The sequence below is a fragment of the Pseudophryne corroboree genome (assembly GCF_028390025.1).
Source record: "Pseudophryne corroboree isolate aPseCor3 chromosome 3 unlocalized genomic scaffold, aPseCor3.hap2 SUPER_3_unloc_39, whole genome shotgun sequence".
NCBI lineage: Eukaryota > Metazoa > Chordata > Amphibia > Anura > Myobatrachidae > Pseudophryne > Pseudophryne corroboree.
The window spans coordinates 261,611-372,541 of record NW_026967529.1 but is presented as its reverse complement, the minus strand read 5'-3'; the positions used below and the strand labels follow the sequence as shown (position 1 = coordinate 372,541).

Sequence of the window (110,931 nt, the reverse complement as noted above, 5' to 3'; positions counted from 1 at the left end):
TCACTGGCTGCCTGTAAGATGACAAATCTGTTTCATAATTGGCTAACTGACTTTCCCAGCCCAACATTACATGGTCCAAGGAACTAGAAGCAGCTTCTGCCTCCTTACTGCCCTGCTGGCTTCTACAGATGAAGGACTGTTACCAGCAGTACCAAGAATCTCCTGTCATTCATTTATGGGTTGAACGTTTAGCTTTGCAGCCCTGACCATGGAACTCACTGCCTTGCACAGTCCAAGAGGCCTCCACTCTAGAGACCTTCACAAGCAGACTGGTGACTGTTACTCACGCTTTTCATTAATGTACCTCTATTTACTTCCTAAATAATACATCCCAAATGCTTAGGTCTTTTTTCTGCTGTTTATTTTGTATCTTGTGCTTTGTGTAAATGTAATGTCTAATACCAGTTTCCACAATCTGTATTGCTGCATGACAATATGGCGGCCATTGGAACTTGTTTTCATTTCTTCTAGTTTGCCTAACTTGTTGCAGACACTCATCTTGATAAGGAGTGCTGAGTGTTTTCTGATACAAGATCCTATCCATATATACCCTGTACATTACCATGTGCATTAGAGTCACCCGGGTTCCATCTGCGGTGGTTTGTTGTATGTTACATCTATATGGTGCGGATACTCCCCTGTATGATTTTATAATAAAAGCTTTTGTTTGCATCTAATTATTGCATTATAGCTTTTATTTTTTATTCTGTTTTATATTCCTATCTGAGTAATAACGCCATAATGTCTAATCTCGGAGTGGACACCAGAAGAAACCTTTGTAAGTGTTCCATCATTCTGTTTCGTGTAAGAATACAGGTAAGTGATGGCACGGTGGTCACTGACCGTCACATTCCGGTGGTATAATGGAAGTGGGACTGTCTGGGCTTATTCCAGTCCACTGCAGAAATAAAAAAAATCAGCCTTTATCCTGCTTAAAAAAATGACAAAGCCCATAAATCAAGCTTGGTCGGACAAGACAGTGTCCACATTAATGGTGGCACATCATATAGGCTGAGGACCCATGCTTCTGGGATATATGGCATAACTCCCTCTTAACCCACAAAAACCTTCCCTTCACCATTCACAATGTCCACCATTGCCCCTTCAGAAGGGACACAACTTTGCTTGTTCCACCTACTTCACAGAGCCCAGGCCCATCTCCATGACCATTTCATGTTTATCTGGGAGGTTCATTGCCTGAGATGACCACAGAACCACCAGGTAGTTGCCAAGAAGAGAGAGGATGAGAGCTGTCAATAGCAGCTGGTAAGAGGGGTGGTAAATCCCCTGGTGGATAAATATACAGCAAAAGAAAAGAATTACCAGCGCTGGCTGATCATGTATGATTAATAGGTACTATACATCCGAAAGGCTTAGTGAATTAAAAACCACAGTTATTCCACATGTAAAAACACACACAAAAAATAAAAATTACATTGAGAAATAAATTATTAAAAATTAGAATATGCCACAATATGCCTGAGTTGATTATTTAGATGTCCAACAGTGAGCTGACCAGACATGGTTGCTCTCTGGCTGATGTAATCACCTTGATTAGAATTAGTGATGAGCGGGTTCGGTTTTACTCGGGTCTCAAAACAGAACCTTATGGGCTATCCAAAACACGTGACATCCGTGAGCCAATAAGATGACGTTTTGAGAACCGAGTAAAACCGAACCCGCTCATCACTAATTAGAATATGTATTGTATTCCAATGCTGTAAGATCCTTAGACAAAGAAGTCACACACACCCCATGTAATATGAAGCTTCTGGGGGATACAAGTAGAGCTAACCAGAGAGCTGGAAGAGATTCTATGCTCCTTGACTAAGAAGTGATGTTCTGTCAGGAGTTTGTGGTGGGAATTGTCATGTGGAATTGGATTACAGAGGTGTGCTGAGCTGTTTATAGCCCGTTCTGTTCAATAAACCACTGTTGGTTTTTCATTTACCACTGTGCCTGAGTGATTTGGAACCCAGTATCTTCACAGCTACTATCGATGGCGGGTAACTACCTGGCTCTCTGTCTTTGATGGTAAAACTAGTTATCATCAGGTATAAACCATCAATGATTCCTGATCATCAATAGTTGATGGCCAATCCTAGACCAGACCCTGAGAGACCACAGCCACCACCAGATCCACAATGTGTACCTAGAAGCTTCCACATCTGGCACTTTTTCACCCACCATCAGATCTACCTTCTCCTAGAGAGCCACCTTTCCACATCTAAGCTGGAACTCTGCAGGTTTCCTTCACCACCAGCTTTGATCTCCTTTGCATCAGCATCCTGGCCAGCCTCAAACAGGTCCATGGAATCAGCATTATGATAACTTTTGACTATTTATTTGCTGCAGCTGCTGTATAGTTCCTGTGATTTCCTCCAGCTCATTAACCAGCTGCACCAGCTCCTCCTCATTTCATGTAACTCTCCCAGCTGCTGTAACAGTTTTTTCTCCTGCAGGGTCCACAGGTTATCCACAGGTTAACATTGGGATATGATGATGCGACAGTGGATTTGCACCAAATGGTCAAAGCTTTTGACCTCCCAGCATGCAGTGGGCCCGTCCATATATCCCCACCTCCTGGCTCAGGCAAATCAGTTTTTTGTTTGGTGTGGCAGGAGCCAGTCCATGGTCAAGAGGGCTTCTGGTTTTTAGCAGCTATAAGCTTTCTTATTTTATTTTTATAGTCTTTTTCTTGAGTGATCTTTCTAAAAAGCGTCTCACACCAACCTTAGAAAGAGTAGCTCCAACAATGCCCCGCCGAGACATGACAACGCTTACCCACATGTACAGTGCTGTTTTGGCGGGAGTCTGCATCGGATATACTAGCAAGTCCAGCAGAAGTTACCTGGCTGTGACTGGAGCATGGGGAGAAGGTAAGGCATCGGTTCTGCTTAGAGGGGGAACACGGACACAGCCGCACTGTTTTGGAGGAGACTACCAGTCACTGACGCAGCTGCCACCTAGGGTGCACCGTGCTAGGCCTTCAGGATCATAGGCTCCAGAGGTAGTATGAGGCCACCATACCTGGGATTGATGTCAGCTGTGGTGAGTCAGACGCTCCCCTGCTCACCCCTCCCATGAACCATTTTCCGGCTTTCATCTGAGACACTGTGTATCTAAAAGGACCCAGTCGCAGCATAGGCGGCTGTGTGACTGGTGCGGCTTTGCTCACTTGGGCATCTGTGTTCACTGTAGGTTCACGGGGCGAGTGTGTACACTATTAGTGTCTGGATCCACTCAGCGTTCGCTAACTAATTGATCGGTCCTGGAAGTGAGGTCAGTCTCGTCGTATCCCACTCTCCTGAGCTGGGTAATACAGCACTAAGTATCTAACTACCTTTTGAGTATGAATAGTTGGATAAGTGCCGGATGCATATGAGTCTAATAATTATTACTGTTGTTTCTTTTGCTATGCGTCTGAATACGGCTAAACTCCTATATAAGGTAATAGTTACATAATTAGTGAGATTGAAAAGAGGCAAAATGCCCATCGGGTTCAACCTGTATTCTGTGATCAGCTGATCATATTATAATGTACCTGCTGATGTAATGGCTTAGTACCAATGGACAACAATGACTCTTACAACTCCCAGATTAATGTCACTGTGTTAAATGCTATAACCCTGGATACTCTTTCCAGTTAGAAATTTGTCTGATCGGTTTTTAAATGCATTTACAGAGTCTGCCATTACTATCTTCTCCGGCAGGGAGTTTCACATTTTTATTGCCCTTACCGTAAAGAACCCTTCCCTACGCTGTATACGGAAGCCTTTCCTCGTACTCCAGTGTCTCTAACCCTTTAATCAGTTTAGTAGCCCGCCTTTGAACTCTTTCTAATTCTCCTAAATCTTTTTTATAATATGGTTCCCAGAACTGAACACAATATGCCAGATACAGACGTACCAATGATTTGTACAGCGGCAGGATTACATCCTCGTCCCTTGTCTCAATGCCCCGTTTTATGCATGCGAGCACTTTACTTGCCTTTTTTTGCAGCATTTTGACATTGTGTACTGTTACTAAGCCTATTATCCATGAGCACCCCCAAATCTTTTTCCACTACAGTTACCCCTATAATTTCCCCATTTAGAGTGTACGATATTTGTGTGTTTTTTGTCCCAAAATGCATAATTTAGCATTTTTCTATCTTGAACCTCATTCCCCATTTAGATGCCCAGGCTTCTAGTTTAAAAAAGTCATTTTGTAGAGACTCCACATCACTATCTGAATTACCTTACACAGCTTAGTATCATCCACAAAGATTGACACTGTGCTTTCCAAGCGTATTCCTAGATTGTTGATAAATATATTGAACAGTTGTGCGCCAAGTACGGACCCTTGTGGTATTCCGCTGACTACTAGTACCCAGCTGGAGGACTTCCCATTGACCATTTCTCGTTGTACTCTGTTATCCAGCCAATTACCTATCCATGTACAAATAGTATATCCTAGACCAAGTTCCCTTAATTTGATGATAAGTCTCCTGTGAGGCACTGTTTCGAAGGCTTTTGCAAAATCTAAATACACCACATCCACTGCTTTTCCCTGATCAAGATTCTCGCTCACTTCCTCCTAGAAACTAATTAAGTTAGTTTGACATGATCTGTCCCTTACAAACCCAGGCTGACTTTTGCTAATAATCTTATTAACCTCCAGATAATCCTTTATAGTATCCCTCAAGAAACCTTCCAATATTTTGCCCACTATAGAGCTTAAGCTAACTGGTCTATAGTTACAAGGATTATTTTTAGTTTCCTTTTTTAATAATGGCACTACCTCAACTATGCGCCAATCCTTAGGTACCTTGCCTAATATGTTTGAACTGTGGATTATCAAGTATAGGGGTTTTGCTAGCTATGACCTAAACTCCATAATAACCCTCTGATGAAAACCAACTGGGCCTGGTGATTTATTCATCTTTTTTTTGCTTAGTCTCTCAAGGACAACAAGTATTCAGCCAAGAGTCATTACCATCACTATCTTTATGCACTACTTTCTCCGACTGATCCTCCATGGTGAATACTGAGGAAAAGTATTGTTCAGTATTTCCGCTTTTATTTTATCATCGTTTATTAAAGCTCCCAATTCATCTTTTAACCGGCCTACATTCTCCTTCTTTAACCTTTTACTGTTTATGTATTTATAAAACGGTTTAGGACTGCTTTTACTCTCTATAGCGATTTGCTTTTCGTTTACAACTTTTGCTGCGATTATTACTTTATTGCATTTTTTTGCATTCCTTGTAATGCTGGAATGACTCCTCCCCTCCATTAGATTTAAATGTTGTGAAAGCACGCCTCTTTTTAGCCATTGCTTCTTTGACCTACTTATTAAGCCATATTGGTTTGTTTTTAGTACTCCTGCATTTACTGCTCATGGGAATGAATTTGTGAATATGCTCATGGGAATGAATTTGTGAATATTGCTATCAAGCAACCCTTTTAAAGCATCCCACATTACCGTTGTGTCTTTACCATGAAACAAAACTTCCCAATCAATCTCGTTTAGTGCCTGTCTCAGCATATTGAAATTAGCTTTTTCTAAGGTTAAATGTTTTAGTTGTTCCCTTATAGCTGTTTCTTGAAACTGATGTCGAATGTGATCATATAGTGGTCACTGTTTCCCAAAGTCTCCCCAACTTTAGTGTTTGATATAATGTCCACATTATTGGTAATAACTAGGTCCAGAATAGTTTTACCTCTAGTTGGGTTCTAGACTAATTGAGTCAAGTATTGATCCTTTAATGTATTTAAGAACCTGCTGCTCCTAGTTTTTACACATGACTCGTTACTCCAATTTATATCAGGATAAAATCCCCTAACACTAGGATGTCCCCCATTCCCGCAGCTTTTTCAGTTTGGTGTAAGAGTTGCTCCTCGTCACGTACACTAATATCTGGTTGATTGTAGCACGTGCCAATGACTAGTTTCTTTGCCTCTGTGCCCCCACTTGTGATCTCAGCCCATAGCGACTCCACGTTATCTCCAGCCTCCCCGAAAATACCCTCTATTAAGTTTGGTTTTAGAGATGGTGTAACAAAGAGACATACCCCTCCTCCCCTTTTGGTAGCCCTGTCCCTCCTGAAAAGAGAATATCCCTCCAAATTCACAACCCAGTCGTGAGAGTCGTCCCACCATGTTTCCGTAATACCTATAATATCATACTGAGACTTTGATACAAGCCATTCCAATTCCTCCATTTTACCCGATAGGCTTCTTGCGTTCACAAGCATACATCTTAGCTTAGCCTCTCCATTGCCCGTTTGTTTTAGTGGTATCTTATCTATATTTACAAGTGTCTTTCTAGACTTATCCTTACTGACTGTTATTCTACTCCCTCCCTTTCCACCCCATCATGCTTAATACAGCCTTCCTCACTACTATCTCTATCTGACCTATAAGACTTTCTAATCCCCCCTCCCTGATGTTATTATCCTCCCTTATTATATGCTATGCACAATACATTCTATATACCGTATTGGTGAGCCATATTCGTCATTAAGTAATAAATTGGGAATATCTTGGCAATACCTGTATCAGTATTTCCAGTGTCAATACTCATGCAAATACCCTTGCCATCTGATCTTACGCTCCCCCCCTTCTCCACCCCCAAATTGTTCACTACCCCCATCCTTACTGCTCTCACTAATGAACCCGCAGCTTCTAGCTAAACCCTCCCCCCAGGCTCCTTCTAATCCATCCTGACAAAGATGGCGCCTGTCTGAGAAGTCCACCCAGGTTTCCAGGAACACAAACCCCTCCTTCCTACACCAGTCTCTAAGCCACACATTTACCTCCCTGATCTCCCTCTGCCTCCCTGGGCTAGTGCATGGCACTGGTAATATTTCGGAGAATATTACCCTAGATGTCCTTGCCTTAAGTTTCTTGCCTAAGTCCCTATAGTCTTTCTTAAGGACATCCCACCTACCACTAACTTTGTCATTGGTGCCAAAATGCACCAAGATCGTCGGGTCTTTACCAGCCCCTCCCAACAATCTACCCTGTCCGCGATTTGCCGTACCCGAGCACCCGGAAGACAACAGACTACGGCGATCATGGTCCCGGTAGCAGATTGCCCTGTCGGCCTGATAATAGAATCGCCTACCACCACAATCTGACTAGATACCTATCTTTTTTCCTCCGGTTCCATCATTTCCTCACTGCCATCCTCAGAACCTTCATCAAATTGGGCAAATTTATTGGGGATTGGTGGATCAGAGATGTCCTGTCTTCCCCTCCCCCTCTTCTTCCTTCTAACCATGACCCAGCTGTCTACCTGATCTTCCTCATCTACCAATGATCCCCTCTGCAACTCCTCCACCATTTTATCTAAACTTTGCTCGAGATTGTGAATGCTCCTTAGTCTCGTAACGGTCCGCTCTAGATCAGTTACCTGGGCTTCCAGGGCGTCCGTACGCTCACACCTCGCACAGATGTACCCGCACTCGGACTGTTGTGCCAGGTGCGCATACATCATGCACGACATGCATTGAGTGAGATTCCCAATCTCAGCCACCCCCATTTTTTAATTAGTGCTAACTCCCTGTTTCCTTCAGAAAATCAAAAAGAGGGGGACAATCAATATACAAGGAATATATAAGGAACAATAAACAAATAAAAATAAGATTTTACTCACCTGTAAATCTATTTCTCGTAGTCCGTAGTGGATGCTGGGACTCCGTAAGGACCATGGGGAATAGCGGCTCCGCAGGAGACTGGGTACAACTAAAGAAAGCTTTAGGACTACCTGGTGTGCACTGGCTCCTCCCCCTATGACCCTCCTCCAAGCCTCAGTTAGGATACTGTGCCCGGAAGAGCTGACACAGTAAGGAAGGATTTTGAATCCCGGGTAAGACTCATACCAGCCACACCAATCACACCGTATAACTCGTGATATTATACCCAGTTAACAGTATGATAATAACGGAGCCTCTTAACAGATGGCTCTCACAATAACCCTTTTATTAACAATAACTATGTACAAGTATTGCAGACAATCCGCACTTGGGATGGGCGCCCAGCATCCACTACGGACTACGAGAAATAGATTTACCGGTGAGTAAAATCTTATTTTCTCTGACGTCCTAAGTGGATGCTGGGACTCCGTAAGGACCATGGGGATTATACCAAAGCTCCCAAACGGACGGGAGAGTGCGGTTGACTATGCAGCACCGAATGAGCGAACTCCAGGTCCTCCTCAGAAAGGGTGTCAAACTTGTAAAATCTTGCAAATGTGTTTGACCCCGACCAAGTAGCAGCTCGGCAAAGTTGTAAAGCCGAGACCCCTCGGGCAGCTGCCCAAGAAGAGCCCACCTTCCTCGTGGAATGGACTTTAACTGATCTAGGATGGGGCCGTCCAGCCGCAGAATGTGCAAGCTGAATTGTGCTACAAATCCAGCGAGCAATAGTCTGCTTTGAAGCAGGAGCCCCCATCTTGTTGGGTGTGTAGAGGATAAACAGCGAGTCAGTTTTCCTGACTCCAGCCGTCCTGGAAACATATATTTCCAAGGCCCTGACTACGTCCAGCAACTTGGAATCCTCCAAGTCCCGAGTAGCCGCAGGCACCACAATAGGTTGGTTCAAATGAAACGCTGAAACCACATTAGGCAGAAATTGGGGACGAGTCCTCAATTCCGCCCTATCCATATGGAAAATCAGATAAGGGCTTTTACATGAGAAAGCCTCCAACTCTGACACACGCCTGGCCGAAGCCAGGGCCAATAGCATGACCACTTTCCACGTGAGATATTTTAACTCCATGGTTTTAAGTGGCTCAAACCAATGCGATTTAAGGAAATCCAACACCACGTTGAGATCCCAAGGTGCCACTGGAGGCACAAAAGGAGGCTAAATATGCAGCTCTCCTTTAACAAAAGTCTGAACTTCCGGCAGGGAAGCTAGTACTTTTTGGAAGAAAATCGACAGAGACGAAATTTGGACCTTAATGGACCCCAATTTGAGGCCCATTTTCACCCCTGACTGTAGGAAGTGCAGGAATCGACCCAGTTGAAATTCCTCCGTTGGGGCCTTTCTGGCCTCACACCAAGCCACATATTTTCGCCATATGCGGTGATAATGTTTCGCGGTCACGTCCTTCCTGGCTTTGATCAGCATAGGAATGACTTCCTCCGGAATGCCCTTTTCCTTCAGGATCCGGTGTTCAACCACCATGCCGTCAAACGCAGCCGCGGTAAGTCTTGGAAAAGACAAGGCCCCTGCAGCAGCAGGTCTTGTCTGAGCGGCAGAGGCCATGGGTCCTCTGAGATCATTTCTTGAAGTTCTGGGTACCAAGCTCTTCTTGGCCAATCCGGAACAATGAGTATAGTTCTTACTCTTCTCCTTCTTATTATCCTCAGCACCCTTGGTATGAGGAGGGAACACATAAACCGACCGGTACACCCACAGTGTCACTAGAGCGTCCACCGCTGTCGCCTGCGTGTCCCTTGACCTGGCGCAATGGTTTTCTAGCTTTTTGTTGAGGCGGGACGCCATCATGTCCACCTGTGGCCTTTCCCATCAGTTTTTAATCAGCCTGAAGACTTCTGGATGAAGTCCCACTCTCCCGGGTGGAGGTCGTGTCTGCTGAGGAAGTCTGCTTCCCAGTTGTCCACTCCCGGAATAAACACTGCCGACAGTGCTAACACGTGATTTTCCGCCCATCAGAGAATCCTTGTGGCTTCTGCCATCGCCGCCCTGCTTCTTGTGCCGCCCTATCGGTTTACATGGGCGACCGCCGTGATGTTGTCTGACTGGATCAGAACCGGTTGGTTTTGAAGCAGGGCCTTTGCCTGACTCAGGGCATTGTAAATGGCCCTCAGTTCCAGAACATTTATGTGTAGGGAAGTTTCCTGACTTGTCCAAAGTCCTTGGAAGTTTCTTCCCAGCGTGACTGCCCCCCAGCCCCGAAGGCTGGCATCCGTGGTCACCAGGACCCAGTCCTGTATGCCGAATCTGCGGCCCTCCACGAGATGAGCACTCTGCAACCACCACAAGAGAGACACCCTGGTCCTTGGAGACAGGGTTATCAGACGATGCATTTGAAGATGCGATCCGGACCATTGGTCCAGAAGGTCCCACTGAAAAATTCTGGCATGGAACCTGCCGAATGGGATTGCTTCGTAGGAAGCCACCATCTTTCCCAGGACTCGCGTGCAGTGATGCACCGACACCTGTTTCGGTTTTAGGAGGCCTCTGACTAGAGACGACATCTCCGTGGCTTTCTCCTCTGGGAGAAACACTTTTTTCTGGACTGTGTCCAGAATCATTCCCAGGAACAGTAGACGTGTCGCAGGAACCAGCTGTGACTTTGGAATATTCAGAATCCAACCATGCTGGTGTAGCACCTCCTGAGATAGTGCTACGCCCACTAACAACTGCTCTCTGGATCTCGCTTTTATCAGGAGATCGTCCAAGTATGGGATAATTAAAACTCCCTTTTTTCGAAGGAGTATCATCATTTCGGCCATTACCTTGGTAAACACCCTCGGTGCCGTGGACAGAACAAACGTCAGCGTCTGGAATTGGTAATGACAGTCCTGTACCACAAATCTGAGGTACTCCTGGTGAGGAGGGTAAATGGGGACATGCAGGTAAGCATCCTTGATGTCCAGCCGTACCGACACACCGCACACACACAGGGAATGCTCTGAATGAGGACAGGACCCCACAAAAGCCCTTTGGGGAGACAGAGAGAGATTATGCCAGCACACACCAGAGCGCTATATAACACAGGGATTAACACTATAATAAGTGATTTTCCCCCCTATAGCTGCTTAAATATATATATATATATATATATATATATATATATATATATTACTGCGCCTAAATTTAGTGCCCCCCTCTCTTTTTTACCCTTCTGTAGTGTTGAAACTGCAGGGGAGAGCCTGGGAGCGATCCTTCCAGCGGAGCTGTGAGGGAAAATGGCGCCAGTGTGCTGAGGGAGATAGCTCCGCCCCTTTTTTGGCTGACTTCTCCCGCTCTTTTTAACTGTATTTGGCAGAGGTATTTTACACATATATAGCCTCTAGGGCTATATATTGTGTATATTTGCCAATCAAGGTACTCTAATTGCAGCACAGGGCGCCCCCCCCCCCCCAGCGCCCTGCACCCATCAGTGACCGGAGTGTGAGGTGTGCATGGGGAGCAATGGTGCACAGCTGCAGTGCTGTGCGCTACCTTGTTGAAGACCGAAGTCTTCTGCCGCCGTTTTCCAGGACCACCTTCGTGCTTCCGGCTCTGTAAGGGGGACGGCGGCGCGGCTCCGGGACTGGACGACGAGGCTGGGCCTGTGTTCGGTCCCTCTGGAGCTAATGGTGTCCAGTAGCCTAAGAAGCCCAAGCTAGCTGCAAGCAGGCAGGTTCGCTTCTTCTCCCCTTAGTCCCTCGGTGCAGTGAGTCTGTTGCCAGCAGATCTCACTGAAAATAAAAAACCTAACATATACTTTCTTTCTAGGAGCTCAGGAGAGCCCCTAGTGTGCATCCAGCTCAGCCGGGCACAAGATTCTAACGGAGGTCTGGAGGAGGGTCATAGGGGGAGGAGCCAGTGCACACCAGGTAGTCCTAAAGCTTTCTTTAGTTGTGCCCAGTCTCCTGCGGAGCCGCTATTCCCCATGGTCCTTACGGAGTCCCAGCATCCACTTAGGACGTCAGAGAAATAAAGGAATAAGGGACAATAAAAAAATAAAAATATATATAAATAAATGGATAGGATAAGTATACATTTAGTACAAGGACTCAACAATAAAATGCAGTAATGGACAAAGGAAGACAATCCGTTCTACAACACAGTGGGAAAAGCTAATAGGGAAAGTTACTACTCATCTGCTCCACTGATCTGTGCACAGAAGTTGTAAAGAAAAGTTTTCCAAACCAGCGCTCCAAACCAGCATTGCTGCAACGTCCGCTGAAGTGGTCACCGCCACTTCCAAAAATACCACCAAACAATGCACAAGATGCAGATGTGCGCACCCACCGGGGTAATACGGGATTAATGCTTGAATATTAACTCCGTAGGAAATAGTCAATTACTTTAATGCTTCCTTAAAAATTAGAACAGAATTCTTCTTTCTCTAACGTCCTAAGTGGATGCTGGGGACTCCGTAAGGACCATGGGGAATAGACGGGCTCCGCAGGAGACTGGGTACTCTAGAAAAGAATTAGGACTACTGGTGTGCACTTAGAATCTGTGCCCGGCCAGAGCTGGGTGCTACTTAGTGAGCTCTCCTGAGCTTGCTAATAAGAAAGTATTCTGATTAAGTTTTTATGTTCAGAGAGCTTCTGCTGGCAACAGACTCTCTGCTACGTGGGACTGAGGGGAGAGAAGCAAACCTTACCAACTGCGGGATAGGTTGCGCTCCTTAGGCTACTGGACACCTTTAGCTCCAGAGGGATCGAACACAGGTACTGACCATTGGCGGTCCCATCCCGTAGCCGCACCGCCGCCCCCCTCGCAGAGCCAGAAGCAAGAAGCACGGCGTGGAGTGAAATCGGCGGCAGAAGACTCCTGTCTTCAGATAAGGTAGCGCACAGCACTGCAGCTGTGCGCCATTGCTCCCACAGCACACCACACACTCCGGTCACTGTAGGGTGCAGGGCGGGCGCCCTGGGCAGCAATAAGGTAACTTTGGCAAAAGTTTGCAGACATACAGGTAGGCACTGTATGTCTGCATGAGCCCCCTCCATTTTTTACACACAAAAACGCGGGACAGAAAGCCACCAGAAAGTGGCGGGGCTTCTTCCTCAGTACTCACCAGCGCCATTTTCTCTTCAAAGCTCCGCTGGAAGGAAGCTCCCCAGACTCTCCCCTGCCGAATCACGGTAGAGGGGTGAAAAAAAGAGGGGGGGGCACATAAATTTATGCGCAATAACAGATATTACAGCAGCTACTGGGTAAACACTGAGGTACTGTGTTTGTTCCTGGGTTATATAGCGCTGGGGTGTGTACTGGCAAACTCTCTCTGTTTCCCCAAAGGGCCTGGTGGGGGAATTGTCTTCAAAAGAGCTTTCCCTGTGTGTATGGTGTGTCGGTACACGTGTGTCGACATGTTTGACGAGGAAGGCTATGTGGAGGCGGAGCGAGAGGAAATGAGTGTGGTGTCGCCGACACCGAATTGGATGGGTAGGTGGAAGGTTTTAAATGAGAATGTTAATTCCATACATAAAAGCAAAAAACAGACAAGTGGTGACCTTTCCCCCGTCTCATGAATTAAATGAGCTATGTGAGAGAGCTTGGGAATCACCAGATAAGAAACTGCTGATCCCTAAAAGGATGCTAATGGCGTACCGCTTCCCGCCAACAGACAGGTTACGCTGGGAATCCGCCCCGAGGGTAGACAAAGCGCTGACACGCTTGTCAAAAAAGGTGGCCCTATTGTCACAGGATACGGCAGCCTTAAAAGATCCTGCAGATAGAAAGCAGGAAGCTATCCTTAGGTCCATATACACACATTCTGGTACCATTCTTAGACCGGCCATTGCGTTGGCATGGATGTGTAGTGCAGTAGCAGCATGGGCTGATATGTTATCTGAAGAGATTGATACACTGGACAAGGATACTATAATACTGACATTGGGGCATATTAAAGACACTGTCCTGTATATGAGAGATGCTCAGAGGAATATTGCCATGCTGAGCTCTAGAATAAATGCTATGTCGATTTCAGCCAGAAGGGGCCTATGGACTCGACAGTGGACAGGTGATGCCGACTCTAAGCGGCACATGGAGGTTTTACCTTACAAGGGTGTGGAATTATTTGGGGAAGGTCTGTCGGACCTAGTGGCCACAGCTACGGCTGGGAAGTCAAATTTTTTACCATTTATTCCATCACAACCTAAGAAAGCACCGTATTATCAGATGCAGTCCTTTCGTTCACAGAAGGGTAAGAAAGTCTGAGGTGCGTCCTTTCTTGCCAGAGGCAAGGGTAGAGGAAGGAAGCTGCATAACACAGCTAGTTCCCAGGAACAGAAGTCCTCCCCGGCTTCAACTAAGTACACCGCATGACGCTGGGGCTCCACAGGTGGAGCCAGGGTCGGTTGGGGGCACGTCTCCGAAATTTCAGCCACCAGTGGGTTCGCTCACAAGCAGATCCCTGGGTTTTACAGATAGTATCTCAGGGGTACAGGCTGGAATTCGGGGAGACGCCTCCTCGACGCTTCCTAAAATCGGAAGGGAGTTGGTGCTAGCGGCGATCCAGAAATTGTACATCCAGCAGGTGGTGGTGGAGGTCCCCCCCCTGCAACGGGGCAGAGGGTATTATTCCACGTTATTGTGGTACCGAAACCGGGCGGTTCGGTCAGGCCCATTCTGAACTTAAAATCCCTGAACGTTTACCTAAAACGGTTCAAGTTCAAGATGGAATCGCTGAGAGCAGTCATTGCGAGCCTGGAAGAAGGGGATTTTATGGTGTCGCTGGACATAAAGGATGCTTACCTGCATGTCCTGATTTATCCACCTCATCAAGAGTACCTCAGATTTGTGGTACAGGATTGTCACTACCAATTCCAGACGTTGCCGTTTGGTCTCTCCACGGCATCGAGGATATTTACCAAGGTAATGGCAGAAATGATGGTGATCCTGCGGAAGCAGGGAATCACAATTATCCCGTACTTGGATGATCTCCTTATAAAGGCGAGGTCCAGGGAACAGTTGTTGATCAGTGTAGCACGCTCTCAGGAAGTGTTGCAGCAACACGGCTGGGTTCTAAATATACCAAAGTCGCAGTTGATCCCTACGACTCGTCTGCCCTTCCTGCGCATGATTCTGGACCCAGACCAGAAGAGGGTGTATCTCCCGACGGAGAAGGCACAGGAACTCATGACCTTAGTCAGAGATTTATTGAAACCAAGACAGGTGTCGGTGCATCAGTGCACGCAAGTCCTAGGAAAGATGGTAGCATCATACGAGGCCAATCCCTTTGGAAGGTTCCGTGCAAGGACTTTTCAATGGGATCTGTTGGACAAGTGGTCCGGATCACATCTACAGATGCATCAATGGATCACACTATCCCCCAGGGCAAGGGTGTATCTGCTGTGGTAGCTGCAGAGTGCTCACCTTCTCGAGGGCCGAAGATTTGGCATTCAGGACTGGTTCCTGGTGACCACGGATGCGAGCCTCCGAGGGTGGGGAGCAGTCACACAGGGAAGAAATTTCCAAGGCCTGTGGTCAAGTCAGGAGACTTGTCTGCACATAAACATCCTGGAACTAAGGGCCATTTACAACGCCCTACGTCAGGCAGTAAACCTGCTTCAAGACAAATCGGTGCTGATTCAATCAGACAACATCACCGCAGTGGCTCATGTAAACCGTCAAGGGGGCACAAGGAGCAGAGTGGCGATGACAGAAGCAACCAGGATTCTTCGTTGGGCAGAGAATCACGTAAGAGCACTATCAGCAGTGTTCATCCCGGGAGTGGACAACTGGGAGGCAGACTTCCTCAGCAGACACGACCTCCACCCTGGAGAATGGGGACTTCATCCAGAAGTCTTCACACAGGTCACAGACCGGTGGGAACTGCCACAAGTGGACATGATGGCGTCCCGACTGAACAAAAAACTACAGCGGTACTGCGCCAGGTCAAGAGACCCTCAGGCGATAGCTGTGGACGCACTAGTAACACAGGGGAAGAAATGGGTGCAGATGCACTATACAATCATTACTATAAATTACAGTATATAATATACTAAGAGGTTGTTGGCATATAATTGGCCAATGATATGGGCTTGCTCACCGCGTCGAGGTCACCTCTATCGAGCAAGTCCCTAACACTTTTGGGGTTCACACTGGGACGCAGGGCACCCCCAAATCAGCCCAGCCACGAACCCCCCCAAGGCATCACACTAGTGAAAAATCGTGAGGTGTAATAAAGTATAAGAGAAGCATAGGTAGGTACGGAGTGTGGAAAGTGTTTTAAAATTAGATATAAAGTGGGTGAAAAAAATACATGGATAAAATGACACACTTAGGGGATAGTAAAAAAATAAACGTTATGGTAAGAACTTACCGTTGATAACGGGATTTCTCTTATGTCCACAGGTATCCACAGGATAACATTGGGATATTGTCGAGCGACAGCGAAAATGGCACCAACACGGTCACAAGCTTTCTGGCCTCCCAGGATGCATTGGGGCCTCCACTATATAGTCCCGCCCACTGACTCAGTCAGATTAGTTCTTTCCACAGCGATTATAGGCAGGAACATTAGGTAGAGACCTGTACAGGCGATAAGAACACACATGCACACCTTTCCATACAAGAAGGAAGAGGTTTTTAGTGTTTGTCTAGATCCTCAAATCAGATGCGTCCGGGTGAGATCCCTGTGGATCCCTGTGGACATAGGAGAAATCACGTTATCAACGGTAAGTTCTTACCATAACGTCTATTTCTCCGGCTGGGTCCACAGGATTATCCACAGGATAACATTGGGATTCCCAAAGCCATTTTAGTGGTGGGGACGCTCCTGATTGCACAGGAGGACCTTTCGCCCGAAGTCTGCGTCATGAGAGGCAAAAGTATCCAAGGCATAATGTCTGATGAATGTGTTAATGGAAGACCATGTGGCTGCCTTACATATCTGTTCTGCTGATGCACCCTGTTGTGCTGCCCAAGAAGGACCTACCTTATGTGTAGAGTGTGCAGAGACATTAGCCGGAATAGGGAGATCTGCATGAGAATAAGCTTCAGATATTACTATTCGGAGCCATCTCGCCAGTGTCTGTTTACTAGCAGGCCAACCTCTCCTATGGAATCCGTAGAGGATGAAGAGGGAATCTGTTTTCCTGATGGCACTAGTACGATCTATGTAGATTTTTAAAGACCGGACCACGTCCAGTGACGCTTCTCCCGCAGATAGTCCCGATACCTGAAAAGCTGGGACTACAATCTCTTCATTCAGGTGAAACTTTGACACCACCTTTGGAAGATAACTAGATCTCGTTCTGAGAACTGCTCTGTCTGGAAAAAAACTTAGGAAAGGAGACTTACATGATAATGCTCCTAAATCTGACACTCTTCTGGCTGACGCTATTGCCAGTAAAAAAAGAACTTTAACCGTTAACCACTCAAGATCTGCTCTCTCAAGTGGTTCAAACAAAGGACCCTGGAGAAATTTAAGAACTAAATTCAAATCCCAGGGAGCTGCAGGAGGAACAAATGGAGGTTAAATATGTACTACTCCTTGGAAAAAAGTACGTACATCCTGTAGGTCAGCAATCTTCTGCTGAAACCATACAGTCAACGCTGAGACTTGCACCCTTAAGGAAGCAACCTTCAACCCCTTATCCAATCCTGCCTGCAGAAAATCCAAAATTCTAGCTACTTTAAAGGCTCTTGGATTGTAATTTTTTCCAGAACACCAATGAATATAGGCTTGCCATATTCTATGATATACATGGGCCGAAGAAGGCTTTCTTGCTCTAAGCATGGTTTGGATTACTTGCTTTGAAAATCCTTTAGCCTCTAAGATAGAGGTTTCAACAGCCATGCCGTCAAAGACAGGCGATCCAGATGACTGTGACAACAAGGACCCTGCATTAACAGATCTGGACGTTGAGGGAGCAGTATCGGTGCTTCCACAGACATTCTACACAGATCTGTGTAACAATGCCTTCTTGGCCAAGCTGGAGCTATTAGAATGATTGCTCCTTTTGCCTGTTTTATCTTTCTCACTACTCTGGGTAACAGAGATATTGGAGGGAACAGATATGCCAGCTGAAACCTCCATTCTACTGACAGTGCGTCTACCTGGACTGCTCCTGGGTCCCTTGTTCTTGATCCGTACCTCGGAACTTTGTTGTTTAGACGGGACGCCATAAGGTCTATCTCCGGTAGACCCCATCTGTTCACCAGTGGCTGAAACACTTCTGGGTGTAGTGCCCATTCGGTTTCCTGAATGGTGTGCCGACTGAGAAAATCCGCTTCCCAATTTAGTACACCCGGGACAAATACTGCTGACAATGCTGGGAGATGAAGTTCTGCCCACTTTAGAATGGGAGTTACTTCCTCCATCAGACTCTTGTTGTGAGTCCCTTGATGATTTAGGTATGCTACTGCCGTCGCATTGTCTGAGCGGATCTGGACTGGTCTTCCTTGTAGATTTTCCTTTGCCTGAACTAGGGCCAAGTAAATGGCTCTTATTTCTAACAGATTTATCGGCAGGCGACTTTACCTTGCGGTCCATTTTCCCTGGAACCATAGGCTTCCGAGTACCGCCCCCCAACCTTGCAGGCTGGCATCTGTCGTCAGGACTTGCCACTCTTTTATCCAAAAGGGTCTCCCCTTGTTTAAATAGTCTGTCTGTAGCCACCATGCTAGAGACCTTTTTACATTTACTGGAATCTTTATCATCTGCTTCTTTATTGTTTGATGATTTCCGTTCCATTTTGTCAAAATGAGATGCTGCAACGGTCTGGAGTGGAATTGCGCATATTCCACCATGTCGAACGTTGATACCATCAGACCCAACAGTTGCATTGCTGCATGGACTGACATTGTCTGGGCTTGCAACGCTTCCTGAGCCATGACCTGCACCTTGACTATTTTCTTCTCTGGTAAGAGAACTCTCCGTAGGTCTGAATCCAATATGGCTCCCAAATGAACCATCCGCTGTGATGGATTCAGTGACGACTTCTCCCAATTTATGAGCCACCCGTGTCTCTGTAAACAAGCTATCGTCTGTTGGAGATGGCTCAACAGTAAATCTTGCGACTGTGCTAAGATTAATAGGTCGTCTAGGTATGGGAATATCCTTATCCCTTGTTTGCGCAGACAAGCTGCCATAACCACCATGATCTTGGTAAACACCCTGGGTGCTGTAGCTAGCCCGAAGGGCAGTGCTTGGAACTGGAAGTGTTCCTTGAGGATGGCAAACCTGAGGTAACACTGATGTGATAGTGCTATAGGCACATGTAGGTAAGCATCCCGCACATCCAGAGATACCATATAGTCTCTCGGTTCCATAGCCAACATTATGGAGCGTAACGTCTCCATGTGGAACTTCGGGATCCATATGTAATTGTTCAACATCTTCAGATTTAGAATTGGTCGATATGACCCATTTGGTTTCTGGATTAGAAACAGATTGGAGTAATACCCCTGTCCCTTTTGTGATGGAGGTACTGGGACAATCACACCTGACTGCAGTAATTTTTGGACTGCTTCTTGCAGGGCATTGGCCTTCGACTCTATACAAGACGGGCTGGTGCAAAAAAATCTTTGAGGAGGCTGCCTCCTGAATGGGAACCCATACCCCTGAGATACTACCTTCTGCACCCAGGCATCTGTTGTTGACTGTTGCCATGTGTGTGCAAATTGCAGGAGTCGGCCCCCAACCCTGGAATCCTCCAGGCGGAGGCCCGTCTCTTCAGGCTGAGGGCTTCTGTTCAGGTTTGGAAGCTGGCTTTTTGCTAGCCCACTGCTTCCTACCCCTGGATTTAAACTGGGGTTGTTTAGGCTCCTCTTTACCTTTCGCTTTGCTTTGCCAGCGAAATGAGCGAAATTTTAAACCCTTGGACTTAGGGTTGTAGGTAGCCGGAAATCTGAACTTCTTTGATTCAGCCTCTGACTCTAGGATATCCGATAAAGGTTTTCCAAATAATATATTACCCACGAAAGGCAATGCTTCCAATTCCTTCTTGGACTCCGCATCTGCCTTCCAGGTCCGTAGCCAGACTGCTCTGCGAGCGACTACTGCCAGGGCTGAAGCTTTAGAAGCAACAGTGCCTACATCAATGGCTGCTTCTTCTAAATACTGGGCAGATTGTCTTAAACGGAAAAGACGATCCTCTTGCTCCCTAGTAGGAGAGGGGATGTCATTCTCTAGTTCCTCTATCCATTCGCCCATTGCCTTTGCTACCCAGGCCGAAGCCATAGCAGGTCTTACCACTGCACCCACAAGAGAAAAAATATTTTTCAATAGGCTCTCTACCCTCCTGTCTGTGACATCATTTAAAGAGGTAGATGACAGTGGCAAAGCAGATTTGTGCACGAGTCGCAGAACATGTGCATCTACTTTTGGAGGAACTTCTCTCTTCGAACAATCTCCAGCAGGAAATGGATAATAAGAATCCCATCTCCTAGGAATCTTATACTTTTTACCGGGCGCTGCCCAAGACACATCCATCATTTCCGTCAACTCCTCTGACGCTGGAAATTCAGCTTTCACTGACTTTGTTCGTTTGAATACAGGTGCTTTTGCTTTTAACGCCATCTTAGCTGGTTCTTCCAGAGAAAGCACAGCCTTTACTGCATTAATGAGTTCAGCTACATCATCTGAACTAAAGCTCTGCGACTGATCATCATACGGAGTTGAATCTATTGTTTCCGCATCATCATCCGATGTATCCTCTTGTGTAGTCTGCCATACAGACGTATCTGTCTTAGTCTTACCTACCCCTTGGTTGCTTGTAGAGGCTACTGGAACCAAACCATAGGAAGGGAGCTGCATGTATGGGTTCATAGTGTAACCTAACCCCTGAGGTGGTGCTACTGGAGCTAACCTGTCCGCTATTGAAGACAGAGTCTTTGCGAACATATTCCATGGTGGCTCTACTGGAGGTTGAACTAACTCCTGTTTTTTACTTCGCTGAAAAGTGAAACAGTTTGCACACAAACCCTCATAAGTGACCAATTGAATCATATCAATTACCCCTGACTTACAAGATAAGCATGTTAGGGCTGTAGGAGTGCTTGACAAATTCTCCTCATCACTTTTGCCGCTCACAGACATTTTTTCTGATATTGACTACACAATTTTGTGACTGAACCACACCCTATAATCAGTATATAGAGGTGAAATCAATCTGACCACAGTGCACCTGATTTGAGGGTCAGAACAGGACTGACATTACACAGAAAAGTCAGCACACATACTAGCAGTCAGTCACATGTTAAAGCATTAGACATTGTCATATGAGAATACAACCTCCATAATAACTTATACATAAGTAGGAAAATTGTACTTCTGTTTAACTGGTTCTTTTTCAACATAACATGCAGAAAACACAGTAATATACAGGTCTCATATGCAATAGGTACTAAAAATTAACAGTGCACACTAAGAAGTAGAAGGAATTTTTAGTACTGTATACCCTGCCTCCAGGGAGCGGGATACAGGGAGACTCACCACACTTCCATATCCAAGCAAAGATGCTCGTAAGACACTGAGTGGATTCAGACGCTACTGGTGTACACTGCCGCTCTTGGTAACTGATAACGGACACGGACGCTCACCAACGGACACGGACGCTGAGCGACTCCACGTGCATGCAGACACTAAAGGCCTGCGACTCGGTCTGGCGGGTTTATATCCAGTGTACACAACCGCAGCGTCTAATCTGCGACCAAGTACCCTCGTGGTAGCGTCTGAGCCGGAAGTGAGGTCATTCAGTTCATGAAACGAGAGACCCGCGGGAACTGGCCATGAACTCGGAGGAGGGACGGCCAGGAGAGCGTCTGAAACCCCCTGTTGACTTAAACTCCCAGGATCGCGGCCTCACCTAGTCCTGACGCCTATGATCCCCGGAGCGTAGCGCTGTCACACTCGAGATGTTCGGCGCATCAACACGCTGTTTGTAGTCTCCACCAAATCAGCGTAGCTGTGTCCTGACCCCTCTAGTAAAAGGAAGTCCATATACTCACTGTCTCCCCATGATCCGGCCACAGCCTGGTAACGTCTGCTGGACCTGCTAGAACATCCAACACAGACGCCCGTCGAGACAGCACTGTACCGCGAAGGTAAGCGTTGTTGCGACCCGGTGGAGAGTTGTTGGAGCGACTCTTTCTAATACACGTTTAAGACGCTGTTAAGAGAAGTCGCTCAAACCAAAACAGTAAGTCTATAAAAATAAAGTAATGAAAACTTGAGGCTGCTTTCACAGCAGCCCTGACCATGCGGCTTCCTGCCGCACCAAGCAAAAAACTGATCTGACTGAGTCAGGGGGCGGGACTATATAGTGGAGGCCCCAATGCATCCTGGGAGGCCAGAAAGCTTGTGACCGTGTTGGTGCCATTTTCGCTGTCGCTCGACAATATCCCAATGTTATCCTGTGGATAATCCTGTGGACCCAGCCAGAGAAATATTTTTTTTTTTTTATTGGTCTTGGGAAAAGAGTGCACCCAGAGAAACTGATCCCCTTTTTCTTACCTTGTTTGCATGTAGTTTAGGATCAGTGGGTAGCACCAGTCTACAATTATATGTCTGTAATCTATACAATTACTGAGAGACTATATCCCTATGACCACCATTTAGTATCAAATTAATCTGGTGCGGGACCTTTCTTGTATTTTGAATGTCCTAGTGTTATCAGAAGATAGTTTGGTGATAATGTCCTAGCGTTATCAGAAGATAAGAAAACTGGAAAATTGAACTGTCCCAAGGCGCAAACAAAACTTATGCAGCTGGCTACAAACAAAGGGACCACCAATTCCCTATAGGGAAACAATACAACAGAGAAAAAGAATGTAACTCAGCGCTCAGTCCTGTTCCAAAATAAATGTCCAATGTGAAGCGATATCTTCTGTATGTCGCGAGACCACTGATGGACGGTGTGTCAATGTTCAATCATCAGTCCATATTGTTCTCCATGATGATAAACCTCAGGATAAACCAAATTGAAACAACAATGTGTAGTATGTCCACATGAATTGGATAACACCTGTGTGAAAATGTGAATGAGATGAGAGGGTTTGCGTACCAAAACTTACACTTGATAAAAGTGAATGACTCCCATAAAGGTATCTTTAACCACCAGTGATGAGGACGTAAATGTATGTACCGTACACACCTCTACATAGAACTCCCAATGATAGGCCGTACCACACTCACATGACACACAGAGGATGTACTCTCATAAAGGTATCTTTTAGCCACCAAAATTCAAAACGTGTAGAAGAAGCCGGCCAAGCCACACCTTTAAATGTTGTTCCCCTAAAGCGGGACGTACCGTACTCAGATAGCACAGAATAATAGTCCTCATATAACGGTTTCTTTATCCGTGTCCTCCAAATTTCTAAAAGGGACAGTGTGGGATAAACTGAATCCCTCAATAGGCATATGGTGACCCAAAAGAAACCAAAAGGGCACTCTTAAAATCCATAGTATTCCAAAATGTAAAAAATATAAAAACAAGGGAATGACAGAGGGTAGATGGAAAAAATAGATCTACCTGAGAGGCGATCCCGGCCGCGAATAGCCCAACAAGAAATGCCCAATCTGTCTGTTCCCACTGCAAGGATGATCAGTAGCACTCCTGGACCAACATGTTTCGGCTTTAAGTCTTTTTCAAGGTGGAGGAGCGCTGCTGAGCATGACTGCTTTTATCCCTAACTCTGGATGTGACTATTTCCGGACGCCGCGTACACGAGGCCGTCCGTTTCCTGTTTCTCTTCACTTCCGCCAACCAAAGCCGGAAGTGCAAAGCGAAAGAGAAACAACACATATAACTTGCAGTTAGACAGTTACATCGACAGTGTACACTAATACAGAGTGAATAGCAATTAAATATTAATATATTAAAATAGTAGGAACATTTTAGAAACTTATGGATAAAACTCGGCTGGGTGACTTCCGCCAACCACCGGCATACTAACTTCCGCCAACCATTGCCGGATCCGTGTATTATGCGTATGCATTACTCGATTTAATGGACTGGCTATGATGTTCAAAAATGGAAATGACAGTCTATTATTACAGTTCTATTCATTATGTAAGTCCCCTTATCATATGTAATAATAGAAAGATATGAAGGGACCTTCTCGGCTAAAACCCGATGCGTCACTTCCGCCCTCCACTCTCCTTACATTTTGCCAACCATATGAATCGCACATTAGAGGAGTTAAATTATCTGAAACTCCTTGAGGACTTTAAATGATTAAGTGGGGAAAAAAAATAAGAATTTACTTACCGATAATTCTATTTCTCGTAGTCCGTAGTGGATGCTGGGGACTCCGTAAGGACCATGGGGAATAGCGGCTCCGCAGGAGACTGGGCACAAAAGTAAAGCTTTAGGACTACCTGGTGTGCACTGGCTCCTCCCCCTATGACCCTCCTCCAAGCCTCAGTTAGGATACTGTGCCCGGACGAGCGTGCACAATAAGGAATGATTTTGAATCCCGGGTAAGACTCATACCAGCCACACCAATCACACCGTATAACTTGTGATCTGAACCCAGTTAACAGCATGATAACAGAGGAGCCTCTAGAAAAGATGGCTCACTACAGCAATAACCCGATTTTTGGTAACAATAACTATGTACCAGTATTGCAGACAATCCTCACTTGGGATGGGCGCCCAGCATCCACTACGGACTACGAGAAATAGAATTATCGGTAAGTAAATTCTTATTTTCTCTGACGTCCTAGTGGATGCTGGGGACTCCGTAAGGACCATGGGGATTATACCAAAGCTCCCAAATGGGCGGGAGAGTGCGGATGACTCTGCAGCACCAAATGAGAGAACTCCAGGTCCTCCTCAGCCAGGGTATCAAATTTGTAAAATTTTACAAACGTATTTGCTCCTGACCAAGTAGCTGCTCGGCAAAGTTGTAAAGCCGAGACCCCTCGGGCAGCCGCCCAAGATGAGCCCACCTTCCTTGTGGAGTGGGTATTTACAGATTTTGGCTGTGGCAGGCCTGCCACAGAATGTGCAAGCTGAATTGTACTACAAATCCAACGAGCAATAATCTGCTTAAAAGCAGGAGCACCCAGCTTGTTGGGTGCATACAGGATAAACAGCGAGTCAGATTTTCTGACTCCAGCCATCCTGGAAACATATATTTTCAGGGCCCTGACAACGTCTAGCAACTTGGAGTCCTCCAAGTCCCTAGTAGCCGCAGGCACCACAATAGGTTGGTTCAGGTAAAACGCTGAAACCACCTTAGGGAGAAACTAAGGGCTTTTACAGGATAAAGCCACCAATTCTGACACGCGCCTGGCCCAGGCCAGGGCCAACAGCATGACCACTTTCCATTTGAGATATTTTAACTCCACAGATTTAAGTGGTTCAAACCAATGTGACTTTTGGAACCCAAAAACTACATTGAGATCCCAAGGTGCCACTGGAGGCACAAAAGGAGGCTGTATATACAGTACCCATTTTACAAACGTCTGAACTTCAGGGACTGAAGCTAGTTCTTTTTGGAAGAAAATTGACAGGGCCGAAATTTGAACCTTAATGGACCCCAATTTCAGGCCCATAGACACTCCTGTTTGCAGGAAATGTAGGATTCGACACAGTTGAAATTCCTCCGTCGGGCCTTACTGGCCTCGCACCACGCAACATATTTTCGCCAAATGCGGTGATAATGTTTTGCGGTTACATCCTTCCTGGCTTTGATCAGGATAGGGATGACTTCATCCGGAATGCCTTTTTCCTTCAGGATCCGGCGTTCAACCGCCATGCCGTCAAACGCAGCCGCGGTAAGTCTTGGAACAGACAGGGTCCTCGCTGGAGCAGGTCCCTTTTTAGAGGTAGAGGCCACGGATCCTCCGTGAGCATCTCTTGAAGTTCCGGTTACCAAGTCCTTCTTGGCCAATCCGGAGCCACGAATATAGTGCTTACTCCTCTCTATCTTATAATTCTCAGTACCTTGGGTATGAGAGGCAGAGGATGGAACACATACACTGACCGGTACACCCACGGTGTTACCAGAGCGTCTACAGCTATTGCCTGAGGGTCCCTTGACCTGGCGCAATACCTGTCGAGTTTTTCCCAACGGTTTACAATCATGTGGAAGACTTCTGGGTGAAGTCCCCACTCTCTGAATACTGCTGACAGTGCTATCACATGATTTTCCGCCCAGCGAAGAATCCTTGCAGCTTCTGCCATTGCCCTCCTGCTTCTTGTGCCACCCTGTCTGTTTACGTGGGTGACTGCCGTGATGTCGTCCGACTGGATCAACACCGGCTGACCTTGAAGCAGAGGTCTTGCTAAGCTTAGAGCATTGTAAATGGCCCTTAGCTTCAGGATATGTATGTGAAGTGATGTCTCCAGGCTTGACCATAAGCCCTGAAAATGTCTTCCCTGTGTGACTGCTCCCCAGCCTCGCAGGCTGGCATCCGTGGTCACCAGGACCCAGTCCTGAATGCCGAATCTGCGGCACTCTAACAGATGAGCACTCTGCAACCACCACAGGAGGGACACCCTTGTCCTTGGTGACAGGGTTATCCGCTGATGCATCTGAAGATGCGACCCGGACCATTTGTCCAGCAGGTCCCACTAGAAAGTTCTTGCGTGGAATCTGCCGAATGGGACTGCTTCGTAGGAAGCCACCATTTTTCCCATAACCCTTGTGCATTGATGCACTGAGACTTGGCTCGGTTTTAGGAGGTTCCTGACTAGCTCGGATAACTCCCTGGCTTTCTCCTCCGGGAGAAACACCTTTTTCTGGACTGTGTCCAGGATCATCCCTAGGAACAGAAGACGAGTCGTCGGAACCAGCTGCGATTTTGGAATATTGAGAATCCAACCGTGCTGCCGCAACACTACCTGAGATAGTGCTACACCGACCTCCAAATGTTCTCTGGATCTTACCCTTATCAGGAGATCGTCCAAGTAAGGGATAACTAAAACTCCCTTCCTTCGAAGGAGTCTCATCATTTTGGCCATTACCTTGGTAAAGACCCGGGGTGCCGTGGACCATCCAACGGCAGCGTCTGAAACTGATTGTGACAGTTCTGTACCACAAACCTGAGGTACCCTTGGTGAGAAGGGTAAATTGGGACATGAAGGTAAGCATCCTTGATGTCCAGAGACACCATGTAGTCCCCTTCTTCCAGGTTCGCAATCACTGCTCTGAGTGACTCCATCTTGAATTTGAACTTCTGTATGTAAGTGTTCAAAGATTTTAGATTTAAAATCGGTCTCACCGAGCCGTCCGGCTTTGGTACCACAACAGTGTGGAATAATACCCCTTTCCCTGTTGCAGGAGGGGTACCTTGATTATCACCTGCTGGGAATACAGCTTGTGAATGGCTTCCAAAACTGCCTCCCTGTCGGAGGGAGACGTCGGTAAAGCCGACTTTAGGAAACGGCGAGGGGGAGACGTCTCGAATTCCAATTTGTACCCCTGAGATACCACCTGAAGGATCCAGGGATCTACTTGTGAGTGAGCCCACTGCGCGCTGAAATTCTTGAGACGGGCCCCCACCGTGCCTGAGTCCGCTTGTCGCGTCCATAACCCTCTTCTGGCAGAAATTGACAACGCACTTACTCTTGATGCCAGTCGGCAAATATTCCGCTGTGCATCACGCATATATAGAAATGCATCTTTTATATGCTCTCTAGGCAATAATATACTGTCCCTATCTAGGGTATCAATATTCTCAGTCAGGGAATCCGACCACGCCAAACCAGCACTGCACATCCAGGCTGAGGCGATTGCTGGTCGCAGTATAACACCAGTATGTGTGTAAATATATTTTAGGATACCCTCCTGCTTTCTATCAGCAGGATCCTTAAGGGCTGCCATCTCAGGAGAGGGTAGAGCCCTTGTTTTTACAAGCGTGTGAGCGCTTTATCCACCCTAGGGGGTGTTTCCCAACGCACCCTAACCTCTGGCGGGAAAGGAAATAATGCCAATAACTTTTTAGAAATTATCAGTTTTTTAATCGGGGGAAACCCACGCTTCAGCACACACTTCATTTAATTCCTCAGATTCAGGAAAAACTACAGGTAGTTTTTTTCTCACCGAACATAATACCCCTTTTAGTGGTACTTGTATTATCAGAAATGTGTAAAACATTTTTCATTGCCTCAATCATGTAACGTGTGGCCCTACTGGAAGTCACGTTTGTCTCTTCACCGTCGACACTGGAGTCAGTATCCGTGTCGGCGTCTGTATCTGCCATCTGAGGTAACGGGCGCTTTAGAGCCCCTGACGGCCTATGAGACGTCTGGACAGGCACAAGCTGAGTAGCCGACTGTCTCATGTCATCAACTGTCTTTTGTAAAGAGCTGACACTGTCACGTAATTCCTTCCAACAGTTCATCCACTCAGGTGTCGACCCCCCAGGGGGAGACATCACTATTACAGGCAATTGCTCCGCCTCCACATCATTTTCCTCCTCATACATGTCGACACAAACGTACCGACATACAGCACACACACAGGGAATGCTCTGATAGAGGACAGGACCCCACTAGCCCTTTGGGGAGACAGAGGGAGAGTTTGCCAGCACACACCAGAGCGCTATATATATACAGGGATAACCTTATATAAGTGTTTTTCCCCTTATAGCTGCTGTATTGTTAATACTGCGCCTAATTAGTGCCCCCCTCTCTTTTTTACCCTTTTCTGTAGTGCAGGACTGCAGGGGAGAGCCAGGGAGACTTCCTTCCAGCGGAGCTGAGAGGGAAAATGGTGCCAGTGTGCTGAGGAGATAGGCTCCGCCCCCTTCTCTGCGGCCTTTTCTCCCGCTTTTTAGTGTAATCTGGCAGGGGTTAAAATTCATCCATATAGCCCTGGGGGCTATATGTGATGTATTTTCGCCAGCCAAGGTGTTTTTATTGCTGCTCAGGGCGCCCCCCCTAGCACCCTGCACCCTCAGTGACCGAAGTGTGAAGTGTGCTGAGGAGCAATGGCGCACAGCTGCAGTGCTGTGCGCTACCTTGGTGAAGACCGGTGTCTTCTGCCGCCAATTTTCCGGACCTCTTCTTGCTTCTGGCTCTGCAAGGGGGCCGGCGGCGCGGCTCTGGGACCGGACTCCACGGCTGGGCCTGTGATCGTCCCTCTGGAGCTAATGTCCAGTAGCCTAAGAAGCCCAATCCACTCTGCAAGCAGGTGAGTTCGCTTCTTCTCCCCTTAGTCCCTCGATGCAGTGAGCCTGTTGCCAGCAGGACTCACTGAAAATAAAAAACCTAAAACTAAACTTTTCACTAAGCAGCTCAGGAGAGCCCCTAGTGTGCACCCTTCTCGGCCGGGCACAAAAATCTAACTGAGGCTTGGAGGAGGGTCATGGGGGGAGGAGCCAGTGCACACCAGGTAGTCCTAAAGCTTTACTTTTGTGCCCAGTCTCCTGCGGAGCCGCTAATCCCCATGGTCCTTATAGAGTTCCCAGCATCCACTAGGACGTCAGAGAAAGTTTATTTTATCCACCACTGTGTTAAAACCATGTCAGTCTGGTGGTGAACCCTTTAACCCAAAAGAATAGGCGGACCTCACACAAGACAGAGCTGATAGAAGCACATAAGGCACTTCCCCCTATCAGACCCGCGGCCGCCGGAGATGATGCAGCAGGAGGGACACAGGAGAGGCACACGCTGCGCCCTCCGTGTCCCTCCAACAAGCGGCGGCGGCACTGGGGCATATCTGGCACTGGGGGGGGGGAGGGTGTCTGGCACTGGGGAATATATGGCACTGGGGGGGGGGATGTCTGGCACTAGGGGGTTATCTGGCACTGGGGCATATATGGCACTGGGGGGGATATCTGGCACTAGGGCATATCTGGCACTGGGGGGGATATCTGGCACTGGGGCATATATGGCACTGGGGGGGATATCTGGCACTAGGGCATATCTGGCACTGGGGGGGGGATATCTGGCACTGGGGCATATATGGCACTGGGGGGGATATCTGGCACTGGGGCATATCTGGCACTGGGGGGGGATATCTGGCACTGGGGCATATATGGCACTGGGGGGGATATCTGGCACTGGGGCATATCTGGCACTGGGGGGGGATATCTGGCACTGGGGCATATATGGCACTGGGGGGGATATCTGGCACTGGGGCATATATGGCACTGGGGGGGGATATCTGGCACAAGGGCATATCTGGCACTGGGGGGGGGGATGTCTGGCACTGGGGGGGATATCTGGCACTGGGGCATATATGGCACTGGGGGGGGATATCTGGCACAAGGGCATATCTGGCACTGGGGGGGGGATGTCTGGCACTGGGGGGGATATCTGGCACTGGGGCATATATGGCACTGGGGGGGGGGATATCTGGCACGGGGTGGATATATGGCACTGGGGGGGGGATGTCTGGCACTGGGGGGGGGATATCTGGCACTTGGGGGGGATATCTGGCACTGGGAGGGAATGTCTGGCCCTGGGGCATATATGGCACTGGGGGAGAATATCTGGCACTGGGGGCATATATGGCACTGGGGGGGAATATCTGTCACTGGGGGGGGGGATATATGGCACTGGGGTGGAATACCTGGCACTGGGGGCATATCTGGCACTGGGGGCATATATGGCACTGGGGTGGAATACCTGGCACTGGGGGCATATCTGGCACTGGGGGAATATCTGGCACTGGGGGCATATGTGGCACTGGGGGGGTATATGTGTACCTGGCACATGGGGGGGGGGCTATATTTGGCACCGGGGGCATGTGAGTACCTGGCACCGTGGGGGAATATCTGGCACTGGGGACATATGTGGCACTGGGAGCACAGCCCTAGCAACAAGGACTACCTCCTAGCAACGAGCATGACACCCAGTGCATGAAACACCTGACAACGAGCATGACACCCAGTGCATGAAACACCTGGCAACGAGCATGACACCCAGTGCATGAAACCCCTGACAACGAGAAGGTAATTGAAAAGTAATTAGAAGCCTTACTGTAGGACTTAATGTGTAATGGGCATTACGGTGTGTGGCATAATGTATCACGGACATTGCGGTGTGTGTCATAATGTGTCACAGGCATTACGGTTTATGGTATACTATATCGCGGGCATTGTGATATGTGGTATAATGTCTCAGGGTCATTGCAGTGTGTGGCATAATGTATCACGGACATTGCGGTGTGTGTCATAATGTGTCAGGCATTACGGTGTGTGGTATACTATATCACGGGCATTGTGGTATGTGGTATAATGTCTCAGGGTCATTGCAGTGTGGCATAATACATAACGGGCATTGCGGTGTGTGGCATAGGGTATAACGGGCAGGGCATTGCGGTATGTGTCACAGGCATTACGGTGTATGGTATACTATATCACGGGCATTGTGGTATAATGTCTCAAGGTCATTGCGGTGTGTGTCATAATGTGTCACAGGCATTGTATGTGCTATAATGTATCAGGGGCATTGCAGTGTGTAGCATAATGTATAACGGGCATTGCGATTCCTGTCATAATGTGTCGGGGGCATTACGGTGTGTGGCATAATGTGTCACAGGCATTACGGTGTGTGGCATAATGTGTCGGGGGCATTACAGTGTGTGCATATTGTGTCATGTGCATTGTTGTGTGCGGCATAATGTCTAAGGGCCATTGCAGTATGTGGCATAATGTATACTGGGCATTACTATAAGGAGGAAAAATGACAAATAATGTAAGGGGCATGAATCAGGATTATTTTTCTTTCCTGTGGTGGCTAACGTCTGGGCGTGCAGGTTGCAAAACTGGGGTATAAGGTAGTCTTTTCCTGCAATACCACGCCCCTTTACGAGAAACCACGCCCATTCCAACAAAACCATGCCCCTTCGGCGCGCGCATATTTAACCCTTTCTTGCTCCAAATTATGCGGCGGGGGGGGGGGGGCGCCAACAATTTTTTGGCTTGGGGGAGAAAAATTTCTAGTTACGCCACTGGTGGTAGCAGCAAGACTCTAACATAAAATACAAAAAAACAATCCAAAAAGCACAAGGTAAAATTTGCATGTACAGAAAATTAACTTAAAAAAGTATTTTGGTTAATACCTAAGTGGTATATTGGAATGGATCCACACTCTCAGCTGGTCGACATGTTTCGGCCTGTCATAGGCCTTAATCAAGACTTCTGTGCAGTTAAAAACTTTATTACACATTTGTATTATTTTTTCTCCTATGGTAACATCCACACGAGAGGAAAGGACGTCCTGTGGAAGAAAACAGAATTCTATCTACACAGTAGAGTGGAATCTACCCTAGAAACGCATTGTTAAGTATTTAAAAATGTTTCCAGCGCCTGTAATTGATAGAGTCCCACACATTCTTTATATTTAATTTGTACAATCTTTGAATCATTGGTGAGGTTCCTTTGTGGTGAATCATTCTGTGGGCGGCTCCTAGTGCACCATTTATTGCGGTTCACAAAAATTCTCTTTTCCAACTATTGTCATATATACAGGGGTGTAGCGAGGGTGGCTCCGGTGGAGTGCGAGCTCTGGGTGCTGAAAAAGTTAGAGGGCGCACTGCCACCCCCTTCCGCGGGCCACTGTGCTGGCAGCCGCTGAGTAGGAGGAGAAGCAGTGGCGGCGCACACTAACTTGGAGACTAGGTAGGGATCAGGGCAGGCCAGAGGTGACAGCTGGAGACAATGACAGGCTGAGAGTGGGACCCCTGCCTATGTGGACATAAGTAATCTTGAAAGCAGCCTTCACCTCTCCTAGTGCCGGTGAGGACCTGTGCGACCCCGGTCATCACGGGCCAGCATCCAGCTGATAGCAGAGCCTGCAAACTTACTGCAAAAATGTTTGGGGGAAAAGAAATGGGAGCGCTGAATGAATCTAATATATAAATTTATCAATAAAATGGTGTTTTAATAAACACATCATTAAAAATAAAATACATGAAATAGCCTAATAAAACATTGAAACCGTATAATGGTGAAAAATCACATAAGTGTATATAAATGAATAAGTAAATAAGACTGCAATATATCTCCTGAACCGATGTATGTAAAGAAAGTCTTATAGACCTTGATTAAAAGATGCACTGATGCTTCATAGAATTCATCCGTGCGTCCACGAACTGAAATAAGTGTAGGTGGGAGACTGATAAGAGGTACCTCTGTTGGAAATCACTTGAAATGTACGGTCTCTCCTCTCCTTATGCACATACAAGCCTCATTGGCGGACAGTGTCCCAATGTTGGAAATGCGGACACCGGCGCTGTATTAATGTGTAATGATACTTCATTTCATTTCCTTCTGATGAAACGGCCAGTGCTACAGGCCGAGAAACGCGTTAAGGTTCTCCATTGAAGGATTCCACCTGACTGCCATATTCTCCTGACACCTTTTGAGTTGTATACACTGAGTGGAGCTTAGCCGCAATCAACGGATATTTTTCCAGCGGCTAGATAACCTGCCTTCCCTCTACGCTGTGCCGTTGCACAGTCAGATTGGTATAGCGCTTACAGCGGAGAAGTATAGCCGCAATCAAACGGATAGTTCACCAGCGGCGTGACCAGCTGTATTCCCATTGCATCGAGCCGCTGCATACCCGGCTCAGTACAGCAATCTCAATGGAGAGGCTCCTCCATCAGGTGATACACTACAAGAGAATTTGATTCCTTTATACCATTACCATCGACTCATTGCACATTAATACAGCGCCAGTGTCCGCATTTCCAACATTGGGACACTGTCCGCCAATGAGGCTTGTATGTGCATAAGGAGAGGAGAGACCGTACATTTCAAGAGTGATTTCCAACAGAGGTACCTCTTATAGAGTCTCCCACCTACACGTATTTCAGTGGACACTTGTTAAATTGTGGATATGGCACATCTTCACTAAGAACTCTCACTTGCCCTGTATGTACTAAACGGGGACGCCCGTCAGAACATATACAGCTGGCATTAGCAGTTTTTTCAAAGGAGACCGTTAATCATTCTGACTTTAATTTGTAAATTTCAGCGTGTCTACCATCAAGAGACATTGCCTGATTTATACATCACAACGCTGTCCCAGCGGGAGGATTCAAGCCATTGTGAATTTCTGTGTTACCTATCCCTCTAGATATGTCTGGGCTGTGAGTTATACAGTGATTTAATAGAGTTCTCAGGAGGCGGCGTATATCAGTGTGGTCATTGAGTTTATAAATGTGCATTGTGGAGAAAACTTGTATCACACAACCATATGATAAATTGCTTCAATTAGAAGAGAAACAAATATATTTGCTAGTGGAACCACTGTGTTAGCAGCACTAGTTATTGTAGGGAGGTTGCTTTAAGGTCCACATGAATTATTTATAGATTAGGTGCTATCCAATAGATCATGTGATATTGTTTTTAATGAACTTGTAAGAAAAAGCCTTTATTTTGTACAGCGCTTTCTATTTATTTTTATGTTTTTGTAATACTTTGGGAATCAACCCTTTAATTTAAGAGCAGCAGTCCTCAATAAGGCGAGGAGAATTACTTGGTATATACTAGCATTCTTGGAAGTTAGGACAGCTGACACATTTTAGCTTAGCGCTTTTTTCAAGTTTGATTTGGCACTCCGAGATTAGACATTATGGCATAATTAGATGGTAATATAAAACAGAATTAATAAAAAGAAGCTATAATGCAATAGACGCAAAAGCTTTTATTATGAAATCATACAGGAGTATCCGCACCATATAGATGTAACGTACAACAAACCACCGCAGATGGAACCCGGGTGACTCTAATGCACATGATAATGTACAGGGTATATATGGACAGGATCTTGTATAAGAAAACACTCGACACTCCTTATCAAGATGAGTGTCTGCAACAAGTTAGGCAAACTAGAAGTGAAAACACGTTCCAATGGCCGCCATACTGTCGTGCAGCAATACAGATTGTGCAAACTGGTATTAGACATTCACATTTACACAAAGCACAAGATACAAAATAAACAGCAGAAAAAAGACCTAAGCATTTGGGATGTATTATTTAGGAAGTAAATAGAGGTACAGTAATGAAAAGCGTGAGTAACAGTCATCAGTCTGCTTGTGAAGGTCTCTAGAGTGGAGGCCTCTTGGACTGTGCAAGGCAGTGAGTTCCATGGTCAAAGCTAAACGTTCAACCCATAAATGAATGACAGGAGATTCTTGGTACTGCTGGTAACAGTCCATCTGTAGAAGCAAGCAAGCAAGCAGGGCAGTAAGGAGGCAGAAAATACATTGGGGATAAACCCCTGGTGTCCCCCAGCACACCGAGCTGTACCTGTACCAAGACATTCTCGCGTTGTGCTGCCCTGGGGTAGCTGGCCTTTGCCGGTTTGGGGGGTCCTGCACCCCGGGCCCAGACCTAGAGTTAGGGACCACCAGCATCAGAGGAGCCTTGTCGGGGCCTGGTGGCTTATCATACGTTTGCAAACTGTATGTAACTAAGACCTCTGGATTTCTATTATATGTATATATATATAGTCTTTCATGTCTTGGTACAGGTACAGCTCGGTGTGCTGGGGGACACCAGGGGTTTATCCCCAATGTATTTCTTGCCAGACTACCCCCTCCCTTTCATGCACCTGAATTGTACTTCCTAATTGATTTGAGCAACTTACATTTTGTTCTGTCAGTAAGGAGGCAGAAGCTGCTTCTAGTACCTTGGACCATGTAATGTTGGGCTGGGAAGGTCAGTTAGCTAATTATGAAATAGATTTGTCATCTTACAGGCAGCCGGTGAAGGGAGTAGAGAATGGGTGTTATGAGGCAGGAACGGGCTGGTCAGGTAACAGCTTGGCTGCTGCATTCTGTACTAGCTGCAAGCTCTGTAATTCTTTTGCTGGGTGACCCAGGTAGATGGTATTGCAGTAGTCTATGAACTTCTGAGGGAATCAAGTGCTTGATTCTGGCTACGGTCCACAGATGGAAGAATGAGGATTAGTATGTGGCAGATACCTGATGTATGTGTCAGCCACATACCAGGACAACACAAAGATTCAGCACATGTTCAGTATTTTGCAATTCTGAACACCAAAGCATAAATCCAGATGGTTGGTAAAGCTGTAGTCTTGTCCTTTGTTGGTGAGCTTCTATTATGTTTCACAAAGACTGAGTCATAGCCAACTGGCATCATTCACCCCTGGCGCTCAGCTAGACAACCATTTAGGATTGGTATTAGGTTCTCAGTACATGGAGCAAAAAGCAGGTCATCTGCATAGCAGTGGTAGACCAGGCCATGATGTCTGATTATATCACCCAGTGGTAGCATGTATATTTTATAAAGCATAGGAGATAGGATTGACCCTTGAGGAACATTGCATGACAGTGATAATTATACTCCAGAAGATTTAAATGGTTACATACTTGGGAAATGTCTAATATGTTCAACAAAAGCGAATTGATTTCACGGCATGAAAATGGCTTCTCACCTGTGTGACTTTTCTGATGTGTAACAAGATTTGATTTATATGCAAAACATTTCCCACACAGAACAGGAATATGGCTTCTCACCTGTGTGACTTCTCTCATGTTTATCAAGAGCTTATTTCCCATTCCCAGAACAGGAATATGGCTTCTCACCTGTGTGACTTTTTTGATGTGTAACAAGAGCTGATTTCTGTGCGAAACATTTCCCACACTCAGAACAGGAATATGGCTTCTCACCTGTGTGACTTCTCTGATGTATAACAAGATATGATTTCTGTGCAAAACATTTCCCACACTCAGAACAGAAATACGGCTTCTCACCTGTGTGACTTCTCTGATGACTAACAAGATGTGATTTCGATGAAAAACATTTCCCACACTCAGAACAGGAATACGGCTTCTCACCTGTGTGACTTCTCTGATGTATAACAAAATGTAATTTCTGTGCAAAACATTTCCCACACTCAGAACAGGAATATGGCATGTCACCTGTGCGACTTCTCTGATGTGTAACAAGATTTGATTTTCGTGCAAAACATTTCCCACACTCAGAACAGGAATATGGCTTCTCACCTGTGTGACTTCTCTGATGTACAACAAGAGCAGATTTCTGTGCAAAACATTTCCTACACTCAGAACAGGAATACGGCTTCTCACCTGTGTGACTTCTCTGATGTGTAACAAAATGTAATTTCTGTGCAAAACATTTCCCACACTCAGAACAGGAATATGGCTTCTCACCTGTGTGACTTCTCTGATGTGTAACAAAATGTAATTTCTGTGCAAAACATTTCCCACACTCAGAACAGGAATATGGCTTTTCACCTGTGTGACTTCTCTGATGACTAACAAGATGTGATTTCGATGAAAAACATTTCCCACACTGAGAACAGGAATACGGCTTCTCACCTGTGTGACTTCTCTGATGTATAACAAAATGTAATTTCTGTTCAAAACATTTCCCACACTCAGAACAGGAATATGGCATGTCACCTGTGCGACTTCTCTGATGTGTAACAAGATTTGATTTTCGTGCAAAACATTTCCCACACTCAGAACAGGAATATGGCTTCTCACCTGTGTGACTTCTCTGATGTATAACAAGAGCAGATTTCTGTGCAAAACATTTCCTACACTCAGAACAGGAATATGACTTCTCACATGTGTGACTTCTCTGATGACTAACAAGATATGATTTTGTTGCAAAACATTTCCTACACTCAGAACAGGAATATGGCTTCTCACCTGTGTGACTTCTCTGATGTATAACAAGAGCAGATTTCTGTGCAAAACATTTCTCACACTCAGAACAGGAATATGGCTTCTCACCTGTGTGACTTCTCTGATGTGTAGCAAGAAATGATTTTGTTGTAAAACATTTCCCACACTCAGAACAGGAATATGGCTTCTCACCTGTGTGACTTCTCTGATGTCTAACAAGATATGATTTATATGTAAAACATTTCCCACACTCAGAACATGGAAATGGCCTCTCATCTGCCTTAGCTGGCTGATGAGTAATAAGGTTTGTGTTCTGTGTAAAACATATGTCATCTATAGAACAGGGAAACACTGAATCTACTCTCAGAGCTGTAACAGATGCACCAATATTAGAGTGATCAGGAGAACATTTCCCAGGATCAGAGGGATCAGCGGATAGAGCTGGATGAATAATTGGGGTAATGGGGTTAGCTCCTGGAGAATCCTGTCTACTGTCATTATCTTTTATGTCACAATCCGGGGATAACTTTAGATATCCTCCTGAGATATTCCTGCTTGTGTGTCCATCTGCTGAAAATAAAATACATTAATATATATAATGAGTAGACAAGACCCAGGGTGTTACAGGATACAATATATAATTCTATAACAGACATTTTTACCTGTAATCATTGCTTTTATGTTTATTAAAAAACAAAAAAAGCTAGGATGCTTAAACTGGAGCTTGATCAACACTGAACGCTCAAGTGGGATTACAAGAGGTGACGTGGACGCTTACGTGGGATTACAAGAGGTGTCGTGGACGCTCACGTGGGATTACTAGAGGTGACGTGGACGCTCACGTGGGATTACTAGAGGTGACGTGGACGCTCACGTGGGATTACTAGAGGTGACGTGGACGCTCGCGTGGGATTACTAGACGTGACGTGGACGCTCGCGTGGGAATACTAGAGGTGACGTGGACGCTCGCGTGGGAATACTAGAGGTGACGTGGACGCTCGCGTGGGAATACTAGAGGTGACGAGGACGCTCGCGTGGGATTACTAGAGGTGACGTGGACGCTCGCGTGGGATTACTAGAGGTGACGTGGACGCTCGCGTGGGATTACTAGAGGTGACGTGGACGCTCGCGTGGGATTACTAGAGGTGACGTGGACGCTCACGTGGGATTACTAGAGGTGACGTGGACGCTCACGTGGGATTACTAGAGGTGACGTGGACGCTCACGTGGGATTACTAGAGGTGACGTGGACGCTCACGTGGGATTACTAGAGGTGACGTGGACGCTCACGTGGGATTACTAGAGGTGACGTGGACGCTCACGTGGGATTACTAGAGGTGACGTGGACGCTCACGTGGGATTACTAGAGGTGACGTGGACGCTCACGTGGGATTACTAGAGGTGACACGGACGCTCACGTGGGATTACTAGAGGTGACACGGACGCTCACGTGGGATTACTAGAGGTGACACGGACGCTCACGTGGGATTACTAGAGGTGACACGGACGCTCACGTGGGATTAGTAGAGGTGACACGGACGCTCACGTGGGATTAGTAGAGGTGACACGGACGTTCACGTGGGATTAGTAGAGGTGACACGGACGTTCATGTGGGATTAGTAGAGGTGACATGGACGCTCATGTGGGATTACTAGAGGTGACACGGACGTTCATGTGGGATTACTAGAGGTGACACGGACGCTCATGTGGGATTACTAGAGGTGACACGGACGCTCATGTGGGATTACTAGAGGTGACACGGACGCTCATGTGGGATTACTAGAGGTGACACGGACGCTCATGTGGGATTACTAGAGGTGACATGGACGTTCATGTGGGATTACTAGAGGTAACATGGACGCTCATGTGGAATTACTAGAGGTGACACGGACGCTCATGTGGGATTACTAGAGGTGACATGGACGTTCATGTGGGATTACTAGAGGTGACATGGACGCTCATGTGGGATTACTAGAGGTGACACGGACGCTCATGTGGGATTACTAGAGGTGACACGGACGCTCATATGGGATTACTAGAGGTGACACGGACGCTCATGTGGGATTACTAGAGGTGACACGGACGCTCATGTGGGATTACTAGAGGTGACATGGACGTTCATGTGGGATTACTAGAGGTAACATGGACGCTCATGTGGGATTACTAGAGGTGACATGGACGCTCATGTGGGATTACTAGAGGTGACATGGACGCTCATGTGGGATTACTAGGGGTGACATGGAAGCTCATGTGGGATTACTAGAGGTGACATGGACGCTCATGTGGGATTACTAGAGGTGACATGGACGCTCATGTGGGATTACTAGAGGTGACATGGACGTTCATGTGGGATTACTAGAGGTGACATGGGCTTTGCAATAATAAAACAGCAAAGAAGAGAAAGTGCTGTCCTGTTTGTGCACTAATAAATAATATATAACCTTTATTAAGTACAGTAAAGTATGTAAGCTAAATCAGTGATATATTAAACACAAAGGTAAATGTATAAAGGTGAATAAAGTAATAAAGAAACAATTGTATTTGTTGTTACACATCGGCATGTATATTATATTGGGTGTTAACTGATTCAGTGCTGGTAATCCTGTTCAGTAAGAATATATTAATATATTACACCCATACGAGGATGGGATAAATTACACATTTAATAATATTGTGGCAGAGTTTCCTCCAGCAGTAATCTCAATGTAACATCATACTGTATGTATAAACACTTTATGGGGGGGATTCAGTTCATCGCAACAACTCCCTATCCAATTAGCCGCAAAAAGTTAATGGTGATAATTCTCCATAGGTTATTATTTTGCTCACAAATGTCTGCAGTGCAGTGTTAGGAGGAACTCGTTTAAAAAGGCTTTTTAGATGTTTCCTTCTGTAATGTCTTACTGACCTATAGTTTCCTACTGTATTGTCTTACTGACCTATAGTTTCCTACTGTGTTGTCTTACTGACCTATAGTTTCTTACTGTATTGTCTAACTGACCTAGTTTCATACGGTATTGTATTACTGACCTATAGTTTCCTACTGTAATGTCTTACTGACCTATAGTTTCCTACTGTAATGTCTTACTGACCTATAGTTTCTTACTCTATTGTCTTACTGACCTATAGTTTCTTATATACATAGTTTTCCTGTCTATGTATGGTAGGTATGGAAGGGATACCTACCATACATAGACAGTATATATAAGCCTCAGCCTCTCCCTTATGAAAATGATAATGAATAAGGTGTATGTGTGGATACCATGCACATGTAACTGATTCTATTTACAGGAAACAATAGGGAGAGCCCACGGCTGTCTGGCATTGTTCTAGATGGTAAAGTATTACACATATGAATATATTTCTTCTAAATAAAATAATTTTCACCCTGATTGATATAATACTGATAGTAAGACAATTCAGTCAATAGTAATCTTTCTTTTAATTAAGTAGGATCAATTTATATGAATTTTTAGTGAATATTTATTAAAGGTTATATTTTAATTGCAATTAAGTTAACAAGAGTGCTCCCAAAAAGGAAGTTTACTTCTTTCTTTCCCGACCGCTCTTCTATGAAGAAGGGAAATATCTGCTGTTTATTGAGAGATGCTCCCTGTAAGGAATATAGAAATTTGCCACTTGTAGCTGAACTTGCAAAAGACCCCTCCCAATTTGCATCAGTCAAATCAAAGTCTCCCATGATTATGACTTCTCCCTTTAAAGCCATTTTAGTGATGTCCAACAAAAGATTCCTGTCCAAATCCTGCTCCTGGCCTGGTGGTCTACAGATCACCCCAATGCGAATAATGTCCTTCTCCTCGGTTTCTGTGGTGTCCCAAAGGGCATCAGATTTGTCTTCAATATTTTGTATTAATTGAAGTAGCATTTATGCTTTTTTTCAACGTACATTGCTACCCTTCCTCATATACTGACCATTCTATCCTTCCTAAATAAATTGTATCCTGGTATAGCTATGTCCCAGTCATGATTCTCACTGCACCATGACTCTGTAATTGCCACAATATCTAGGTTATTCCTTCTCATTATCACAATTAGCTCTGGAATTTTGTCTCCTAAACTCCTAGGATTTGCACACATAGCTTTAAGAATTATGTCTGTGCATCTGTTATTAGTAGCCATGTCCAGACAGTACAAAATAAATGACACGTTTAAAATTGAAATTACCTGTCTGGTGATGTTGCTCAGTATTTGTTACTTTTAATAACACTATAGTGATGTGTGTAATAACTCTCTTCATGTGATATTTGTCATGGATAACCTTGTGTTATAAACACCCAAAAACAGGGCTGATGGCGGAGGAGGGTGAAGAATAAGAGATTGCTGTAGTAACTGAGCAATGAGAATATGTTACTTCTGTAATAAGTGTTTATTACTCACCTGTGCTGATATCTGTAAGGATTTTCCCCTCCTTACACTGCTGATCTCCCCTCACATACGTCTCTTCTTCTCCCTTCATATTAGTCACATACATCTCTTCTTCTTCCTCTATATCATCTGCCTTTATATCAGTCACATACATCTCTTCTTCTCCCTCTGTATCTTCTGCTTTCATATCAGTCACATACGTCTCTTCTTCTCCCTCTATATCTTCTGACTTATTATCAGTCACAAACGTCTCTTCTTCTCCCTCCATATCTTCTAACTTATTATCAGTCACATACGTCTCTTCTTCTCTCCTTATATCTTCTGCCTTTATACGAGAAAGACGTTCTACCTAAATAACCCAAAAAATACAATGGCATTTGCATACTGTTTGATTAAACTGAGGTGAAACAGTATAATATCAGTGTATAAGACACACAGCTTCTCTGAACATCATATAGTGACAGTCACTGGTATATTGGATGAGACCATAAATCCGACCTACCTGATCCTCATGTGGGATCCTGTGATTCTCCTCTGTACAGTCCTCGGAATACAGAGGACGGGGACATCTCTCTGGGGTATCTCTGTTACTGGATCCATCTGTAGGAGACACACAGTGTCTGAGTACAGTGTATATGTGATCATCAGGTGATGTGTGTATATAGGTGGCCCCCATACCTGCTCTACACTGTACAATACATGACAGTCTCATCTTACCCAGTGATGTGAGGAGCAGGTGATTCTCCATCATCACGTCCTTGTACAGACCTCTGTGTTCCTCTATATAATCTCCCTCCTGCATGGAGACATAGACAGTGACATCCTGACACCTTATAGGAACCAGACACACACAGTGATACAGTCATCACCCAGACACATCCCCTGGTGTTACTGTATAATGTCCCATTCCCAGCAGTCACCTCTCCAGTCATCACCCAGACACGTCCCCTGGTGTTACTGTATAATGTCCCATTCCCAGCAGTCACCTCTCCAGTCATCACCCAGACACATCCCCTGGTGTTACTGTATGCCCAGATCTCCTCAGACCCCAGTCACGTCCCTGTATTATTACAATAGATATGTGACATCACTGTGACGCTCCCAGATCCCCTCACCTCCCCAGTCATGTACCTGTATTATTACTATAGATATAAGTCATGTCACTGTGACGCTCCCAGATCCCCTCACCTCCCCAGTCATGTGCCTGTATTAATACTATAGCTGTAAGTGATGTCACTGTGACGCCCCCAGATCCCCTCACGTCTCCAGTCATGTCCCTGTATTATTACTATAGATATAAGTGATGTCACTGTGACACTCCCAGATCCCTTCACCTCCCGTCATGTCCTTGTTTTATTACTATAGATAAGTGACGTTATTGTGATGCTCCCAGATCCCCTCACTTCTCCAGTCATGTCCCTGTATTATTACTATAGATATAAGTGATGTCACTGTGACACTCCCAGATCCCTTCACCTCCCCAGTCATGTCCATGTTTTATTACTATAGATAAGTGACGTTATTGTGACGCTCCCAGATCCCCTCACTTCCCCAGTCATGTCCCTGTATTATTACTATAGATATAAGTGATGTCACTGTGACACTCCCAGATCCCTTCACCTCCCCAGTCATGTCCCTGTTTTATTACTATAGATATAAATGACATTATTGTGATGCTCCCAGATCCCCTCACCTCCCCAGTCATGTCCCTGCATTATTACTATAGATAGAAGAGACGTTATTGTGACGCTCCCAGATCCCATCACCTCCCCAGTCATGTCCCTGTACTATTACTGTAGTACCCTAGTGATTTGAAGGCCTTGGGACACTATGAGGGGGCAAATCAATTAATGAATGTGTAGATCTATAAGGTAATAGAGATGCTGCCAACTGATGTATACCATATATGTGATAATAACTTGGATCTTTCTAGTGATCCAATAATGTATAGTGTTTATGCATGTTATTATTCTGTGCCTGCTGAAGGTGAGGGGACTCTGGTAAGCGTGCAGTGCGCGGGGGAGATCGTGGAGAAGCTTCCAGAGGTCCTGTGTGCTGAGAGAGGTGGCTGGGCGCGTGTAGTGGCGGTTTTGTTGGTGGGCTGACTTTGGGGAGAGAAAAAGGCTGGCGGCTGAGACGAGGGAGCTTACAGGAAGGCGGTTCCCTGCGAGTGAGAGAGCCCCTGTGGGGGAAAGGAATTGGATGTCTTCCGCTGCGGGTGAGAAGCGATGTGTTAATTTCCCCTGGTGGACGCCGAGCAGGGAAGTCCCGGTGCCTGGTTGTCACGGAGAGTGCTGGGAGGCGGGGCAGGCTAGTACATGGGAGGAGACCGCAGTGCGGGCAGCAGCTACCAAAAGTCCAGCAGTAGCAGACAGTTTCCCCCCCGAGACAGAGCTGTGTCCCTCATCCCACCCAACCCGCAGAAAGAGCCCGGTTGTTGGAGGAGGCGGAGGCGGGGGCGGTCCAGACCGGGCACACTATCATTGTAAGTGCAGGATGCCCCCATATAAATCCTGCTAATCTGCATACTCCCCTATCAGCCTTTAACAATTAAAGTACCAGCCCAGTAACACAGGGACCAGCAGCATCGGTGGATCTGAGTACAAATAGCACCTCTAGAGACTCCATATCCATTAGATAATGACCAGCCGGGTAGTAGTCATAAAGAGTGCGGTGGTGTATAATGATGAAAGTAGCTCGGAGAGGGCGCAGGGTCACCTAAACTTGGTATAGAGAAAAAAAGGACAAGACAAAAGAAATCCTTTTCGGGAGCACTCTTATTTGAAAATGGTAATGATGATTAGTCAATATATAGTGAAATGATATGATGATGAACGATCTAAAGCTTAATTTTTATTCTATTCCATTAAAATATCGACCTATGTGGTCCAAACATATTTAAATATCTAATATTCAAAATAGAAGAGAGAAAGGTGAAATATAGATTAGGTGAGTAGGAGTGAGCAGATTAGAACTGCCCCACCAGTGTTTTCACATGAAGATATAGGTGATCATCTTAGTGATATCCACAGTGCCTGGTATTCCTAAGCGGTCCCCCTTCAAAGTACTAACCAGGTCTATCCTATCAGCTTCCAAGATAGAAGATCGGGCTACTCTCAGGATAGTACGACCTTGAATAGTGAAGATGACATGTGAAGGAAGAGAGAACCCACTTCTGCTGTCTGTACTCTGCCTGATACTCGTTACTGGATAAATTGGCCCCAGGCTTTTCCAGATGAGAGAGTGTTGGAGAGGAGAGCCATCACCAGTTTTAATTGGGGAAGATCATAAATTAATTGGTCTACTTCCACTTAGGATTAAGGCAGAAGGAAGAAGGGAGCACTTCTGCTTTCTGTTGTGATAGCCAAATGTACGCTGGGAAGGGCAGAACCCTTGCCAGCACAGCTATCAGCCAGATGAGAGAGTGCTGAGAACAGATAAAGCGCTGATAAATAATCAGAAATGTATCATTTGTTTGAACTAATTCATTCAAATGACATTCTAAATATTATAACTGATCTCCTCTTATTCTCCTATGCCAAAGTGCATAAGAATAATAACATTTAAAGTGATTTCCATATACAGGAGACCAATTGATGTTCACACACTTTTTGATTTGTGTCCTGAGCATTTATCAATCAACATATGCTGGTAATTCAGGTGAGGTATTTAGGCAGAGGTGGCATCTCGTGGTGATTTAGCAAAATCATAGATATCTAGAGTACCTTAATGATAAATAATTGTTGGCAGGAAGTTCCTAATCTCTCACATAAAGATATAAAGAAACAGTGTTGCAGAAAAATACTCCAGCAATAGGTCTGCAGATTCAATTAAGTGGTATATTAAACTTGTATAGGCTTGTAACAATTCTGCAATCAGAGAAAACACTATCTCCTAGGCTTGTAACTATTTAGCAATAAAGTGATCCCCAATACACATAGTTACATGAACTCATTAAATAACATTTCATTGCTAAGAGGGCGTCATCAGGCCTTGATGCATTAATGGAATTCCAAAAATTTGTTTATATTCATTATATTGCACAGTGCTGCAATGTGTATATCAACAGACCTAACAATTATAGTCATTTGCTAGTCACTTAAACTTGGAAATAATACACTAGGGAGACTAAGCACCCCTCACCTATCAGAGACAGGTCCCAATAACCGGGACTTCTGTATGTTCTGGAGCCACCCCCACGGATCTACAGTGGGGCACTGCTTATACTGGGACAGGTAACACAGATCATCACCCCACTATACGTAACGAGTAGACCACGGGTGTCAGGGATTCCAGGGTGGAGAGCTCTACGTACTACCTTCCTGTTTCAGGTTGTCTAGGAGCGCTACAATTAGATCTTCCATGGAAACCATGCTATTCATTGTTGTAAAGTAGGGATTGCTCAACAATCGTGAGGACAATTGCTCCAAGTGGATACCCATATAACCCAGAGTACTTCTTATACACAGACACGAAAGGGCCCCAACCGTGCACGATTATAGTAAGAGAACCCGGGTGGTTTTTCAAACGCAGACCCACAACTTTCTTGTGGAATCGTATGTTCTGTATTGCATGCATTACCTTATGTATAGGTGGGGTATATTATTATGTATAGGTGGGGTATATTATTATGTATCGGTGGGGTATATTATTATGTATAGGTGGGGTATATTATTATGTATAGGTGGGGTATATTATTATGTATCGGTGGGGTATATTATTATGTATAGGTGGGGTATGTTATTATGTATAGGTGGGGTATGTTATTATGTATAGGTGGGGTATATTATTATGTATAGGTGGGGTATATTATTATGTATAGGTGGGGTATATTATTATGTATAGGTGGGGTATATTATTATGTATCGGTGGGGTATATTATTATGTATAGGTGGGATATATTATTATGTATAGGTGGGGTATATTATTATGTATAGGTGGGGGTATATTATTATGTATAGGTGGGGTATATTATTATGTATCGGTGGGGTATATTATTATGTATCGGTGGGGTATATTATTATGTATAGGTGGGATATATTATTATGTATAGGTGGGGTATATTATTATGTATAGGTGGGGTATATTATTATGTATAGGTGGGGTATATTATTATGTATCGGTGGGGTATATTAGTAGGATCTGAGCAGTATAAATATCACCTCTAGAGACTCCATATCCATTAGATAATGACCAGCCGGGTAGCAGTCATAGAGTGTGGTGGTGTATAATGATGAAAGCAGCTCGGAGAGGGCGCAGGGTCACCTAAAGGTCCCAATAACCGGGACTTCTGTACGTTCTGGAGCCACCCCCATGGATCTACAGTGGGGCTATGCTTATACTGGGACAGGTAACACAGATCATCACCCCACTATATGTAACGAGTAGACTACGGATGTCAGGGATTCCAGGGTGTCAGCTCCACGTACTACCTTCCTGTTTCAGGTGGTCTAGGAGCGCTACAATTAGATCTTCCATGGAAACCATGCTATTCATTGCCGTGAAGTAGGGATTGCTCAACAATCATGAGGACAATTGCTCCAAGTGGATACCAGCATAACCCGGAGGACTTCTTATACACAGACACGAAAGGGCCGCAACCGATTATAGTAAGAGAAACCGGGTGGTTTATCAAACGCAGCCCCACAACTTTCTTGTGGAATCGTATGTTCTGTATTGCATGCATTACCTTATGTATAGGTGAGGTATATTATTATGTATAGGTGAGGTATATTATAATGTATAGGTGGGGTATATTATTATATATAGGTGGAGTATATTATTATGTATAGGTGGGGTATATTACTATGTATAGGTGGGATATATTATTATGTATAGGTGGGATATATTATTATGTACAGGTGGGGTATATTATTAGAATGGTTCATGGTTTGAGTATTATATGATATAACTGTATAAGGTGGCCTATAACTTCTTGCATATTAAAGCTAGTATACTTACCGGTGGAACTGTCTCCGTATCTGTGGAAGAGCCTGAAATCACAAAGGAAAGGTACGATAGGTAAATGTGCATAGTCCTATCTGGTTACATCACATACTAATGTTATAGGCGACCACTCTAGGGGTAGGTTATTGCACATATACACTGTACTCCAAGGTAAAAGAGGGGTTACATTACTATAGATATAAGTGATGTCACTGACGCTCCCAGATCTCATCACCTCTCCAGTCATGTCTGTTTTATTACTATAGATATGCGATGTCACTGTGACGCTCCCAGGTCCACTCACCTCCCCAGTCATGTCCCTGTATTATAACTATAGATATAAGTGATGTCACTGTGACATTCCCAGATCCCCTCACCTCCACAGTGATGTCCCTGTATTGTTACTATAGATATAAGTGATGTCACTGTGATGCTCCCAGATCCCCTAACCTCCCGTCATGTCCCTGTACTATTACTATAGATATATTATATCTATAGTAATAAAACAGGGACATGACTGATGAGGTGAGGGGATCTGCGAGCGTCAAAGTGACATCACTTAAAATAAGAATTTACTTACCGATAATTCTATTTCTCGTAGTCCGTAGTGGATGCTGGGAATTCCGTAAGGACCATGGGGAATAGCGGCTCTGCAGGAGACTGGGCACAAAAGTAAAAGCTTTGATACTAGCTGGTGTGCACTGGCTCCTCCCCCTATGACCCTCCTCCAAGCCTCAGTTAGGATACTGTGCCCGGACGAGCGTACATAATAAGGAAGGATTTTGAATCCCGGGTAAGACTCATACCAGCCACACCAATCACACCGTACAACTGGTGATCTGAACCCAGTTAACAATATGATAACGAAGGAGCCTCTGAAAAGATGGCTCACAACAATAATAACCCGGTTTTTGTAACAATAACTATATACAAGTATTGCAGACAATCCGCACTTGGGACGGGCGCCCAGCATCCACTATGGACTACGAGAAATAGAATTATCGGTAAGTAAATTCTTATTTTCTCTGACGTCCTAGTGGATGCTGGGAACTCCGTAAGGACCATGGGGATTATACCAAAGCTCCCAAACGGGCGGGAGAGTGCGGATGACTCTGCAGCACCGAATGAGAGAACTCCAGGTCCTCCTCAGATAGGGTATCGAATTTGTAAAATTTTGCAAACGTGTTTGCCCCTGACCAAGTAGCTGCTCGGCAAAGTTGTAAAGCCGAGACCCCTCGGGCAGCCGCCCAAGATGAGCCCACTTTCCTTGTGGAATGGGCTTTTACAGATTTTGGCTGTGGCAGGCCTGCCACAGAATGTGCAAGCTGAATTGTACTACAAATCCAACGAGCAATAGTCTGCTTTGAAGCAGGAGCACCCAGCTTGTTGGGTGCATACAGAATAAACAGCGAGTCAGATTTCCTGACTCCCGCCGTCCTGGAAACATATATTTTCAGGGCCCTGACTACGTCCAGCAACTTGGAGTCCTCCAAGTCCCTAGTAGCCGCAGGTACCACAATAGGCTGGTTCAGGTGAAACGCTGAAACCACCTTAGGGAGAAATTGAGGACGAGTCCTCAATTCTGCCCTGTCCGTATGAAAAATTAGATAAGGGCTTTTATATGATAAAGCCGCCAATTCTGAGACACGCCTGGCTGAAGCCAGGGCTAACAGCATTGTCACTTTCCATGTGAGATATTTTAAGTCCACAGTGGTGAGTGGTTCAAACCAATGTGACTTTAGGAAACTCAAAACAACATTGAGATCCCAAGGTGCCACTGGAGGCACAAAAGGAGGCTGTATATGCAGTACCCCTTTGACAAACGTCTGAACTTCAGGTACTGAAGCCAGTTCTTTCTGGAAGAAGATTGACAGGGCCGAAATTTGAACCTTAATGGACCCTAATTTTAGGCCCATAGACAGTCCTGCTTGCAGGAAATGTAGGAAACGACCCAGTTGAAATTCCTCTGTAGGGGCCTTCTTGGCCTCACACCACGCAACATATTTTCGCCAAATGCGGTGATAATGTTTTGCGGTTACATCCTTCCTGGCTTTGATCAGGGTAGGGATGACTTCATCTGGAATGCCTTTTTCCTTCAGGATCCGGCGTTCAACCGCCATGCCGTCAAACACAGCCGCGGTAAGTCTTGGAACTGACAAGGTCGCTGCTGGAGCAGGTCCTTTCTTAGAGGTAGAGGCCACGGGTCCTCCGTGAGCATCTCTTGAAGTTCCGGGTACCAAGTTCTTCTTGGCCAATCCGGAGCCACGAGTATAGTTCTTACTCCTCTCCTTCTTATGATTCTCAGTACCTTGGGTATGAGAGGCAGAGGAGGGAACACATACACCGACTGGTACACCCACGGTGTTACCAGAGCGTCCACCGCTATTGCCTGAGGGTCCCTTGACCTGGCGCAATATCTGTCTAGTTTTTTGTTGAGGCGGGACGCCATCATGTCCACCTTTGGTTTTTTCCAACGGTTTACAATCACGTGGAAGACTTCTGGATGAAGTCCCCACTCCCCCGGGTGGAGATCGTGTCTGCTGAGGAAGTCTGCTTCCCAGTTGTCCACTCCCGGAATGAACACTGCTGACAGTGCTATCACATGATTTTCCGCCCAGCGAAGAATCCTTGCAGCTTCTGCCATTGCCCTCCTGCTTCTTGTGCCGCCCTGTCTGTTTACGTGGGCGACTGCCGTGATGTTGTCCGATTGGATCAATACCGGTTGACCCTGAAGCAGAGGCCTTGCTTGACTTAGGGCATTGTAAATGGCCCTTAGTTCCAGGATATTTATGTGAAGAGACGTTTCCATGCTTGACCACAAGCCCTGGAAATTTCTTCCCTGAGTGACTGCTCCCCAGCCTCTCAGGCTGGCATCCGTGGTCACCAGCATCCAGTCCTGAATGCCGAATCTGCGGCCCTCTAGAAGATGAGCACTCTGTAACCACCACAGGAGAGACACCCTTGTCCTTGGAGATAGGGTTATCCGTTGATGCATCTGAAGATGCGATCTGGACCATTTGTCCAGTAGATCCCACTGAAAGGTTCTTGCATGGAATCTTCCGAATGGAATCGCTTCGTAAGAAGCCACCATTTTTCCCAGGACTCTCGTGCACTGATGCACTGACACTTGGCCTGGTCTTAGGAGGTTCCTGACTAGCTCGGATAACTTCCTGGCCTTCTCCTCCAGGAGAAACACCTTTTTCTGGACTGTGTCCAGAATCATCCCTAGGAACAGTAGACGTGTCGTTGGAATCAGCTGCGATTTTGGAATATTTAGAATCCACCCGTGCTGACGTAGCACTACCTGAGATAGTGCAACTCCGACCTCTAACTGTTCCCTGGACCTTGCCCTTATCAGGAGATCGTCCAAGTAAGGGATAATTAAAACGCCTTTTCTTCGAAGAAGAATCATCATTTCGGCCATTACCTTGGTAAAGACCCGGGGTGCCGTGGACAATCCAAACGGCAGCGTCTGAAACTGATAATGACAGTTTTGTACCACAAACCTGAGGTACCCTTGGTGAGAAGGGTAAATTGGGACATGGAGATAAGCATCTTTTATGTCCAGAGACACCATATAGTCCCCTACTTCCAGGTTCGCTATCACTGCCCTGAGTGACTCCATCTTCAATTTGAACCTTTTTATGTAAGTGTTCAATGATTTCAGATTTAAAATCGGTCTCACCGAGCCGTCCGGCTTCGGTACCACAAACAGCGTGGAATAATACCCCTTCCCTTGTTGTAGGAGGGGTACCTTGATAATCACCTGCTGGGCATACAGCTTGTGAATAGCTTCTAATACCGCCTCCCTGTCGGGGGGAGACGTTGGTAGAGCAGACTTCAGGAAACGGCGAGGGGGAGACGTCTCGAATTCCAATTTGTACCCCTGTGATACTACCTGCAGTATCCAAGGATCCACTTGCGAGTGAGCCCACTGCGCTTTGAAATTTTTGAGACAGGCCCCCACCGTGCCTGAGTCCGCCTGTAAGGCCCCAGCGTCATGCTGACGACTTGGCAGAAGCGGGGGAGGGCTTCTGCTCCTGGGAAGAGACTGCCTGGTGCAGTCTTTTTCCCCTTCCTCTGCCCCGGGGCAGAAATGAGTGGCCTTTTGCCCGCTTGCCCTTATGGGGACGAAAGGACTGAGTTTGAAAAGACGGTGTCTTTTTCTGCTGAGAGGTGACCTGGGGTAGAAAGGTGGATTTTCCAGCCGTTGCCGTGGCCACCAGGTCCGATAGACCGACCCTAAATAACTCCTCCCCTTTATACGGCAATACTTCCATATGTCGTTTGGAATCCGCATCCCCTGACCACTGTCGCGTCCATAACGCTCTCCTGGCAGAAATGGACATCGCACTCACTCTTGATGCCAGGGTGCAAATATCCCTCTGTGCATCTCGCATATATAGCAATGCATCCTTCAAATGCTCTATAGTTAACAATATACTGTCCCTATCCAGGGTATCAATATTTTCAGTCAGGGAATCCGACCAAGCCACTCCAGCGCTGCACATCCAGGCTGAGGCGATTGCTGGTCGCAGTATAACACCAGTATGTGTGTATATACTTTTTAGGATATTTTCCAGCCTTCTATCAGCTAGTTCCTTGAGGGCGGCCGTATCAGGAGACGGTAACGCCACTTGTTTTGATAAGCGTGTGAGCGCCTTATCTACCCTAGGGGGTGTTTCCCAACGCGCCCTAACCTCTGGCGGGAAAGGATAAAGTGCCAATAATTTATTAGAAATCAGCAGTTTTTTATCGGGGGAAACCCACGCTTTATCACACACCTCATTTAATTCATCTGACTCAGGAAAAACTACAGGTAGTTTTTTCACACCCCACATAATACCCTTTTAAGTGGTACTCGTAGTGTCAGAAATGTTCAATGCCTCCTTAATTGCCGTGATCATGTAACGTGTGGCCCTACTGGACATTACGTTAGTCTCCTCACCGTCGACACTAGAGTCAGTATCTGTGTCTGTGTCGACTATCTGAGGTAACGGGCGTTTTAGCGCCACTGACGGTGTCTGAGACGCCTGGACAGGCACTAATTGATTTGCCGGCTGTCTCATGTCGTCAACAGTTTTTTGCAAAGTGCTGACATTGTCACGTAATTCTTTAAATACGACCATCCAGTCAGGTGTCGACTCCCTAGGGGGTGACATCACTAACACAGGCAATTGCTCCGCCTCCACATCATTTTCCTCCTCATACATGTCGACACACACGTACCGACACACAGCACACACACAGGGAATGCTCTGATAGAGGACAGGACCCCACTAGCCCTTTGGGGAGACAGAGGGAGAGTTTGCCAGCACACACCAGAGCGCTATATATATACAGGGATAACCTTATATAAGTGTTTCTCCCTTTTATAGCTGCTGTTTTATATTAGCTGCCAATAGTGCCCCCCCCCTCTCTTGTTTTACCCTGTTTCTGTAGCAGGACTGCAGGGGAGAGTCAGGGAGCCGTCCTTCCAGCGGAGCTGTGAGGGAAAATGGCGCTTGTGTGCTGAGGAGAAAGGCTCCGCCCCCTTCACGGCGGCCTTTTCTCCCGCTTTTTTCCGGAAAACTGGCAGGGGTTAAATACATCCATATAGCCCAGGAGCTATATGTGATGTATTTATTTAGCCATATAAGGTTTTTGTCAGTGTTTTATTGCGTCTCAGGGCGCTCCCCCCCAAGCGCCCTGCACCCTCAGTGACCGGAGTGTGAAGTGTGCTGAGAGCAATGGCGCACAGCTGCAGTGCTGTGCGCTACCTTATTTGAAGACAGGACCGTCTTCTGCCGCCGCTTTCACTGGACCTCTTCGCTCTTCTGGCTCTGTAAGGGGGCCGGCGGCGCGGCTCCGGGACCCATCCATGGCTGTACCTGTGATCGTCCCTCTGGAGCTAATGTCCAGTAGCCAAGAAGCCCAATCCACTCTGCACGCAGGTGAGTTCGCTTCTTCTCCCCTTAGTCCCTCGATGCAGTGAGCCTGTTGCCAGCAGGTCTCACTGAAAATAAAAAACCTATTTAAACTTTTACTCTAAGCAGCTCAGGAGAGCCACCTAGCATGCACCCTTGTCGTTCGGGCACAAAAATCTAACTGAGGCTTGGAGGAGGGTCATAGGGGGAGGAGCCAGTGCACACCAGCTAGTATCAAAGCTTTTACTTTTGTGCCCAGTCTCCTGCGGAGCCGCTATTCCCCATGGTCCTTACGGAGTTCCCAGCATCCACTAGGACGTCAGAGAAAATAAGTGATGTCACTGTGACGCTCCCAGATCCCCTCACCTCCCCAGTCATGCCCCAGTATTATAACTATAGATATAAGTGACATCACTGTAATGCTCCCAGATCCCCTCACCTCCCCAGTCATGTCCCTGTATTATTACTATAGATATAAGTGATCCGACACACACACAAATAGCAGACATGGAGGACTACATTAGCCACAATTCCCAGAAAGCGGCCTGCAATTGGCTGAAATGCGTTGGAGAAACAGGAGCGAGAGCGTTCACCGTACAGGACACAGATCCTTGCACGGATCTCAGGAGGTACGGCGTGACAAAGGGACTCAGGAAGTCGGCATCAACCCCTACAGATACATCGGAAGATAAGGCTCCGTGTTGACTGCGTAGGCTGAAAAGCCGTGCTGGACGACGTCCCCTCGCCAGGCTGCGGCTGACTTCTGCGTTCCAGTGTGTATACCACCCCCCTATGTGTGTATACCACCACCCCATGCGTATACCGTCACCCTATGTGTGTATACCACCCCCTATGTGTGTATACCACCCCCCCACGCGTATACCGTCATCCTGTCTGTATACCACTCCCCTATGTGGGACAACCTTGTATCATCAGTATGTGTATGACACTGGTAATATGGTTGGTTCTATCTCGGAGTGGGAGAAGGGAACTTCTGACGTGACCAGGGGGAGGAGCTACGGCCAAACAGGGTACCCAAAAAGAACCCTCGGGGGCTCGCATCGCTCGCCACCTGATTACTAAAGGTAATAGTTGGGGGCGTGGATAGTAGAGGACCTATCAGCAGGGCCGAAACTAGGGGGGGCACGTGCCCCGGGTGCTGGGCTGCAGGGGGCGCTATTGAGCCCAGTTCGTGTGTAACAATAGCTTCCGCTGGCTCCCCGACAGCAACTGACCTGCTGTAGGGAATCAGCAGCACTAGACGCGGCTCCCTGGGCTTCCGGATGCGGACGGCGGCACATCGCGCGTGTGACGTCACACGCGCGCACCCGGCTAGAGAGAGGACTGAGCCGGGAGTCTCTGGCGCCGCTGCCGCATCTATCACCACCACACTATCAGCAAAGGGGGCCGGGGCTAACATGCCTGGCTGCAGTCAGAGTACGATATACACTGTGACTGGCTCACTGACAGGTAAAAAAAAATTTAAACCAGTATCCCACATTAAGATATATATATATCATATATATAAAGAGGTTAGGAAACAGCGGCACTCAGCAGTCTGGATGTTAGTTTAGGTGATCTTTAATTCGGTCCTACGCCGTTTCGGGGACGATACCCCGTCTTCAGGGACAATCATACAAACAATTGTGGCACAATTACATTTAAGGGAAAGGAGAGAGAGAGAGAGAGAGAGAGAGAGAGAGAGTGGCTTACAATAAACATGAGGTAAAATGGTTGCAGAGAACTTACGCACAAAGGGGAACAATCGCATGCGCCTTCCCGGATATCCAGCTCCCAATTATCAGTGATGAGAACCGTTGAAAAGAGTAGAGAATGGAGCTGGCCTAGGTCGGTTTGTCCTTATATACACTGCATACAGTATACTACAAAGGGACCTATAATCTCATTGTTCATTGGACACAGGAATGTCTCCTCGCATCATAACAAAAGGTCATAGGTTAGTTTGAACAGGTGGGCTGTGGCTATTACAATCAGCTCAGGTGGGAGGGAATCTCCGGATTCCCGCCGCATGGGTAATGAACTGCAAATATATGAAATGTCCAGAAACTACTAATGGCCATAACTATATGCAGGAGTGTTTAATCTGTACCTAACCAACACCGGATTATTGCTATTAAAATACTCTTCGGTTAGGTACCAGACACAACTGTTCTACCTTAATCAGACCCTTTGTACCACGTAAAGAGGGATTCCCAAGTCCGTGAACAAGTTACATTAACCAAACTTACAGTTATCACTAAAGGGAACATTACCAATAAAACCTGCTATATGGATTTATTATCCAGCGATTGAGTCGCTCGCTAGACGCGCACACTCTACCGTAAGTGCACATACCATGCGCTCGAGCGTACGCTCATAGAAGCGTCGTCACGCATTTGCGAGTATGTGCACGCATGCCAGTGAAAGTGCGTGTGCAGCGGGCACGCGCATGAGGTGAATATATGGCAACGTGCAGCGCGATATTTTTCTGACTTTGACAGTCCACCCTTTGGCAGTCACCAATAACTGCCACTTCCTAAAACAGTTCAAAAAGAGAAAAATATATGTCATATGTGAATACATTTCTATGATTGGGTAAGGGAGGAGAGAAGAAGGTGGGAAAAAGGTATGACCTAGTGAGATAGTAGAAGTATGTATGTATGAGTCCATGTTTGAGGGGTCATGTATCATCGTGCTGTACGTGTTTTAGATCAAGCTTCGAGGTATTGCGAAGTATACATTTGAATTCCTTCTTATCCCGTACTAAGGGTATGTGGATGGGCTGTCAAACTTTACCGAGCTCTCTTCGGCTTTTGGTTGTAACAAAATGGGGGAGCACATTTTAGTTGATGATACATGAATAGGGGGATATGTGGTTGCTGATATCTGTGCCTATATTCCCTATCGACTATGTGTGTCATTACCTGAAGGTTGTAGAGATGAGGATAAGAAACAATTATGGTAAATGCAGTGATAAACTATGTGAGTTTAATATACATTTGCCGATTGAGGTCTTGTCTTGTCTCGATGTACATGTTGACTGTAGTCTCCCAATGCTTTTGCTATAAACGGTGTGCAAAAAGCATTCTCAATGTCCATAGACTTACAATCTTTAAAGTGTTGGGCTATCGTAAAATTTAAAAGTCACTAGGGATATTGAGGGGTCTATGGCATTGTCCATCAGTGGTCTGTATAAAAGGTTGTCAAATTCTTCTTCCAAGCGGATGTCGTTGTACCTTGGAGGAAAACAAAGGAGAAACGGGTGAAAGAAACGGACCGTGGAATCACATTTTCATCACAACATTGTCTCTATCGTTGGGTCATAAATCACATTAGTCGTTGTTATTACAGTGTCCTCACTTCTTAAACTCATCACTCGGGCACTACGTTTACACTTCGTTAAAACCCGAACGCATCTAAATATCAGACCGACCAATATGATGACACCCAGAATACACAAAAGAAATTTCCCTACATCCATGATAATACCTTGGGCCCATTCTCCTAAACCAGAGAACCAATTTCATGGGTTCAACCATGACACCCAACTGGTCAGCTCATTACCCACAGCGGCGAGGGTGAGATTGTGTTTCCTTCGGAACTCCCACTTTAATTGCAAAATGTCATCCATCTTTTGGTCTATGACCTCGACCGGGTCCTCAGTGCTGTTTGTAATATACGTGCAACACTTTATTCCATACTGAGTCGCTAGGGTAACACAATACCCGCCCGTCACAGCCGTGAGATAATTGAGAATCATCCTATGCTGAACCAGTTCTGTTTTGTAGGCTTGTAACTCTCTCCCAGTATACCTGAATGTGTCATCATACATTTCAGTGATATTGTCTAATAAATTTGCAAGCGCAGATATATATCTATAATTCATCACTCCTCTGGCGGTACGAGTGATATCTAACGCGAGTAGGACTTGAATCCCGGTGGATTCATGGATCAGGTCAGAGGCCGGATGCTCTGTTCTTTCTATCAGGTGCCGTTTAACGATGTGCTCGTAATGAGTGTGAGTGTAAGGAGCTTGGGCACCACTGTGAATATCTTTCATTTTAGTGTGGGATACAGTCATTACCTCAGGCAGTACTGTTCCAATATAACATAACCCTTCTGAGTTTGGGGCAAGCCACTTATACGCCTTCCTCCCGCATATGAAATATGCATCATCGGGGAGAACATATGGGACGGAGTGTGACATAACCATATTACAAATTTTCCATATGAAATCTCCTAACCCTAATTCTCCCATCTGTTTAGTACACGTATCTGTTTGTACGACATGTGCACAGTATCCTGGTAATACTTCTCCAACTCGCATGGTCTTACTTCCTAAAGTGTACCTATACCGGAAGAATCTTCCATGTTCAGCTATCTGGTGTATAAGTTCTGTGTCTATAGGCAATCTGTCGGCTCTATGTGAGAATGTCTTGGTCTGATTACTCCATGACACTTCCCAAATTTCCCGGCTTTCGGGGATTGGAAATGTTAAAGCACACTAAGGACCTATCCACATGATATTGGTGGAGCTTCAAACTAGGAGGACTGGAGATATTAAACCTCCTGTCCACCGGCCTCCCACCACTTAGTTCAAGTACCTCTCCTACCGTTAAAGGGAATGGTACTAGCCCTGATTTGCTATGGCCTTGAGGTACTTGAGAGCATACCCAACAGTCTGTCTGATTTAGTACTTTACCCACTAAGGAGTGATAGTCACTCAATGGATGCCTATCCATATGGATATTAAAACTGGATTGACATTTCTTGATGCACCCATCCTCAACTACGTTATTACAATGCCTACAAATGCAGTTTTCTTCAGCTAACAATCCTTCACAATTCCTTTTACTGTCAATGCTATCAGATCGTTTTCTGATACTCGCCTTTACTCGTTGATTATGTTGTTCTTGGAAAACTACGCCTCCATTCTGGTCATCAGAACCCATTCCAGATCCTTTCTCGACTTCCATGGTACTCTCACCGAAAAAGACTGCTCTGGTCAACATCATGGTTAACAGGAAAAACCATATCACAGTCTCTTGGGGCAAGTCCATCTTAGAGGAGTAAAAGGAGAAAATAAGAAGGGGGAAAAGAAATATGAGGGAGGTGGGAACTGGAGAAAATAACAAATGGGAGAAAGAAATCTGGCTCGAAAAGCTTCAGGTCTTATTATCCTCTACGCTCAGGTGTCGTCTCAATCTTCTCTGAACAGACACTCTAGTGATACAACCTCTACCGTCTGTTCTTTGTCACGGGACCTCTCTGGATCCGCAACCTTCTTACAATGAGACGTATGGACCCAAGTCTCTCTCTCGGCAACCTTCAAAGCAGTTGTGCTGGTCAATAAGACTTGATATGGTCCTTCCCATCTGTCAATAAGGCAACCTGAGCGTAGAAAATTCTGTATCATTACATAATCCCCAGGTTCAATGTCATGACAATTACTATCTGGCAGATCAGGAATCACCAACTTCAAATTGTCATTCTGATTCCTTAGCTGTTAACCAAGTACTTTACAGTCACTTCATTGTTACACTTCAAATCATCCTGAGGGTTAATCATAACATGCGGTTGTCGACCAAACAGAATTTCAAAAGGAGACAGATTAAGAGGGGACCTGGGAGTGGTTCTGATGCTGTATAGTACAATTGGCAAAGCTTCAGGCCACAACAATCCTGTCTCGGTCATTACCTTGCTCAATTTATTTTTAATAGTGCTGTTTACTCTTTCCACCTTCGCACTCGCCTGGGGGCGATACGGAGTGTGCAGCTTACTATTAATTCCCATTAACTTACTCATTGTTTGAAAAACTTCACCTGTAAAGTGGGTACCCCTATCACTTTCAATTATTCTAGGGATACCGTACCTACACACAAATTCCTGCACAATTTTCTTTGCAGTAAATACAGCGGTATTTGTGGCCGCGGGAAATGCTTAGACCCAATTTGAGAACACATCAATACAGACCAAAACATACTTCAAATTCCTACAAGGTGGCAATTGTATGAAATCAATTTGTATTACCTGGAAAGGGCCATCTGTTGGAGGGATATGAGATGGCTCTGTTGGTATTGTCTTTCCGATATTCTTCCTGAAGCAGGTAAGGCATGTCATTGCTCTCTTACCCGCATGGGAAGAAAATCCTGGGGCGCACCAATAAGCTCTTACCAGCTTACACATCCCTTCTTTGCCCAGATGATTCAGCCCGTGTGCTGCTTCCGCTAGACTTGGAAGGTATGCTCTTGGTGCCACTGGTTTACCTTGTCCATCTGTCCAGAGTCCTGAGGACTCCTGGCTATATCCTTTTGACCTCCAGACTGCCTTTTCCTGTGGGGAACACAAGTTTTGCATTTCGCACAATTTCTGTGTGTTTACAGTATTAAATACCATCAGTTGTGTGATGTCTGTCTGTCTGGGGGTACCGGCTGCTAATTTAGCAGCTTCGTCTGCTCGGCTGTTACCAAGTGATACCGGGTCTTGGCTATATGTGTGTGCTTTACACTTGATAACAGCCACTCTGTCGGGTTCCTGTATCGCTGTTAGAAGTCTTTTGTGGGCTGCATGCGCGACGGGTGTGCCAGCTGCCGTCATGAAATTTCTGAGGCGCCATAGGGCTCCGAAATCATGGACTACTCCGAAGGCGTACCTAGAATCTGTGTAGATATTGGCTGACTTGCCCTTAGCCAATTCACATGCTCTGGTTAGGGCAACCAGTTCAGCAACTTGTGCTGAGTGAGGTGGGCCTAGCGGTTCTGCTTCTATGGTGCCTTGGTCATCTACGACTGCGTATCCAGTACACAAGTCTCCCGAGTCCGTCTGTCTGTGACAGCTACCGTCAGTGTAGAATGTAAAATCTACATCTTCCAGTGGGTTGTCACTGATGTCAGGCCTTGCCGTGAAATTTTGGGTCAAATATTCCATACAATCATGCATGTCATCTCCTGTATTAAATCCTCCTTCCCCATCACTCTCATCCTCCACCCTTTGTGCCTGTCCAGGCACACCTGGGAGATACGTTGCAGGATTTAATGCACTGCATCTCTTTATGGTGATGTTTACGGGGGCCATTAATGCCAATTCCCATCTTGTAAACCGCGCTGATGAGACGTGCCTGGTTTGGGCAGAATTCAGCAAGGCTGACACGGCATGTGGCGTATGAATTGTGAGGTTGTGTCCTAGCACTACATCTTCGCTTTTTGTAACTAGCAATGCTATCGCTGCAACACTTCGCAAGCATGTGGGGAGGGATCGCGCTACTGTATCTAGCTGAGCGCTGTAGTAAGCTACCGGCCTGCTGGCATCACCATGCTTCTGGGTTAAGACACCTGCTGCGCACCCAGCACTCTCTGTTCCGTATAGCTCAAAGGGTTTCCCATAGTCAGGCATACCTAATGCTGATGCCTACGTTAGGCACTGTTTTAGTCTCTCAAATGCCATTTCAGATTCGTCTGTGTGCGAAATCCGGTCAGGTTTACTTGATGAGACCATCTCCTGCAAAGGTAGGGCTAGTATGGAAAAACCTGGGATCCAGTTACGGCAATACCCACACATTCCTAAAAACGTTCTAATCTGTTGCTGGGTTTGTGGCAGTGTCATGTCACGAATTGCTTGAATTCTATCAGCGGTGAGGTGTCTCAGTCCTTGTGTCAGACAGTGTCCCAAATACTTCACCCGGGCCTGGCATAATTGTAATTTGTCCTTGGAAACCTTGTGTCCTGTTTCTGAAAGATGAAACAGGAGCTGTTTCGTATCTTTCAGGGACGCTTCCAGTGAATCTGAACACAGTAGTAAATCGTCCACATACTGTATCAATACTGATCCACTCTCTGGTTGGAAAGACTGTAAACAATCATGCAAAGCTTGTGAGAAGATACTTGGACTGTCTATGAAACCTTGTGGTAAGCGAGTCCATGTATATTGGACTCCTCTGTATGTGAATGCAAATAAGTATTGACTGTCAGGGTGCAGGGGTACCGAGAAGAAAGCGGAGCAGAGGTCAATCACAGTGAAAAATTTGGCAGTGGGAGGGATTTGCATTAGGATAACAGCTGGATTTGGCACTACGGGGAATTGACTCTCAACTATTTTGTTGACCCCCCTTAGATCCTGCACTAATCTGTAACACCTCCCCCCACTCTTTTTAACAGGGAAGATGGGGCTATTGGCAGTGCTGGACGTCCTTACCAGAATGCCCTGTTGTAGCAAGCGCTCTATTACAGGGTAAACTCCTAACTCCACCTCTGGCTTCAGAAGGTACTGTGGGATTTTTGGAGCTATCCTACCATCTTTTACTTGCACGACTACTGGGGCTACGTTTGCCATCAATCCAGTGTCTTGTCCGTCCTTGGTCCACAGTGAATCTGGTATCTGGGACGTCATTTCGATAATCTTGGACGGACACCTATTTACAATAACAGTGTGTGACATTAATCTTGTTGGGGAGTCTAGCATATCTTGTGCTTTCCGGAGCGTGGTTTTCGGGTATGTCCAAGAACACACCTTCAGGAGTACAGTATATGACGCATCCCATTTTGCACAGTAAATCTCTCCCTAAGAGATTAGTCGGAGCCGATGCAGCCAGCAGGAAAGAATGCTTGGTATGCAAAGGACCTATCGTAACCTCTGTTGGTTTGCTTAAAGGGTACTGTCGTACTACTCCTGTTACTCCCATGGCTGGAATTGTTTTACCAGTGGTTCTCATGCCCACGGTCGAATTTATCCCTGACTTGGCCGCCCCCGTATCTACAAGGAAATTTAAAGATTTACCAGCTACATCAATTGTAACCTCGGGTTCACTTCCAAGATTCGCAATTAATTCACTGGCTGCAGATTACAGGTATGGCCACACCCCTATGGTGTGTGGTTACCTCCCTGTATTGCAGTGGCCGCTATTACCTGTGAAGGGGGTAAATGGGAAATACCAGAGACTTGCCAGTCTCTTTTTGGGGGATACCTTCTTGTTTCCCCTGCATGTGGCTCATAACTCCGTTTCTGCGGTCCCTGATCCCAATTTCGTGTGTCATGTCGTTGTCTAGGGGGTTGATATGATTTTTGTGCATTTTTCACTCTACAGTCTCGTGCAAAATGTCCCTCTTTATGACAGAAATAACAAGTTCCCACATTTGACTTACCCACAGGGGTCGGAGATTTATACAGAGGTTGCCTTGTGGTCAGGGCCTGTATACTTACGGCCATTAACTTATCACTTTGTGACTCCCTGTGTCTGGTGATATTCCGATCATGATCAATAGCAGCCTCTCTCAAAGTAGCCACCTACAGACCTCGCCAACATGGTTGCGTGGTCTGCACCCTTGTCCTCAATACTTCCTTTAAACCATCCATTAACACAGATACTGCTACTTCTCTATGATTTACATTTGTCTTAATGTCTTCTATACCTGTATATTTAGCCATTTCCTGTAGTGCCCGATGGAAATACTCAGCAGCGGTTTCTGCCTCTTTTTGTTTAATGGAGAACATTTTGTTCCATTTGGCAACAGTTGGAAAGTACTCTTTTAACTGTAAATTTATTCTCTTTACATTATCTTGGTTGTACATATCCGTAAGGGGTACATCTTCATCTAATTTACAGTCGGCTAAAAATCTTGCTGAGTCGACATTGGAAGGTAAACATGCCCTCAGCAATATCTGCCAGTCTTTGTTATTGGGCTCTACAGTATTTCCTAGTTCTCTAATGTATTTCTGGCTAGCAACTAGATCTTTTCTAGGATCAGGGAATTCAGACACTATTGCTCTTAATTCCATTCGGGAAAAAGGACAGTGCATGGCGATGTTTCTGACAGGAGTGGCTCCTGAAGCGTCAGTTTTCCCATTTGGCACTGCTATTACCCTAACGGGATTAAGTCCAATAACATCATTCTGAGAAGGTTCTACAGCATGTGGTGAAATGGTTTCAGCATAGTGTATGGTGCCGTACTTACCAGTTGATACGACCTCACCTGTCCCTCCGCTAGGGGCCTTTGATGCTAATCTTACGGGTTGGGCCGTGCCCACTGTTGTTTCTGGTATGGTGGCTGCTAGAGAGAGCGCCGATATTGTTGTTGATTCGTCCTCTTGATCACACTCCTAGGGAAAGTTTAAAACAGGGTACAGCTTGCACGGGTTAGTATTTGCATCTATAATCTTAGTTACATTATTCTTAACATTTACAGTTACTAAGTGCCTGTTTATCATACCCCAGTGTGTCTTTCTCTGCAACCACTCTCTCCCCCGTTATGTATGGTGGCGGTGGCGCGGTAGCTATCAGTTTCCTGATAGGAAAAAAGGGGTTTTTGGTGCACACTACTACTGCACCAAAAACCCCTTTTTTCGTGTGTATAACCTTTTGGAGTAGATTTGGTGATATACTCAGGTCCACACTTACTATAGCTGCTTCCAGAGCGCAGGGATCCTTTCTAATTCCTATTCTATTCAGTTTCCTGATAGGGTTAGATCCGGCCGCCTGAGCCAATCCTTTCTGTATTTCACCCTCCTGTTGCCATAACTGTAAATAGTCATAATGTTTGATACGTCTCTTTGCAGATTTAATCCTTCTCCTTAGATTTTGTAACACATCTGGGCTAAAACTGCCCACTCTTGGGAACTTCTCCCCGTCATGCACAGTCATTCTTTCCCATTCATCGCATAAAACCTCTGTGTGTGGACCGTATTTCTCACACATTACGTACCTTGCCGACCCGATTGGTCGGTTTACTAAATCAACCCGAACCGAGGTTGATCGCCCCCTACCTGAACAACTGGCCCCCATCCTTGCAGGTGTTGCTTTCACTACCTCTGACCTTCAAATCAGGGTCTTCAGCTAAACCTTACAAAAACCAAGATGTCCGAGGTAGGCCGGCGGTGAAGTTTACCGAGTACTCCACTCACTCCTCGCCCACGTTGGCCAGTACTGCAATCACTGACTCAGAGCTGCTGTACCCAACCTAGGGCCCCTATGAACCTTTACTTACTGGGGCGTGTTGGACCTACCAGTCCCCAGCAAGTATCGGTTGTTAGAGAATTCCCGAGTGACCAGCGAACCTCCCTTAAAATAAAAAAAATTACACAAATCACGTTAGAATGTACAAATAGCGTTTATGACCCCTCTAGCGTATGCAAATGGTACTGGGTCAAATTACTAACTAATGCACACAATTACGTGCGGTACAATCATTCTGCACATAAGCAACTAATCTTATGTGCGGAGCGACCAGTGGAATCGAAAATTGCGGCTGCGAATTCCTTCAGCCTGAGCTTTAATGGCCTATATGGGTTCCGCACCAACCCTTTCTGGTGTTGTGCTGTTTTTATCTATAGCAGACTTCTTATTCTGCTGTACCTAGACCTCCTGGTCTGTCTGGACCTCCTGGTCTGTTCTACAGTAGACCTCCTGGTCTGCTATACTCTAATGCTCTTTTTATGTTTAACAAGGGATGCCTCCCAAGCCACCATGCAGTCACTTACACGTATGTACCTCACAAGAACTCGATTTCCTGTGGTTCAACCCAAAAATTATAGAAACTTATATATATATATATATATATATATATATATACACTCTCACCACATGTACACTTTACTTTTATTTCTGCGCAGAAATCCCTTTCATTCAGTAACACAGTCTAGACCAGATGAGTCGCAAATTAGAGAAGGATCTATTAGTTTAAAATTTTGGACACTAAAATTGACTTGCGCTATTCTCGCGTTACCTCCTTTTCGCCTATTTAAAATAATACTATCGTGTGATTTGTATTATGTGGGCGTACCCAGACGCTCCGTTGCGTAATATACGCTCCGTGCGTCGGCCCTTGTGTTGCGTACACTAGTCTCACCCTTTTGTTAGAGACACGTGTATGCCAGCCGGATATGTCCACAGAAATACAATTAACACGTTTATATCAATGTAGATGATCTTTTAAATGTAATCATCTACCGAGCACCACACAGGTCTTTCCTTATGTCTTTAGGCAAAGCTGTGTGCGTGTTTTACAAATTACCCCTTAATGTATTTTTTTACTCTTTAACTACCAATAGCAACAAATATTTCTTAGCACGTGATAAAGCTAAATATTTATCGTATATAAAACCCTTTAAGAGGTCTAAGAACACTGTATGCTATTGACGTATGAAATATCGTAAGGGTACGCACGTTGCGTAACAATCGCTTAGCTGTGGTCGAGACGCTCAAGCGTCACGTTCGCTCACGGCCAAGAGATCACAGGCAGGCACACGCTATTGGCTGCCGACTAACGTAATGATTCGCTATAGCGTAGCGGACGCTCGGGACCACGAGGAGATCACCAGCGGCGCAGACGCTCACAATGTTAAACCTTTATCTAAACCATAAACAACGTACTATGCAGTAAACCTTAGTGTAGTGATAGAGTGTAGATGCAACCTTGTGTAACCTTATTAACTTAACACTATAAGAAATACACGGATACCTGGGCTTAGGGTCTAACGCCTTATATATATATTATGAGTATTATACTTGAAAAAGAATTAACACAATACAAGTCATACACTACAATATAACATAGACTAACTAACCAGATAACTACACAGGAAATACAATACAATATATTCACGTTTAAGGGAAAATACGAGAGAAAGAGGAGAAGAGAGAGAGAGAGAGAGAGAAATGGCTCACAATAACAACAAGACAATATGATTGCAGAGAAGACTTACGCACAAGGGGAAACGATCGCATGCGCCTCTGGACATCCAGCTCCCGATTATCAGCAATGAGAATCGTTGAAGAGAAGTGAGTGAGCTGGATGCCATCGGCTTGTCTTATTTATGCTCCACACACAATACAATTCAATGGTCCCTACAATCTCATTGTTCATTGGACACAGGAATTTGTCTTCGCATCATAACAAGAGGTCATAGGTTGATTCATACAGGTGGGCTGTGACGATTTCCAACAGCTCAGGTGGGTGGGATACTAGGTTTCCCGCCGCATGGCTAAGTAAGTGCAAATAATAGCAAATGGACATAAACTTCTTATGTCCATAACTATTCGCACGAGCGATTAATCCGCTCCAAACCAACACCGGAATATTGCTAATTAAATACTCTTCCGATGGGTACTAAACACCACTGTATAACTCAAGTCTGACCCCCTGCAACAAATAAAGAGGGATCCCTTTGTCCAGGAACATACTACATTAATTAAACTTTCAGAATCTATCAAAGGGACCATGATCTACAAAATGCATGATATATTGAAAATATGTAACGAATGAGTCGCACGCTACGAACACATACACTCTACCGTAAATACGCATACCGAGCACCTGCGGGTGCACGCAACAGCGGGTATGCGCACTCACGGGAGAGCATGACATGTATGAGGTGCAAATATGGTAGTGTGCATAGAGATATTTTTCTGACTTTGACACACGTTATCAATTGTGAAATGGCAACCAGGAGAGTGAGATGCGAAAATACACGAGTGAAAAGAAATGCATATGTATGCGTGCGTGCGTGCGTACGCAAGACAGAAATGAAAACAGGTTTAAAAAAGACAATAGCGTATTGTTCTTACCTCCGGTTCCGGATTCCACCCCAGCACTCCTACGACGTAGCGAAACAGACGCTTATCTAGCCAGCACTACTGCCTTCCCGCCCTTGCTGGCAGATCACGTCTGCTTTCGTACGTGTGGATATGTGGAGGACGGACGAGCTCCCAATTGATAATGTTGATATTGATTACCTTATAACCTTTACTCTATGGGTAAGAGACTAAATACGCAATTGGCGTATGAGATTCCGTAAGCGTACGCACTTAGCGTAGCGGACGCTTATCCGAGGTCGAGACGCACGAGCGGCACGTTCGCTCACGGCTAAATGCGTAGAGTCAAGCACGCTATAGGCTGCCGACTAACGTAATGATACGCTACCAGTGTAGCGGACGCTCGAGACCACGAGGAGATCACGAGCGGCGCAGACGCTCACACTATGACAATCAATAAACCTTGAATGTAACACACAGAAAGGACACTCTTATGCTGTAAACCTTGTTCTGAAACAATGTAGCGATATAACGCTGCTTAACCTTAATAATACTAAAGCTGTTTGAGCGATCGAGACGCTCTTATTACCCTTTGCAAAATAATGAACACACAATACCGTGCTAAGGTTCCAACGCCTTTACTAACAAGAGTCTTAAGTTATATTGGAAAGAGAAACAGTTAACAAGTCATACACTACACACTAACATATAATTCTAACAGGTTATCTAGACAGAAATATACAATTGTGGCACAATTACATTTAAGGGAAAGGAGAGAGAGAGAGAGAGAGAGAGTGGCTTACAATAAACATGAGGTAAAATGGTTGCAGAGAACTTACGCACAAAGGGGAACAATCGCATGCGCCTTCCCGGATATCCAGCTCCTGATTATCAGTGATGAGAACCGTTGAAAAGAGTAGAGAATGGAGCTGGCCCAGGTCGGTTTGTCCTTATATACACTGCATACAGTATACTACAAAGGGACCTATAATCTCATTGTTCATTGGACACAGGAATGTCTCCTCGCATCATAACAAAAGGTCATAGGTTAGTTTGAACAGGTGGGCTGTGGCTATTACAATCAGCTCAGGTGGGAGGGAATCTCCGGATTCCCGCCGCATGGGTAATGAACTGCAAATATATGAAATGTCCAGAAACTACTAATGGCCATAACTATATGCAGGAGCGTTTAATCTGTACCTAACCAACACCGGATTATTGCTATTAAAATACTCTTCGGTTAGGTACCAGACACAACTGTTCTACCTTAATCAGACCCTTTGTACCACGTAAAGAGGGATTCCCAAGTCCGTGAACAAGTTACATTAACCAAACTTACAGTTATAACTAAAGGGAACATTACCAATAAAACCTGCTATATGGATTTATTATCCAGCGATTGAGTCGCTCGCTAGACGCGCACAAACTCTACCGTAAGTGCACATACCATGTGCTTGAGCGTACGCTCATAGAAGCGTTGTCACGCATTTGCGAGTATGTGCACGCACGCCAGTGAAAGTGCATGTGCAGCGAGCATGCGCATGAGGTGAATATATGGCAACGTGTAGCGCGATATTTTTCTGACTTTGACAATATATATATATATATATATATATATATATATATATATATATATATATATAATTCTTCCAGCGTTTATTTCATCAGAAAATGTGGACTGGAAGATGTTTAATTCTGGGGACCTGTAACAGACACCCCTCACCAAAAAGTCACCCAAAACAAGAAGCCAACAGGCCAATTAATAAAAAGTTATTTTAATAACATATAACTTTATGCACAATATAAAATTATATCAATAAAACACAGTCACGACCAACATGTTTGTAAGATGGATTCTAGATACTCCCTCACCTTTTTCAAGGTGTGAGCTCAAAGGGAGTATCTTCACAAACTAGGATGCGATTTTCTGACTGACAGACCCAACGCGTTTCGTCTTAGCGACTTCATCAGGGGTAACTTGTTTGGGGACAAGAAAATATTCTATTCAAGAAAAACTGCTAAAAATGAAATAGGAATATCGCATATATATATATATGTATATACATAGATATGCACCCACATATATATATATATGTGTTACGAGAAAAAAAAAAGTGTGTTTTTTTTGTGTACCTACCGCATATAGGAAGAAAGACTAATTCACTCTCGATGGATTTATATGGCAAAATGTGACCTAAAAATATGAATAGCACATTCTCAGATATGTTTATTTGATGGGACTACTGGAACATTGTTATTAGTATGTGTTTTGATACCACAAAACATACCTCAAATAGGATATAATACAGTCTCCTTTATCAGGATTTAATAGATGGTATTCCTATATTCAGGCTCCTAGCCAGAGTGGTAAGTCTTTTTGGATATAGAAATCTATAAAATAACAATGTTTTTGTAAATATTGCCTAATAAGAAAGGAAAGGATAAGGGGAATCAAATGTAGACTACTTTTAAAGGTTTCTCACCTATTAATATAGGAGGTAACATACCTTAAAACTAATTAAGCATGATTCCTTAACGGCCGTCTAGGAAATACTCTCGATTACAGTCCGTTGGGAATGCCGACGACTGTATGCCGGCGTTTTGTGTAAACTGCTAAAGGGAAACACATAAATATTGGCATTCATAGAGAGGTACTTGTCCATGTAATTTGTTACATGGTCATGTCAATTCTACTCTAAACATACCTAAAGTATGGTCTCCAGTTCTTATAATCAAGGTTATTAGTGGTTCCAATGTTGACTCGCATAAAATTCTGAAAGAATTTAAACCTCAATTTAATTTTTAGTGTGAGGTGTGTCAGTCACAAAGTCACTAACAAATATTTAAATGTACATACCAAAACTCAAATAGCTGGTCTGACAATCACAGGAATATAAAAGATGTGACTTCCCCAAATAGATTTCAAGGAACAAATCCTTTTAGAGAAATGAGAACATTGTCGTTGTCACATAGAGAGCTCGAATGGAAACAATAATAGTTTAAGTCTGCAGATCTCATAAAATAATTCTTATCAAAAAATCAAAATGTTAATAATACTTATATGGGCTCACTTTTAGTAATAAGAAAAATCCCCACTCCTCAATAACAAACCAGTAATAGGATTACAGTCATAATTATTAGTTCAAACCTTCACAAGATGAAATAGATAGAAATGATATGTGGACTCACCCTGGAGGAAATTTTGGCTGTATCTGGAAGTCACAGAGTGAATTGGTAATTACTGCAGCTGTTATTTAAGCTGCTAGCACACTTACATCACTTCCCTTAATTAGATCACTCTTAATAATTATATAATCCTGAATAAAGCTGAAAAACTTTGTCTGAGGATCCAAATTTTCTCTAATAGAATCCCTAAACAGTAGTGATTATTTAATGTCAATACAGCGTTTATTTGATACTTTATATAGATCTAAAAACACTTTCAAAGGTGTTTAAATGCTTACACCTGATCAGACAAGCATACTTCCGGTATGCGTTCCAATCTGCGTTCCACCTGCGTTCCACCTATGTGACTCTTCGCTTCATAGGTAGGAGTCAGAGAGAGAGCTGCCTTATTGGTACAAACTCTCCTGCAAGCCGCACCTCCCTTTAGTGCACATCACGTCATGAGACGTGTCCTCCCGTTCCGACGTCCCATTCCACCCATGTCAGTCAAAAGTGTAATGGGGCGTGTCTGCCTTTTCTGACGCATTGAGTGTCACTGGTGCTGAATGGGCCGACTTGGCTCTGTGTGTGACGCATCGTGAACACGTGACATGGCGTACGCACCCGATGCGTACAGTCCCGTAGTCTTAGCTTTCTTCATGACGGGAACCGCATCTCTGTATCCTAGCAACCTTTGGTGTGTGGCGCATCGTACACACGTGACACAGCACGCACACCCTGTGTATAATCACGTGGTCTGGACTATCTGTATGACGGGAATCGCGTCCCGGTATCTTAGCAACCTCCAATGTCAACCTATAGTGTCCTAATATCTTAGCCACCTCTGATCTTAATTTGTAGTTTCTGCTTCCTATCTTCCTTTCCCATTGTTCACTATATAAGGATAATCTATCATTAAACGCATTTTCTTTTATAGAGATACATATACATTTATTAGTCTATCAATCCAAAAATATTATAAGATCTCTCCAAAATTGTTATAAGTAATATATTGAATTTTAGTAACAATTATTTTCATGATTATAACACGAATTCTATTGAAAAATATATTGACCTCTTCACCCTTGATAGGACATTAGTTGAATATAAACTGATTATCGCAACATAAATTTTGCAGTTTAATTACCCATTTCTCATCTCAATAACCTTTTTTAGATGGCCTTTTCTATTAATTTTATCACTAGTTATTCAAATGTGCATATAACTACTAGTATGATTTCTATGTGTGCTTTAGTGTCGGATGAAATCTAATATATGTGTGTGCCTACATACATACATGTATATCCACATATATACATATGACTGCCACAATAGGCAGTTAAAGAAACTATAATGTGAAATATACATTATAAATTATGAGAGTGTCCCATCTTTTAGAATCATAAACAATTGTATTTGTGCCAGTATGTGAAACTATTCTGTGTTACTACCCGGGTGATCTACTTCTTTTATACATCTTTGTGTTGAAATTGTGTTAATTTCCAATGGAGTTGTGTTTATTCATCTATTTGTGATGAGCCATAGTTTAAATTATATCTTATAATACGGCCCATATTAGTGATGTATTCCTAAAGTGTGGATATGAAAAATTATATTGGAAAATTCCTCCATCAATTCGATCCATCATCTTTTGAGGTTTCAACTTTACAATGAGAGCATCAAACTTTACAATGAGAGCATCAAACTTTATGGCTCAATAGCAAACCAACAAATAATCAGAAAAATATGTAAAAACTGATCTTTATGAAAAACACATGATAACCTAATTCATGAGCAGTGAACATATAGTAGATGTTTATAACCTGAGTGCAGCCCTACCTGTAGAGATTTTATGATGGAAAAACCTAAAGGAATGACACAATGTCTATATTTTCATTAAGGCCATTTGGATGTAGAGTATTAAGAGTGAAAATCCAAAAGGATTCTCTTCTTGAGAGCAGACGTTCTTTATCGCCTCCTCTAGGGCCTAATTTGATCAATTCCAATATGGTAAATTTCAGATCTTTCACATTGGAGTTGTGAGTTTCAGCAAAATGACGAGGTAAATTGTGGTTAATTACTTTATTTTTAATGCCTCGCAGATGTTCCTGGATTCTAAGCTTGACATTGCGTTTTGTTTTGCCGATATACATTAGGTTGCAACTACAGGTTATTTTATAAACAACCCACTCACTATTACAATTAACTCTATCTTTTAGAGTGTATTCAAATCCGTTCTCATGCTTCCAAGAGAAAGTAGATTTCTCCATATGCTTACAGCATATACACCGGTTGCATGGGAAGCATCCCACAGTTTTTTCAGACAGAAAATTTGGTTTGGATTGAATGATAGGTTTCTTAGGTTTCAGTGTGCTTGGTGCTAGTATGCTCTTCAAATTTTTTGCCCTTCTAAAGACTACTTGTGGTTTGGAAGGAAGCGCTGGTCCGAGGATTGGGTCTTTCAGCAAAATCGGCCAATGTTTGTCTAGTATCTTAGTGATTAAACGGTTTTCTTTATTATATTGAGTTATGAAAGGCCTGCAATTAAATTCCCTTTTCTTTTTGGGAATTGGGTTTGGAGACAGAAGGTTCACCCGATCTATATTGCTCACCTTCTGTATAACTTCTTCAATTTTAATCTGATCATACCCTCGTGCTATAAAGTTCTCCTTCAGTGTATTTGCTTGTGTTATAAAGTCACTGAAGATGCTACAGTTTCTCCTTAACCTAAGGAACTGAGAGTAAGGGACTCCTTCAATCCATTTCGGGTGGTGACAACTTGATGTTGGAATAAAATTATTTGCATCGACTTCTTTAAAGAAAGTCGATGTTTCAATCTTTTTCCCTACTGTGCTTTCTAATTTCAAGTCTAAATAATCTATCAAATTCGTATTTGTCTTAAATGTGAATTTTAAGTTGAAAGGATTAACTTGGAGATATTCCATGAATTGCACTACACTTCCTTCATCTCCTTTCCATATAAAGATCAAATCGTCTATGTACCTTCGGTACAGTTTGATATGCCCTTTCTCATACTCAGATCCATATATGAAAGAATCCTCCCATACCCCCATCAGCAGGTTAGCATACGATGGGGCAAATTTAGTCCCCATCGCAGTTCCCTGCTGTTGGAGGTAATGGGAGTCTTCAAACCTGAAATAATTATGTTTTAGTATGAAATTTATACTCTCCAAAATAAACTCGATCTCTACTTCTGATTTTTCTGAGTCAGCTGCTAGGAAAGATCGCACTGCTTCAACACCTTTCGTATGGGGTATGGAGGAGTACAAGGCCTGTACATCAATTGTAAGCCATCTTTCCTCAGTGCCCCACACATATCCCTCTAATGTCTGTAACAAGCTGGTAGAATCTCTCAAATAGGAGGGTAAGGTTTTCACATAAGATTGAAGTTTTAAATCAATATAATGTGAAAGATTCGCTGTTAGGGAATCTATTCCCGAAATGATTGGTCTTCCGGGAGGGGACTGTATGTTTTTATGAACCTTAGGAAGGTGATAAAAAATGGCGGTAGTTGGATGTTCCACCCATAGAAAGTCAAATTCCTTTTTGCATATTATATTTTTTCTTTGTGCATCATATAGAAGGACTCTTAACTCCTCTTGTATCGTTAAGTATATTATATGCTTCTTTAAGGTAGTCAGTTCTGTCCTGTAAAACTACAGCTCCCCCTTTATCTGCACTTCTGATAATAACATTATCCTCTTTTTTGAGATGGTTTAGAGCCTTTTTCTCTTCTAGATTTAAATTGGAGGTATATTTATTGTTTTTTACTTTTAAATCCCTGAAGTCATCTTTAACTGACTCGTAAAAGATGTCAACATTGCTTCCCCGCGATTCCACCGGGTAGAATTTAGATGGGGGGGCTACTAGTGGTTTTTGGGGTTCTTGTATATCTGAAACTGCTGAAGGATGCTTCAAAAAATGTCGCTGCAGTGTAAGGGACCTAATATACTTATTTAGATCAATATACAAATCGAACTTATCCGCATGTTGGTCAGGTGCGAATTTTAATCCCTTATTTAGTAGCGCTGTTTGTGATGCACATAGTTCTCTGCCTGAGAGGTTGATGATCCCGGTTTCTGTCCCATTTTCAGATGAAACAGTGGGCGTCTTTTTTTTGGAGATTTTTCTCCCCCCTCTTTTGCCTCTTCCATTCCAAGGCCTCTTTTTCTGCCTTGGGGTGTAGCTGAATCTATGCCATCTCCTAAAAAATGGTCATTAGGTCCATTTGCTGAAGGTGACCTAAAGGTTTCATACTTATTGGTGTGGAAGAAGGTGTCATATCTATTCGAAGAACGGCGCCTTCTCCTTTGGTCATGATAAGAGTTAATTCTATTCCTATATCTATTCCTAGAAGGGTATGGAGAACGGTAAGACGGCCTTCTCCTATCTCCATATCCTTGATGGTAACCATCTCTCCTTCTAGGATTATTTCCTTGATTGTCTCTGTGGTTATACCGTTCTTGTTGGTATACATTAGTACCACGGTTGTAGGCGTGGTATGCAGCAAGATTATCATTCTGTCTAGCATCTTTTGCCCAATCAAAGATTAATCCTTTTTGGTAATCTTCCTTATCTCTGGAAAATTTATTCTTTTTTCTCGAGATGATTTCTCTTTCTGTTATATCAAGTTGGTTTTGTAGTCTACCCACATCATGTAGGAATTCCTCACTAGTTTCAAATCTAGTCACTGAAGTCTCTAGTTTCAGTAGTTCCTCCTCTAGCTTAATTAGATCCCTTTTCCTTTCTGCTATTAGTAATCCCATCAATTTCTTGGAGCAGTCCCCCAAGATATCGTTCCACATTTTCATAAAGGATTCATTTTGTATACCATACGTTGGCTTTTTCAATATACGTAATCCTCTAGGGACTCTCCCTACTTCAATATACTTTTCTAATGTTACTATCTCGTACCAGTTTTTCATTTCCTTTATAGACAGTTTTTCTATCATATTTAATTGGGAATAATAATCTTCCTCATTATTAATAGATATTGTACTATCCATATCCTCTGAAAATAAATTTTTACATTTGTGTGTTCTTGATGTTCTATCCTTAAAAATAGGCATAATGGCAGCAATTACAGATACACAACAAGGTAGATACAGAAAAACACAGAAGTATCCTTATCTTGCGCCAACTCAAGAGCGACACCCTGGGAGAGGTCTTTGTTGGGAGACCTCAGGAACATACAAAGAAATACAGATTCCCAAGTGCGCTAGTGATGTAATGTATTTATATAATTCTTCCAGCGTTTATTTCATCAGAAAATGTGGACTGGAAGATGTTTAATTCTGGGGACCTGTAACAGACACCCCTCACCAAAAAGTCACCCAAAACAAGAAGCCAACAGGCCAATTAATAAAAAGTTATTTTAAATAACTTTAATAACTCCATACCCTTCTAGGAATAGATATAGGAATAGAATTAACTCTTATCATGACCAAAGGAGAAGGCGCCGTTCTTCGAATAGATATGACACCTTCTTCCACACCAATAAGTATGAAACCTTTAGGTCACCTTCAGCAAATGGACCTAATGACCATTTTTTAGGAGATGGCATAGATTCAGCTACACCCCAAGGCAGAAAAAGAGGCCTTGGAATGGAAGAGGCAAAAGAGGGGGGAGAAAAATCTCCAAAAAAAAGACGCCCACTGTTTCATCTGAAAATGGGACAGAAACCGGGATCATCAACCTCTCAGGCAGAGAACTATGTGCATCACAAACAGCGCTACTAAATAAGGGATTAAAATTCGCACCTGACCAACATGCGGATAAGTTCGATTTGTATATTGATCTAAATAAGTATATTAGGTCCCTTACACTGCAGCGACATTTTTTGAAGCATCCTTCAGCAGTTTCAGATATACAAGAACCCCAAAAACCACTAGTAGCCCCCCCATCTAAATTCTACCCGGTGGAATCGCGGGGAAGCAATGTTGACATCTTTTACGAGTCAGTTAAAGATGACTTCAGGGATTTAAAAGTAAAAAACAATAAATATACCTCCAATTTAAATCTAGAAGAGAAAAAGGCTCTAAACCATCTCAAAAAAGAGGATAATGTTATTATCAGAAGTGCAGATAAAGGGGGAGCTGTAGTTTTACAGGACAGAACTGACTACCTTAAAGAAGCATATAATATACTTAACGATACATCAACTTATATTAAACTTGAAGATGACCCCACAATAAATTTTAAAGAGGAGTTAAGAGTCCTTCTATATGATGCACAAAGAAAAAATATAATATGCAAAAAGGAATTTGACTTTCTATGGGTGGAACATCCAACTACCGCCATTTTTTATCACCTTCCTAATGTTCATAAAAACATACAGTCCCCTCCCGGAAGACCAATCATTTCGGGAATAGATTCCCTAACAGCGAATCTTTCACATTATATTGATTTAAAACTTCAATCTTATGTGAAAACCTTACCCTCCTATTTGAGAGATTCTACCAGCTTGTTACAGACATTAGAGGGATATGTGTGGGGCACTGAGGAAAGATGGCTTACAATTGATGTACAGGCCTTGTACTCCTCCATACCCCATACGAAAGGTGTTGAAGCAGTGCGATCTTTCCTAGCAGCTGACTCAGAAAAATCAGAAGTAGAGATCGAGTTTATTTTGGAGAGTATAAATTTCATACTAAAACATAATTATTTCAGGTTTGAAGACTCCCATTACCTCCAACAGCAGGGAACTGCGATGGGGACTAAATTTGCCCCATCGTATGCTAACCTGCTGATGGGGGTATGGGAGGATTCTTTCATATATGGATCTGAGTATGAGAAAGGGCATATCAAACTGTACCGAAGGTACATAGACGATTTGATCTTTATATGGAAAGGAGATGAAGGAAGTGTAGTGCAATTCATGGAATATCTCCAAGTTAATCCTTTCAACTTAAAATTCACATTTAAGACAAATACGAATTTGATAGATTATTTAGACTTGAAATTAGAAAGCACAGTAGGGAAAAAGATTGAAACATCGACTTTCTTTAAAGAAGTCGATGCAAATAATTTTATTCCAACATCAAGTTGTCACCACCCGAAATGGATTGAAGGAGTCCCTTACTCTCAGTTCCTTAGGTTAAGGAGAAACTGTAGCATCTTCAGTGACTTTATAACACAAGCAAATACACTGAAGGAGAACTTTATAGCACGAGGGTATGATCAGATTAAAATTGAAGAAGTTATACAGAAGGTGAGCAATATAGATCGGGTGAACCTTCTGTCTCCAAACCCAATTCCCAAAAAGAAAAGGGAATTTAATTGCAGGCCTTTCATAACTCAATATAATAAAGAAAACCGTTTAATCACTAAGATACTAGACAAACATTGGCCGATTTTGCTGAAAGACCCAATCCTCGGACCAGCGCTTCCTTCCAAACCACAAGTAGTCTTTAGAAGGGCAAAAAATTTGAAGAGCATACTAGCACCAAGCACACTGAAACCTAAGAAACCTATCATTCAATCCAAACCAAATTTTCTGTCTGAAAAAACTGTGGGATGCTTCCCATGCAACCGGTGTATATGCTGTAAGCATATGGAGAAATCTACTTTCTCTTGGAAGCATGAGAACGGATTTGAATACACTCTAAAAGATAGAGTTAATTGTAATAGTGAGTGGGTTGTTTATAAAATAACCTGTAGTTGCAACCTAATGTATATCGGCAAAACAAAACGCAATGTCAAGCTTAGAATCCAGGAACATCTGCGAGGCATTAAAAATAAAGTAATTAACCACAATTTACCTCGTCATTTTGCTGAAACTCACAACTCCAATGTGAAAGATCTGAAATTTACCATATTGGAATTGATCAAATTAGGCCCTAGAGGAGGCGATAAAGAACGTCTGCTCTCAAGAAGAGAATCCTTTTGGATTTTCACTCTTAATACTCTACATCCAAATGGCCTTAATGAAAATATAGACATTGTGTCATTCCTTTAGGTTTTTCCATCATAAAATCTCTACAGGTAGGGCTGCACTCAGGTTATAAACATCTACTATATGTTCACTGCTCATGAATTAGGTTATCATGTGTTTTTCATAAAGATCAGTTTTTACATATTTTTCTGATTATTTGTTGGTTTGCTATTGAGCCATAAAGTTTGATGCTCTCATTGTAAAGTTTGATGCTCTCATTGTAAAGTTGAAACCTCAAAAGATGATGGATCGAATTGATGGAGGAATTTTCCAATATAATTTTTCATATCCACACTTTAGGAATACATCACTAATATGGGCCGTATTATAAGATATAATTTAAACTATGGCTCATCACAAATAGATGAATAAACACAACTCCATTGGAAATTAACACAATTTCAACACAAAGATGTATAAAAGAAGTAGATCACCCGGGTAGTAACACAGAATAGTTTCACATACTGGCACAAATACAATTGTTTATGATTCTAAAAGATGGGACACTCTCATAATTTATAATGTATATTTCACATTATAGTTTCTTTAACTGCCTATTGTGGCAGTCATATGTATATATGTGGATATACATGTATGTATGTAGGCACACACATATATTAGATTTCATCCGACACTAAAGCACACATAGAAATCATACTAGTAGTTATATGCACATTTGAATAACTAGTGATAAAATTAATAGAAAAGGCCATCTAAAAAAGGTTATTGAGATGAGAAATGGGTAATTAAACTGCAAAATTTATGTTGCGATAATCAGTTTATATTCAACTAATGTCCTATCAAGGGTGAAGAGGTCAATATATTTTTCAATAGAATTCGTGTTATAATCATGAAAAATAAGAATTTACTTACCGATAATTCTATTTCTCGGAGTCCGTAGTGGATGCTGGGGTTCCTGAAAGGACCATGGGGGATAGCGGCTCCGCAGGAGACAGGGCACAAAAAGTAAAGCTTTTACAGGTCAGGTGGTGTGCACTGGCTCCTCCCCCTATGACCCTCCTCCAGACTCCAGTTAGGTACTGTGCCCGGACGAGCGTACACAATAAGGGAGGATTTTGAATCCCGGGTAAGACTCATACCAGCCACACCAATCACACCGTACAACTTGTGATCTAAACCCAGTTAACAGTATGATAACAGAGGAGCCTCTGAAAGATGGCTCCCTAAACAAAATAACCCGAAATAGTTAACAATAACTATGTACAAGTCTTGCAGATAATCCGCACTAGGGATGGGCGCCCAGCATCCACTACGGACTCCGAGAAATAGAATTATCGGTAAGTAAATTCTTATTTTCTCTATCGTCCTAAGTGGATGCTGGGGTTCCTGAAAGGACCATGGGGATTATACCAAAGCTCCCAAACGGGCGGGAGAGTGCGGATGACTCTGCAGCACCGAATGAGAGAACTCCAGGTCCTCTTTTGCCAGGGTATCAAATTTGTAAAATTTTACAAACGTGTTCTCCCCTGACCACGTAGCTGCTCGGCAGAGTTGTAATGCCGAGACCCCTCGGGCAGCCGCCCAGGATGAGCCCACCTTCCTTGTGGAATGGGCCTTAACAGAATTAGGCTGTGGCAGGCCTGCCACAGAATGTGCAAGTTGAATCGTGTTACAAATCCAACGAGCAATCGACTGCTTAGAAGCAGGTGCACCCAACTTGTTGGGTGCATACAGTATAAACAGCGAGTCAGATTTTCTGACTCCAGCCGTCCTTGAAATGTATATCTTTAAAGCTCTGACAACGTCCAACAACTTGGAGTCTTCCAAGTCGTTTGTAGCCGCAGGCACTACAATAGGCTGGTTCAGGTGAAACGCTGACACCACCTTCGGGAGAAAATGCGGACGCGTCCGCAGCTCTGCCCTATCTAAATGGAAAATTAAATAAGGACTTTTATAAGATAAAGCCGCCAGTTCTGATACTCTCCTGGCCGAAGCCAGGGCCAGTAACATAGTCACTTTCCATGTGAGATATTTCAAATCCTCCTTCTTAAGTGGTTCAAACCAATGGGATTTGAGGAAATCTAAAACTACATTTAGATCCCACGGTGCCACCGGAGGCACCACAGGAGGCTGTATATGCAGTACTCCTTTGACAAAAGTCTGGACCTCAGGAACTGAGGCCAATTCTTTTTGGAAGAATATAGACAGGGCCGAAATTTGAACCTTAATAGATCCCAATTTGAGACCCATAGACAATCCTGATTGCAGGAAATGTAGGAAACGACCCAGTTGAAATTCCTCCGTCGGAGCATTCCGACCCTCGCACCATGCCACATATTTCCGCCAAATGCGGTGATAATGCTTTGCGGTGACTTCTTTCCTTGCCTTAATCAAGGTAGGAATGACTTCTTCAGGAATGCCTTTTTCTTTTAGAATCTGGCGTTCAACCGCCATGCCGTCAAACGCAGCCGCGGTAAGTCTTGAAAAAGACAAGGACCCTGCAGAGGCAGGTCCCTTCTCAGAGGTAGAGGCCACCGATCGTCCGTGACCATCTCTTGAAGTTCCGGGTACCAAGTCCTTCTTGGCCAATCCGGAGCCACTAGTATCGTTCTTACTCCTCTTTGTCGTATAATCCTCAATACCTTTGGTATGAGAGGCAGAGGAGGAAACACATATACCGACTGGTACACCCAAGGTGTTACCAGCGCATCCACAGCTATTGCCTGCGGATCTCTTGACCTGGCGCAATACCTGTCCAGTTTTTTGTTGAGGCGAGACGCCATCATGTCCACCATTGGTTTTTCCCAACGGTTTATTATCATGAGGAAAACTTCTGAATGAAGTCCCCACTCTCCCGGGTGAAGATCGTGTCTGCTGAGGAAGTCTGCTTCCCAGTTGTCCACGCCCGGGATGAATACTGCTGACAATGCTATCACGTGATTCTCCGCCCAGCGAAGGATCCTGGCAGCTTCTGCCATTGCACTCCTGCTTCTTGTGCCGCCCTGTCTGTTTACATGGGCGACTGCCGTGATGTTGTCCGACTGGATCAACACCGGTCTTCCTTGAAGCAGAGGTTCCGCCTGGTTTAGAGCATTGTAGATTGCTCTTAGTTCCAGAATGTTTATGTGAAGAGACTTTTCCAGGCTCGTCCACACTCCCTGGAAGTTTCTTCCCTGTGTGACTGCTCCCCAGCCTCTCAGGCTGGCGTCCGTGGTCACCAGGATCCAATCCTGTATGCCGAATCTGCGGCCCTCCAGTAGATGAGCCTCCTGCAACCACCACAGAAGAGATACCCTTGTCCCTGGAGACAGGGTTATCCGCTGATGCATCTGAAGATGCGATCCGGACCATTCGTCCAGCAAATCTCCCTGAAAATGTTTTGCGTGAGATCTGCCGAATGGAATCGCTTCGTAAGAAGCCACCATTTTTCCCAGGCCTCCTGTGCATTAATGCACTGATACTTGGCCTGGTTTTAGGAGGTTTCTGACTAGGTCGGATAACTCCCTGGCTTTCCCCTCCAGGAGAAATACCTTTTTCTGGACTATGCCCAGAATCATTCCTGGGAACAGCAGACGTATCATCGGAAAAACAGCTGCGATTTTTGGAATATTTAGAATCCACTCGTGCTATCGTAGAACTACTTTAGATAGTTCTTTTCCGACCTCCAACTGTTCTCTGGAACTTGCCCCTTTCAGGATATCGTCCAAGTAAGGGATAATTAAGATGCCCTTTTCTTTGAAGAGAGTCATCTTTTCGGCCATTACCTTGGTAAAGGCCCGGGGTGCCGTGGATAATTCAACGGCAACTTTTGAAACTGATATTGACAGTTCTGTATCACGAACCCGATGTACCCTTGTTGAGAAGGGCAAATTTGGACATGGAGGTAATCCTTGATGTCCAGGGACACCATATAGTCCCCTTCTTTCCGGTTCGCTATCACTGCTCTGAGTGACTCCATCTTGATTTGAACCTTTATGTAAGTGTTCAAAGATTTCAGATTTAGACTATGTCTCACCAAGCCGTCTGGCTTCAGTACCACCATATAGTGTGGAAGACTAATACCCTTTTCCTTGTTGTAGGAGGGGTACTTTGATTATCACCTGCTGGAAATACAGCTTGTGAATTTTTCCCAATACTGCCTCCCTGTTGGAGGGAGCCGTTGGTAACGCAGACTTCAGGAACCTGCGAGGAAAAGATGTCTCGACTCTCCAATCTGTACCCCTGGGATAATACTAGTACGATCCAGGGGTCAACTTGCGAGTGATCCCACTGCGCGTTGAGACTCTTGAGACTACACCCCCACCTAACCTGAGTCCGCTTACACGGCCCCAGCGTCATGCTGGGGACTTGGCAGACGCGGTGGAAGGCTTCCTTTCCTGGGAAGGAGCTGTCTGCTGCAGTCTACTTCCCTTTCCTCTATGTCTGGGCAGATATGACTGGCCTTTTGCCCGCTTGCCCTCATGGGAACGGAAGGATTGAGGCTGAAAAGACGGTGTCTGTTTCTGCTGAGATGTAACTTGGGGTAAAAAGGTTGGATTTCCAGCTGTTGCCGAGACCCCCAGGTCCGTTGGACCGACCCCAAATAACTCTTTCCCTTTATACGGCCATACTTCCATGTGTCGTATGGGATATGTATCACCTGACCACTGTCGTGTCCATGACATCTTCTGGGAGATATGGATCACGCACTTATTTTGATGCCAGAGTGCACATATCCCTCTGTGCATCTCGCATACATAAATATATAATGCATCCTATTAAATGCTCTATATCAATCAAATATTTTCAGTCAGGGAAACCGACCAAGCCAACCCAGCACTGCATCTCCAGGCTGATGGCGATCGCTGGTCGCAGTATAACCACCTTATGTGTGTATATACTTTTTAGGATATTTTTCCAGCTGCCTATCAGCTGGCTCCTTGAGGGCGGCCGTATCTGGAGACGGTAACGCCACTTGATAAGCGTGTGAGCGCCTTATTCCCAACGCGCCCTAACTTCTGGCGGGAAAGGGTATAACGCCAATATTTGCTATCGGGGCAAACCCACGCATCATCACACACTTTATTTTATTTTATCTGATTCAGGAAAAACTACAGGTAGTTTTTTCACTCCCACATAATACCCTTTTTTGTGGTACTTGTAGTATCAGAAATATGTAACACCTCCTTCATTGCCCTTAACGTGTGGCCCTAATAAGGAATACGTTTGTTTATTCACCGTCGACACTGGATTCAGTGTCGGTGTCTGTGTCGACCGACTGAGGTAAATGGGCGTTATTAAAAACCCCTGACGGTGTTTCTGAGACGCCTGGACCGGTACTAATTGTTTGTCGGCCGTCTCATGTCGTCAACCGACCTTGCAGCGTGTTGACATTCTCACGTAATTCCCTAAATAAGCCATCCATACCGGTGTCGACTCCCTAGAGAGTGACATCACCATCATAGGCAATTGCTCCGCCTCCTCCAACATCGTCCTCATACATGTCGACACACACGTACCGACACACAGCACACACACACCGGGAATGCTCTGACAGAGGACAGGACCCCACTAGCCCTTTGGAGAGACAGAGGGAGAGTTTGCCAGCACACACCAAAAAAACGCTATAATTACATAGGGACAACCTTATATAAGTGTTTCTCCCTTATAGCATCTTTAATATATTTATATCGCCAATTTAGTGCCCCCCCTCTCTGTTTAAACCCTGTTTCTGTAGTGCAGTGCAGGGGAGAGCCTGGGAGCCTTCTCTCCAGCCTTTCTGTGAGAGAAAATGGCGCTGTGTGCTGAGGAGATAGGCCCCGCCCCTTTTTCGGCGGGCTCGTCTCCCGCTATTTATTGTATTTAGGCAGGGGTTAAATATCTCCATATAGCCTCTGGGGGCTATATGTGAGGTATTTTTAGCCTTATATAGGTTTACATTTGCCTCCCAGGGCGCCCCCCCCCAGCGCCCTGCACCCTCAGTGACTGCCGTGTGAAGTGTGCTGAGAGGAAAATGGCGCACAGCTGCAGTGCTGTGCGCTACCTTTAGAAGACTGCAGGAGTCTTCAGCCGCCGATTCTGGACCTCTTCTTGCTTCAGCATCTGCGAGGGGGCCGGCGGCGAGGCTCCGGTGACCATCCAGGCTGTACCTGTGATCGTCCCTCTGGAGCTTCATGTCCAGTAGCCAAGAAGCCAATCCATCCTGCACGCAGGTGAGTTCACTTCTTCTCCCCTCTGTCCCTCGTTGCAGTGATCCTGTTGCCAGCAGGAATCACTGTAAAATAAAAAACCTAAGCTAAACTTCTCTAAGCAGCTCTTTATGAGAGCCACCTAGAATTGCACCCTTCTCGGCCGGGCACAAAAATCTAACTGGAGTCTGGAGGAGGGTCATAGGGGGAGGAGCCAGTGCACACCACCTGACCTGTAAAAGCTTTACTTTTTGTGCCCTGTCTCCTGCGGAGCCGCTATCCCCCATGGTCCTTTCAGGAACCCCAGCATCCACTTAGGACGATAGAGAAATAATTGTTACTAAAATTCAATATATTACTTATAACAATTTTGGAGAGATCTTATAATATTTTTGGATTGATAGACTAATAAATGTATATGTATCTCTATAAAAGAAAATGCGTTTAATGATAGATTATCCTTATATAGTGAACAATGGGAAAGGAAGATAGGAAGCAGAAACTACAAATTAAGATCAGAGGTGGCTAAGATATTAGGACACTATAGGTTGACATTGGAGGTTGCTAAGATACCGGGACGCGATTCCCGTCATACAGATAGTCCAGACCACGTGATTATACACAGGGTGTGCGTGCTGTGTCACGTGTGTACGATGCGCCACACACCAAAGGTTGCTAGGATACAGAGATGCGGTTCCCGTCATGAAGAAAGCTAAGACTACGGGACTGTACGCATCGGGTGCGTACGCCATGTCACGTGTTCACGATGCGTCACACACAGAGCCAAGTCGGCCCATTCAGCACCAGTGACACTCAATGCGTCAGAAAAGGCAGACACGCCCCATTACACTTTTGACTGACATGGGTGGAATGGGACGTCGGAACGGGAGGACACGTCTCATGACGTGATGTGCACTAAAGGGAGGTGCGGCTTGCAGGAGAGTTTGTACCAATAAGGCAGCTCTCTCTCTGACTCCTACCTATGAAGCGAAGAGTCACATAGGTGGAACGCAGGTGGAACGCAGATTGGAACGCATACCGGAAGTATGCTTGTCTGATCAGGTGTAAGCATTTAAACACCTTTGAAAGTGTTTTTAGATCTATATAAAGTAACAAATAAACGCTGAATTGACATTAAATAATCACTACTGTTTAGGGATTCTATTAGAGAAAATTTGGATCCTCAGACAAAGTTTTTCAGCTTTATTCAGGATTATATAATTATTAAGAGTGATCTAATTAAGGGAAGTGATGTAAGTGTGCTAGCAGCTTAAATAACAGCTGCAGTAATTACCAATTCACTCTGTGACTTCCAGATACAGCCAAAATTTCCTCCAGGGTGAGTCCACATATCATTTCTATCTATTTCATCTTGTGAAGGTTTGAACTAATAATTATGACTGTAATCCTATTACTGGTTTGTTATTGAGGAGTGGGGATTTTTCTTATTACTAAAAGTGAGCCCATATAAGTATTATTAACATTTTGATTTTTTGATAAGAATTATTTTATGAGATCTGCAGACTTAAACTATTATTGTTTCCATTCGAGCTCTCTATGTGACAACGACAATGTTCTCATTTCTCTAAAAGGATTTGTTCCTTGAAATCTATTTGGGGAAGTCACATCTTTTATATTCCTGTGATTGTCAGACCAGCTATTTGAGTTTTGGTATGTACATTTAAATATTTGTTAGTGACTTTGTGACTGACACACCTCACACTAAAAATTAAATTGAGGTTTAAATTCTTTCAGAATTTTATGCGAGTCAACATTGGAACCACTAATAACCTTGATTATAAGAACTGGAGACCATACTTTAGGTATGTTTAGAGTAGAATTGACATGACCATGTAACAAATTACATGGACAAGTACCTCTCTATGAATGCCAATATTTATGTGTTTCCCTTTAGCAGTTTACACAAAACACCGGCATACAGTCGTCGGCATTCCCAACGGACTGTAATCGAGAGTATTTCCTAGACGGCCGTTAAGGAATCATGCTTAATTAGTTTTAAGGTATGTTACCTCCTATATTAATAGGTGAGAAACCTTTAAAAGTAGTCTACATTTGATTCCCCTTATCCTTTCCTTTCTTATTAGGCAATATTTACAAAAACATTGTTATTTTATAGATTTCTATATCCAAAAAGACTTACCACTCTGGCTAGGAGCCTGAATATAGGAATTCCATCTATTAAATCCTGATAAAGGAAACTGTATTATATCCTATTTGAGGTATGTTTTGTGGTATCAAAACACATACTAATAACAATGTTCCAGTAGTCCCATCAAATAAACATATCTGAGAATGTGCTATTCATATTTTTAGGTCACATTTTGCCATATAAATCCATCGAGAGTGAATTAGTCTTTCTTCCTATATGCGGTAGGTACACAAAAAAAACACACTTTTTTTTTTTTTTTTTCTCGTAACACATATATATATATGTGGGTGCATATCTATGTATATACATATATATATATATATATGCGATATTCCTATTTCATTTTTAGCCGTTTTTCTTGAATAGAATATTTTCTTGTCCCCAAACAAGTTACCCCTGATGAAGTCGCTAAGACGAAACGCGTTGGGTCTGTCAGTCAGAAAATCGCACCCTAGTTTGTGAAGATACTCCCTTTGAGCTCACACCTTGAAAAAGGTGAGGGAGTATCTAGAATCCATCTTACAAACATGTTGGTCGTGACTGTGTTTTATTGATATAATTTTATATTGTGCATAAAGTTATATGTTATTAAAATAACTTTTTATTAATTGGCCTGTTGGCTTCTTGTTTTGGGTGACTTTTTGGTGAGGGGTGTCTGTTACAGGTCCCCAGAATTAAACATCTTCCAGTCCACATTTTCTGATGAAATAAACGCTGGAAGAATTATATAAATACATTACATCACTAGCGCACTTGGGAATCTGTATTTCTTTGTATGTTCCTGAGGTCTCCCAACAAAGACCTCTCCCAGGGTGTCGCTCTTGAGTTGGCGCAAGATAAGGATACTTCTGTGTTTTTTTATTTATATATATATATATATATATATATATATATATATACACACACACAACTCGAACAGCCGGCACTCCACAGGATATTTCAATAGCTTGCCAGGGTGCGCTCCAGAGGCCTGCCAACCTCAAACATGCTCTCCCAATAACAGAGTCACTCCTGGGCTACATAGTTAGTGGAAAATCAAGGTGCTTTAATCTTCAACGTTTCGGGGTACTGCCCCCCGTCATCAGGACACACATCCTGATGACGGGGGGCAGTACCCCGAAACGTTGAAGATTAAAGCACCTTGATTTTCCACTAAGTATGTAGCCCAGGAGTGACTCTGTTATTGGGAGGGACGGGCTGTCTCTCAAAGAGGAGGGCACAGGAGCAATATTGTGGAGTCCGTGGGGACGGAGGGAGTGCCGGATCGTTCTGGGCATTATATATATATATATATATATATATATATATACAAATGGGAAATAAGAGGCGGCACTCAGCAGACTTGTGAAAAATCAACGTAGTGTAATCAGTACCGTACTGATTACACTACGTTGATTTTTCACAAGTCTGCTGAGTGCCGCCTCTTATTTCCCATTTGTGTATGCACAAGGGTTTTTACCCTGAGGAGGGCACCGGAGCAAGGTACACCCTGCGGGGGAGGCCGTGAGTGCCGGAGTGTTGTGTATCTATATATATATATATATATATACACACACATATACCTATTTTTGTATGTATATGACAGCAACTTTGGCTCTTGTCCTGTTTCTCCGCCGTAAGTGCCGCCTGCACAGACGTTTTATGTTTGAGGAATACGTTTCTTTCTTCAATTGGAGAGCACCGGCATGCTTTATGTGAATCATTTGAAGTAATTGGAGTGCCGCCTGACTGGCTGTTGTATGTATGTATGTATGTATGTATGTGTGTATATATATATATATATATATATATATATATAATTTATATAAATATACACATATAGATATATAAATAAATAAGAATTTACTTACCGATAATTCTATTTCTCGTAGTCCGTAGTGGATGCTGGGAACTCCGTAAGGACCATGGGGAATAGCGGCTCCGCAGGAGACTGGGCACAAAAGTAAAGCTTTAGGACTACCTGGTGTGCACTGGCTCCTCCCCCTATGACCCTCCTCCAAGCCTCAGTTAGGATACTGTGCCCGGAAGAGCGGACACAATAAGGAAGGATTTTGAATCCCGGGTAAGACTCATACCAGCCACACCAATCACACCGTGTAACTCGTGATACTATACCTAGTTAACAGTATGAACTATAACTTGAGCCTCTCAATAGATGGCTCACAACAATAACCCTTTAGTTAGGCAATAACTATATATAAGTATTGCAGACAATAAGCACTTGGGATGGGCGCCCAGCATCCACTACGGACTATGAGAAATAGATTTACCGGTGAGTAAAATCTTATTTTCTCTGACGTCCTAGTGGATGCTGGGAACTCCGTAAGGACCATGGGGATTATACCAAAGCTCCCAAACGGGCGGGAGAGTGCGGATGACTCTGCAGCACCGAATGAGAGAACTCAAGGTCCTCCTCAGCCAGGGTATCAAATTTGTAGAATTTAGCAAACGTGTTTGCCCCTGACCAAGTAGCAGCTCGGCAAAGTTGTAAAGCCGAGACCCCTCGGGCAGCCGCCCAAGATGAGCCCACTTTCCTCATGGAATGGGCTTTTACTGATTTAGGCTGCGGCAGTCCAGCCGCAGAATGCGCCAGCTGAATTGTGCTACAAATCCAGCGAGCAATAGTCTGCTTAGAAGCAGGAGCACCCAGCTTGGTGGGTGCATACAGGATAAATAGCGAGTCAGTTTTCCTGACTCCAGCCGTCCTGGAAACATACATTTTCAAGGCCCTGACTATGTCCAGCAACTTGGAATCCTCCAAGTCCCTAGAAGCCGCAGGCACTACAATAGGTTGGTTCAAGTGAAAAGCTGATACCACCTTAGGAAGAAACTGGGGACGAGTCCTCAATTCTGCCCTATCCATATGGAAAATCAGATAAGAGCTTTTACATGACAAAGCCGCCAATTCTGATACACGCCTGGCCGAAGCCAAGGCCAATAACCTGACCACTTTCCACGTGAGATATTTCAGATCCACGGTTTTAAGCGGCTCAAACCAATGTGATTTTAGGAAACTCAACACCACGTTGAGATCCCAAGGTGCCACTGGAGGCACAAAAGGGGGCTGAATATGCAGCACTCCCTTTACAAATGTCTGAGCTTCAGGTAGTGAAGCCAGTTCTTTCTGGAAGAAAATCGACAGAGCCGAAATCTGGACCTTAATGGAACCCAATTTTAGGCCCATAGTCACTCCTGACTGTAGGAAGTGCAGAAATCGACCCAGTTGAAATTCCTCTGTTGGGGCCTTCCTGGCCTCACACCACGCAACATACTTTCGCCAAATACGGTGATAATGGTTTGCGGTTACTTCTTTCCTGGCTTTTATCAGCGTAGGAATGACTTCCTCCGGAATGCCCTTTTCCTTTAGGATCCGGTATTCAACCGCCATGCCGTCAAACGCAGCCGCGGTAAGTCTTGGAACAGACAGGGCCCCTGCTGTAGCAGATCCTGTCTGAGCGGTAGAGGCCATGGGTCCTCTGATAGCATTTCTAGAAGTTCTGGGTACCAAGCTCTTCTTGGCCAATCCGGAACCACGAGTATCGTTCGTACTCCTTGTCTTCTTATTATTCTCAGTACCTTTGGTATGAGAGGCAGAGGAGGGAACACATAAACCGACTGGTACACCCACGGTGTCACTAGAGCGTCCACAGCTATCGCCTGAGGGTCCCTTGACCTGGCGCAATACCTCTCTAGTTTTTTGTTTAGGCGGGACGCCATCATGTCCACCTGTGGCCTTTCCCAACGGTTTACAATCAGTTGGAAGACTTCTGGATGAAGTCCCCACTCTCCCGGGTGTAGGTCGTGTCTGCTGAGGAAGTCTGCTTCCCAGTTGTCCACTCCCGGAATGAACACTGCTGACAGTGCTAAGACGTGATTTTCCGCCCATCGGAGAATCCTTGTGGCTTCTGCCATTGCCATCCTGCTTCTTGTGCCGCCCTGTCGGTTTACATGGGCGACTGCCGTGATGTTGTCTGATTGGATCAGTACCGGATGGTTTTGAAGCAGGGGCCTTGCCTGACTTAGGGCATTGTAAATGGCCCTCAGTTCCAGAATATTTATGTGTAGGGACGACTCCTGACTTGACCAAAGTCCTTGTAAATTTCTTTCCTGTGTGACTGCCCCCCAGCCTCGAAGGCTGGCATCCGTGGTCACCAGGACCCAGTCCTGTATGCCGAATCTGCGGCCCTCTTGAAGATGAGCACTCTGCAGCCACCACAGTAGGGATACCCTGGTCCTTGGAGACAGAGTTATCAGCCGATGCATCTGAAGATGCGATCCGGACCACTTGTCCAAGAGGTCCCACTGAAAGGTTCTTGCATGGAACCTGCCGAATGGAATTGCTTCGTAGGAAGCTACCATTTTTCCCAGGACTCGCATGCAGTGATGCACCGACACCTGTTTTGGTTTCAGGAGGTCTCTGACTAGAGATGACAGCTCCTTGGCTTTCTCCTCCGGGAGAAACACTTTTTTTTTTTTCTGGTGTGTCCAGAACCATCCCCAGGAACAGTAAACGTGTCGTAGGAACCAGCTGTGCTGTTGTAGCACTTCCCGAGATAGTGCTACCCCGACCAATAACTACTCCTTGGACCTCGCCCTTATTAGGAGATTGTCCAAGTACGGAATAATTAAAAACTCCATTATTTTTCGAAGGAGTATCATCATTTCTCTTTCATCCACTAGGAGACACTGGAGTCCTATACAGTAGGGGTGTGAAGCCTTGAACCGGAGGTGTGGCACAATCTAAATTAGCATTGTCTGCACAGCCGGCTCCTCCCCCTTCACATCCCTCCTCCCTCAGTTTGAAAAATTGTGCTTGAGGTGAAGCACGTGGGAGCACAGAGCTCCTGACAGAGATACTAAAAGGGGCTGCGTAACCCTAATAAAGGGGGGACAAGGCTGCCTAATATCAGAGAGACAAAGATCCCTATTGAAGGGACCTGCCTCTCTCCACAGGATATCCTCCAAGACTTCTAACAGTGAGTACTGGTAGAAAGAAGAGTTAGGGTCCCTCATGTACTTTTATTTATTTTTATAGTGAGCACTGCTGAGATCCTGTAATTGATCTCTGTTGTAATGCTGCCTCTCACTGTACAGAAGCTGCCTCCTGTAATAGCAAGATGTAATGTAATGCTGACTCCGGTAATATAATAGCCCCTCACAGTAGTTACAGCGGCGGGAGCGGAGTGCGGCGCGGGACTTGGCCTTTCCTCCCTGTGAGCAGGGAGGGACGGCAGAACGGTACGCTGCACGCGCTGCACAGCGAGAAACTGACAGCCGAAAGGAGCTCAGGCACCGCTGCGGGAAGCTGCCCAGGCGCGTGCCGGCCAGGGGGTCCGGAGCGCGCCAAAATAGTGTCCGCACAGAGCGCCAGAGAGTGTACTCGGCGCGCGCCGGCCAGCGGAAGGGGTCTAGTATAAAGGTACATCCAGTGGCAGCAGCAAGTGGAACTCGTATAGCCTAATGTTAGAGTTCCTTAACAGCAGCATATATATATATATATATATATATATATATTTGCAAAATAGACATTGGTGGGGGCCATGTGTACTGATTATGGCACCAGGCTGAGGTAATAGGTGGGTCCTCCCCCTCACCCCAGTAGATACATAAGGGAAGTGGTTTAAGAAAGAACTAGCTTTCCCTGCTGCACTGACTGCATAGTGCATAGCAGAGAGATCGTTAGGTAACTGCTCCCTCTGCTGGTGGATAATATATATACAGATGAGGATATCCTGAAAAGTAATCAACTTTACAATTTATATTTTCAAGGGACTTCTATTCAAAGATCCTGCAGAAAATACACGGAAGCAAGCGAATACCAACCCTAACATCGTAGCTGATTACAGTTGGGGTGTGAGAATTGAGAATCGGCTGGTGTTTTAATTTTATTTTTTTAATTTTTTATTAAGGTTAATTTAAGTCAAGTTATTGACCTGCTCCTTTTATATACGAAAAGGACAGGTAATTCCAGCCGGATCCAATACCTTCGCTTCCGTCATCTCCCAGTCTTTCTCTTCCTAGTTTAAAGGGTGAAAGCGCGGCGGGTTACCCTGGTACAGGGTTTTCAAAACAGCATGTCTAAGGCGGCCAAGACCTCCAAGACCTGTTATGTTTGTACGAAATGTAACAAGAAGAGCACGCGGGTTGGCAGCTCCGGGGTGTGCGACTCCTGCTTAGACAAGGACGCTCCACCCGGGACCAGTGCTCTGGCCAAGGTATGGGAAGACAACCTGGCTAATAGAATCTCAATAGAAATGGCTGAGTCTCGCAAGCAACAATCAGAATGGGCTGCGGGATTCTCAAAGACGATGGAGGAATTCCTCATCAGGTTAACGCCGCCCGCACCCGTAGAAACGAGTGTGCGCAAAGCTGTTAAAAGAACTCTCCCTATGATACAAGAATCAGAGGAGGAAGAGGGTTTTCTTCCTGATACGGAGGAAGGTGAGTTAATTGAACCTAACCTAGACGCCGACTTTCCAGAGGAGGACTCGGCAATCTCAGGTCTGGACTCCTTAATTGACGCGGTAAAAGAGATCCTACGTTTTAAGGACGAGCAAATACGGGAGCCGGAGGACTTCGATTTGTTCGAATCCCAGAAGCCGCGCTCAGCAGTGTTTCCTATTCCTAAATCCCTCCAATCTCAGATAGAGGAGGCTTGGAAACAACCTGACAAACGGTTTCAATTTCCGAAACGGTTTCAAGTAACTTATCCCCTACCTAAGGGTGTAATGGACAAGTGGGAGACTCCGCCGGTAGTGGATGCTTCCCTAGGAAGGTTGTCAAAAAAGACAATTTTACTAATTCCTAACGTAACTACTTTAAAGGATGCGTCAGACCGTAAGGTTAGTACTGCGTTAAAGTCAATTTTTGCTGCGCTGGTGCAGCGCAGAGACCTGCGATCGTCTGTGCTTGGGTAAACAAGGCCATGGGTGCATGGTCCGGGCGTATTGTACAAGCTATTGAGGAGGAAAATAGCTTAGAAGAGATTACCCAACTGGCGGAACACATTCGAGAATCTGCATCGTACTTGTATCAAGCTTCTAAGGATATTAGCAGAATAGCATCGCGCATATCTGCATCGGCCATATCGGCTAGAAGGATTTTATGGCTCAGAGAATGGCAGGGAGACTCTGAGACCAAGAAGGCGGTAGAATCCATCCCCTTTGAGGGTGAAATGCTGTTTGGACCAGAATTAGACAAGTGGATTTCGCAGGCTACAGCGGGGAAGTCCACTTTTCTGCCTACTCCGTATACGAGAACCGCTCCACAAACTAGGAGAGGTTATTCGGGACCATCGTTTACTTCATTTAGATCACGGTCCTTTCGGGCCCGAGGTAGGGGTTTCGGTACACAGGCACGCGGGGGCAGAGGTAGAGGCCGCTCGCAAGCAGCAACCAGAAAGCAGGATAACCCTGCTGACAAGACCGTGGCATGACGGCCTCCCAGCTCACCTGGGGTCCCCCTTGGTGGGCGGCCGACTGAAAGGTTTTCAGGACATCTGGGCCAAAACCTCACCAGAGCTTTGGGTGAACAACTTAATCTCTCAGGGATACAAACTGGAATTTCAACAGAGGCCTCACAGTCAGTTTTTTACAACAGGATGGCCTCAGTGCCCTCAAAAATCAAGGGCACTACGGGCAGCAATTCAAAAATTACTACAAGCAGAGGTCATTATTCCGGTTCCCGTTTCTCAGAGAGGAACGGGATTCTATTCCAATCTCTTTGTCGTGCCAAAGCCAGACGGGACGGTCAGACCAATTCTCAATTTAAAAGTTTTCAACCAGTTTTTAAGAGTCTACAAATTCAAGATGGAATCAATCCAATCGGTTATTGCAGGCTTAGAACCAAGCGAGTTCATGGTATCCATGGACATAAAGGATGCATATCTGGTGGCGGAGCACTAGCAATTCAGGGCCTTGCCGTTCGGTCTAGCGTCAGCCCCAAGAATTTTCACAAAGATCATGACGATCATGGTGGCAGGACTGAGACTGTTGGGGGTCACGATTATACCTTATCTGGACGATTTACTGATCAAAGCTCCATCTCAGAATCGACTGCTCAAGGATGTTCAGACATCCCATCAATTTCTAATTCAACATGGATGGATTGTCAATTTCAAAAAGTCCAACCTCATACCGACTCAACGGATTCAATTCCTCGGTCTCATCTTGGACACGGTCCTATTACGTGTGTTCCTACCAGAGAACAAGGTACAGGACCTACAGACATTAGTGGCTCAGGTACTGAGGACGCAGACCGTTTCTCTGCACCTCTGTGTGAAACTGCTCGGGAAGATGGTGGCGTCTTTCGAAGCTCTCCAGTACGGCAGACTTCATTCACGACCATTCCAATTGAACCTCATTGCTCAGGGAGCAGGCTCGCACTGGCTTCTCCATCGGAGAATTCGACTTCAACCACAAGTAAGGGTCTCCTTGATATGGTGGTCTTTACACAAGAACCTTACAGCCGGCAAGAAATGCGGCATTTGGGATTGGAAGATCTTGACGACGGACGCCAGTCTCAGATGTTGGGGAGCCGTCCTAGACGACCATCAGTTTCAGGGACGATGGACGCTACAGGAAAGCAAATTACCCATAAACATCCTCGAACTAAGAGCAGTCTACAATGCCCTTCTCTTAGCAGAAGACCTAGTCATGAATCAAAACATCAGGATTCAGTCAGACAATGTCACGATGACGGCTTACATAAACCGTCAAGGAGGAACAAAGAGCAGGATGGCGTTAAAGGAGGCCACAAAGATCTTGTTGTGGGCAGAAAGACGAGACATCATTCTCTCCGCAGTGTTCATTCCAGGTGTGGAGAACTGGGAAGCAGATTACCTCAGTCGCCAGGACATGCATCCGGGGGAGTGGTGCCTTCATCCACGGATTTTCAACATGATTGTGAGAAGATGGGGTCTACCTCAGGTGGACCTGATGGCGTCTCGACAAAACCATCAACTGCCCAGATATGTGTCAAGAACTCGAGATCCAGCAGCAGAAGGAGTGGACGCATTGACACTTCCGTGGTGTTACGGGAAGGTTTACATATTTCCACCATTCCCACTCATACCCAGGGTTCTGAAAAGAGTAAAGCGGGAACGAGTGTGGGTTATTCTAATCGCACCAGATTGGCCCCGCAGGAGTTGGTACACCGACCTGCGAGGGTTACTGGCGGAGGATCCTTGGAGGTTACCTCAGAGAGAGGACCTGCTATCTCAGGGACCGTTCCTGCACCCCGACCTAAACAGGCTGCGTTTGACGGCGTGGCTATTGAAACCCGGATCTTAAGAGACAGAGGGATCCCACGAACGGCCATTCCTACAATGATTGCCGCTAAGAAGCCGGTCACAGCCAGGCACTACTACAGGATTTGGAGACGGTACATGGCTTGGTGTCAGGAAAGGGGATGGAATTCATCAAACTTCCATTTATCGCGACTTCTACTGTTCCTTCAGGCCGGTCTAGAGGGAGGACTCAGATTGGGCTCTTTGAAGGTTCAGATTTCGGCTCTCTCCATCCTTTTTCAACAGCGGTTAGCATCCTTGCCAGAGATTCAAACCTTTTTACAGGGGGTTCTGAGGATTCAACCCTCTTTTCGTCCTCCCACGGCACCATGGGACTTAGGTTTGGTGTTAGAATATTTGAAGTCACCGACCTTTGAGCCATTGACTAGTACAGACCTGAAATATATATTTCTTGGAAGGTCACGTTATTACTTGCCTTGACTTCGGCTAGGCGGGTTTCTGAGTTGGGAGCCTTATCCTGTAAGATTCCTTTCTTAGTTTTTCATGAGGATAGGGCGGAACTCCGTACAAGAGCAGACTTCCTTCCGAAGGTGGTGTCGGGTTTTCATGTAAACCAGCCAATAGTGGTCCCATCTTTCCAGGGTCTCACAGATGAGGACGTGTCATTGGATGTTGTCCGAGCTTTACGGGTATACGTACAGGTTACGTCATCTTTCAGAAAGTCGGACCATTTATTTGTTCTTTATGATGGGCCAAAGAAGGGTTGGCCGGCCTCTAAGCAGACCTTGTCCAAATGGATTAGACTTGCCATTCGGCAGGCTTATATTTCCTGTGGCAAACAGGTTCCGGGTCAGACGGGTGCTCATACTACCCGATCAGTGGGTGCCTCGTGGGCGGCTGCCAGACGTGCTTCCACTACTCAACTTTGCAGAGCGGCGACGTGGTCTTCAGCCCACACGTTCATAAGATTTTACAAGTTTGATACTTTTGCGTCCGGAGAATCTAAGTTCGGACGTTTAGTTTTGCAGGCCACCGACAGCACTCCCTCCCTGGGGGAAAACTTTGGGACGTCCCCTACTGTATAGGACTCCAGTGTCCCCTAGTGGATGAAAGAGAAAAGAGGATTTTGGTACTTACCGATAAATCCATTTCTCTGAATCCTCTAGGGGACACTGGACGCCCGCCTCGGTGCTGTCAAACCTGCTGTGTTAAAAGTTCTTGTTTTAAAAACAGTTTGTATAAACAGCGTTCCTTTTATTCGGTTAAGAGTTCTTGGCCGCTGTTTGATATGTTGTACGGTTCGGTTACTCGCCATGTGCTATAGTGTCATGTCCTATTCTCTCAGTCAAATTTTTCAAACTGAGGGAGGAGGGATGTGAAGGGGGAGGAGCCGGCTGTGCAGACAATGCTAATTTAGATTGTGCCACACCTCCGGTTCAAGGCTTCACACCCCTACTGTATAGGACTCCAGTGTCCCCTAGAGGATTCAGAGAAATGGATTTATCGGTAAGTACCAAAATCCTCTTTTCGGCCATTACCCTGATAAATACTCTCGGTGCCGTGGACAGACCGAACGGCAACTTTTGGAATTGGTAATGACAAACCTGTACCACAAAACTGAGGTACTCCTGGTGAGGATGGTAAATGGGGACATGCAGGTAAGCATCCTTGATGTCCCGAGATACCATGTAATCTCCCTCGTCCAGGCTTGCAATAACCGCCCTGAGCGATTTCATTTTTAACTTGAACCTTCGTATATAAGTGCTCAAGGATTTCAATTTTAGAATGGGTTTCACCGAACCATCTGGTTTCGGTACCACAACATTGTGGAATAGTAACCCCGGCCTTGTTGAAGGAGGGGTACCATGATTTTCCCCTGCTGGAAGTACAGCTTGCTGATTTGAGGTAACGGCGAGAGGGAGTCGCCTCGAACTCCAGCTTGTATCCCTGTGATACTGCATGCAGAACCCAGAGATCCACCTGTGAGCGAACCCACTGGACGCTGAAGTTCTCGAGACGCGCCTCCACCGCACCTGGCTACACCTGTGGAGTCCCCGCGTCATGTGGAGGACTCGGAGTTAGCGGGGGAAGAATTTGATCCTGGGAACTGGCTGACTGGTGCAGCTTTTTCCCTCTTCCCTTGTCTCTGTACAGAAAGGAAGCGCCTTTGACCCGCTTGCTTTTCTGAAGCCGAAAGGACTGTACCTGATAATACAGTGCTTTCTTAGGCTGTGAGGAAACCTGAGGTAAAAAAATTTCTTCCCAGCTGTTGCTGTGGATACAAGGTCCCAGAGACCATCCCCAAACAATTCCGCACCCTTATAAGGCAGAATCTCTATGTTCCTTTTAAAGTCAGCCTCACCTGTCCAGTGCCGGGTCTCTAATACCCTCCTGGCAGAATGGACATTGTATTAATTTTGGATGCCAGCCGGCAAATATCCCTCTGTGCATCCCTCATATATAAGATGATGTCTTTAATATGCTCTTATGTCAGCAAATACTATCCCTGACTGACAGGGTCACAGACCACGCTGCAGCAGCACTATCCATGCTGAGGCAATTTCAGGTCTCAGTATAATACCTGAGTGTGTAAATACAGACTTCAGGATAGCCTCCTGCTTTTTATCAGCAGGCTCCTTCAAAGTGGCCGCATCCTAAGACGGCAGTGCCATTTTTGACAAACGTGTGAGCGCCTTATCCACCCCAGGGGATATCTCCCAGCGTAACTTATCCTCTGGCGGGAAAGGGTACGCCATCAGTAACATTTTAGAAATTACCAGTTTCTTATCGGGGGAACCCACGCTTCTTCACACACTTCATTCACTCATCTGATGGGGGAAGAAAACACTGCCTGCTTTTTCTCCCCAAACATAAAACCCTTTTTAGTGGTACTTGGGTTAATGTCAGAAATATGTAACATATTTTTTATTGCCGGGATCATGCAACGGATGTTCCTATTGGATTGTGTATATATCTCAACCTCGTCGACACTGGAGTCAGACTCTGTGTCGACATCTGTGTCTGCCATCTGAGAGAGCGGGCGTTTTTGAGCCCCTGATGGCCTTTGAGACGCCTGGGCAGGCGCGGGCTGAGAAGCCGGCTGTCCCACAGCTGTTATGTCACCCAGCCTTTTATGCAAGGAGTTGATACTGTCGGTTAATACCTTCCACCTATCCATCCACTCTGGTGTCGGCCCCACAGGGGTCGACATCACATTTATCGGCATCTGCTCCGCCTCCACATAAGCCTCCTCATCACACATGTCGACACAGCCGTACCGACACACCGCACACACACAGGGAATGCTCTGACTGAGGACAGGACCCCACAAAGTCCTTTGGGGAGACAGAGAGAGAGTATGCCAGCACACACCAGAGCGCTATATCATGTGGGGATTAACACTATAACTGAGTGAATTTTCCCCAATAGCTGCTTGTATATACAATATTGTGTATAAATTTAGTGTCCCCCCTCTCTTTTTAACCCTTTGAGCCTGAAAACTACAGGGGAGAGCCTGGGGTGCTTTCTTCCAGCTGCACTGTGAAGAGAAAATGGCGCCAGTGTGCTGAGGGAGATAGCTCCGCCCCTTTTTCGCTGACTTTTCTCCCGCTTTTTTTATGGATTCTGGCAGGGGTATTTATCACATATATAGCCTCTGGGGCTATATATTGTGATTGTTTTGCCAGCCAAGGTGTTTTTATTGCTGCTCAGGGCGCCCCCCCCCCCCCCCCAGGGCCCTGCACCCTCAGTGACCGGAGTGTGAGGTGTACATGAGGAGCAATGGCGCACTGCTGCAGTGCTGTGCGCTACCTTGGTGAAGACAGAAGTTTTCTGTGTTTTTTTATTATTTTATTTATGTTTTTATTTAAAAAAAAGTATTCATTATTTAAATTTTTTTTGTGGGGTGGGGGGCGCCAAATTACTGCCTTGACCCGGGTGACAGGAATCCTAGTTTCGGCCTTGCTATCAGGACCTATCCCGCTGGCCTAGCTCCTCCCGCTTGTGTCGTGGCCCCTCCCTCTGAAGGAAAGGGTCCCTTAGCCCACTTGAATCTAGCATCAACCATACTAGATCCAAGTGGCCCAAGGGACCTTTTCCGTAAGGGGGAGGAGCCGCAACACAAGAGGGAGGAGCTAGGCCAGCGGGACAGTTCCTCTCCTACCCACGCCACCACCGAGCCTGAAGCGTGGCGAGCGTACTTTTCGGGTAACCTGTTCGGCCGTAGCTCCTCCCCCTGGTGACGTGTCTCCTCCCCCAGGTACGTCAAAAGGTCCCTTATCCCACGGTAGATGCTAGAATCAAGTGGGCTAAGGGACCTTTTCCGCAAGGGGGAGGAGTTACGACGCAAGGGGGAGGACCTAGGCCAGCGGGATAGTTCCTCTACTATCCACGCCACCAACTATTACCTATAGTAATTAGGTGGTGAGCGAAGCGGAGCGGAGCGAGCCACCGTGCCCGAAGCGTGGCGAGCGAAGCGAGCCCGCGAGGGTACTTTTCGGGTACCCTGTTCGCCCGTAGCTCCTCCCCCTGGTAACGTAGCTCCTCCCCTCAATACGTCACAAGGTCCCTTCAGCCCCTCCGATATAGAACCAACCCTTATCCCACTCCGATATAGAATCAACCACCCCCGGTCTCCTCCTCCAGGTAATGGCCGCCGCCCCCTCTCCTGCCGGGCAGGGTGTATGTGCTGCAGTGTGTGCTGCATGCAGTGTATATTACCAGTGTAGGCCACTTGGATCTAGTATCAACCGACCGAGGACGGAGCCTTGTTTACAGGAAGTGGCGGGGCGGTGTTTCCGGGTCACCGTCTGCATAGCGCATAGGATTATGGGTACTGGGAGTTGCAGTCACTGAACAACCAGGAGCAGCCCCGCCCACTCTCCCGCTCATAAGCCGGAGAAACCCGTCACTCATCATCTAAGCAACGCCCATTCTACCGTTCATAGGCCGAAGCTCCCGTCACTCAGACACACCCGCCCCTGTGTCCCGCTATTAGTCGAACCGACCCTTCGCTCATTCACACACCCTCCTGCCCATAGCTCGCAGCCCCGCCCATTCTACCGTTCATAGGGCGCAGCGTCCAGTCACTCATCAACAAGCACCGCCCACTCTACCCGCAACTTGTCGGAGTGCCGTCACTCAATCACCTTCTCTCCCTCCCATAGGCCGCAGCACAGTCCCCGCCTTCAGCTGCCTCCCGCCCCCCGGCCACTCTATTCATCATTATCTGCTGCTCACACAGACTAAGCCACCATGGCGGCGCCCATAGGGAGCCAGCAACATGGCGCCTGCCCCATCTTGATGCTGTCCTGTGTGTGTATGACAGCGTGTGTACAGATCAGGGTTCTGTCTATGTAGCCTACAGATCAGTGGCGTGCCATGAGGTTATTGGCTGGGTAGGTACAGGTATATATACAGATATATAGATATATATATATATATAGATAGATAAAGATTTATATATATTTATCACCTCCCTGTCCCTGCAGCCCAAGTGATCTGGAGGTGAGCTGCCCAGTCACTTCCCACCCACTATAGTATATCCTCGTCGAGCACCAGAGGCCGGAAACACTTAACAAATAACCAAATAAGGATGTTACTCACACTCCGGCCCTTCCCCACCTTAACTATTTATTGGTTGCTATGGAAACCCGTATACACAGGGTTATAAGCACATATCCAATAGGTATAATAGTATTCAGTAATCAGATTTAAATCTGATTTGTGAAGTGTTTCCGGCCTCTGGTGCTCGACGAGGATATAGTGACACACGGACGGCGCGGTCATGTGACCGAAAGAACGACGTCCTCCGTGACGCAAATGCGTACTTTGTCACGTGTCATCATCTAGACAAATAGGATGGACTTGCACTCTAAAGACCCACAAAGTACACCAGCGCACCCCAGGCGAAGGGGGTTTCTGACACCCGGTCATGTGATTAGAACCACATGACCGTGGGTAGGTTATTCGACCAATGGGACTGCCAGAATAGCCGATCATGTAATGTGTAACATCACATGATCAGTAGGTTGTAGTTACACTGTCAAACGTTTTTCTCTGACGTCCTAGTGGATGCTGGGAACTCCGTAAGGACCATGGGGAATAGCGGCTCCGCAAGAGACTGGGCACAACTAAAGAAAGCTTTAGGACTACCTGGTGTGCACTGGCCCCTCCCCCTATGACCCTCCTCCAAGCCTCAGTTAGATTTTTGTGCCCGACCGAGCTGGGTGCAATCTAGGGGGCTCTACTAAGCTTCTTAGAAATAAAGATAGTTTTAGGTTTGTTATGTTCAGTGAGACCTGCTGGCAATAGGCTCACTGCATCGAGGGACTAAGGGGAGAAGAAGCGAACCTGCCTGCTTGCAGCCAGCTTGGGCTTCTTAGGCTACTGGACACCATTAGCTCCAGAGGGACCGAACACAGGCCCAGCCATGGAGTCCGGTCCCAGAGCCGCGCCGCCAGCCCCCTTACAGAGCCAGAAACAAGAAGAGGTCCGGAAAATCGGCGGCAGAAGACATCAGTCTTCACGAAGGTAGCGCACAGCACTGCAGCTGTGCGCCATTGCTCCTCATGCACACCTCACACTGCGGTCACTGATGGGTGCAGGGCGCTGGGGGGGGGGGGGGGGGGGTTGCCCTGAGCAGCAATATTAACACCTTGACTGGCAAAAATACATCACATATAACCCCCAGGGCTATATGGATGTACATTAACCCCTGCCAGAATCCATAAAAATGTGGGAGAAAAGTCAGCGAAAAAGGGGCGGAGCCTATCTCCTCAACACACTGGCGCCATTTTCCCTCACAGCTCCGTTGGAGGGAAGCTCCCTGGCTCTCCCCTGCAGTTAATACACTACAGAAAGGGTTAAAAAAGAGAGGGGGGGCACAATTTAGGCGCAGTATACAATATATATGCAGCTATAAGGGAAAACACTTTTTTATAGGTGTTATCCCTGTGATATATAGCGCCCTGGTGTGTGCTGGCATACTCTCCCTCTGTCTCCCCAAAGGGCTTTGTGGGGTCCTGTCCTCTATCAGAGCATTCCCTGTGTGTGGGCTGTGTGTCGGTACGGCTGTGTCGACATGTATGTGGAGTATAATGAGGTGGAGGCGGAGCGAATGCCTGTAAATATGTTGTCACCCCCTGCGGGGTCGATACCGGTGTGGCTGAACTTATGGAAGGATTACGTGAAAGTGTCAACTCCTTACATAAAAGGTCGACGACACAGAACAGCCGGCTACTCAGCTTGTGCCTGTTCCAGCGTCTCAAATGTCATGGGGGGCTCTAAAAACGCCCGCTACCTCAGATAGCAGACACAGATGTCGACACGGATACCGACTCCAGTGTCGACGACGATGAGACTAGTGTACCCTCCAAATAGGTCCACCCGTTACATGATTGAGGCAATGAAAAATGTATTACACATTTATGATTATACCCCAGGTACCACATAAAAGGGTATTGTGTTTGGTGAGAGAAAACTATTAGTAGTTTTTCCTGCATCTAAGAAATTAAATGAGTGTGTGAGGAAGCATGGTCTTCCCCCGGTAAGAAATTGATAATTTCTAAACGGTTATTGGCAGCGTACCCTTTCCTGCCAGAGGATAGGTCACGTGGTGAAACACCCCATAGGGTAGATACAGCGTTGACACGCTTTTCAGAAAAGGTGGCACTACCGTCTCCGGATACGGCCGTCCTGAAGGAACCTGCTGATAGAAAGCAGGAGGTTACCCTATAAGATATAGTCACACACTAGGGCATTATATTGCGACCAGCCCTTGCTTCGGCATGGATGTGCAGGGCTCCCGCTGCGTGGTCAGATTCCCTGTCGGAAAATAACTATGGATAGGGACAATATTTTGCTGACAATAGAGCATATAAAAGACGTGGTCTTATACATGCGTGATGCACAGAGGGATAATTGCTGGCTGGCATCAAATATAAGCGCTAGGTCCATTGCCGCCAGATGGGGGTTATGGACTCGGCAATAGTCAGGCGATGCCGACTCGAATCGGCACATGGAAGTTTGCCTTATAAGGGGGTAAAACTGTTTGGGGATGGTCTGTCAGACCTCCTTTCCACAGCTACTGCTGGGAAATCGACTTTTTTGCCACAGGTTACCCCACAACAAAAGAAAGCACCGTATCATCAAGTACAGTCCTTTCGGCCCCAGAAAAGCAAGCGGGCTAGAGGCTCATCCTTTCTGCCGTGAGGCAAAGGTAGAGGAAAAAGCTACAGCACACAGCTAGTTCCCAAGAGCAGAAGTCCTCCCTGCGTCCGGTAAGCCCACAGCATGACGCTGGGGCTGCTTAGGCGGACCCGGGTACGGTGGGGGCCCGTCTCAGAAATTTCAGCGCCCAGTGGGCTCTCTCACATGGATCCCTGGGTCCTTCAAGTAGTTTCTCAGGGGTACAGGCTGGAGTTCGAGATGTTCGCCCCCCCCCCCCCGCCGTTTTCATAAAATCTGCCTTACCGGCACCGCCCTCTGCCAGGGAGGCGGTGTTGGTGGCTATTCAACACTATAATCACAACAAGTGATTGTCAAGGTGCCCCTCCTTCAGCAAGGAAGGGGTTACTATACCACAGTGGTCGTGGTACCGAAACAGAATGGTTCGGTGAGACCCATCTTAAAATTAAAATGCTTGAATGTTTTTATATCAGAAGATTCAAGTTCAAGATGGAATCGCTCAGGGCGGTTATTACGAGCCTGGACGAGGGGGATTACAGGGTCTCCCTGGACATCAAGGATGCGTACCTGCATGTCCCCAATTACCCTCCTCACCAGGAGTACCTCAGATGTGTGGTACAGGACTGTCACTATCAGTTCCGGACGCTGCCGTTGGAGTTGTCCACGGCACCGAAGGTCTTTACCAAAGTAATGACCGAAATGATGATACTCCTTCGCAAGAAGGAAGTTTTTATTATCCCGTACTTGGACAATCTCCTGATAAAGGCGAGGTCCAAAGAACAGTTGGTAGTGGGGGTAGCACTCTCTCGGGAAGTGCTACAACAGCACGGCTGGATTCTCAATATTCCAAAGTCACAACTGGTCCCGACGACACGTCTTCTGTTCCTGGGAATGATTCTGGACACAGACCAGAAAAGAGTGTTTCTTCCAGTGGAAAAAGCCGAGGAGTTGTCATCTCTAGTCAGAGACATCCTAAAACCAGGACAGGTGTCGGTGCATCAATGCACACGAGTCCTGGGAAAAATGGTAGCTTCGTACGAAGCATAATTCCATTCGGAAGGTTCCACGCAAGGACGTTCCAGTGGGACCTGTGGGACAAATAGTCCGGGTCCCATCTACAGATACAACAGCAGATAACCCTGTCAGCAAGATACAGGGTGTCGCTGCTGTGGTGGCTGCAGAGGGCTCATCTACTAGAGGGCCGCAGATTCGGAATACAGGACTGGGTCCTGGTGACCACGGATGTCAGCCTTCGGGGCTGGGGTGCAGTCACACAGGGAAGAAAATTCCAAGGAAATTTCGCTTCACATTAATATTCTGGAGCTAAGGGCCTTTTACAATGCCCTAAGTCAAGCAAGGCCCCTGCTTCAGAACCAGCCGGTACTGATCCAATCAGACAACATCACGGCGGTCGCCCATGTAAACAGACAGGGCGGCACAAGAAGCAGGATGGCGATGGCAGAAGCCACAAGGATTCTCCGATGGGCGACCTACACCCGGGAGAATGGGGACTTCATCCAGAAGTTTTCCAAATGCGGAAAAACCGTTGGGTATGACCACGGGTGGACATGATGGCGTCCCGCCTCAACAAAAAGTTGAAAAGATATTGCGCCAGGTCAAGGGACCCTCAGGCGATCGCTGTGGACGCTCTAGTGACACCGTGGGTGTACCAGTCGGTTTATGTGTTTCCTCCTCTGCCTCGCATTCCAAAGGTACTGAGAATCATATGAAAGCGAGGAGTGGAAACTATACTCGTGGTTCCGGATTGACCACGAAGAGTTTGGTACCCGGAACTTTAAGAGATGCTTGCAGAGGGCCCTTGGCCTCTGCCGCTCAGACAAGACCTGCTGCAGGGTTCCAAGACTTACCGCGGCTACGTTGAACGGCATGGCGGTTGAACACCGGATCCTAATGGGCATTCCAGAGGAAGTCATCCCTACCCTGCTCATAGCCAGGAAGGATGTCACCGCAAAACGTTATCACCGCATTGGGCGAAAATATGTTGCGTGGTGTGAGGCCAAGAAGGCCCCGACGGAGGAATGTCAGCTGGGTCGATTCCTACAATTCCTGCAAGCAGGAGTGACGTTGGGCCTCAAATTGGGGTCCATCAAGGTCCAGATTTCGGCTCTGTCGATTTTCTTCCAGAAAGAACGGGCTTCACTGCCTGTAGTTCAGACTTTTGTCAAAGGAGTTCTGCATATTCAGCCTCCTTTTGTGGCACCTTGGGATCTCAATGTGGTTTTGGAATTCCTGAAATCACATTGGTTCGAACCACTTAAGACTGTGGATTTAAAATATCTCACGTGGAAAGTGGTCATGCTGTTGGCCCTGGCTTCAGCCAGGCGAGTTTCAGAATTGGCGGCTTTGTCTTGTAAAAGCCCTTATCTGATTTTCCATATGGATAGGGCAGAATTGAGGACTCGTCCTCAGTTTCTCCCGAAGGTGGTCTCCGTTTTTTCACTTGAACCAACCTATTGTGGTGCCTGCGGCTACTAGGGACTTGGAGGATTCCAAGTTGCTGGACGTAGTCAGGGCCCTGAAAATTTACGTTTCCAGGACGGCTGGAGTCAGAAAGTCTGACTCGCTGTTTATCCTGTATGCACCCAACAAGCTGGGTGCTCCTGCTTCTAAGCAGTCTATTGCGCGCTGGATGTGTAGCACTATTCAGCTGGCGCATTCTGCGGTGGGATTACCGCAGCTTAAATCTGTTAAAGCCCATCCCACGAGGAAGGTGGGCTCATCTTGGGCGGCTGCCCGAGGGGTCTCGGCTTTACAACTTTGCCGAGCTGCTACTTGGTCAGGGGCAAACACGTTTGCAAAGTTCGAGTCTACACACGATCCAGCCTGCCACATTGTGATTGATTGAGACTCCCTGGACTAGTGATGCAGATGATGACATCAGGATAAAGGATTCTGATTGGTGGATCGCGGCAATTGCCGGTATTTAGGGGAGAACCTGGAGGCAATCTGGTTCTGCCTCTGATGAAGCAAACAGCGAAGCGTGCGTCAGGCTAGCTGTGCACTTTAGACAGTCTCCATATCATGTTAGAATAGGAAGGATATAACCATATGAGGAGTGTCATCCCATGCAAATTGCAGGGAAATAGGAAACAGTCTTGTTAGATACCAGACTCCAGTGTGCATTGTGAAATTCAGTGTGCATAGTGAAGGATATATCAAGTGCTCCTTGAGTAGGAAACAGCTTATTTGAGAAATATATGTAACTCTATTGTGTGCATTGAAAGTTACTGAGCAGAATTAATGACATGTAGTTAATACCTTTAATTAATGTCCTTATAGATGCAGTACTCAGTTTTAACATAAACAGTATACTTATACTATAAAGCACTGTTCAAAGGACTGCATATATACTGGGGCATCAGTGACATGGTTCACATGCTTAATGAATGCCTAATTGCTATTCAATAAACCTGCTCTATCTCTGTCTCAATCTAATTCAAAAGAATAAACTTTGAATGCTCCTTTATGAATAATTTAGGAGCGAATACAGTATAACATTATAGTGATTCCGAGGGGAAAGTGCCTAATTAATACTGTGTTAAGGTGAATATTAATCACCAATCAACATTGTGACGGGGAAAGCTTAACCCATTGTGATAAGCAGCGACGTGAGCTGCAAATAAGTCCATCCTCATGTCACAATTAAACTGAGATTAGATTGTCAGGCGTAAACAGCCAAAAACAGTTAGAGTTTAATCTGAGAATCAGACATCTGCTGTTTCTCCTGCATGTGTTACAATTGTCACAATTAAACTGAGAGAGTTCAATCTGAGAATCAGACATCTGCTGTCTCTCCTGCATGTGTTACAATTGTCACAATTAAACTGAGAGAGTTCAATCTGAGAATCAGACACCTGCTGTTTTCTCCTGCATGTGTTACAATTGTATCACTACACACATGACTCATTCACAGTGGATGTAACAGTATCAAATGAACTGAGAATATACAGATGCCTCTGTGGTACAATTGAAGCCTAAGAATTATGTTATCATTCCAGTGATACAATAAAAACATAACACACATTGTTGGAAGATCATTTCATTATGTTTATAATTTAACACAGCAAACCATTGGAGCACTACTATCATTTTGCTACTATTATATATTAAGAAAATAGGAGTCCTGTTTCCATAACGGTCTCACAGTACATGTCCCGAGAGGGACTTGAAAAATAGAGACACTTATTCTAGGAGTTTAGAATAACAGATATACAGTTATAGAGAAAGCATATACCTCTAGGACACTCTTCACTGTTCCAATATTAGAATTTAGGATACGGATGACATCTAGTGCGCAGCTTTTTCAATTTTAATCACAATTTCTATCTTATTTACACTCTCTTACCTTTTTTCTTAAAATTCGCTGGTTTTATTATATATAATAATAAAAGTTATATTTTAATATAAGATTGTGTGCACCACTTTAGGGCATTCCGAACCCTCTTTCTTCCCTTTTTTTGTGCAGATTTATTTTGCCCGTGGTAGCACCCCCTACACTGTCATGAATAACACAGATGTGTTTGGGACAAAATAAATAAGGGGTCATTTTCATAGAAGTTATTCAACCTGTGCGACCAGTACTACAGTCACTATGTTTCTGTTATAGCCAGCAGATAAAAGTTGTGAGATATGAAGAGGTTATGGATGGATGGTAATTTGTTACAAACAGAGCGTGCATTCCATAAGCCACATTTTAGTGACTTGGAGGGGGATGGGAGACACGTGATATTTATGAGGTTAGATGGAGTTCTATGTTGTTTTGAGATAGCTGAGTGTGAGAGGGACAGGTGGTTGGGGCCTGGATTTGGTGATATGGCACCAGCTAATAAAAACAGAAGAGTGAGGTAAATATTGGTGGATGTTTGCGAGTGTTTATTCTGGTGGCCAATTGTGGTTGTCAAAGTACTTGCAGAGAAGTAAGTATAAAGCTCATGAGTGGTTAGAAGAGGAGAGTGGAGAATAGAAGCTGTAATGTGCACAGAGGGGTGAGTTTTAGGGTGAGTGTAGAATGTGTTACATTTGGTGAGAATTCCATGAATTGAAATAAGAAACAGTAGTTTGATGAACATGCTGTGGTCGTTTGTGAGATAATTTTGGGTTAAGTGGTGTAGGAATAAGTTGTTTAAGTAAGTTACCTTTCCTTGCTGGTGCTCAATGTTTGTTCAACTGTTTTTTTAACTGTTCTGATAACACACTTATTAAATTCCACGCAAGCTACCCCTAGAAAGCTGACCCCTTGACATTATACAGTAACACCAGGGGATATGACTGGAGAGGTGACTGCTGGGAATGGGACATTATACAGTAACACCGGGGGATGTGTCTGGGTGATGACTGGAGAGGTGACTGCTGGGAATGGGACATTATACAGTAACACCGGGGGATGTGTCTGGGTGATGACTAGAGAGGTGACTGCTGGGAATTGGGCATTATACAGTAACACCGGGGGATGTGTCTGGGTGATGACTAGAGAGGTGACTGCTGGGAATTGGGCATTATACAGTAACACCGGGGGATGTGTCTGTGTGATGACTGGAGAGGTGACTGCTGGGAATGGGACATTATACAGTAACACCAGGGGACGTGTCCGAGTAATGACTGGAGAGGTGACTGCTGGGAATGGGGCATTATACAGTAACACCAGGGGACGTGTCCGAGTAATGACTGGAGAGGTGACTGCTGGGAATGGGGCATTATACAGTAACACCGGGGGATGTGTCTGGGTGATGACTGGAGAGGTGACTGCTGGGAATTGGGCATTATACAGTAACACCAGGGGATGTGTCTGGGTGATGACTGGAGAGGTGACTGCTGGGAGTGGGACATTATACAGTAACACCGGGGATGTGTCTGGGTGATGACTGGAGAGGTGACTGCTGGGAATGGGACATTATACAGTAACACCAGGGGATGTGTCTTGGTGATGACTGGAGAGGTGACTGCTGGGAATGGGACATTATACAGTAACACCATGGGATGTGTTTGGGTTATGACTGGAGAGGTGACTGCTGGGAATGGTACATTATACAGTAACACCAGGGGATGTGTCTGGGTGATGACTGGAGAGGTGACTGCTGGGAATGGGACATTATACAGTAACACCAGTGGATGTGTCTGGGTGATGACTGGAGAGGTGACTGCTGGGAATGAGACATTATACAGTAACACCAGGTGATGTGTCTGGGTGATGACTGGAGAAGTGACTGCTGGGAATGGGGCATTATACAGTAACACCAGGGGATGTGTCTGGGTGATGACTGTATCACTGTGTGAGTCAGGTTCCTATAAGGTGTCAGGATGTCACTGTCTATGTCTCCATGCAGGAGGAGGAGTGTATAGAGGAACACAGGGGTCTGTACAAGGACGTGATGATGGAGAATCACCGGCCCCTCACATCACTGGGTAAGAGGACACTGTCATGTATTGTACAGGGGAGAGCAGGTATGGGGGCCCCTATATACATACATCATCTGATAATCACATATATACACTGTACTCAGTCACTGTGTGTCTCCTACAGATGGGCCCAGTAACAGAGATACCCCAGAGAGATGTCCCCGTCCTCTGTATTCCCAGGATTGTACAGAGGAGAATCACAGGATCCCACAGGAGGATCAGGTAGGTGGGATTTAGGGTCTCGCCAATATACCAAAGTGACTGTCACTATATGATCTTTAGAGCAGCTGTGTGTTTTATACACTGATATTATACTGTTTCACCCTTAGTTTAAGCTAACACTATGCAAATGCCATTGTATTATTTTCTCATACGTCCAAGAGGATGCTGGGGTCACATCAAGAACCTTGGGGTATAGACGGGATCCACAGGAAACATGGGCACTTTAAGACTTTCAAAGGTGTGTGAACTGGCTCCTCCCTCTATGCCCCTCCTCCAGACTCCAGTTTAGAATCTGTGCCCAGGCAGACTGGATGCACACTGAGGAGCTCTACTGAGTTTCTCTTAAAAGACTTATGTTAGGTTTATTATTTTCAGGGAGCACTGCTGGCAGCAGTCTCCCTGCTTTGTGGGACTGAGGGGAGAGAAGTCAGATCTGCTTCTGTGAGTTTCAAGGCTCTGCT

General features: G+C 45.4%; 1 protein-coding gene and 1 long non-coding RNA gene across 3 annotated transcripts; one reads left to right on the top strand and one right to left on the bottom strand.

Moving 5' to 3' along the window:
* Window positions 1-35,116: 35,116 nt before the first annotated feature.
* Window positions 35,117-100,484, bottom strand: LOC134984152 (zinc finger protein 260-like). Of its 2 annotated transcripts, none has more exons than XM_063949775.1 (6): window positions 100,364-100,484; window positions 47,568-47,599; window positions 42,324-42,402; window positions 42,109-42,206; window positions 41,619-41,955; window positions 35,117-37,790 (listed from the first exon to the last, which is right to left on the bottom strand). In XM_063949775.1, the coding sequence occupies exons 3-6, from the start codon at window positions 42,355-42,357 to the stop codon at window positions 36,115-36,117; spliced, it is 2,145 nt and encodes a 714-aa protein (XP_063805845.1). In that variant the 5' UTR covers window positions 42,358-42,402; window positions 47,568-47,599; window positions 100,364-100,484; the 3' UTR covers window positions 35,117-36,114. The 2 variants fall into 2 exon arrangements, with proteins under 2 accessions (XP_063805845.1, XP_063805846.1); XM_063949776.1 differs by having other exon boundaries at window positions 35,117-37,787.
* LOC134984158 (uncharacterized) lies at window positions 100,424-110,468 on the top strand. The gene is made up of 3 exons (XR_010191716.1): window positions 100,424-101,040; window positions 110,176-110,254; window positions 110,373-110,468. It is a non-coding gene; the product is annotated as an uncharacterized LOC134984158 (long non-coding RNA).
* Window positions 110,469-110,931: the final 463 nt, after the last annotated feature.

Coding starts and splice junctions, on each gene's coding strand:
- LOC134984152 (XM_063949775.1), bottom strand. CDS start 42,357: ATGATGGAGAATCACCTGCTCCTCACATCACTGG. Junction 42,207..42,323: donor CCTGCTCCTCACATCACTGG/GTAAGATGAGAC, acceptor TGTCTCCTACAG/ATGGATCCAGTAACAGAGAT. Junction 37,791..41,618: donor CCTTACAGATATCAGCACAG/GTGAGTAATAAA, acceptor TTTTATTTTCAG/CAGATGGACACACAAGCAGG.